We start from the raw sequence: 144179 nt of genomic DNA, 5'->3' as shown, positions 1-144179 counted from the left end.
TATTTTTCTCACTTAAAAAAAGTATATTTTGATTTCGATTTTTTTCTATGGTTTCATTAGATACTGATCTATCGTAAAAATAACAGCGCAATTGATTGAATTTCATAGGAACTACGACATGATAAATATTTATCGCCTATCTGCAACCGGCAACAAATGAACCAGAATGGAAACGATTTTGTAAATGCAACGATTCCAACCAACGCCTCAACTGACACTGAAATAACTGAAAAAAGACTCTTAAATTTGTTTATGCTCGACCATGCCGAAATGTAGTAATTATACACCTGGTAGTAGTCCTTTAATGCATGTCATTAAAGTACACCTACTCATTAAAGTTCAGGTGTTTTCAGCCAATGACAACTCAGCTTACAGGTGTTCAGCCAATAACGAGTCAGTTTTGTACCGTTATAAAACCGCAAGTATCGATTATTCTCGGATATGCAATCGAAAGAGAATTAGCGAAAAAATTTTTTTATTTTTTAATTTATTATTATTTTTATTTTATTGGGTTATTTTACGACGCTGTATCAACATCTAGGTTATTTAGCGTCTGAATGATATAAAGGTGATAATGCCGGTGAAATGAGTCCGAGGTCCAGCACCGAAAGTTACCCAGCATTTGCTCGTATTGGGTTGAGGGAAAACCCCGGAAAAAACCTCAACCAGGTAACTTGCCCCATCCGGGATTCGAACCCGGGCCACCTGGTTTCGCAGCCAGACGCGCTGACCGTTATTCCACAGGTGTGGACAATTAGCGAAAAGTCACGGAGGTTGGAAATCCAATACTGTCGCAGAAGGTTATGTTCTGTTACTATAATAATTAGCGTTAATTGTAAATAATATTCAAATAAATTCAATTTGTCATCTCGTTTTTCAATATCGAATTCAATAATCAAAGTTATACCAAGTTTAACGGGATTACACAAGGTCAATGATATTATTGTTCCTCGGAAAAAAAATCAATACTTTCGCGTCTGCGCACATCTCACAATTCACGACCTAGAACAAGGTCACTTCCGATCTTGTCAGATATAAATAAAATGTATACATCTGAATACTGTAATTTCAAGTTAGAAATATGGTCGAGCATAAAAAGTCGTATGAAACTCGCCTATAATGGTAATTAAGAAGCTCGTATGAAAATTATGAAACGAGCTCAAGCGAGTTTCATAAACATCCATACTCGCTTCTTAATTACTATCATTATAGGCTCGTTGCATAATGTACTATTGTGTATTGTTGCATGGTTGGTTTATTTTATTGTTTAACCCTTCCGCTAATCACCGAGACCCGGCTAACTGGCTAACCGGCTAACGAGCGGCGCGCTCGTCCATAGGCAAAACACTCCTGCGGAAAGCAAACCTGATCGCACTGTAGTTGTGATTGTGATTGTGATTGTGATTGCTATGGTTTTAATTGTGGTTATTCCTGCCAAAATGATGTAATTGCGATTGTGAGCTTGACCCTGATTGCAGTCGTTACTATGAGGTTAGAAGTTAGGGTACAATTGTAATGGCGATTTTTATAATGATTAACTAATATATTTTATTACTAAAACTTGCTATTTAATGACGATAAATTTTAGATATAAAATATTAGTAATGTAGTGTAATTATTCTCACTTACAAAGTGCCCAATGCTTCTCACCTCCTTCACGGCGCCCCTCAGAATAAGCCCTTGCATATCGTTCCTCCTGTCAAAGAGCCCGAAGTTTGTTACGAAGAAGCCATCGGCTGAAGTCCAGTTTCCAAAATGCCTCATTTGCAGGGGCAGATGTGGACCAACACGATACACTTCTGTTATTGTGTAAGAGTGGCCATATTTCTTGTGAGCTACCAGGACTTGGCAGTCAAAAGCAATAGGCACGTCGTGAAAATGTTCTTCCAATGTACAATCGCCGGTCACAAACGTCAACCAGATCGTCTGTGAATTTAAAGCACCGTCTGTCAACTGTAAAAATTGAACACATTTCGTTTAAATCGTGATAAAATTATCAAGTATACACTCTAAAATTACAGTAGGCCTATATTTGTCTATTGGATCAACTCGCTGCATGCTAGTTGGAGCAACATGTGTTTAAGTTACATGACTTATATTATGTAGTCAGAATTGTTACCCAGATGAAAAGTGTTAAAATAAAATGTTCTCTTCTTATCAAGGCTGAGTCATTGCTGTCTCGTTCCGAGGCTAACGAGAATCCTTCCTGATTTACCCAGGTAATTCTTTCCCACAAGGTGATAAATGTTGTATATGCTTTCCTTGGTAATCTGTCTAAGGGAATTCGTTCTACATAATGTTTTGATAATCTTTAATTTCGTCGACAACATTTCTTGTTTTCAATTTATCCCTAAACTCGCTGCTTTTAATTTGATCTAAATCTGTAACTTTTGCAGCTGATATGAGGAATCTCGTTTGTGCTTTTTCTGCACGCTCTCACTACCATAAAGAGCAGTGTAGGTTTTGACAAAACATTGTGAAATGAAATGGAGTAAAAATTAAAGTTCCAATTTTTTAACGCCTAGGCCCGTGTGTTCAAAAGACAAGCTAAATATAGAACGCACTGCGCTTAAAGCTTTAGGGTCATATTCATAGACATTCTTAGCGCGGGCTTCCGGTGGATGATCAGCGAACTAACGTTTTTCGTATTCATAAACCAGTGTTAGCGATATGGCATGATATGATATGATATGATATGATATGATATGATATGATATGATATGATATGATATGATATGATATGATATATGACATGACATGATATATGATGTGATGTGATGTGATATGATATATGATATGATATGATATGATATGATATGATATGATATGATATGATATGATATGATATGATATGATATGATATGATATGATATGATATGATATGATATGATATGATATATGATATGATATGATATGATATGATATGATATGATATGATATGATATGATATGATATGATATGATATGATATGATATGATATGATATGATATGATATATGATATGATATGATATATGATATGATATGATATGATATGATATGATATGATATGATATGATATATGATATGATATATGATATGATATGATATGATATGATATGATATGATATGATATGATATGATATGATATGATATGATATGATATGATATGATATGATATGATATGATATGATATGATGTGATATGATATATGATTTGATATGATATGATACAGTATATGATGTGATGTGATGTGATATGATATGATATGAGATATGATATGATATGATATGATATGATATGATATGATATGATATGATATGATATGATATGATATGATATGATATGATATGATATGATATGATATATGATGTGATGTGATATGATATGATATCATATGATGTGATATATGATATGATATGATATGATATATGATATGATATGATATGATATGATATGATATGATATGATATGATATGATATGATATGATATGATATGATATGATATGATATATGATGTGATGTGATGTGATATGTTATGATATCATATGATGTGATATATGATATGATATGATATGATATGATATGATATGATATGATATGATATGATATGATATGATATGTGATATGGTATGATATGATGTGATGTGATGTGATGTGATGTGATGTGATGTGATGTGATATGATATGATATGATATGATATGATATGATATGATATGATATGATATGATATGATATGATATGATATGATATGATATGATATGATATGATATGATATGATATGATATATGATATGATATGATATATGATATGATATGAATCCTGTACAAGTAATCAGTCAATAGCCGGGACTAGTTTAGTACGCTCGTAGCGCGGGCTAGCGAAATGTCTATGAATAGCACCCCTAGATTCTAAATTATAACATCATATTATATATTAGACGTAATTTCAAAAGCATTCCATTCGGTGTCTCTAGTGGAGAAACAACACGGAAAAGAACATGAGAAAATTTACAGAACTCTTCCATGCCACCAGAACTCTTTAAGTATTAATTTTGACGCTATAAAAGACAGTACTATTGAAAGATAAGTTAGTACCAGATCTGGCAAAAACGGACCAGGTAGTAATGGTCCACTCCGGGTAGCGAATACTTCAACTTTATGTATCCACTGAAAATACAAACGGAAAACGTAATAATTTTAACAGAATTTGTAATGTAAGGGTATGCCTCTTCCTGGGTAAAGGTCAAGACTTTCTCACGAGTTAGTGATGACCTGAAGAGCTTGCTTGATATGACTGAAAAATCGACTTACTCACCTGGACACATGGAAGTGATTATACGTAATGTCATTGAAAGAAAGAAAATGTTCTGAAAATATTTTACTAACCATGCTCCAAGATGAAAGAACTGCCACTATTGAATTTTGATGCAGAAGAATAATTTGATTTAGTTAAATTGATCAGATGAATGTTGGAGCGATCCGCCAATTACCCAAAATGTGAAGGATGAACTTAAAAAGGATGACGAAAATGAGATCTATCACGGAGATTGCCAACTTTCCCTGTAACTTTCAAGCAATTCAGTGGCATGTGAAACTGGTAACTGAAGCCTCAGTGACGTTAAATAACTGAGTAGTTGATACAGCGTCGTTAAACAACCAACTAAAAGTAATAAAAAATATTATAAATGTAAATGAATAAAAAATGTACTTTGCAATAACATACCTCACGAAAGTTCTCTCCCACTACATACAGAGTGCCTATTTCAGGCACGTTTACTTGACGGCAGGTGACTGTAAACTTGTGCCGGTTGGATGCATATCGTTGTACAAACACCATGTGCTGACTCGCGGATAGCCCTGAACAGATCAAATACATTGCCTTCAAGTTTCACTTTAAAATCTTTCTGTCCTCAACCTTTAACATCTTAAGATAATCATCTATAATAGTTTCAATTGTTTAAGGAAGCATTACACTGACATATCTATTCATCCGCGGCGTGTAAGAATCAGTGTCGTGCAATGTTCGAACATGAGAGGGAATAACAAGATATTACAAACTTCGCCCTACCCCATAGGCATCCTACAATACGTAGAAGTGAAACATGTAAACTAAAATAACAGAATTCGTTAAAAATTGGTAAGAGGCCTTATATTTCATTCATATTTTCCAAGTTTCGTAGAACCTTTCCCCCTATGTTTGGTGTCTTTCTCCTTAGTTCCTCCCTTCTTGCCGCTTTATCTGCATAAGAATGTTAGGCACATATGAGCCGTTCAGAGCAGAAGTGGTGTAAGTCAAAAATTGGTAATGAGGGTTAAAGTAAACATTCTGTGAAATACAGGGCAAAGTAGCAATTAATATTCATTTTATTTAAACTATTAGTAATCAGTGGATAGCAAGAAGACCATATTAATTGCTACTTTGCGCTGTATTTTACAGAATTTTTACTTTAAACCTCATTAACCAATTTTGACTTACACCACTTTCGATCTGTACGGCTCATATATTGCAAAGTTACGCATACTAATTAGAACAGTTAATTTGTGTTGTTATTAATACTTATGATTAATCATTCACAAAATATACGTATAATAATCAAACAAAATATATTTTTAAAAATGCATATGTTCATAGTACCGCTACTAGATATAATGCAATGTTCAAACATGAAACATTGCAAACAAGGACATTACAAACTTCGTTTCATCCATATGGAAAACTAAACGCAAGATATGTGCTCAGATCCTTAAGCGGTTTAAAACATGAAGGAATGGGAGAGGAGGACAGCAAATATTTTCATATCATGGTCGAACAAACGTGACAGATTTCCTCCTGTAGAGTGAATATCGGAGAATATCGAACTTCGCCATACCCAACCGAATGAACTAACTGAACATAGCCCCTGTCAGACACGACGCTATTGTGTGATATGAAAATGAAATTATTTATTTTATTTATTAACAGGTTGGATATTACGAGCAAAAAATAATGTGTGGTATGAAAATGAATATCTTATTATGAACAGGTTAGATATTATAAGGTGTAATAATGTATAGATGAAAATGAAACGATTATTTTTATGTAATTAAGCATACAGTTTATTTTATAATTATATTTTCACGTTGTAATACTTTCATCAACCGTATAGTCACACAGATATTGTTGCCAAGTAACTGTGATTTATTCGAATATTTTGTGAAGAGCGTAACTATTCTGTCTGTCGGTAGTTGGTATTGTAAATATTTACACCTATTTCAAAATAGATTGTGATTTACATTTATGTATTTATTTCTGTGGATATTTATTCATAGCGTTGTAGTATTATTTACTCAAGATATAACAATTCACAAGATTTCTTCTATAATTCTTACGCAGCTAAAGCATGAAGGGGAGAAGAGGAGTGATGGGTAAGAGAGGGGAGGAGAAGGGAGGGGAGATCAACGAACTTGAAGGTGCAAGTCCGAACGAACATTACAGTGCTGCAGCTGAGAAGTAAAGTTCAGTCCTCGAGAAACTCGACAAACTTGAACCGAAAATGGTGTCCCTAATGCACGACGCTAGTAACAACCCGTTGAATTCAGCCAAAGTAATCTGTTATTGTTTTAAATTATCCAGTTTGTTTTATCGTTACTGCTTGGCAGTATTGTTTCCTTTTACGTACACAATTAACGGCACGGTTGCCATGACGCTATTAATTATTTTAACACGAAAAAAGGAAACAAAGCATGATTTGGAATCGATTTGGAGAATGCTGTGTCGAAAGAAATTACAAAATTCAAGAAACATCAGGTAATGCAGAAACTATATTTACCGCCAATAAATAAAAGTACTTAGTTCAGAATAAAATCTTACAATCATGAGTGGTTTCGATTTAGAAGGTCGAGCCATTGTCTCATTCTGTCTCATTGGCAGGAACTGTATTGTGTGAGCAACCTAGAGACACATTTAAATCGATCAATTTACTTGCAATTAAATTTATTTTAAATTTACGGTTTCAGTCAAAATCTCTGTTACAAAACTCATAGGCAAATGAGATGTTTCGTCCACATGTGCAAACATAGCCTTCAATATGATTCAGGACGTCATGACGTAAGAGTGACGCTTTCGATATGTCAACAGCATGGCTAAAATTCAACGCTTAACGCAAAAAAAAGCATAGTTAAAGAACAGAATTCCATTTCCCATGGGATGGAAGTAAATCATTTCCATGCCGGGAATTGAAATGGACTCTTATGTTTATAATCCTTTCATTACTATCAATTACCTGTAACCACTCATCCATATTGAAATTAATACATGCTCGTTAGTAAAAGTGACTTTTACCTACTTTAAATAATGGGGAGCATGCATTGATTTTAACTTATTTTATTTGAACGCTGATTGTTTATTTCCCATGGTTTGTAAGTAAAGTTTCATTTCCATGCCAAAAATCGAACTGAGTTTGCATATATATAGTTAATTCTTTATTATTATTTCCTGTAAACACTCATCTACATTTTCATTAGTCCTTGCAAAGGAAAGATAGTAAAGTCCGTTTCATGCACTTTGAATAATGAGAAGTATGCATTCATTTTATTATCCTCTTTAAAAGTTGAGTGTTTAGTGGGAAATTTGATATAATTCCACAATATGTAGGCCATCAAAAATATAAGAAGCGTGATCCTAATTTACGGAAATGAAACTTGAATGCGATATCATCATCATCGTCATCATCATCATCATCATCTGCTTGTCAAGTAATAGGTCTAGTGCCTTGTTACTGTCTCTCGTCATCTTCGGAATGGTCGACCAATAGATATAATTTCGAAAAAAAAACACGACAGAGTTTATTAAATCGTTTATATTGCATGAAACGTCCTTATTTTTCGTAGCCTATGTGACAAAGTTTACAGGTTTTATGGCTTGTTAGTACCACAGCCTGTCACACGATGTAACCAATCCATTGTTAACCAAATAGTTATTAAAATAAGTAAAATATTATTTATAACTAGAGCGCGTATTGTTTGCGAAATGCATGTTCTCTTTTATACATTTAAAAGTATGCGAAAATGATAGACGTTTTAAGTCTCACCTTTACAGACAATTTGATCGCTGTTTTATAATGCATATAAATGCATATTCTAAGAGAAAATGCATATATTAATTTCTAATGCAAAAATCTATATTTTATTCTTGAATACATACATAAGTGTTCTGCTCAATGGCAGGTTTTTCACTGCAAACCCAGCATTCTCCACTCTTTCCTATTTTCTGCCTTCCTCTTCATCTCCGTATTTCATTCATATTATATCTTAATGTCGTCTATCATCTGAAATCTTCTTCTACCTCGAACTCTACTTCCCCTTCCAGTGAATCTTTCAGTAGGCACTTTCTTCTCAGCTAATGACCCAACCAATTCCTTTTCCTCTTCCTCATCAGTTTCAGCATCATTCTTTCTTCATCCACTCTCTCCAACACAGCGTCATTTCTTACTCTGTCTGTCCATTTCACACGTTCCATTCTTCTCCACATCCATAATTTGAAATGCTTCTAGTCGCTTCTCTTCACTTCGTCGTAATGTCCACGTTTAGCATCAGATAATTAGTAATTGTTTATGGCTCAGAAATAGTTCTTTACTTGTAATCTTACTACATTTTGTTTTAGTTCAATGTTGTTGTTGTTATTATTATTATTATTATTATTATTATTATTATTATTATTATATTTAAGGCGCATTTATCCTAATTGCATTGCCCTAATTGGTGTATAGAAGTTACACGCAATCATAGGGATTTCCTCAAATCTACTATCACATTATTATGATAGGTATTATCTTACGTAAATTCAATGTTGTATTGAATTGTCTCTTTCCGAATCCTGCATCAAACATAGCTTTAGAAACGAACATGAGATAAATGAACAATTGCCTAGCAGTTAAAAATGTGCTCAGAAAGCGAATATATTAATAATCTGAACCATAGCAAAAAGAAGCATCTTCTGCGGATCTCTGGAAGCTGTGTTGGAAAGAGTGGATGAAGAAAGAATGATGCTGAAACTGATCAGAAAGAGAAAAAGGAATTGACTGGGTGACTAGTTGAGAAGAAACTGCCTATTGAAGGATGCATTGGAAGGAATGGTGAACGGTAGAAGAGTTCGGGGTAGAGGAAGATACCAGATGATGAACGACATTATGATATATGGATCATATTATGAGGAGACAAAGAGGAAGGCAGAAAATAGGAAAGACTGGAGAATGCTGCGTTTGCAGTGAAAGACCTACACTTGCGCAGAACATTATGAATGAATGAATGGCCAATTGATAACTGTGACTGCCTTACACATTATACAGAGTGTTTCAAAAATACGGGGCATAATTTCAGGTATGTATTTCCCACATGTAGACAATCAAAATAGTTCATTACAACATGTGTCCGGAAATGCTTTATTTCCGAGTTATGGCCTTCACAACATTGAAATTCACCGGAACGTTTTTTCTTTCCGCAAGTCGTTGCCGTCAAAGGAGACATTAAGAGGGCACTCTGACAGTTCATTCCGAGGCGAAGGTTACATTCAGTGTTGTGTAGGTACTTGGATCGAAGGTTTCCTGATCGATGGATAGGTAGAGGTGGCCCAATTGCTTGGCCTCCACGCTCATCTGATCTGAAACCTCTCGATTTCTACTTGTGGGGCCATTTAAAATCATTGGTTTATTCGTCTCCGGTGCCTGATTTGGAATCCCTTCGGAATCGAATTGTGGCATGTTCTGAGGACATACGCAATACTCCTGGAGTTTGGGATCGTGTTCGCAGGTCAATGAGACATCGATGTGAGGTCTGTATTCAAGCAGGAGGTGGACATTTTGAACATCTTCTGTAATGACAACGACCTGCGGAAAGAAAAACGTTCCGGTGAATTTCAATGTTGTGAAGGCCATAACTCGGAAATGAAGCATTTCCGGACACATGTTGTAATGAACTATTTTGATTGTCTACATGTGGGAAATACATACCTGAAATTATGCCCCGTATTTTTAAACACCCTGTATAAATACTAATATATTGTACTGTAACCTTACTTTCCTTTTCAGATCCCTCACAAAAAAGAACAAGTAAAATGTATCACCTTTTGTAAAACAAAGTTTTGTTCTTATCAAACCATGTATTCCACCATGCAGTAACGGTTAGCAAGTCTGACCGTGAAACGAGCGGGCCCGGGTTCAAATTCTGATTGAGATAATTTACTAAGTTGAAGTTTTTCCAAGGTTTTCTCTCAATCCATAAAGAGCAGAGAAACTTTTGGCGCTGATTCTGGACTCATTTCATTGGCATTATCACCTTCTCACTCAGGCACTAAATAACCATAGCAGTTGATAAAGTGTCGTAAAATGACTAATTTAAAATAACCAAACTATGTATCTTCCTACTCAATTAATGATCGTAATAGTTATTTGCTATAGAAAATATTCTAAGTTATCAAAATATTACACTGTAGGATGAGCAAATTGTCAAATGACGCCGAAGGCCTGGCTGATAAGCTATCGACTATAGAAATATGACCTACGATAAGCGTATTGTATCGTAGGAGGAGGTGGACATTTTGAACATCTTCTGTAATGACAACGACCTGCGGAAAGAAAAACGTTCCGGTGAATTTCAATGTTGTGAAGGCCATAACTCGGAAATGAAGCATTTCCGGACACATGTTGTAATGAACTATTTTGATTGTCTACATGTGGGAAATACATACCTGAAATTATGCCCCGTATTTTTAAACACCCTGTATAAATACTAATATATTGTACTGTAACCTTACTTTCCTTTTCAGATCCCTCACAAAAAAGAACAAGTAAAATGTATCACCTTTTGTAAAATAAAGTTTTGTTCTTATCAAACCATGTATTCCACCATGCAGTAACGGTTAGCAAGTCTGACCGTGAAACGAGCGGGCCTGGGTTCAAATCCTGATTGAGATAATTTACTAAGTTGAAGTTTTTCCAAGGTTTCCTCTCAATCCATAAAGAGCAGAGAAACTTTTGGCGCTGATTCTGGACTCATTTCATTGGCATTATCACCTTCTCACTCAGGCGCTAAATAACCATAGCAGCTGATAAAGTGTCGTAAAATGACTAATTTAAAATAACCAAACTATGTATCTTCCTACTCAATTAATGATCGTAATAGTTATTTGCTATAGAAAATATTCTAAGTTATCAAAATATTACACTGTAGGATGAGCAAATTGTCAAATGACGCCGAAGGCCTGGCTGATAAGCTATCGACTATAGAAATATGACCTACGATAAGCGTATTGTATAACGTTTTATCAGCTTTTAACGTTCACTATTAAAGGAATTTCACTATTTCATTACTATTTGAATTTTCAAAATATATTCTAAAATTTTGACGATTTACTTCATTTAACAATCTCTTTGGGGATATAAGTGATAGGGTTTTGTTTATAATGTAGTTATTGAAACAATTTAATTTACGTTAGTTACGGTAACTGAGTCATAATAAACAAATTTAATTTACTTTCGTTTACTTCTGTTTGTATAGTTGACTGAAAGTTTTGTAGTGGGTCATTCACGGTAGAAATTATGTTTTGATGACTATCATTATGAATTTCAGGTTTCCCACTCACTACTACGCAATTGTCGTTACTACAATTACCGTTTTTACCCGTTTTATTTTTCAACATTTCAAATTATGTCGAGGAGAGTATGAAATTAGCCGTTCAGTGCAGAAGTGGTGTAAGTCAAGAATGGATAATTAGGGTTAAAGTAAACATTTTTTAAAATACAGTGCAAAGTATCAATTAATATTCAATTTATTTAAATTATTAGTAGCCAGTGGATAGCAAGAACGACACATTAATTGCTACTTTGCGCTATATTTTACAGAATTTTTACTTTAAACCTCATTACGCAATTTTGACTTACACCACTTTTGCTCTGAACGGCTCAAATGTAGGCCTATAGCTTCGACATCGGGACTCATTTTGACACTTAAAGAAATTGTAATTAATGCGTACATTAAACAAATTACTTTTCAATTATTTCGATATGTGCTTCACTTTACCGCACTAGTGCGGTAAAGTGACACTAGTGTGGTAAAATACAGGGACATTACTTTATTTTTACCAACATTTTTAACATTAACCTGGCTATACTCGGAAACACTGTTGGCCCCTTCCATTACAGGAGTTTGATGTTACTAGTGCAATATGTAAACAAATCATTTTACTAGCTATAGGAGGAGAGAAAAGTAGTGTATCTATTTATGTTGTAGGGAAATACGATATTACGATTTTCAGTTTGATTATCTCTTTTACGGAATTTATGTAGAGTAGTAACATTTTTTTTTTCAAAAACTCAACTTTTCAGGCGGCTATGTTCATTATGTAATGTCTACTTTATTTAGCATATTAATTATTGATGTTAACATACAATATAGAGAGTGCATTTAAATTGAGGGGTCATAAGTAAAGGGCTGTAAGTGCACTTAAGTTACTTTTGAGAAAATGGGGATTAAATATTTAAGCTTTCGTAAAACCGGTGAAGTTTTTATTTAAATTTTAATGTGTGATGCGATTAAAATATCCCTTTGCCACTAAATTTTTAGATACTTTAGCTTACACTGTATGCACTTAACTCATGTTATTACAAATGTCACTAGCATTGCTTTGCTTCTAGCCACCTCAATTCAAAATAAGCTAATATGAATTTTTAAACAAGTTGCTGAAAATGGTTGCCGTTCATTACAATGCAGGCTTCAATTCTTTACGCATATTATTAAAAACATTTTGAATCATATCCTCTGAAATTGAATTTATCGTTTCTTCAATATAAGTTTTAGTACGATATTATTAATATAGATTCTTTCTTCTATAGAAAACGCAACCATATTTCTGAAACACACTATACACTGCAGTGTTTACTTCACTGCTTGAAGACTTCGAACGCAACAGCGGCTGTAAGTTAGTGTGTCTGACGGGAGCAAGGACATTAGTGAAGGGGTGAGAGTGAAGTACATTCAGAAATGCAGGTACAATAAAAATGCAAGTAAAAATAAAATGATGTCCCTGTACTTTTATGCAAACTTTGTTACTACGCAACAAAAACGATACAGAATAAAGATTTAATGAATATCTCCCATACCAGTTACTAAGGGATAGCTATACCTTCTCCAAAGAAACTAATGAAAGTGATACTGCTAACGTAGAAGTGATGTGCTAATGACAAAATCAGCTGGGATTCTTCCACTGTACGCTCTGACACTTCTAAAGAATAACACTCCGACAGCACGACTGCCGTAATTGCTATAACACGATTGGACAGCATGACGCAGACTAAAACTTTCACTAAATCTGCAGGGTTATACGATCGATGTCATTGTCCACGCCACTTGTTCTCGTTTTATAAATGGAAAAAAAGCAAATATGGCACATAAGCATGCAATTAGGTAGTGTTTTCATGTTTGAAGTCGAAAAAAAGATACAAATTGATCTCTTGAAAGCTGTGTTATTTCGGTCTGAAACGTTTCGAACAATGACGGTATTGATTATGTATGAAAGCTTTGGGCAATTATGGGTTTGCTATCAAGATAGGAGTGCTACAAATCTTGGTACAAATGTTGGAAGACGTTAATAAATCCTTCACTTACACATCTCAACTTTTAGTTTATGTCTTCAAGTATATTTTCGGCTTTCACTATTGTTGTTATTAAATTTAATTAATCCATTTCACATGAAAATGTTGGAGTTAAATAAGTGATCGTAAAATTTTCTTCGATCTCGGAACAACTCCTTTCGAATTGTATAGTAGCAGTAGTAACAGTAGAAGCAGCAGTAGTAGTAGAGGTAGTTAGAATCTGTAAGTTATAAACTGAAGTAGCGACCTGCATTTTTTAATGAGTAGCGTTAAGCTATCACCGCTAGACGGAGGTATTAACGATGTGCGTACAAGCGAAACAAAGAAGCAGTAGTTGCAAGACTTCTGCACTTCTGCACGAGTATACCCATCGGCGATTTGCTTCGAGCATTGATGCACGCTTTGTCTCAGACTGGTAATGATACTCCCAACACTCATAATCTGTGAAACGAGTGAATCGTTCGTTGGGGAGGTATTAGAAAATGCATTTGTGCAGCTTTCAATAGTTGCTTTTTTTTTTTTGTATAAAATACAAAATTTCGCAAGCAAATGTGTTCATTCTATTTCATTTATTGCATTTTCGTAGCTTCATTTCTTTATATGAGCCGTATTCCGAAATATTATTTCCTAAATAAATAAAACTGTTCACCTGTTCAGTGATTTTCAATTTTAACGCTCCGAAGATCTTTGCCACACATTCCCATTGATATTGTTTCAAATATTATTTTATATATGTTTAAAGAGTATTTCATAAAAACTTTATGTTGCAGTTTGTAATTTACCTTCAGATTTTACAATAATAATTTAGTCATCTGCATACAGATGTGCCTTTATAATTCTATGTTCAGTTAATTTGATACCATATTTTTCCATTGGCTTCCATTAGTCTATTAATTATATTAATGGGTAGTGAAGTGAAACTCATAGCCTGTATTACCCAAATATCACCCTTGCCTTCTCGTAGTGGGCCCCATCTTTGCTCAGACGAGCAAATTGTAAATTTTTTGAAGACTCCTATTTCAACGCATGTTACTGACAATTTTAATACACTGACTTTGTAAGAATATTGTGACAGTAACGTGAGATTCGAACTCACGACTAGCGTCCCGCAAGAGAGAAGATCGCGCGGAGCACTTTGGGACGGCGCGCGGCGGAGAGAAGAGAGGGGGTGTATTACGTCAACGCGACGAGAGTGCGCGCGCATCTGATGCTGGTAGAGAGGAGAGGGATCTGGATTTCTCTGGAATGCAATCTCTGGAGACGCGTCGAACTTTCGAGGCTACGTCGCTGTGATTATAAAAGAAGAAACGCCAGCGAACTCGAGCAGTTTCAGTTTTCAGTTGATTAGTCAGCCAGTCAGTGAGTAAGCCAGCGCAAGCAAGCCAGTCTTGTGTACTGGAGTTCGACTCGAGTGTGCGTCCGCAACTGTATCAGCATCCGAAGGCCTGAGTTCGAGTGCAGTGGACCGCAGTTGGAGGGATCTGAGTTCGAGTGCAGTGGACCGCAGTTGGAGGGACCTGAGTTCGAGTTTAGTGGACCGCGGTTGGAGGGACCTGAGTTCGAGTACAGTGAACTGTCTCTGAAGATCTGTGATTCGAGATACTGTGAACTCGAGTGACTGAGCTAGAAGAACTGTGAACTGAGAACTAACAGTTCTGATTTGTAAATAGTGCTTTGTAAATATTAGTTAAGATTAACAGTTCATTGTTGTTCGTAATAGTCCAAGTAAATTGTCATTCCCGTCAGTGGAGTGCTATAACGAATACTGTGTTGAGTGAAAATTCCTATTTTTGACGAGAGCGTTTAAGGTGAATTGTAGAAAGGAATTATTGTTGGAAGAATAAAATCCTATTGTTGAGTTGAATTAAATTTACAATATTCTTTACGTACATTTAAAACATTGAAACCTACTTTTGTAAATAATTGCACATCCAAATAATTGGTTTTGTTCACAATTCTGTGTTTGTGCAATCATCCATATGATATTATTTTTAACCAATAATTTTATAATCTTCCTCCTGTATTTTGCAAGGTCACAGGCTACTATATTTGTACACTGTTCATATTTTTATGTTCATAATATTGATATATCTGTTACTCTTTTAGACCTGACGATGCCACACACGGCGAAAACGGTAGTCACATTACAATATTGTAACTATGACCTAATGTTTTTATTTGTATAATTCATTAGGCTAATAAACTAAGAGGGTTATTGAAGGATTTTATTAATTACTAGCCGTACCCGTGCGCTCCGCTGCACCCGTTAGAAATAAATATAAAGTAATTACATAATTAAAATAGGACATTTGATCCAGGGAACATTCGTGTTTGATAGAAGGATAAATCGTTTAATATGTTACTTAATTTAAATTGCATCCAAATAATTAAAATGCGATCATTTTGGTCTAGAGACCACTCATTGGTGTAATAACAATTCCTTTAACATGTTTCTAATTTTTATTACATGCAACCATAGTTTAATGAACATTGACATCATTTAGATTTAATGTGTATACTTTATTTTACTTGTTATAGGTTTCCATTGAATTATGGTAATAACTTAATTTTAACCCTTGTTTTCTACGTATTCAGTAAATGGCGTTTGGCCCACTATGGTTCTGAACCCTTCAAATAACTTAAATTATATTATATAATATTACATTACATATATTATATTATATTATATTATATTATATTATATTATATTATATTATATTATATTATATTATATTATATTATATTATATTATATTATATTATATTATATTATATTATATTATATTATATTATATTATATTATATTATATTATATCAGAAGTTACTGTAATAACATTATAGCATTATGTCCATCTAGAGAAACTACACTTTCCAATGGTGAAATAATAATTAATTATACAAATCGGTTAATTTAGCTTCCGATATTACTTCATACAAACGCAGAAACATTCTCTGTAGGTTATCATTCATAGCTTTCGATTGTTGCTGTCCAAGGCCCCTTATAGACGAAGTCATTTGTTTTTTATTTCATTATACGGCCTTATTTTTATTTTAAAACTCATTTATCTCATTAAATATCAGTCCTATCAAAATTTTGAAGGAATAAAACTTATCGAAAATTATTTTTAAAGAAACTTTTGTTATGTAACATTTTTCACAAAAACCAATAATAAGCGGGATATTTCGATTTATTTAATTCAGGACCCCTTATAACCCCCCTTTTAAATAATGTATTTTGAATGCCATATAGCCTAAAATCTAAGTTACATCGAACTTAATTTATATTCCAATTTTCATCGAATCCTTTCAGCCATTATCGCGTGAAAAAGTAACAAACATCCAGACAGGCAGTCAAACATACAAACAAAAATTTCAAAAAAGCGATTTTCGGTTTCAGGGTGGTTAATTATATATGTTAGGATCAATTATTTTTGGAAAATCGAAAATTACCAGAAAAATTTCGGCTACAGATATATTATTAGTATAGATTTTATATTATACACCCCATTACCTGTTCAGTCGCCACTTTCAGAATGAATGTGGGACGCGGGAAAACTCTGCTCACAGCGAACTGCTATTAGTAACGCTGCAGTCCCGCCACCCAGGCGGGATTGTGTCGCTGCGTTGTGAGTGGATTCATATCCCGCTGTACTCACAATAATTCGCGTCGGTTTCGCTCTCGCTACCGCTCCCGCGTTTCGCGTTGGTGAGATGCTAGTAATCTGTCCAGGGGAACACAACTTGCTCACAAGAAACAAGGAGCCGCCAAATTACTCTTCATGCCGCCAAATTACTCTTCAAGGAACGACCACTCACATAAATTGAGGGAAAGAAGACAGAGGACGGACACTGGAAAGTTTTCTTTTCTCAATCGTACTATCAGGGACTGGAATGCTTTACCTGCAGACTTACTAAAGGCTTTACCAACAACCAAAAATGTATTTAAAAATAGGCTTAAGGACTTTACTAATAGTCGATAATTATACACAGTATTTAAAGGGTGTAACTGATATTTTGTTATTGAAGTGTTCTCTCAGTGAAGAATTATGTTGTGTCAGTGAAGTGTGTTGTGTCAGTGAAGTGTGTTGAGTAAGTGAAACGTGTTCCTGTCAGTGAAGCTTTATAGTTTATAGTGGCAGTGCAAAGTATTTGAACAGTGAAATGTTTTTGAAGTGTTAGTGAAATCAGGATAGAATCAGTGAAATGTGTCGTACTTCCAATGCAGTGAGTGAATTGACAGCGAAATGAGTGTAGTGTTGAAAGGTACTTGTGCAGATATGAACATATCATACTCGTGGGTTTTAGTTCGAACATAGGTTTAAGGTACAAATTAGATTTACTTTAAATGTTATTTTAACCGATCGTGCTTCATTCAATTTAGGATGTTCCCTGTTGTTGTTGTTATTATTATTATTATTATTATTATTTATTGTTAGTATTAATTATTAGTATTATTATTAATTGTATTTTTTATTAATTGTGTTTATTATTGTCTTATTGAGTGTAATTAGTTACTACTGCCACCGGGTATATACCAATTGCAGTGTGAATAAATACATACACATACATACAATTTTGCAATATCTGCGAATAACCGAGATAGTCGTCTTCGGTAGTTTAATGGTTGAGAGTATTGTCACTAGATTCGTTGCTTGTGAGTTCATCCCCGTTCAAGGACTTTTAATAATGGAAAAGAGAAGCGAAGCTAGGAGACGGGGATGCTATCAAATGTTTGCGGTGTAAAACCAAGGGTTATATATTAGAAGGCAATTCTTCGTCTACGTCAAATATGAACTATGGAGATGAATCACACAGTGGGATTCACCACTGTGTAGTGGCGATTGGCATGCCTGCCAGTTAAACGAGCTAGCATGGATAAATATATAATAGGATGCGAAACTACGGTCAGCACCATCTGGCGGCGGGGGGCTGAAATAAGATGATCAGCGCCCAACGTCGTAGGTGGTGAACATTAGAACTACGTGTTGGGTACATTACCCAGAGTTCTCTATTTATCCGTTCGAGATATTGCTCGAGGAGCGAGATGGCAGACAGAAACTTGCTAATAAGTGAACATAAAGTGATACTACGTGTGTATAAGCAGTGTATGTTAAACAGTGATGTTTATGGCCGTTGTAAAAATAGTGTTGTTGAATGTATTGTAAAGTAATAGTAATATTATAAACTGAACTATCTAAGTAGTTCTTGCAGACTTTTCCATTGCGCTCTACAATAAATACCCAAAGAATACAATCCCAATTATCTAACCTTTTGCTCTATTTTTTTCTCTGTCTGGTTATATTTTAATTGGGTAGTGTAAAATAGATCGTCTCTTTTATCTTCCTGTTGGTCCGATAAGAATTTTCAGTAGAAGATGCTGTGGGGAATAAAAATGTAAATGTTTTATTTTAAATTGGGTTAGTTTTGAATATCGATGAGGATGGGAGGGAATACTTTCTGCACAGTTTAACATTTTCGACACCAGATGCGCTGCTAAATGCATGGAGTAATTACTCTTTTCGCTACATGGTGCGCTGCTAGATGTAATAATGCCCCTCCCCCCAACAGGTGGCAGCAAGATCAATTTCTACAACAGCGCCTCTGGTATGTGTTACTGGAAACTCAGTAAGTTTCGCATCCTATTATATATTCATCCATGGAGCTAGCCTGGGTACAATCCTGGTTGGCACAAGTTACCTGTCTGAGGTTTTTCCGGAATTTCCCCTCAACCTATTAAGAGCAAATGATGTGTAACTTTCGGCTTTGCGCCCTACACCCATTTCGCAGGCATTATCACCTTCATCTCACTCAGTCGCTAGATATCTACAGCAGTTGATGAAGCGTCGTTAAAGAAGGAATAAAAAAAACACAGTAGACCCATGGATAATTTATTTTAGTGGGGTTTGTTACACATTCTCGACTTGTAATCTACCCTATCCTGTATTTCTCAATCGATTCAGTAGACAATATTTCATCTCTAGTTTTCAAACACATTAAACGCATTCAACAGAACGTGTTACTGAAAGCGAAAGGAACATTATTCTCGTTTGTCATTGAAATACATAACTTATGGTATGACATGCTTAAATCTAAGTTTTGTTTACTATTATTTCCTATATATTTACAATAAGACTCGGATTTCTTTTACGATAATGTCTATGAAAATTTATCTTGGATTTCATGCTCGATTTTCACTATACCTTGAAAATAGTGCGATCAAATCTATACAGGCAAGTCACTTAGCCTTCGCATTCCTTACTTTTGTACCGGATTTAACCAGCCCATTATAAACAAGGTCGAAAATTATTTACTTAAAAACGGTTATTTATCCCGCGGCACATAATATAACTTATGATGATTCGAAAAGCACAACCGGCTATTTAGGAATGAGTTCTATAGGTCGTATGAGTCATACGAATGTGAGTCCAATTATCATTAGTTTCTTATTGCGTTTTAAAAATCCTACAAGCACAGTACGGCGCGGCGGTCTGATAGAAATTCGGTTCAATGTCGGACGGCGATTTGGACGTGCTCAAAGCTTCGAAAACCGATACTAGAATGCTCGCAATCGTTGTCACAAATAATTATGTTCATTTGCCTTAAACGAAGCAAAATGGACACTTGACTGGTGTATGTCTGCAGCTGGATAATGGCCATACTTAACATATTCATGGGTAAGAGAACACATTCATCTTTTCCTTCAGAAACGTCCGGTCGTTTTTCTTTTTTCACCAGAATGCATTCCGCTGGAAACAAAATGTCTTATAATGTTCTAGGGTCGCGTACAGTTTCTACGTATAGTAGCACATCATATCATAAACAACCCGACGATCTGTTTCTTGAGTTTCAACACCAATAACTACTTACTAGTACATAGAATTTTGTGTGGACTCATCCTCTTATTCCATCCAAAAAAAGTGGTGAAAAGTGGAAGTAAAATACACAATTCGGTGAATATTCGACAGTGTTCATTGATTTTTGAAGTTCATAAATTGGAATATGAGACATGTTTCGGGGATGGCAGAGACTATAATAAAAATATTTAAAATTATTAATTACTTATTATCTTTTGTTTAAATCTAAAATATGTTCGAAATTACAATTGTTTTAATTTTACAAATAGTGGCAATTAATATAAAATAATTTGAAATTTTACATCTTGTAATATATTGTGAATTATCATAAATGTATAAAATTACATAACATCTTTTATAAGAAAGACTACGAATGGGCAATAGTACAACTGGTTGACTCACCAGATCGATTTCAGATGTGTGTCTTCCTGTCTGACATGATGTGGACTGATATTGCGTAAGTTAATGAATTTTTTAAAAAGGGAAGTTAAAGAGAAAGAGCAGGAAAGGAAGAAAGTGAAGGGAAAGATGAGATGGAGGAAAAAATTGAAATGAGAGAAGGATTAAAGGAGGAATGTTAGGAGAAGAAGAAAGAATGGAGAAAGAAAATAAAGTGATGAGGAAAAAGGATAGGAGGAAAGAAGGTAAAGATAAATAAGAAATAGAGAAAAAAGAAGATGAAGAGGAAAATCAGAGGGAGGAAAAGAAGTTAAAGAGAAGGAAAAGTTTGATGGAAAGAAAGGAAGAAGTTAAACAGAAAAAAATAAAAATTTCAATAAAAGGAAGGAAGAATTTGAATAGAAGGACAGTAGAATTTGATGACAAGGAAGGACGGAAGAAATTGGTGAGAAGAAAGGACGGAAGAAGTTGGTGAGAAGAAAGCCCGGAAGAAGGAAGGACGGAAGAAGTTGATGAGAAGGAAGATCCGAAGAAGTTAGTGAGAAGAAAGGCCGGAAGAAGTTGGTGAGAAGGAAGAACGGAAGAAGTTGATGAGAAGGAAGAACGGAAGAAGTTGATGAGAAGGAAGATCCGAAGAAGTTAGTGAGAAGAAAGGGCGGAAGAAGTTGGTGAGAAGGAAGGACGGAAGAAGTTGGTGAGAAGAAAGGATGGAAGAAGTTGGTGAGAAGGAAGGACGAAAGAAGTTGATGAGAAGGAAGAACGGAAGAAGTTGATGAGAAGGAAGGTCCGAAGAAGTTAGTGAGAAGAAAGGACGGAAGAAGTTGGTGAGATGAAAGGCCGGAAGAAGTTGGTGAGGACGGAAGAAGTCAGTGAAAAGGAAGGACGGAAGAAGGTGAAAAAGAGGAAATATGGAAGAAATTGAAGAGGAAAAAGGAAAGAAGGAAAAAAGTAACTTAAAAGAAAGGAAAAAGAAATGAAAGAGTTTAAGAAAAAATAAAAACGCAAGAAGTTGACGGGGATGAAGAAAGAAGTTGAAGAGAAGAAGAAAGAAGTTCAAGAGGTAGAATAAGTTGAAGAAATAGGAGGAAAAAGTTGAAGAGATAGAAGAAAAAAGCCGAAGATAAGGAAGGGAGAAGACGAAGTGAAGGGAGAGAGCAAGAAGTTGAGAAAGAAGGGAATAAGGAGTTTAAAAGAAAGAATGCAAAGGAAGCAGGAAGAGAGGAAATAAATTGAAGAGAAGGAAGAAAGGCAAGTGTTGAAGGGACAAAGAAGGAAGAAGTTAAGAGAATGAAGGAAGAAGGTGCAGAGAAGAAGGAAAAAGGAAGTTAAAGAGATGAGAGCATGCAAGAAGTTTAAGAGAAGAAGGTAAAGAAGCAAAAAGTTTAAGAGAAAAGAGTAAGAAAGGAAGAAGTTTAAGAGAGGTAACTGAGAAAAGAAGAAGTTGAAGCGAATGAAGAAAAGAGTTTATGAGAAGGAAGAACTGATGAGAATAAAAGAAGGAATTTATAAGGTGAAGAGAAGAAGCGATGAATGAATAAGATGAAGAGGAAGGAAGTAAAGAGGAAGAAAGAAAGAATGGAAAATATGAAGCGAAAGAAGGGAGAAGCCAAGAAACTGGAGAGAATGAAGGGGTAGATAAACAAGGAACAAAAGGAATTATTCAAGTGAAACATGAGAAAATAAGAGAGGTGAAAGAAGGAAGAGAAAGATGGATAGAGATGAAAAATCTGAAGTGGAAGAAACAATTAAGATGAACGGAAAGATGGTAAGTTACAAAGAAAGAGAGAGGAAGGAGTTGAAGGTGAAGAAGGGAGTAAGAAATAGGGGAGTTGAACATTTTCAAAGGAAGGTGACAAACACGAAATACAAAGGGTAGAATAAGAAAATACGAAATTGAAGTGAGAGAAATTGACAAGAGAAAGAGAGAATGAAGAATTCCATAGGAAACAAAAAACTAAAATCTAAGGAAAAAGAAGCGGGGAAATGAAACTGAAACAAAGAAATTAATATGAAAGGAACAAGAAGACAAATTGAAAGAAATAACAAAGGCAAAGACTGGTTTAAGTTAAATCAATTTCTACCTATGTTTGTTTTGAAACGAGCGCAAACGAGTTTCATAATTTTCATACGAGCGTCTTAATTACCATTATAGGCAAGTTTCATACGACTTTTTATGCTCGACCATATTTCTAACTTGAAATTATTCATAAGTATTCATGTTATGCTTATGTAAGTGAGGAGCGGAGCTGACCTGAATTGTGAGATGTGCGCACTCGCGAAAGTATTGATTTTTTCCGAGGCACGAATGTCATTGACCTTGATATAATCTAGAGAATAACATGAAGATTAGTCTTGATATAACCTGGAAATTGATTTAGAATTGAAAAACGAGATGACAAATTATTGAATTTATTTTAATATTATTTACAATTAACGCTAATTATTATAGTAACAGAACATAACCTTCTGCGACAGTATTGGATTTCCAGCCTCCGTGACTTTTCGCTAATTGTCTTTCGATTGCATATCCGAGAATAATCGATACTTGCGGTTTTATAATGGTACAATGGTGTTTTCTCATTGGCTGAACAACTGAATTATAATAAATAGGTGTACTTTAATGAGGTGCATTAAAGGGCTACTACCAGGTGTATAATTACTACATTTCGGCATCGTCGAGCATAAGATAATATGTCATTAAAGTACACCTACTCATTAAAGTACAGGTGTTCAACCAATAACAACTCAGGTTACAGGTGTTCAGCCAATGACAAGTCAGCTTTGTACCGTTATAAAACCGCAAGTATCGATTATTCTCGGATATGTAATCGACAGAGAATTAGCGAAATCCAATACAGTCGCAGAAGGTTATGTTCTGTTACTGTAATAATTAGCGTTAATTGTAAATAATATTCAAATAAATTCAATTTGTCATCTCGTTTTTCAATGTCGAATTCAATAATCAAGGTTATCAAGTTTAACGGGATTACATCGAGGTCAGTGACATTGTTATTCCTCGGAAAAAATCAATACTTTCGCGTCTGCGCACATCTCGCAATTCACGACCTAGAACAAGGTCGTTTCCGATCTTGTCAGATACAAATAAAATGTATATATCTGAATAATTTCAAGATAGTCGCTTGCGCTCTTTTCATAAATATCCATACTTGCGTCTTAATTACTATCATTTTAGGCTCGTTGCATAATGTACTATTCTAACACAGCTTTTAATAAAATATGTGTAGACAATTTCAATACGTTTATTAGAAATCACGTTCTACATAATAAAAATTCTTCATCACTTACAAATAGTTTATTTGATAGAGTTTACTATGTGATTGCCGGTTTGTGTATTTAACGGTAGAAAAAAGAACACATGAAACTTAAAGACTTGGATAAATATTAAATAATTTTAGTCAAGAAATTTTTACCACTTTCTCAGATGCATCGGAAATATTACGTCTGCATTTCATCTTACTTCTGTTGATATTTCTCCACATTGTGATAACCCTATATTTCATTAAGTAGTCTGTATGTTCTTTTCGCAGTTTCAATGTTAATGATTATTAATCAGTTCAGTAAGAAGCACAACATTTGCAACTGCGATGCCAAACAACAAAATAGCGAAGATGGGCGCCACGTCTGTCAATTTGATGCTGGTGAATGGGATGCTATATGACGAGTCCTTAATTTCAAGATATTTCTTCTTCAGCGTTTTCAAAAGACCAGCTCTTCGCATTTCTTGTGATCTGTAACAAAAGGGTATTAGGCTAATTTTCGCTCTGAAAGGAAGATAAGCTAGCATTTGAAAACATGCATGTATTTTACTTTCTGTCCAAAGCGTGAAGAAGCCTCATAATCTTGGCTTTGCCCATCACAAATTCAACTCCGCCATTGCATTGCCGAGATTTGACATTTAAGACATACTGTTAATATTTCAATATTTTTTCATGTCCCAATATTTTACACAAGTTAACTTTCAAATAATTTTAATGTACCGTCGCGAGGGGTGACTTTGTGCCATTCGCGAAAAATGTATGGAAGTAATCTTTAAGACCGTGACAAGGCTTTAAAGTCTACTTCCTTACGTTTAGTAGTCTTTAAAACCTTGTGACGGTTTTAAAGAGTACTTCCTCACGTTTTTTATGAAATGCGCCAATGGCACAAAGTCACCCTCATGGCACAAAGTCACCCCGCTCGACGGTAGTAGAAAATGATACTATGATATTCCAAGGTAGACCTATGTGTGATAGTGATGTGGCGTGATTTGAATACCTGTGATTTTGTCTCTGTGTTAAGTTTGTCACTGGTTCCGACTGTAACTAAAGTTCCAAAATCACAGCTCCGAGAAATCGCCATCTCAGAACGATACGTGATTCATAGGTGTGGCGAATGATTTATTTATATTACAGCTCTTGAGTCCAGAAAACTACAGATCGGAAGATTAAATTGTAAGACAATATACGAGGGGGATCCAGGAAATAACGACCGTTCGCGCATACCCGCCGCACAGCTGACTCCCCTTCCTTGTTTGAAGGTCAGCTGGCTTCCTTAACATGTGTTCTCATAATGTTGTGAGTACTGGTTGCAACAAGGCGCCATTGTGCATTTTGTGTTACTTCAAAATGAACGACGTGATTGATAATCCCGCCGACTGTGAGGTGAGGAGTGTGATTCGATTTTTGAATGCCCGACGTTTGAAACCTGCAGAAATTTACCGGCAATTGAAAGAAGTGTATGGTGATACTGTAATGAATGAAAGAAATGTGAGGAAATGGTGCGAAATGTTCAACAATGGGCGCACAAATGTCCACGATGAAACTCGACCCGGACGCCCATCATTCATCACAGAAGACCTGAAGACTAAAGTGAACGACAGAATTTTGCAAGACAGGCGCACATCACTCGACGAATTGCATATTGCCTTTCCTGACATTTCTCGTTCTTTGCTTTGTGAAATTGTGTCGCAACATCTTGGCTACCACAAAATCTGTGCCCGCCCGCACACTGCTGCTTCAACTCGAGAATTGCTGGATCAATTCGGTTGGGAAATCTTTGATCATCCGCCCTATAGTCCAGACCTTGCTCCTAGCGATTTTCACCTTTTCACTAAGCTGAAAGACTTTCTGGGTGGTACGCGTTTTGGAAATGATGAAGAGTTGAAGAAGACAGTAAACACCTGGCTTAATGAACTGGCGCCAGAGGAGTATAACACGGGAATTCTAAAGCTAGTGAACAGATACGACAAATGTTTAAATGTAGGTGGTGATTATGTAGAGAAGTAAAGGAAGCTTCAGTTATGTAACAGACTTTGTTTCTTCAAATAAATATTTTTTTTTTAATTATTACAACAAAACGGTCGTTATTTCCTGGATCCCCCTCGTATCTTGGATCTAATTACTAGTAATTGTCGTCCCACTCTAGAGGTATTTGAAAGTCACCAACGTTCTTTGGAAGGTGGAGAAACCTAGGCCGGCATCGCCATCAATTAGTGGTTGCAACATTGCAAAAGAACCTGATGTTTTTCGGAAAGATGGAAGTTTGAGAGTTTGGGTAGTTTGGTGCAATATTGTAATGAATATCGTACAAACTTGACTGCCAGATGAAAAGATTTTGGACAAAAATTCATTTGGCAGACGGCCCTTATACCATGCTTTCTTGTCGTGCATTAATTAAGAAGTTTAAAGAAATTGATTCCAAAATGAAAGGGGAAAGACCAAGAATTAGTGATAGGTTGCAGAGATTCTTCATGAAAGACAAAATCTAGCTAGGGACGTGCTAATGTGTTAATCAAATGTTTGCAGGAAAGAATTATTTAGTTAGCTAAGAGAAAGGTTGGAGTGAAGCTGAGTGAGAAACTAATAGTATGAATAGTTGTTAAATGTAGCGGGGGAAAGGAGAAGAGTAGTAGGACAATAAGTGTTATAAATTAGAACGAGTGATAAGTGAAAGTGAAGGGACATGAAAGACATAAGTAAGATCAGGTACTAGGTCACGATGGTAAGTGTAAAAAAGTTTGTAAATAGTGTTAATAAGGCACTGCAGGCCCTAATACAGAAATGTGAAGGGTCAGCATTACCCAATATATTGAGAGAAATAGTCGCCCTGAGTGCCACAGTTGGTATAGCGCTGGCCTTCTGTGCCCGAGGTTGCGGGTTCGATTCCGGCTCAGGTCGATGGCATTTAAGTGTGCTTAAATGCGACAGGCTCATGTCACTAGATTTAGTGGCATGTAAAAGAACTCCTGCGGGGCAAAATTCCTGCACACCGGCGACGCTGATATAACCTCGGCAGTTGCGAGCGTCGTTAAATAAACCATAATTTATAATTTTTTTGAGAGAAATATATATCATATCATACCATTTCATGTATCATATCATATCATATATATCGTATCGTAATCCTATCGTATTGTATCGTATCATATATTATTTATCATAATCATATATCATATCATATATCGCATCGTATCGTATCATATCATATATCGTATCGTATTATATAGCGTATCGTATCATATCATATTATATATCTTATCATAATTATATCATAACATATCATATCATATATCGCATCGTATCGTATCATATCATATGAGAGGATCAGAAGCATAGGGATATATGTGCACTTAAGTTATTTGTAAGAAAATGTGATTGAAAGTTTAATATTTCTTAAATTCCGTGAAATTTTTTATTTCAATTTTAGTGTGTGATGTGATTTGTCACTAAAATGTTAAATGTTTTAGCTTGCCCTAGATGCACTTAATTCATATTCTTAGAAATGACACTTGTACATCTTTGCTTCTGACCCCTTCATATCATGTCATATATCATATCATATCATATCATATCATATCGTATCATATCATATCATATCATATCATATCATATCATATAACTTATCATATATCGTATCATATCATATCATATCATACCATATCATTTCATATAACTTATCATATATCATATCATATCATATCATCGAGGTATTGCAATGGTGGGGTCAATAGTCACAATTTGCACAGTTTGTTTGGCAATTATATTAATTTCATCTATGTTAGTTACCACATTGGTTATATCAATTTCAACTATGTTAGTTACTTTGTAGTAGCCTTACTTACTTACAAATGGCTTTTAAGGAACCCGGAGGTTCATTGCCGCCCTCACATAAGCCCGCCAGCGGTCCCTATCCTGTGCAAGATTAATCCAGTCTCTATCATCATACCCCACCTCGCTCAAATCCATTTTAATATTATCTTCCCATCTACGTCTCGGCCTCCCTAAAGGTCTTTTTCCCTCCGGTCTCCCAACTAACACTCTATATGCATTTCTGGATTCGCCCATACGTGCTACATGCCCTGCCCATAGCCTTACTTACTTACAAATGGCTTTTAAGGAACCCGGAGGTTCATTGCCGCCCTCACATAAGCCCGCAGCGGTCCCTATCCTGTGCAAGATTAATCCAGTCTCTATCATCATACCCCACCTCGCTCAAATCCATTTTAATATTATCTTCCCATCTACGTCTCGGCCTCCCTAAAGGTCTTTTTCCCTCCGGTCTCCCAACTAACACTCTATATGCATTTCTGGATTCGCCCATACGTGCTACATGCCCTGCCCATAGCCTTCCTTACTTACTTACAAATGGCTTTTAAGGAACCCGGAGGTTCATTGCCGCCCTCACATAAGCCCGCAGCGGTCCCTATCCTGTGCAAGATTAATCCAGTCTCTATCATCATACCCCACCTCGCTCAAATCCATTTTAATATTATCTTCCCATCTACGTCTCGGCCTCCCTAAAGGTCTTTTTCCCTCCGGTCTCCCAACTAACACTCTATATGCATTTCTGGATTCGCCCATACGTGCTACATGCCCTGCCCATAGCCTTACTTACTTACAAATGGCTTTTAAGGAACCCGGAGGTTCATTGCCGCCCTCACATAAGCCCGCAGCGGTCCCTATCCTGTGCAAGATTAATCCAGTCTCTATCATCATACCCCACCTCGCTCAAATCCATTTTAATATTATCTTCCCATCTACGTCTCGGCCTCCCTAAAGGTCTTTTTCCCTCCGGTCTCCCAACTAACACTCTATATGCATTTCTGGATTCGCCCATACGTGCTACATGCCCTGCCCATAGCCTTCCTTACTTACTTACAAATGGCTTTTAAGGAACCCGGAGGTTCATTGCCGCCCTCACATAAGCCCGCAGCGGTCCCTATCCTGTGCAAGATTAATCCAGTCTCTATCATCATACCCCACCTCGCTCAAATCCATTTTAATATTATCTTCCCATCTACGTCTCGGCCTCCCTAAAGGTCTTTTTCCCTCCGGTCTCCCAACTAACACTCTATATGCATTTCTGCATATCATGATATGCATATCATATCATATCATCGAGGTATTGCAATGGTGGGGTCAATAGTCACAATTTGCACAGTTTGTTTGGCAATTATATTAATTTCATCTATGTTAGTTACCACATTGGTTATATCAATTTCAACTATGTTAGTTACTTTGTAGTAGCCTTACTTACTTACAAATGGCTTTTAAGGAACCCGGAGGTTCATTGCCGCCCTCACATAAGCCCGCCAGCGGTCCCTATCCTGTGCAAGATTAATCCAGTCTCTATCATCATACCCCACCTCGCTCAAATCCATTTTAATATTATCTTCCCATCTACGTCTCGGCCTCCCTAAAGGTCTTTTTCCCTCCGGTCTCCCAACTAACACTCTATATGCATTTCTGGATTCGCCCATACGTGCTACATGCCCTGGGTAGCAGCCTTAAATAAATAAATAAATATGTGTAGAAATGAATCATATAAATTATCGTATATCCATATGTTAGGAATTACCATGGGGTCAGTGTTTATCTCACTCACACATAGTTAAAAATCCTCTTGTAGGGACTGTTCTTGACGACTCCCATACCAACATAACCAGGAAAGAATGCTTCAGGTATAGGAACAAATTCACAGCCGAAATTGCTGTTATTTTGGGTGAAGTACAAAACTGTGAAAATTGCATAATTTTTCGACGAACAAACTTCCTGTAAGCCTTTCTTCTTTGATAGAAGGAAGCTCTCTTTTCGCGATAATTCCATCTGTTTGTGTATTTTGGATATTACAGGTGCAGTCGATTCCTGGAACAAATTACATTTTTGTTACTTATATAACATATATCAGAATATATTTGTGACGATCTTAAGCTTTCAAACCTAAATGTTGACTGTACGAAATTTTTGAAGATAGCTATGTGCAGATTCTACCCAAGGATAATAACGATACAAAACATAAATCACGCTGTAATGCTGGATCCATATTACATACTTCACAATTCAGCATACAAAAAAAAATCGGTGTCCTGAAATGACAAATACTTTCATGTGTCTTGCATTGAGTAAAACAATTTTATTAATTTAGGGGTGATGTTTTTTACAATTTATTTTGTTGAATTCTTTTCATAAACACATAAAATTACAATAAAAATTATTGATAAAGGAAATGTAAAAAAAATTGTTCAAATGTAAATTTGAAAATCATAAAACATTATTAATAAGTATGATATTCTATTCGCGAAATGGTAACACTATACGTAATGTTACGCAACATTTTCATTTCCTAACGCTCTTGAATTTTTCGATAAAACGAAAACATCGTGTGACCTGTGACAAGTTGAACGGCTTAAAGGGTTAGGTACAGCTTACAGCAGTAAAATTTTGGAAATATTCAACATTTTTTCCTTCCATTACTGTATTTTGTACAATAATGAAAATTAGTATGTGCAAAACACTGTCCTTCTGCTATATAAAAAAAATATTTTTACGATTTAAAAAAATTATTTACATTTTTTTTTCTTTCAAAATTCAGTTCACTGTGCAATGATGAAGCGTTTCCCATATAACTCAAAAACTATCCAGCATTCTGTGATGAATTTTTTTGTGTGTATTTATGCATGTCGTATATACAATATGATGCAAGATCACTTCTCTACATTTGATAGATTGTCTGGTAAAAAAAATCATTTAAAAAAATGGTCAAATATTAGTATTGTCTTCTAACACAAAATAAAAAAAATATTATTTATTAAGGAATGTAGTTGAAAGAGCATAATATTGTAAACGTGAGTTTCAGCAATAAAATAAAAGAGAGAGAAATTGAAAAAGTTAACAAGTTCATGAGTTATGAGAGAAACGCTTCATCACTGCACAGTAAAGAGACATTATATTGAATTTTGAAAAAAAAAAATAGTTTTTTAAATCATAAAAACATATATTTTTTTTTTCATATAGCAGAAGGAGAGTGTTTTACAGATACCAATTTTCATTATTGTACAAGATACAGTAACGGAGGAAAAAATGTTGAATATTTCCAAAAATTTTACTGCTGTAAACTATGCCTAACCTCTTAAGTAGATCTATATGTACGAATGAAACGTGAGAGAATCGTGAATGCACGTAAGCAACCACAGAGAATCAATTCTTCTCCAGGAAGAGCGTGGTACCATTGCTATGCAGAATCCAGTTAGCAGTAGTAACATAAAACATTGTAGGAAAGTGTCATAGTTAGCCTGAATTTAGTAATCATTCTGGAGACAGAAGAACAGCGTCCTGTTGCTTTTTGGGGTTCAAAGTTTATATGTTGACGGCTGTGATAAACCGAAATTTTTTTAACATTTGTAATATCTCTCCAAAAAAGATACTGATTATGCTTAAAGAAACTAGATGTATTGCTTACGATACAAAACTCAAGAAAGAAAGAGAGCTGAAAATTGGAAATTCAGTCCGGAAGAATTATATTAAACGTCCAAAATATCTGTTTGCCTAGCCAGTCCAGATTAAAAATATATCAGACCATTACTGAAGAAGCCGTAGTCTAGATGCTGCTGTACAAGTTTGCAAGAGAAAAAAAATGAAACCTGGATTGCTGAACTTTATAATAAAATTTTACTTCTGATATGAATTGTGTCGCGTATGCATTAGTGCTACGTTTAGGTCTAATATGGGCAAAACTCCCATCTTTCTACAATGTATTTACAGATTACTTACTTATGGCTTTTAGAGGACCCTTCATTGCCGCCCTCACATAAGCCCGCCATCGGTCCCTATCCTAAGCAAGATTAATCCAGTGTCATATACCACCTCCCTAAAATCCTATTTAATATTATCCTCCCATCTATGTCTCGGCCTCTCCTAAGGTCTTTTTCTTCCGGCCTTCCAACTGACACTGTATATACGTTTATGAATTCCCTCATACGTGCTACATGCCCTGCCCATCTCAAACGTCTGGATTTACTGTTCTGAATTATGTCAGTGAAAGATACAGGGACATCATTTTATTTTTACTAACATTTTTAATATTAACCTGTCTATACCTTTATAGAACCGGAAACAGCGCTTGCTCCCCCCTCCAAGACTGGAGTTCGATGATACTGGCGTAAAACACAAATCACTCTACTAGGTATAGGAAGGAAGAAAAGTAGTTCATCCATTTACGTAAACTAGGAAATATCGCGATTTTGAGTTTGATAATTTTCATTAGGTTTTTCTTTAATCAAAGTACAGTACTGTATTAAGAATAAGTGTTTTTACTCACGAAGTGAGTTATCCATGCTAACGTATTCATTATGCGGTGTATATTATACTGTCTACAGCAAATTAGCGTACAATGTAGAGAAAGAAGTTAAATTGAAAAATAATCATAATATGAATATTTAAACACAATTTTGAAAATGGTGGCCGTTCATTTCGATACAGGCTTCAGTTCTTTTGTGCATATTATCGCACTATAGACTATTGCATCTAATTCCAATTGCCAGTTTCGTCCTTCGTACTAGTAACTCATGTTGAAATAATTCTGTACCTACTCTACGTACTGTAAATTCAATCTTCACTTCTGCCCGACCCGAAAATATAAAATTACTCAGACATGCTATTTACTGTCCGTCCAAGTGGTTATGCCGCAGGATTGTAGAAAGGGAGGAAATCACGTGACAGTTAATTACTTAACGAGGCACTTTTATTTAAGTTAAATTAAACAGCTGTATAATATTACGTAAACGTCCAATTCCTAAGAGAAATTAATGTTTTCAGAAAAGAGCTAAGACAGCCCAGCTTTTACAGAGGGGCGAGCAGAAGCAGGTGGGGAAAATCGGGATGCGACGTAGGCAAACGGACGACAGTACCTGTGCGAAAATATGATTCAATATTGAAAGCTCTTTCGTCACTGGAAAACGCGAACATATTTCTGGAACGTACTATGCTCAGTAACTCAGTACTGCTTACTATCTGCGGTCTTGGTTCTGTATGGAGTTGGAACTTCATTAGTAGAAGGGGTGGGAGTGAAGTACATTAAAAAACTCAAGTACAATAAAAATTGAAGTAAAAATAAAATGATGTCCCTGTACAATGCTTGCAGTTCTGCGTTGTGTAACTTCCTCCATTCTCCTGTAACTTCACCCCCTTTTAGTTCCAAATGTTTCCCTAAGCACATATTCTCAAACACTCTTAACTTCTGTTCTTTCCAAAGTGAGAGTCCAAGTTTTACAGTTATAAAGAAAAACCGATAATATAACTGTTTTTATAAATTCTAACTTTCAGATTTTTTTTTAGATTTTTTTTGGATGAAAAAATCTTCTCAAAAATAATAACAGGCATTGTCCATATTTACTTTGTATTTAATTTCCTCTCGAGTGCCATTTATATTTATTAATGTTGCTCAAAGATATTTGAATGTTTCCTTCCCCATAATACAAGTAATCTCCTATTTGTAATAGAGCCTGTCCCATTCCCGTCTAACCTAACCACCTGTAGTCCGACAAAGTCTATTCTATATCTAGCTAGTTCTTCTGTTACTAATGTTATCCCTCCTGTTCTATATATACTTGTGACATTCTAAGTACCAACTCTCATAGCCTTATTCCTTTGTTGTGGTTGTGCCAGAGAATCAATTCAATTCCGAGGCTTATTGTAAGGTTCCGTAACAAGCTGTTTTTTTTTTACGGTGATGGGTTATTAGCCCTTCGCCCAACCCTCAAGAGGAGGACCAGCCTTTATCGGCTGTCCGTGTCTGCTTATGTAATATATTTGCAGCTACCCTCCATATCTGGAGGCTCGCCTCCTATATCCGAAATCTGAGGATGCACCATACCGTGGTGGTAGGAACCCACAATTGCAGAAAAATAAATAGCAACAGTTCTGATATTACTTACTTACTGGTTTTCAAGGAACCCGGAGGTTCATTCCGCCTTCAAATAAGCCCGCCATTGGTCCCTATCCTGAGCAAGATTAATCCATTCTCTATCATCATACCCCACCTCCCTCATATCCATTTTAATATTATCCTCCCATCTACGTCTCGGCCTCCCTAAAGGTCTTTTTCCCTCCGGCCTCCCAACTAACACTCTATAAGCATTTCTGGATTCGCCCATACGTGCTACATGCCCTGCCCATCTCAAACGTTTGGATTTAATGTTCCTAATTATGTCGGGTGAAGTATACAATGCGTGCAGTTCTGTGTTGTATAACTTTCTCCATTCTCCTGTAACTCCGTCCCTCCTATTCCCAAATGTTTTCCTAAGCAGCTTATTCTCAAACACCCTTAACCTATGTTCCTCTCTCGAAGTGAGAGTCCAAGTTTCACAACCATACAGAACAACCGGTAATATAACTGTTTCATAAATTCTAACTTTCAGATTTTTCGACAGCAGACTGGATGATAAAAGCTTCTCAACCGAATAATAACAGGCATTTCCCATATTTATTCTGTGTTTAATTTCCTCTCGAGTATCATTTATATTTGCTACTGTTGCTCCAAGATATTTGAACTTTTCCACCACTTCAAAAGATAAATTTCCAATTTTTATACTTCCATTTCGTACAATATTCTCGTCACAGATATAATCATATACTTTGTAACAGTTTTGATATTACCGCGTTTTAATTTTATATCTTCCAGAATGGATCACCCGGCATTTCAATTATGGAAGTGAAGAAAGAATTAGAGATTTGTCGGAGAAGGATGATGATAATGATGGTATTTTCATTGAGTGACGTTGCACAATATCGTAAAGAACTTACTCTAAGAAAAGCGTGATCTGCTGTGTCGCTCATCACGCCCAGAGTAAACGTGCCGTCGAGCAGGAATCCCTCGAAAGTGGTGAAGGGCAGGCGGTAGGTCCTGCTGGTGATGTGGGAGATGAGGGAGGCTGAGTAGCTGGCGAGAAGAGTGACGGACGTGAGGTAGGACACTAAGTACACGATCCTGCAGGACGGCGAGTAGGGAGAGCGGCCACCTGCGAGACATATGGTAGACTTGTATTTCACTACAAATACTTTCATTTCACAACTGACAAGGAGAGGACACGCTCTGTATATCACCGAATTAAATCAGATTTTGTGACATGAAAGTACAAGACACACTGTTTAAAGTCATACCTGGTATGGGTGGCCAATGACCCCTCGTTTTGGAAATATTGGCTATTGTTTGAGAACTACAAATACTTTCATATCATCATTATCACAGTTATTCATATTTTAAGAATAGTATGGTCCCATTGCACAAACATCTCTAACTAGAGTTCACTTTTGAATGAAAATAAGGAAATAACTGAGTTTTATTTTTAGGCCTTACTCATGTTGCAAAACATTGATCTTAGATTATGTCAACTTGGCTAAGGCCCAATTGTATAAAACTCCCTGACTAAAGATCAATTTTGATCGAAGATCGGAAAGTGAACCGAGTTCAGACACTTCTTCTATTGTATAAAACTTTTCTGCGATCAAATTACCTTGGTTCAAATGCAGTCTAAGTTCACGTGAAAAGAACTTGGCAACATCGCATAAACAGGTGAAGTATGTGATGCGCGGGCCATGTTGTACAGGTTTGTTCAGTGTTGCCAATTTAGCGACATTAACTCTTTTTCGACCACAATTTCTTTTAACTTTTATATTGCTTATATAGGGATTTAGCGACCTTTTTAGCACCTCATAGTGACAAAATTTAATCTTTCTTTGTTGATAATAAGAAATCTAGCGACTTTCAAACTACTTTTTGGCGACTTTCCGTACACTCTGTTGGAGACACTGGTTTGTGTATTGTAAATAATGGCGGACAATAAGAAGACGGTTGACTGTTCTCCAAATTGTTATGTTATGGTGTTTGATACTGCTAAACATAATAAAGCTTTATAAAACGACAATTTTCCTTTAATAATACAGTTAATTGAAAATTTATGAATGTACCTATTATATCCATGAATAATTAATGGTTGTTATAAACATAATATTATTATAGGTTATGTTATTTGATACTGCTAACAAGATAAAGCTTTATAAAACATATAATTTTTCATGGATATAATATATAATATATTATATAATATATATTCTTAATATATATATATATATATATATATATATATATATATATATTAATAATAATGGCACAATCTGCCACTCGTATACTTCAAAAAGAAAAGAAATAACTGAACTTTGATCATCTAACTTAATCGGAGAAATTTCTTCAGTCAAAGTTGACTTTAGTTTAAGACAAATTAATCTCAGATTAGACTTTATACAACACAAAATTCCAAGTTTAGCTAGAGCGAGGATCAATTTAACTTCTGATCTAAGATTAAATGGTTTATACATTCGGCCCTTAGTGCTTTTATGAGATCACAGAAATGCAAGATAAAACAGTGCGAAATATTTAAAAAAAGAATCGCTCTTACAGTTAGTAGTCTGTAATACATTTGTACGATGTTCATTTTGTCCCCGTGATACTAGGTCTGATACTTTAATTGGTTGTTTTACGACGCTTTATCAACTTCTGTGGTAATATAGCGTCTGAATGAGATGAAGGTGATAATGTCAGCGAAATGAGTCCAGGGTCCAGAGCCGAAAGTTACCCAGCATTTGCTCTTAATGGGTTGAGGAAAAAAACCGGAAAAACCTCAATCAGGTAACTTGTCCCATCCAGAATTTGAACCCGGCCCTCTCGTTTCACGGCCACGCATGCTAACCGATACTCCACAGTGATAGACCTATTATTATTATTATTATTATTATTATTATTATTATTATTATTATTATTATCACATCTTCATGAATATTACAGTGTTTGCAAAAACAGATTTAACTCACCTTGTAGGCAAAAACTGAGAAATACTGCGAAAATACTGACGGACAGTTTTGAGTAAGACGTTCCGGCCTCTTCGCCTGCAATCTTCTGCCAGAGGCGTTGTGACAGCCACAGACAGAGAGACAAGAAACTCATTATCATTACCATAGCCAGCCATATCCCAATGCTGAATGGGTTCAGAATATGAGTCCATGAAAGCTTATATTGAATTTCACGTTTGATATAGATTTGTGTCCTACGAAAAAAAAAAAGACAGCAATTAGATATAATCATGGAGGAGTTTAAAATTTCATTCTCTTCATGAATTATTATTCAAATTGCCATAACATAATTCGACACATCACAAATTATATAATAATAATAATAATAATAATAATAATAATAATAATAATAATAATAATAATAATTTATTTTAGCTGGCAGAGTTAAGGCCGTAAGGCCTTCTCTTCCACACAACCAGCAAAAAGTGTATATACATATGCATGAACTTACAAAGAATTCAACAATTTGATTTAGATGAAAGTTACATGTATACAAGAGTTATTTACGAATTAAACAACAAAATAATATGAACTATTAATTAAACACTGAAATAAACTGGGTAGCAGAATTAAACTAAAATACATAGAATGTTAATATATTTCAAATTATATTAGATAATAGAAAGAGATTATTATGAGACAATTTTGAAAATGCAGCACAGTCAGGATGATGTCTAAAGAAAAAAAGCAACAGTGTAGTCAGTAATATTTTAAATCAGTATGATTGGAGTGAAATGCTAATAAGGTTATCTTTTAAGCTGTTCTTAAAGGTGTTTGTTGTCTTGCAGCCCCTAATACTTTGTGACAAGGAATTCCATTGACGCGAGGTGGATATTGTAAAAGATGAGGAATAACAAGATGTTCTATGAAGAGGTATATTTAGCGTGCCACAGATAAGTGATCTGGTATTTACGTCGTGGTTAGAGTATAGATAAGAGAAACGAGACGAAAGGTAATTTGGTGTTGAGGTGTGCAGAATTGGAAAGAGTAAAGACAAAGAGTGTAAAGTTCTGCGTTCTTTAAGTCGGAGCCACGAGAGACTTGCGAAGGACGGTGATATGTGATCATATCGTCGGATGTTGCACACGTATCTGATGCACATATTCTGAGCTCGCTGTAACTTGACTGACAGTTCAGAACTTAGATCACTTAACAAAACGTCACAATAATCAAAGTGCGGCATTACTAGGGTTTGTACTAGGGTAAGTTTTAGTTGCTGGGGCAAGAAGTTTCTCAAGCGACTCAAAGAGTGAAAGGAGGAACTGATTTTCTTTATCGTTTCTTTAACTTGAAGATTCCAACTTAGATTATTATCAAAAAAGAAGCCAAGATATTTTACGACAGATGAATAAGGGATTAGCGTGTTGTTAAGGGTAACAACTGAAAGATTACTGTTATTAAGGGAGTTAACTACACGCTTATGTCCAATAATTATGGCTTGAGTCTTACTTGGGTTATTATCGGGGCGGGCAGGAAATGCAAGTACAGTACTGTATTCGTTGATGGATAACCAATAAGAATTTGTATTCATTTCACTTGCCACACCCACTACCCTTATTGGTCAGAACTTTCAATTCTATTCTTTCGAACTTAGGAGAGTCAACTATATGTACACAGCATTCCTTTTTTGTGTTGGTATTTAAATTTTTAAGAGGATTTATAGTTGGATTTAGGACTTAAACTTTGGAAGGTTATTAAATAGGTCTAAAATTATGTAATAATGCCAGAATTTAAAAATCCAACTTTTAAATAATTTTACCCACATCCATACCTTAAAACTCTCATAGTTTCATTCTCGTTTAAAGGAAACCTCGTCACAAATGGTGCAGTATAGTGGCTACTAAGTTACATTATTTGAAAAAAAAAAAAAAAAAAAACATTTTATGCGAGATCGTGCGTATTTGCTTGTTTTCCGCACAAAACCAATACGCGGTAAGTGCGAAATACCACATTCAGTATTCCCAACGTAACACACACAACAATTTCCCTCTTCTTACCGCTTAAGCTCGACATTCATTTTATTGCTTTAGGCTTTTAACATATTATTTTTAGAGACATTTAATATAGTAATAATTATAAATTGGAAACTTACCACTGCAATTTCACCTAAATTGCACTGTTAATTATTGTTTTTAAATATTTGCAAAAATTAAGTAAACACTACTACTCCACTAAAGTTATTGCATTCGTAATGCATATAACATTAAGGAAGCCATGAAAAAATCAACAAGATTCCAGATGCCGACGTTATTACTGCAATATGTTATATAAATAATAGCCTATTGTTAAAATATTAAAATGAAAAATAAATCATTACATAACCTTACCGTTTGTTTTAAGTTCGCATTTATAGACTGGGGGAAAAAAAGACAGACGTATATCACGGCCTGCTGGAGTATAGTAAACACAGAAAACATTTTATAGCAACAATGTTGAAGAGAGATATTTTTGTTTTCCAAAATTGCAGTCATTGAACAGAAACCAAGATGGAGATTTCATTGCAACTAATTAGGAATTCCTCTTTCAGTTATGTAATAAACGATCTTCGCACACAATAATGTACGATACACGAGCGGTATGTTTGTTTCCATGTTCTCGGAAATTAAAAAAGCTCAACTACGTTTCGCTTTTTCAATCTTTTCCTCGAACATGAAAACATCAACATACCGCTCTTGTACGCATATTACTATGCGTGATCCATTTTGTACAAATTACTGAATACACATACTTCACGCTGAGAGCTGGCATTATAAAATCGATCACACCACAGCGTTGTGGAGTCATGAGGAAGTCTGGACTTAGGTCTATTTCTCGCCGTTGTAACATTCCAGCCAAGCCATTCCATCTTTCTTGCTCCAAAATACCATGGACTCCATCAGGAGATCGTTGAAAGTCAGCACTATTAACAAAAATTAATTGCAGTTAAGTAGAACAAATAAAATACAAACTCGTCATTCCGAGATATTCAACTAATCTGGAGGTGGGGAGTAAACAATTGGCAACATGTCTTTGTTTATAATATACATATATGAAGTGTATGAGCCCGGATGTTTGGCAACAGCCTCTTATTACAAAGTTGACATATACCAAATTTTTGTACTGAATGCGTTTCAAATTACGCATTTATGACTGATAGGACAATTTTTATTTTGTCTATTTTGCCTGTTTAAACTCTTGCGGCTATAATTTACTTTGTTCCTTTCAAAAATAAATTAACAGTTTGTTTACTTATTTGTTTATTTATCTATTTACGTAATCATTCATCCATCCATCCATTTATTTATTTATTTATGTATTTATTTATTTATTTACTTATTTATTTACTTACTTATTTACTTACTTATTTACTTACTTATTTACTTACTTATTTACTTACTTATTTATTTATTTATTTAATTATTAATTTTATATATTTATATATTATATATTTATTTATTTATGTATTTATTTATTTACTTATTTCTTTATTTACTTACTTATTTACTTATTTATTTATTTACTTATTTATTTATTTATTATGTATTTATTTATTTGTTTTTGTATATTTATTTATTATGTATTTATTTATTTATTTATATATTTATTTATTATGTATTTATTTATTTGTTTTTATATATTTATTTACTTATTTATTATGTATTTATTTATGTATTTATTTATTTATTTATGTATTTATTAATGTATTTATTTATTTATGTATTTATTTATGTATGTATTTATTTATTTATTGACTTATTTATTTATGTATTTATTTATTTATTTATGTATTGACTTATTTATTTATTTATTTGTTTATTTATTTATGTATTTATTTATTTATGTATATATTTATGTATTTATTTATTTATTGACTTATTTATTTATTTTTGTATTTATTTATTTGTTTATTTATTTATTTATTTATGTATTTATTTATGTATTTATTTATTTATTTATTTATTTATGTATTGACTTATTTATTTATGTATTTATTTATTTATTTATCTATTTATTTATTCAATCATAAATCCATTCAATTAATCTTCATCGATCCCTTTGTCTCCCGGCTCTGCGTGTGCCACAGAATATTCACCGAATAAAGAGACTAACACACATCTACCACAACAGCTGTCGGATGATAAATCACTCCGTTACTCTTTGAGGATAATTATAATTCTTATTTGCAGCAATATAGTAAGGTCCAATGTCGGGGAATAAGCCTACCTAGTACGTTTACAGGGAACGTTAGAAGTTGTAAATGTTACACTTACGTGAAGTTAGTCTTCTCTCTCAGGACGTTGAAGACTTCTCCTGTAAAACCACTGATCGCTTTTGGTTTTCCAGCTACTTCTTCTGTCACGTAGTGCGTGTCAACCTGTTGTAACGGAATTACACGTATAAACACAGTTAATCGTGCGGTGAATGGTGAATGTAGCTCCCTCGACAGTTAACCCGCCCATTCAAGATGATTTATCTTATTTAAAACTTATTGACAAAAGAAATACTGAATCCCAGAAATTCCACAGGCCTCTACTCTCCAAATATGGCTTCCTACGAGCTATGGTTACTTCCCCAATTAAGGACATATCTCTAAAATTTTTCAGATTTAGAAACATTAAAGCAGTCAGGCAAGATCAGTATTATGAAAACATTGTAATTTTCATCATTTTACTAGCTATCTCAAATATTAAATTAATTATAATTGATTGAATTAAATTAGCTCATAAATTAAGTTACTACTTTACCTTATAGGTTTATCTAAATTTAAATAAATGTGTAGTCTACTAGTCGTTAAAACTGAAGAATATTGCTGGAGAACCTTTTAAGTGTAGTGTAAATATTTGTAATTTAAATATGTATTGTATTGATTAAGGCTGGTTGAGTGGAAGAGAAGGCCTTATGGCCTTAAATCTGCCAGCGAAAATAAAACTATTATTACTATTATTATTATTATTATTATTATTATTATTATTATTATTATTATTATTATTATTATTGTAACTCTTCTGAAAAAAAAAACAAAATGAGCCAAGATCGACTGAAAAGATTGCTATTAACTTCAAATTCAAAGAGACATCAACGTGAAACCTCGAGTCACCGATACTTTCGCTCATGTTCATCGACGCTACTTGCATTTCTCTTATATTACATAATGTACGTGTTAAAATGGCTCACTCACAATATAAATCTTTTTTTCCGATAATATTTTAAAATGGAAGGACTTTGTGCAAGAGGCAAGTAACTCCAAAATTGAAGAAAAAATCGTTTTTTTTTTTTTTTTTGACATGTTTGGTGCAAGAACGAGGTAGATTCCGCTGGAAATTGAGCGTGTTACAAGAGATTGAAACTTACCTCACTTGCGTATCTGTTGCAAGAGGGAGACACTTAATTCTCTCTCCTGATGAATGTGGTAAAATGCAGTTACCCCTCTTTTGCAACAGACTTTTCAATTGTTTCTTCTTCTTTATTGAAATGACTTGTCAGAACTTAATAACTTAAAAATTGTTTTCCCAGAATTACTAAAATTATTTAATATTTTTGTCACACTGTACTACTGTAAAATATGTAATATTTCTTTCCACTTACGAGGTGTAAGACATTTCTATGCAATACTGTGTGCCTAGAGACATTGAGTTCTAAAAAATGTTATCAATCTCTATGCAATTTATCACGCCATAATTGAACTAAATAAAAAGGTAATTTATGTTTTCAGGATAAAGAGAGTCGAATAGAGTTAAATCACATTTGAAACCTCAAGGTATGCTAGTTTTATTTACTGCTATATAACTAACTTTCAACTGTCATTTCTTGAGTTCCATTCGCCAGCTACTACTGCAATTTCTGTAACTAAATGTAGATAACTAAAGCTATATCTCTAAGTCTAAATGTTAAAAGAATCTCAGTCTACAATACAGCTCTAAGTTTTAAGCTCTCAATCTCTATATCCAAATTCAATTTAAATATAGAAATTTTTAACTCCACATCTCAAAGAAGTAGGCCTAAATTCTAAATCTAAACCTCTAAGTATCTTTATACGTTTAAATCTCCAAGTCTTTAATGTCTAAGTCTAAGTCTGTAAATCTAAATATCTCATTACCAATCTCCATTCCTCTAAATTCATGAAAATTGTATCTTAATCTAAATGCAAACCTACATGTATGACTCCAACTTTTAAAGGAAGCCCTTGTAGATCCATTCTCCTCTTAAAGAAGTTCAATCTAGGCCAAGTGAGGCCTCCAACCGACGTCCAGATCCCGAAATTAACCTTCTGTAGCGGTAATCCCGAGCTCACGCGGTACACTTCGGTCAGGGTCACGTGATCGACTCCTTGTTGCGCTACCAAGAACTCGCAGTCGAAAGGAATATCTATATGTCGGAAAAAGTCTTCGAACCTGGTTTCTGCAGTTAAGAACTGGAGCCAAAAGAAGTCCGACATTGCAATTTGTTTGGAGAGCTGAAGCAGATAAGATGTCCTTGCTCATTAGGGAATACTCTTGCAAAGAAATTGACTAAGTATACTTGCATCAGCATTATTAAAAAACAAGTGCACTGTACTACTATTATGTGCTAGACAGTAGGTCTGCATTAAATTAATTTATGCTCGACCATGCCGAAATGTAGTAATTATACACCTGGTACCAGTCCTTTAATGCATGTCATTAAAGTACACCTATTCATTAAAGTTCAGGTTTTCGATTATTCTCGGATATGCAACCGAAAGGCAACTAGCAAAACGTCACGCAAGCTGGAAATCCAATATTGTCGCAGAAGGTTATGTTCTGTTACTATAATAATTAGCGTTAATTGTAAATAATATTCAAATAAATTCAATTTGTCATCTCGTTTTTCAATGTCAAATTCAATTTCAAGGTTATATTAAGTTGAACGTTTATCTTACTCTCTAGATTATATATCAAGGTCGTCGACATTCGTTGCCCGGAAAAAATCAATACTTTCGCGTTTGCGCCCATCTCACAATTTACGAGATTGCACAAGGTCAGTTCGCTCCCCAGTCACATAAGAATAACATGAATACTTATGAATAATTTCAAGTTAGAAATATGGTCGAGCATAAAAAGTCGTATGAAACTTGACTATAATGGTAATTAAGACGCTCGTATGAAAATTATGAAACTCGCTTGTGCTCGTTTCATAAACTTACTCGCGTCTTAGTTACTACCATTATAGGCTCGTTGCATAATGTACTATTATCGCTTCGGTAAATATGTGAACTGTGTAACTTACGTCAAGTAAACACCTTCTTTCTTCTTCCTGATTATTTCCAGGGAGAACGATTAAACCTCGATTTCTCCTGCATTTGGTACCGTTCAAATCAGAGTGGGCAGACAGTGTCACTGCTGTGACGTAGTGTACGGAGAGCATCTTGTGCAGCAGTATATCTGCAGGAAAATTAAAGGAACGGATAGTAAAGCTGTACCTTAAAATTATAAAAGTAATGTAGAAAACCACACAGTTTTGATTGTGTTTTTAAAATAAACATTAAGTCAAATACTCTAATGAAAAATATTTCAAGTGGGAGAGAATTCTGCAATAAAAAGTACATGATGGATATTTTACAGAATACTGTGCCTAGAACGATGTTCTGCCCAGGTAGATAAATTGGAAGAATCCGACACTCCTAGGATTTTGAAGTTCTAGAACTTACTTTGTACACTTTTTCCTGGTGTGCTCACTAGAAACACGCAACCGCTGCCAAAATGCTTTTTCAAAGCTAGGATGACTCCCACAGTATCTGACAGGAATAGTTCTAATTTTCCGCCGAAGCAAAGAGGCAAAGTAATGAGAAGGCCTATAGTAGTGAATAGAGCGGAAGCCATGGCCTAATAAGTCCACAGGAGTGATCTGAAACAATAGATTTTTTACTAAATTCTATTGAACTATAAAATATTGTGCATATTTGTATAGCATAGTTAAAAATCGATGGTATTCAAGTAATGGGGGTTAAGTTATTTTGCAAATGGAATTTTGTTCCCCAGGTGAACACAAAAGTTAAATTCTAGAAGTGGGTGTGCAAAAAACAAAATAAAAATTATTTGTAAATTTGTCCGAAGTTTAATTTTCATTTATCTCAAAACACATTTTAAGGCCCATCTCCCTTTACTTAAGGGAACCAGGTAGTGATTAGGGGTCAAAAATTTGATTTTTTTTTTTTTTTTTTTTTTGTATTTTAAGTGAAGTACAAAACTTGCTCTTTAAAACAATATAAATATTGTGGGGGAGGTTTTTCTGCAGGTAAGCCCCTTAAATGGCATCTTTAAATTTGGCGGTGCATGTAATTCATACATCCTTGTTTTTTTTTTTTAATGCAGTTTTCCATAAGTTTATATTTTTCAAACTTAAGTACATTTTTCTCTGAAACTACTGAATCAATTTACATGAAAATTTTACAGTGTTTTCTGCAGTCTTTGTTCTACATAGTAGACCTACGGGTTTAAGAATATCACACACATAACACGAGGAAATGAATATATGCATTGAAAAAAATTACAAAAAAATGTTAAAATTCAATATTTTTTTCTGTTTTACAAGGAGTAAATATTATTTTACTAAACTTTGCTTTAGAATTTACAATTTATATTACTAGATAACTTTAAAAAAATACAAGGTATATGAGCGAAGATTGTAGCAAGTAATGTGCAACTGAAGAATGAGGTATACTTAGCAAAGTGGGAAAAGAGGTTATCAGTTAGGGCCTTTCTTTTTCACTTGGATACGAAACTAATTAGTTGAATTTTATACCACTGAATTCAGAACGATTGATTGTGTAAGCATGGAAATTTTTATTCCACTTTGAGCGCTAAAAGTCTAGAAATATTGAACTAAACATTGGTACTGAAATTTTTTAATCGCACAAGCATCACTACTCTCTGCCCTTAAACACCATCGAAAAAAATTTTCAATCCTCAAAAGTATGAAGTGGATAATGACAAAATCAGCTGAGATAAATCTTCTGAAATGTGTAGTTGTAGAACAAATTATAAATACTGTAATGTAATCTCAGAAACATTGATAACTGACATTTCAAATTACTGATCCAGGTTGAAGGATTGGACGAACATGAAATTTCATTTAATAAAAGTTGTTACAATAAATTATCAGAGAAATCTCCCAAACATTTAACATATAAACACAACAAAGCAGTTCTCTCTTTATAGACTCTCATAATAATGTAGACAAAAATAGGGTTCTTCCCTAGAAAAACATTGAACGTTGTGTATTAATCGAAAGTGCACGTAATAATCATGCGAATTACATTGCTGACGGTGTCGTTATGTGATCAACTACACCATGCAGTGGGTGGGTAATTGAGGCGTTTTCTAGAATAGCAATTTTATCCGTTTCCAGGATATATTCAGTCCTGAATAACACATCTCCCTCCTGACAAAATATTATTTCCAAGAGTCTGTGTGATGTATCTTGTCTCACTGTGAAAAGAGAGAGAAAGGAGATATGTCTTACTTCGTCTGTATTGTTATGGCGATGGGGGAATGGAGCGATGCCATCCATCCATCCAGTGGCGGAAGGGACCAGTTGATACATTCTGTAGCGCAAAATAAAATTACAAAATATCTCTCTTCGTACTGTGTAGTTCCGTCACTGAGCTTGTCTTTCAAGAAATTGAGTTCCGGTATCCTGCACAACAACAAGGTTTTGAAAGGAATACTGAAAATTTACAACCCTCCTATAATCTCCACCCTCATTTGAAGGGACTTGGTTTTATTGCTACTGAGACAAGATAAACCTTACCAGGCATACTAACAAACACAGCGCCAATAGAAACATTTGAACGTCGTTCTGCGCAATACTGTTATACCAGATCTAAAATGTTTGATTCTCTGTAGCTCAAATTCAAGACTTTTAGTTAAGTTCCTCTTCCAGAGAACGACTCAATTTCTTATTCTTTATTGTATGGGTCTTATGGGCCATTCCCAGTGAAATTAAACGCAAACGCAAGGCCAAAGCTTGTTCTCAGGTTATTCTATTCACAGTGATTTTCGTAAACGTTAACATTAGAAGTGAACGAAAACGTGAACGCAGAAGCTTGCACACGACAAGCTTTTCGTTTGAGATAACGTCAGTGATTGTTAATTACCGTCATCTGGTTACGTCTGTGCTGTATTTCATGGCCTTTCGGCAACGTCATGTTTCCATTGTAAAGAGCTCTTAACAATGGAAAGTAAACGCCAGCCTTTATTTGAACGCCCCACACATTTCTATGATTTTATTTATTTATTTATTTATTTATTTATTTATTTATTTATTTATTTATTTATTTATTTATTTATTTATTTATTTATTTATTTATTTATTTATTTATTTACTGGATAGTTATTTAGTATTTATTTATTTTGGTAGTTACTTGGTTAGTTATTTATTTATTTATTTAGTAATGTATTTATTTATTTATCCATGACCATAACGAAAAACATGCCTTTACTAAATACTTTTGCGTTTGTAAAGTAGGCTTTTATTCAACATTACTTTATTTCACTAGTGAGATAAAGACTTTACCTCACAGTTTGAACTTTATCTCACAGTTCATTAGTATTTTCCTAGTACCCGGGTACACACGTATACTTTTCCATTGAACTATTACTCAAGAAGTTAATATATTAGTTACTAGATGTCACTCACTACCTCTACTTCTTTATTACCATTTCTTAAATATACATACACTCAATCTCCTTCTCTTTTCTCTATCTGCTACGTCGTAATTTGTACATTACATCCATATCTAATATGCATCATTTTAAAATTTTGTAATAATTTACCTTTTGGGATGCGAGGAGACTTGAACCTGCGAAGTTGGGTTTATAGGATTTTGAAACAACACGCGTTAGCCAACTGAGCTAAAGACACGATGATTAATTAAGTTTTAATATTCCTCTTAAGTTTAAAGAAGTAAAATGTGAAATTATTTTAATCACATTAGTTCCCTGAACACTTCTAAATAATCCCTGAAACTTCAAAAAGACGAAAATACACGTTTAAAGTGAAAAAAATATATATTAAAATTATATAATTAATTATAATTTGTTATTTATCTAACGCCTTAGATATCATACTTTACTAATCATGGCCTCCTACATCATGACCTACCTAGTAACGTATTGGTTCTAAAATCCATGCCATGGTATGTGATTACATGAGGACTTATTTTCAACATATTTTCTTTTATAAAACATAATTTTTCGTTATGGTCATGGATAAAATTACGTATGGTACTTGTGAGCGTGATCTTTATTGCACTCGTGCAATAAAGATGCACTTACCTCACAAGTACCATAAATAACTATTATTTACTAGTACTAGTAATGGCGGACAGTGAATAACCACGCGAGTGAGGCTCTTGACTAAACGGTGATTTTTAGCAGGTGAGTCTGTACACAGGCCAAATATTTTAGCACAGATTTATTTGTTTGTACTAAGCTTTACATTTGTCTTTACATTTCATCAACATGTCTCCCCGTGGCCCAAAAATCGAGGAAATTGAATCTACCGTGCAACGAGTGGTGAAGGACGCGCTACGGGACATGCTACAAGACGCGGGCATGGTTCCAGTTCTCGCCGACACGATCAAGGACGCGGTGACGAGTGCAGTGGTGGTGGAACTCCAGAAAAATCTCGACTTCAAAAAAGACTTAATTAGTGACTTCAAAAGTGCTCTGGAGCAAAAAGACCGTCGGATCGAGGAGCTAGAATACAAACTAGACGATTTAGAACAATATCAGCGACGCCAGTGTCTGCGTATTTTTGGTGTAGGTGAGAGCAATGATGAGGACACCGTCGTGTTAGCGATTAGTGTGGCGGAGAAGGTAGGGGTGGACTTGAGTCTGGTCGACATTGATAGGAGCCATAGAGTTGGTAGGAGGGACGAGAATCGACCGAGACCAATAATTGTGAAATTCGTTAGTTACAGGAAGAGAAGCGAGGTCTTCCGAAACAAAAGAAAATTAAAAAATTCTGGTTGGACAATTCGCGAAGACTTGACGAAAACTCGCCACAACATCTTACGCGAAGCGATTACTAAATTTGGACAAACCAACGTGTGGACTCAAGACGGCGTCATCATTGTAAAAAGCGGCGACACGAAAAGAAGGATCACCCGTATGGCCGAGTTACATAATTAGTAAGTCAAGGCAACTCCTCATAAGTTGTTTGTTATATTAAGAAAGTAACAGTTTAATAATTTAACACTAGTTATTTAATTATTGTAGTAATACTATCTTTAGTTGTATTACATTACCTCAGTAAACTTAGTCTATTTTTAGTTAGGTTGGCACTATTGCCTATATCGTCCCGCTTTCTGTGGCATGGCCTCAGGCTGATGGCGCGTCTACCCTCCCTGACCCTCCTCACTGTCGACAACCTGTTCCCACAACTCTATCCACTTGTCTATCACCCTCCCCAACCCCTCTATTATCTACCTCTTAGCTGTTAAAGCAGTCTTTCTCACCTGACCTCAAATCTTTGAAAATAGCATACTTGAATTGTCAAAGCATTATTCCTCACTTCCAGGAATTCTCTTCTATTTTCACTAATATAGATGTCCAATGTATTCTTGTTAGCGAGACGTGGCTAAAACCCTCATTGTCTTCCTCACTCGTTCACTTAAACGGCTATACGTTATGTAGAAATGTCAGACTATACAAACGAGGGGGTGGAGTTTGTGCATATATTAGGAATGATCTGCACCCTAAAATTATTCTAAATTCACAAGGCGATGCATTACGACCCGAATATTTGTTCGTAGAAATACAAGCAAGTCTTCATAAATGTCTCTTAGCAGTTATTTATAAGCCTCCCAATGCTGGACATTTATCCGAGTTAGAAAGCCCGTTAGCCGATCTTTTACCGCAATATGAACATGTCTTGTTATGGGAGATTTCAATATTAATCTGGCTGTCAGATCAAATGGGACTAATCAACTCCGTAATTTGTTCGAAACTTTCAATCTAACAATTCTTCCACTCAATCCTACCCACCACACACCTACATCCGATACTTTAATTGACCTAATCATTACGAATAATTCTGATAGAATTCTAACTTCAGGACAGTTACCAGTTCCGGGAATATCTGGTCATGATCTTATTTTTGCCGAGTACTCTCTTCAGTGCCCAAAAAATGCAGCTAAGGTAATTACTTACAGAGATCTAAAAGGCATTGACAACGACCAACTAACTTCTGACGCCTTACAAATGCCATGTCATACTATTTTTAATTTAATCACAGTTGACGAAAAAGTTGCCACCTTTAATGACATGCTAATACAATTATTCGACAAACATGCACCTTTAAAGAAGAGACGTGTCACCCACCGACCCGCCCCATGGCTAAATGACAGTATTCGTAATCTTATGACGTCACGTGACGCTGCTTTCCGGAAGTACAGACATAACAAATCTGCCGAAAACCTTAACAACTACAAAAAAATTAGAAACAAAACCACACAAAGCATTAGGAATGCCAAACGCCGTCACGCCCTGAGTCTCGTCGACCCGTCCATTCCCCCGCGGTGTCTTTGGAATAACTTACGTGATATGGGAGTAGGAAAGAAAGCATCAGAAGCTGAAGTTATAAACATACCACTTGATAAACTCAATGAATACTTTACCTCACCTCCCATTATACGACCTGAAAAACAGTCAAAACTAAATACAATTAATACTCTCCTAGCTAATCCTCCTTCTCGCGAAAAATTTTTCTTCTCGCACATTACTGATTCTGAAATAAGAAGGGCTCTTAAAAGCATTAAATCTAAAGCACAAGGCTCTGATAACATAAACATAGTCTTTATCAATAAGTCAGTTGATGTCGTGCTTCCTGTAATAACTCATATTTTCAATTCTTCAGTTATCACGTCTGTTTATCCGCAACCCTGGAATACAGCTTTGGTACGCCCACTTCCTAAAGTAAATTCACCTACTTCTGCAAAAGACTATAGGCCAATCTCCATTCTTCCCGTTTTATCCAAAGCCCTGGAACGCATCATTCATAAGCAGTTGTCAGACTACCTAATAGAATTTAATCTTTTAGACCCTTTACAATCAGGTTTCAGAAATGGCCATAGCACTTCTACTGCTTTGTTGAATGTTACTGAGGACATACGCGCAGTCATGGATAAACGACAGGCTACTGTACTAGTTTTATTGGACTATAGCAAAGCCTTTGATTCTGTTGACTTCGATCTACTATTGACTAAACTACAAACGCTACACCTTTCTGATAGTGCTATCACCTGGATGTACTCCTACCTTACTGGCCGCCAGCAGCGTGTCATATCTAATAATCGTTTCTCATCCTGGCGTACTGTAGATACAGGAGTTCCTCAGGGATCAGTATTAGGCCCCTTGCTCTTTTCTATGTATATAAATGGAATTTCTAAATCATTTAAGCACTGCAGATATCAAATATATGCAGACGACGTTCAATTGTATATTTCAGCCCGTCCTGATGCACTAAATGGTAGCATTAATAGTCTTAATGAAGATCTTGATTCCATCTCTTCCTGGTCTCAACAATTTGGGCTTAACCTAAACGCATGTAAATCACAGGCTATTCTGTTCGCGAACCGCAGATTAATTCTTGAATTCAACGACCTGAATATTCTACCTGTGAAACTGAATAAAACGATCATCCCGTTTAGCTCTACCGTAAAAAATCTCGGAGTGCATTTCGAATCTAATCTCAGTTGGGATACGCATATTAAATATACATGTAAGAAGGCATTCTTTATTCTCCATTCACTAATAAGATTGTATCATTATCCATCTAAGTTAAAACAGACGCTGGTACAGACACTCATTCTACCTCACTTCGATTATTGCGACGTTTTGTTCAGTGATCTCAGGATTGATTCCGCCCAGAAACTACAGCGTGTTCATAACGCGTGCGTCCGCTTCATTTGTAATGATCGATACTATGATCATATCTCACCTTCTTTCGAGAAGTTATCATGGCTTAGGTTACATGAGAGGAGAAATCTGCACTCACTTTCTCTCCTATATCGAATTATGCACACTTCATCCCCCTATTATTTATTCGCTCGTTTTCATACTCTTTCTCGCTATCATAATATTAATACTTGATCACAACGCGATAACACGCTAGAAATTCCACTTCACACATCATCTCTGTATTCCTCATCTTTCAGTGTTGCTACCTCTCGTCACTGGAACTCTCTGCCGCCTGAAGTCAAGGGCTGCCGAACATTGAAATCTTTCAAATCCAAGTTAGAAAATTATCTTATGACGAGTTGCCAAACTAACTTACTATTATGACAAGTGTTGTATTGCATGTTTCAACGTATTTACATTTTTTTTAATGTTCTACTGATATTTAACTTATTTTATATTTTTGTCTTCATATTTTCCGATAACGGTATATCTCTAATGTGATAAGTTGAGCTGTATATAATCATAATTTTCCTTACTGTATGTACTTAAAAATATTGTATTCATTGTGTGCTTTGTACTGCACTATTTTATTACTACTATTAGTATTATTATTACTATTAGGCCTGTTATTATTATTATTGTTATTATCATTATTATTACTATTCTTATTTATCATTATTATTATTATTATTATTATTATTATTATTATTATTATTATTATTATTATTATTATCAATAATTGTCTTATTTTTTTATACTTTGTATGCCTCATGTATTTTTGACCTGCTGTTCACATTTTATTATGCTTTTTTCTTTCTTTCTCTATGTTATATATTATGTCTGATTTCTTCTTACTTGTTTTTTACATTTTATTATTATTATTATCTTGTTCAGTTTTGTGTGTAAAATTGTAGTGTACTTTGTAAATTTGTAGTGTTTTTACTCCTGGTTGAGTGTAAGAGAAGGGCGTATGGCCTTAACTCTGCCAGGTTAAATAAATCATTATTATTATTATTATTATTATTATTATTATTATTATTATTATTATTATTATTATTTACTTATGTATTTATTTATTTATTTAACTATTTATTTAACTATTTATTTATTTGTTTGTTTATTTATTTATTTATTTATATCTGTCGCCTTCAATATTGTTATCATTTCATTCTATTTCGTTTCTTCTCTCTTCTCTACAGAACTCAAGAATCCAATCTCTGATGTCTGTAGTCTACTAGTTTCGCTGCCATATATACATCCGGATATAGCCAGACCGTAAGTTGTCACAAATATTTCGTTAATACGCTTGAATTTAATAAAATCTTACCGGAATACTTTGGAAGGAATTGTGAGAATAAAACCACGATCAGTTTCATCGAACAGAATGAGATTGTTAGCAACGCATCTCATTACAGTTTACTTCGACAGAAAGATAGAAAAGTGTCTACCTGCCTGCATACCTCTGTCTGTCTATCTGTCTGTCTCTCTTTCTGCTTGGCTGTCTGCCTGATGTTTGTCTCTGAGTTTGTCTGTCTATTATCTATAAGTCTATTATCTACCTATAGATTTCCATCTACAGATGTACGTCTTACCTACGTCTACCCATCCATCCAAGCCATATATTTTTTTTAATTATAAGGAACGAGATTCGAAACTTATCCTTTTCTTGTTGCTTTTAAAATATTTCATTTCTGTGTTTTTATGTCGGTTCAAGAAAATGAAGTACTACAACCATCAATATAATTTGCTATATAATGAAGGAGCTGAATTGTAATTAGACGCGTTAAACATAATATTATAATGAGTAGGCTTGTAATGTTGGGGACCGATTACAAATGTTGACTGCATCACGGTACATAGGCCGGGGACGTGAGCTAGTACGAGGACATTGACTTGGTTCTGCGATAGATTACGGGAATAACAAAGTGAACATAAAAAAATCTGGACAGCTCTAAAAGTAAGTATAAGGCTACATAGCATTACAAAGGTATATTTTACGTACCTTTCGTTATGTGCAGAATAATTATCATAGAATTCCCTCACATTCACTTCAAAACACTCACCAAATTCCGCTGCAAAAATACACTGGTCAAAAAAAGTTAAGCATAATTAGGCATATAACGGTTTTTATTGATTAAAATAAAATAGATAAATTTTAATTGGGTTTCTTGGTTCCACAGAATAAACTTAAAAGTAGAAATACACAATTTGTTAACAATGGCCTCAATATGAAATGAAAAAGTTGCATTGTTTGGAAACAACGGAAAAGATAAGGGAAGTTGAAATTCGTACATCATCAAAGAAATGGAAATGGTGCTTTCAGTACCCTGTTTAATAACGTGTTGGTCCTCCACGAACCCTGAGGCATTCTTGTATGCGACGGGGCATACTCAGTACCAACGCATCTAAGCTCTCCTGAGGCAAATTGTCCTGTTTTTCCAAGGCAGCATTCCTGAGTTCTTGAATCGTTAATGGGTGATGTGGACGATTGGAAATGGCTCTCCTAAGAAAGCTCCATGCATGCTCTATGCAGTTCATACCCGGTGAGCATGCTGGCCAATCCATTCTTCGGATCCCATGTTCTACCAGATACCGCTGCACACTATGAGCACGATGAGGCCGAGCATTATCGTCCTGTAGAGTGAACCCTTCTCCTACAGTCTCTGCAAACCACTTACTATGGGTTGGTGGATGTTGTTCTCATACACGGCAGCAGTCATGTTTCCCTCTATTGAAACCAGTGGTGTGCGGCGGCCAAACATGACACCTGCCCAAAACAAGATTGAACCACCAAACTGTTGGTGACGTTCCACGGTCATTGAGGGATGATTTCGTTCCCCTGTTCGTCTCCATACGCGAATAGAGTTGTTGTCAGGGTGTAGGCCCATTCTCACTTCGTCTGAGAATAAAGTTCTAGTCCATTGGTCTCGTGTCCAATTCTCATGTGCTCTAGCCCATCTTGCACGAGCACCCCTGTGATGTGGACGGAGTGCTGGAGTCTTGAGTGGTCTTCGAGCATACAACCCTATGTCATGAAGTCTATTGCGCACAGTTTGGCTACTTACAACACCAGTGGCTTCGCGCAGGTCATGGCGCAGAGTTGTAGCTGAGGCTATAGGGTTTCTACGTGCAGATAACCTTACATACCGATCGTGACCTGGTGTTGTTTAGCGTGAACGGCCCTCGCGAGGTCGATCTGCTATTGACTGGGTTTTCTGGAACTTTCTCCACGGTCTGAAGACAATACTCTGATTCACATGAAGGATGTTAGCAACATCAACTTGTCTCATATTTTGTTCCATCAAAGTGATGATTTTTATGCGGTCTGCCATTATAAGGGTGTTCCGAGCTATTGTACTGCACTATGAAGCAAAACGATACTGATTGAACTTTGCTCGAATTACAGACTTTGTTTGCTGCAGTATGAAGCACTATGAAGCAAAACGACACTAACTGAACTTTGCTCGAATTTCAGGCTTTGTTTACTAGCCGTGATTTGGACGTTACCTACTGATGCAGAATAAAACAAATGAAAGAGTTTGAATTGGTAAACATAATACGTGCCACATAAAACCAAAAGAAACATAAATATCAGGTATTATTGGGTAAACTGGAAATATACTTAACTTTTTTTGACCAGTGTATACTCCTTCCAACCTTTAATCTTGGATATTATTATTCAGCAGATACACTGTTTACGCATGGTACAGTAGTGACTGTCGAACGGAGTATTCAGTAGCTACCTGTTTACGCATGCTACGGTAGTGACTGGTGAACGAATAATAAACTTGAAACCATCGTAACGTACCCTATCAGTCCCCAACATTACAAGCCTAATAAAGAGGATGTGTATGTCTCCTTCGAGACAGTGTTTTTTGTTTTTTTTTTCACACAGTAACATGTTATGTAGGAGAATAGTAGCTCCGCTTCCACTCTATGTTGTTATGGTCTGAAAATGAGATGAGGTAGCTTGGAGGGAACAGATGAAGATATTGACCTCCGTCGAGAACACGGATACAATCTGACTCCATTTGTTCGTGTGTGACGAATAATTGATCTCGTGTTACTATATGATTTTGCTAGCAATGAGATACCTGTAGTAACTTCAGACTATTCTGTTATTGCTGTCGAAAGATGAAGTGGGTTGGCAGAAATTATAGTGTTGGCAGAGGGCGGAATCTGTCACTGTCACTACAACATTTTCCCAAAACGCTACTTCACATTACCTGCACTCTACTACAGATCTGTATATTTATCTCTGTCCGTTTGTTTGCTCTATCTTCCTGTGTGTTTGTGTTCATGGTGACCAAGTCATACGTTCTTACTGTATACTTGCTGTTTTTAAGCTTCTATCAGGGCTTATCTTATAAGGGACTTTGTACGCCTTGACTGTTGGAAATTTAGTCTATATGCCTTATAAAGTTCATTCTTGCATATCCTTAAATCCTATTTCGATAAAACATTACATGTTTAATATCTGAAAACTGCTCTTCGAACTAAAAGAAAAAAAAAATCTGCTTTCACATGACGTTCTTGCAATTCTGAATCTTCAACCTAAATCACTCCCAAAATGTTTAATATTTTTAGTATTTATTTTTTGTCTCAAATATAACATTCATGTTAACAAGTCCCACCTCAATGGTTAGAATATCAATATTGAAATAGAAAGTTTTTTTTTTCCCCTTACACATTTAAATTTTTAAGAAATTTTTTCTCTTTTGTTTATTTTTTTGGAACATTTTAAAGATTGAGCTAAATTTTGTTGAATTTGCTGAAAAAAGAGCCATGCAAAATTTCATGCAACTATCTAAGAAATTGTTGAGGATGCGACAGAAACATTTTTGAGAAAATGGAAAATAAAATTACTATTACAGGATTGCTGACTGTTATTGCGTTTGCACGCCAGAACATTGAAATGCATAACTTTGTAGATTTTATTTTATAGATCTCTCAAAATTTTTCACAAATATATTATTATTAAATATCCTCGGAAAAGAACCCTAGTTCACCAAGCGGTATGCTAGGGTTTTAGTTTTGTATACGTTATACTACTTATCTATACTACTTATTTTTACACAGATAATGGTGAAGTATATGTCTACAGTCTTTTAAAGATAAAGTTTAGCAAACCTATAAATTGTCTGTAGCAACAAGGTTTTTTAATCACTTCACATAGTGGAGTCCTGTATTCGGTGTCGCAGTCCAGAAGATGTGTCTTTATTTGAAATCTCTTTGCTTCAATAATAGGACAGTCAAATAGAAGGTGTTTCACACTGTGAAGGTCTTCGCAGCAGGAGCATGTAGAGTCGATGTCTACTGGAATGTTGAATCTGTCGAAGTAAGTGCCAAATTTCCCATGTCCAGAGAGAAACTGCGTTGTTACGAAAGTAGGTTTGAAGTGATGGCTTTTGAGTCGGTCGTGGATTGTTGGGAAGTATAGCTGACGCCAGGGTTTTTGGCGCGTGTCCTTGAGTACAATGCACAGTCTGCGAGCATCTATTGATGTGTAGCTGAAAATGGTACCACCTCCTATACACGTCACTTCAGCAATCTGCCAACAACAGCTGTCAGTCTTGCCCAGACTGCAGCAACTTAACTTTCCTGCGGTGTGTCCTTGAGTACAGCGTCCAGTCAGTGAGTTTCTGTTGTCACTGCAGCTGAGAACGGTACCTCCTCCTAAATACGAGTCACATCAACAATCTGCCAATCACAAGTGCCAGCTTTATCGCCTATAAATTGCTACAAAAGTTAGACACTCGCACTTAGGTTTCCCATTACTTATTTCACATGCCAAAATCGGTGGCGCGCCCTATAGGTGTCTCTTGTTAGTGACCCGGTTGTGCATGGCGTCCATCTAGTATTCCAGTTTTGATGAGTCTGTTGTCGTATTTATTTCTTGATATATGATATCGGTTGTAAACTCTATGTCGGAGTTTCGCTGCTGGAGGCTGCAGCTTTCGCTAGCTCATCAGCTCTTTCATTTCCTCTTACACCATTGTGTCCACGGACCCAAGTGAGGCATATGTGCTGTGTGTACTTTTTCAAGTAATTCCCTTGCCTCTATCGCTAATGGGTGACGGTTGTAGTTGTCGGCGATGCAGTGAAGGGCAGCTTGGGAGTCACTAAATATGCGCGCTGTGTTTTCGTTCTTAATGCACCATTTCATAGCTTCATTAATTGCTAGGAGTTCTGCCTGAGAAACTGTGCAATAAGGAGACAGTTTTTATCTTGATGCAAAATATTTCATTATCACTGTGGCAAGCAACAAATGCGCAGCCTACTTTTTCTTCCAGTTGATTACTTCACAAATATAAACCTGAAATTCATGTTAAATTAATAGAAGACAAATGAAAAATCAGTATTTTGGATTTTTCCTAATAAACTAGATGAACAAAAATGAAACAATCTTAACATGTTGTCAGCAAAACAGATAGTCTCCAAAATAGAACGTCACATGGGCAAAGAACAAGTTCCAGCCTCACGAGATTTCAATTCATGATCATGTTTTTCGTGCCATGTTAAAGCTATAAGCCTCGATTGTTTAAAATATTCTATTATATATCATTTATTTTATATCGTTTAAAGTGCATTGAACATTTTTCGACCTACAGTGTTGCGAACAAATGTAACGTTTGGCCTTCGTCTACGGAAACAAAAGTTATCAGTTATCACTAGAGTCCTGCGTTTGGTTACTTTGAATACAAGTTAGGTGTACCTCGAACATACAGGGACATCATTTTATTTTTACTTCAATTTTTATTGTACCTGAGTTATTAAATGTACTTCACTTCCACCCCCTCTACTAGTAAACTTCCAACAGTCCTCCACACGGACCGAGGCTGCGTATGCAGCAAAGTCGGATAGTAAAGAGCACAGAGTGAGTATAGTACGTTCCAGAGATATGTTCGCGTTTTCCAGTGACGAAAGAGCTTTCAATATTGAATCATATTTTCGCACAGGCACCGCACCGCACCGCCGTCCGTTTGCCTACGTCGCATCCCAGTTTCCCCCACCTGCTTCTGCTCGCGCCTCTGTAAAGGTCAGAGGCTGGGCAGTCTTAGCTCTTTTCTGAAAACTTTAATTTCTGTTAGGAATTGGACTTCTACTTAATATTATACAACTGTTTAAAATAACTTAAATAAAAGGCCCTCGTTAAGTAATTAACTATCACATGATTCCCCCCCCCTTTCTACGATCCTGCGGCATAACCACTTGGACGGGCAGTAGATAGCATGTCTGAGTAATTTTATCTGTGCGGGTCGGTCAGAAGTGAAGATTGAATTTACAGTACGTAAGGTACTCTTTTATAGAGTAGGTACAGAATTATTTCAACATGAGTTACTAGTACGAAGGACGAAATTGGTAATTGGAATTGGATATAATAATCTATAGTGCGATAATATGCACAAAAGTACTGAAGCCTGTATCGAAATGAACGGCGACTATTTTCCAAAATGTGTTTATATATCCTTATTGTGATTATTTTTCAATGTAACTTCATTCTCTATATTGTACGCTAATGTCCTGTAGACAGTATAATATACACTGCATAATGAATACGTCCGCATGGACAGCTCAGTTCGTGAGTAAAAACACTCAATGTTAATACTGTACTGTACTTCAATTAAACAAAAACCTAATGAAAATTATCGAACTCAAAATCGCAATATTTCCTATTTTACATAAATGGATGAATTACTTTTTTTCCCTCCTATACCTAGTAAAGTGATTTGTTTGTATTTTACGCTAGTATCATCGACCTCCAGTCGTGGAAGAGGATAGCAAACTGTGTTTTTCGGTTCTAAAACGTTAATCCAAAGGTATAGGCAGGTTAATATTAGAAATGTTAGTAAAAATAAAATGATGTCCCTGTACTAGCTTCACGCTGCGATACTGTGTGTTTACATCTGTTCCTGTACCCGTGCTTATAAATCGGTGAACAACAGAAATAGCACTCATGTATAATATGTCACTCGAATTTAATAACAATAATAACGAAGTATTCACTTCAACATAACTTATATGCAATAAAAGATCATTTTTACCACGGTTAGACATAACTAAATATTTTTAGGAGCCATCCTCTTTATTTTCGGAAACCATCACATTTTGCCCATACAGGCAATGGGATAGAGTTAAAATGATCCATTTACTGAAATACAACGTGAGTATAAATGACTTCCCTGATTACGAAAATTATTTGTGGACAAACGATTGAACGTAGAAAAATTTTAAATATAAGAGTGTATGGATAAATTCTCCAAGTTTTTAAAACATATATTATAGGCGCTCAATATGAGCTCCCCTTGTGCCCTGCAGACATGAAGCCGGTAGTTCAATTCATCCCACACACGACTAAGTGTATCCATATCGATTGCAGTGATGGCGTTGATGATGCGGGAGCATAGCTCTGGCAGATTTTCCGGTAATGGAGGTACAAAGACAGAGTCTTTAACGTACCCCCACAGGTAGAAGTCACACGGTGTTAAGTCAGGGGAACGTGGAGGCCAGGACAAGAGCTGCATGTCGTCTCTTCACTTCACTTCTACAACGAAGTCCGGGCATTCCTGAACGACCGAATGCCATCTCTGGGGGTATGTTAAATACTCTGTTTTTGTACCTCCGTTACCGGAAAATCTGTCAGAGCTGCGCGCCCGCATTATCAACGCCATCGCTGCAATCGATATGGATACACTTAGCCGTGTGTGGGACGAATTGGACTACCGGCTTGATGTCTGCAGGGTTACAAGGGAAGCCCATATCGACCACCTATAAGGTATGTTTAAAAACTTGGAGAGTTTCAGCAATCACTTTCTCTCATAACGTTCTGTGTTCTACGCTGAAGCTATGTAGTGATAATATCTTGTAATGCGCAACAAATGTAACAATCTATATATATATATATATATATATATATATATATATATATATATATATATATATATATATATTTGAACTGGTAATGGAAATTACGGGAAAACGGCTGAACGGGTTTTAATAAATGGCCCCTCATTTTGAAGCTTAGAACCCAAAGTTCTTCGGAAAAATAGTAGTTTTCAGTGAAATGTCAATTTTCCTACATTATTTTCCTATTTTCCAAAATCAATCTGTCGTCAGTTTTGAGAACTAGCTAATTGCATTCAGGAGAAGCGAAGCGAGCATCAAGTCGGCCGTGTTGCATTTCAGAATAAAACAAAACACATACTACAGTAAACAATATTACACGATGGCCATGATCTTCAAGAATGCTGACATATTTAGAGCTCAAATTAAATTGGTTATTAAAAACTTAACTTACTAAAAATAATTTACAGGTTCGATTCTGTGGTGTGTAATTTTCTGGGTACAGCTGTGTATTGGATATTAAAAACTACAAAACTTGAGGTGGTTTGATGACATTGTTAGTATTAGAAATGAAATATTATTGTAGTTAATGCCGTGATGTGAATATTTTTCATTAATTATACATATTAATGCTATATTGATGATATGAAAGTGAAACGTTTTGGGGTAGATCTAGAGAATAACTTAAATTAAATTTTTATTTGAATATTTTACTGAGTGGCGGCTATATAGTATATATAGTATATGTTACTGAAAGCTATAAAACTTACTTTAAGATAATAATATTATTAAAAATAAAATATTTTTATAGTTATTACGCAATCAAGTGGGGTTGAGTCTTTTTCATATATTTAATGGCGGTGTGGTGTAGATATTTATATGCGTGGTTTTCTTCAGTATTGTCTCGAGAGAGAGTATCTTTCATTATTATGGAAGCAAATAACTTTCAGAATGTCTGGTATTCTTCATTGAAAATAAATCTGAAAAATGTTTATTTGAACGTCTAATGAACTTAGTTTGCAGCATTTGCTGCACAAGCCACTAGTATTAATCTAATAAGCACATTCTACTTTCTTTCTGCATCCTCTTTTATTAATATTATGTATTAGTCATAGTAACATATAAAAAAAATCGAAATCTTAAAAAAATTGAACTCAATAAAGAATTCAGGTAGTACCATATATTTTTTTTCTTGGGTTATTTTACGACGCTGTATCAACATCTAGGTTATTTAGCGTCTGAATGATATGAAGGTGATAATGCCGGGGTCCAGCACCGAAAGTTACCCAGTATTTGCTCGTATTGGGTTGAGGGAAAACCCCGGAAAAAACCTCAACCTGGTAACTTGCCCCGAACGGGATTCGAACCCGGGCCACCTGGTTTCGCGGCCAGACGCGCTGACCGTTACTCCACAGGTGTGGACTAGAGTCCACGGCAATTCGGAAGGCGGGTTGTCTGCTAGCGTTTGCGTCGAGAGAGACAGATAGAGAGAGCAAGGCAGCGTACAACATTGCCACATCGTACTTCACGCACGTGCAATACAAATAGCGGAGGAGAGAATTTAAATTATCAAAAGACAATAATGACCTTAGCCGTTGATTACTGTAAGCATGACACCAAACAAACCCTCTTTCCTTCACTAACAATATTCTTTGCACGTTTCTCAATCCCACACCACATGCTTCTGCAGTCGTTTCTTGCACGTTGGCAACGTTGCTGCCAGCATCAAGATGGCCGGCAGCGTTCTGCTCGTTAACGTTTTTATAATAATTATACACCTTAAACACTATATTCCGCGCCAGCTTGGGTAATACTTGTGTTTTTACAGTCTCTTCTTCCATTTATTTACCTTACATACACATAGTAAATGTTAGTTTTACTTATTCAATGTATTGAAACACTCGCACGTGAACAAACGAACTCAGGAAGTGCTTGTTATAGACTGATTCTGATTGGTTCTCCTGTTCAAGCTTGTGACGTCACATGCCATACAGGCTACGGAGCATCTAGTGGCCACCCGCCTTCCGAATTGCCGTCTAGTCTAGTAATTACCATATAACAATTGTTGATCGCCATGGCTACATGCTGCTTGCAATTTGTCTACCCCTGAATTTTACAATAAGTAAAACTCATTAAGATACTTTAGATTTATTTAAAGGTTGGAAATAACGAATGAAAAAACATAAATGTCAGAACAAATTTAAAATGGAACAAATTAAGAGTGCGGGCTTTACGTGTTTCTACACATTACAGTAAATGACTGTAAACATTTTAAGTATTTCAAATGAAAAACTAATTCTTCTATTTGATTAAATACATGTTCTTCTTTTTATTTTAGTTGGTTATTTAACGACGCTGTATCAACTACTAGGTTATTTAGCGTCGATGAGAATGGTGATAGCGAGATGATATTTGGCGAGATGAGGCCGAGGATTCGCCAGAGATTACCTTGCATTCACATTACGGTTGGGGAAAACCTCGGAAAAAACCCAACCAGGTAATCGGCCCAAGCGGGGAGCGAACCCGCGCCCGAACGCAACTTCAGACCGGCAGGCAAGCGCCTTAACCGACTGAGCCACGCCGGTGGCTCCAAGTTCTTCTTTCCTAATAACGTGCTCGCTACCAAATTCTACTATTAGGGCACTGAGCTTCAAGCGCCCAGCTTTGTTTTCTTTTCGTATGTTCACTGAACAACAGATCTGACGAAAGTAGCGTTTGATGCAGTCAAACTATACCTACTCCATATTTACCATCACCTACACTGTTGAAGGCCGCTTGAAGGTAGAAAAATAAGATATAAATCATATCTATATATATAATTTGAACTGGTAATAGAAATTACGGGAAAACGGCGGGACGGATTTTAATAAATGACCCCTCATTTTGAAGCTTGGAACTCAAAGTTTTTCGGAAAAGTAGTAGTTTTCAGTGAAATGCCAATTTTTAAACATAATTTTCCTATTTTGCAAAATCCATCTGTCGTCAGTTTTGAGAACTAGCTAATAGCATTCACGGCCGACTTGATATACCCTTTGCTTTTTTGTAAAGGAGAAGCGAAGCGAGATGAAGCCGGCCGTGTTGCATTTCAGAATAAAACAAAACACATACTACAGTAAACAATATGACACGAAGGCCATGATCTGCAAGAATGCTGACATATTTAGAGCACAAATTAAATTGGTTATTAAAAACTTAACTTACTAAAAATAATTTACAGGTTCGATTCTGTGGTGTGTAATTTTCTGGGTACAGCTGTATATTGGATATTAAAAACTACAAAACTTGAGGTGGTTTGATGACATTATTACCATTAGAATTAAAATATTATTGTAGTTAATGCCATGATGTGATTATTTTTCATTAAATATACATATTAATGCTATATTGATCATATGAAATTGAAACTTTTGGGATTATATAAGTAGATGTAGAGAATAACTTAAATTAGATTTTGATTTCTATATTATACGTTACTGAAAGCTATAATCAAATATTTTTATAGTTATTAATCAAGTGGGGTTGGGTCTTTTTCATATATTTAATGGCGGTGTGGTGTAGATATTTAAATGCGTGGTTCTCTTCAGTATTGGCTCGAGAGAGAGTATCTTTCATTGTTATGGAAGCAAATAACTTTCCGAATGTCTGGTATTCTTCATTGAAAATAAATCTGAAAAATATTTGAACATCTAATGAACTTAGTTTGCAGCATTTGCTGCACAAGCCACTAGTCTATATATATAATTTGAACTGGTAATGGAAATTACGTGAAAACGGCTGAACGGATTTTAATGAGTGACCCCTCATTTTCATGCCTGGCATCCAAAGTTTTTCGGAAAAGTAGTAGTTTTCAGTGAAATGTCAATTTTCCTACATAATTTTCCTATTTTCCAAAATCCATCTGTTGTCAGTTTTGAGAACAATTTTATTCAATCACTGCCGACTTGATTGAATTTCAGAACAAAACACACACTACAATAAACAATAGGCTATTACACGAAGGTCATGAACTGCAGGATTGCCGACATATTTAGAGCTCAATTCAATTTGTTATTAAAAACTGATTCTGCAATGTATAATTTTCTGAGTACAGCTGTGTATTGGATATTCAAATCTACGAAACTTGAGGTGGTTTGATGACATTATTACCATTAGAAATTAAATATTATTATAGTTAATATCATGATGTGACAATTTTTCATTAATTATACATATTAATGCTATATTGATGATATGAAAGTAAAATGTTTTGAGGTTATGTGAGTAAATGTAGAGAATATCTTAATTTAGATCTTCATTTCTATAATTTACTGAGTGACTGCTATGTATAACTACAAAACTTAAGTAAGATAATAATATTGTTATTATAAATCAAATATTTTTATACTTATTAAACCAGTGGGGTTGGGTCTTTTTCATATACTTAATGGCGGTGTAGTGTAGATATTGATATGTGTCATTGTCTTCAGTATTGGCTCGAGAGAGCGCAAAAATTACAGTTCCTAAGGAAAGATAAAAAGGTATTACTTACTGATAAAATAAGAGGCCTAGAAAATTTTGTAGTCTCCAGATCATTTCAGCAAGATCTCTTAGTAGGATAAAATGATTTTACGCTCTACATTTCAAGTTCTACATGCAGCAGCTATACGAAAATGCTATTGTTCGAAAGGCTTGGCAAACCTGACATTTTTTTTAACTTTTGCCTACAATCCACAATGACCTGAAATAGCTACTGCTATCGTCCTGACATTGGTACTTGCGTTTTCGCGTTGAAACTCAAAACCTGAAGTCGGATAGGTTCAAGAAAAAGTATTTGGCCTAAAGAAATCCATTCAGAGGGAGTATGTTTCATTATTATGGAAGCAAATAACTATCAAGAAGACAAGTGTTCTTCATTGAAAATAAATCTGAAAAATTTTTATTTGAACGTCTAACGAACTTAGTTTGCAGCAGCATTTGCTGCACAAGCCACTAGTAGAACCTATAAAACTCGAATATAAATAAAACTTAATAAATATTAATTTATTACCAATATTAACCAAAATTCTAATTATATTAGGTCTAATTTAATTTAAAATAGTACAGACACTACAAACAGGTATTATTTGCGGAATAGAAAAATATTCTAGTGAATAATTTTATCTTGACAAGATAATGTTATTATTTAACTAAATTTTCTTTAGGTAACAAAACGCACATAAACCATGGAAAACTATCCATTCACAAATCGATGGCTGTAACCCACAGTTACTTTGTTCGCTTTAATCGTTTCCTTCACTACTACTTGTTGTAATACATTCATGACTTACCTTTAACAGAGAAGATACAGGCCTCTGGTGTTGTAATGATAACCTGTTTCACCAATTACGCAAAAGGTAACACATCTGGGGAACTATCCATCACGTAAATGCAACCAAATGCGTTGTGCTACGGAAAATTGTCCGCCTTATTATTGCGTTTTCGCACGAGTGTTGATACACGAAACACTAATTCCATCAGACTCGCCACAGCATGCAATACTGTTTACTCGAACAGACCACGACACTCGTCGATCTCCCTGTTTTCGTTTCGTGTCCTGAGCCCTTGAATAACAGTCAGTGTGTTTTTATTACATCTATTATATGTAGCCTACAGCCCAGTGAGTGATTATGATTACAGGGCATTATGAAGGATCTGTACAAATAGCAGTAGGTGGTGCAACTGTAGACCTGATTGTTATAGATGAATGAGAGACTATCCTCAAAACATGTAAAAACCGAAAGACTCCTAGATCTAAATCATTAAACTGAAAATAGTTTAATACTATATGCCTTTATAGAAAATCTATTAATTTTCCATAATATATCTTGAAGCAACAGTAACAAATATAAATGACACTCAGGAGGAAATTAAACGAAGAATAAATATGGGAAATGCTTGTTATTACTCGATTGAGAAGCTTTTATCATCCAGTCTGCTCTCAAAAAACCTGAAAGTTAGAATTTATGAAACAGTTATATTACTGGTTCTTCTGTATGCTTATGAAATTTGGACTATCACTTTGAGAGAGGAGCAGAGATTAAGAGTGTTCCAGAATAAGGTGCTTAGGAAAATATTTGGAGCTAAGAGGGATGAAATCTAGAAGAATGGAGAAAGTTACACAACACAGAACTGCACTGCATTGTATTCTTCACCTGACATAATTAGGAACATTAAATCCAGACGTTAGTGATAGGCAGGGCATTTAGCACGTATGGGCGAATCCAGAAATGCATATGGAGTGTTAGTTGGGAGGCCGGAGAGAAAATATCTTTTGGGAAGGTCGAGACGTAGTTGGGAGGATAATTTTAAAATAACAACAACGTAAATAAATAGATTTCGCAATGAATTGAACTACAACACCACGAAAAATAATTATAACAAAACAGAACCAACTTTGTAACTGTGGTCCATTCCAGGAATCTTTAGAGTAGAAAGACGAAACAAGACCATTGCGCATGTGGTATGTGGGAGGACTAGGGCCAATGACCGCTCTGGGGGGAGGCATTGCTTGAACGAAGCGAGCTTGCAGGGAGGGGATCTGTAGACATTAAGAAATCTGGCTAAACTTTCTGTTAACATCGTCTGCTACCACGAGCATCTTGCCCCTTAACGGCCTCTAGCTGATGCTGTCCGCTATACACTCCAGCACAGATAGACTCCACCCATTCACTCCGCCCACATGCGCAAACTTAGATTCCCGGGACGGACCATAATTCAACAGTTCATAGCATAAATAAGCGTCAAAACAATGACTTTCATACTCCATCTGCAAGTGTATAGTGCTATTAAAAAGGATTGCGTTATATGGCAGTAAAAAATTTTAATAGTCCCCCTATGGATGCAAAAAATGAAACTCAAAATATTAGATTGTTTAGGGGAAAATTAAATAAGTACCTAATTTCTCACGCCTTCTATTCTGTAGGTGAATTTATGACATTCAACAATGCTTCATGAATATTTCTGTTTTGCATTAAGTATCGATTCTAACCCCTTGTGTTGTACTAGTATATTATAAAACTTTGTTGTATATGTTTCAACTTATCTGTGACTAAAATTAAGATTTTATAGTACCATTATAGTACATTATGCAACGAGCCTATATTGGTAGTAATTAAGACGCGTGTATGTTTGTTTACCATTATAGGCAAGTTTCATACGACTTTTTATGCTCGACCATGGTTATCTAAGTGAAGAGCGGAATTAGCCTTCTAAATTGTGAGATGTGCGCAGACGCGAAAGTATTGATTTTTTCCGAGGAACGAATGTCATTGACCTTGATATAATCTAGAGAATAACATGAACATTAATCTTGATATAACCTGGAAATTGATTTAGAATTGAAAAACGAGATGACAAATTGAATTTATTTGAATATTATTTACAATTAACGCTAATTATTATAGTAACAGAACATAACATTCTGCGACAGTATTGGATTTCCAGCCTCCGTGACGTTTCGCTAGTTGTCTTTCGATTGCATATCCGAGAATAATCGATACTTGCGGTTTTATAATGCTACAATGGTGATTTCTCATTGGCTGAACAACTGAACTATAATGAATTGGTGTACTTTAATGAGGCGCATTAAAGGGCTACTACCAGGTGTATAATTACTACATTTCGGCATGGTCGAGCATAAAGATTTTTTTCACATGTTCTATATTTTAGCTATGAAGAGATGTACGAACACAAATAAAAAAATACAATACAAAAACCGTTGTCTTTATCGCTCTTACAAACAACGGCGACTATGCAAACGTTGAATGCAGGAGCCATGTTTATATAAATTTTCTTACTTCAGTGATCTGAGGGATCACCTCCTCGTGCTACGTTATTCGTAAATCACCCTATATAACGGCGCAATAAAAATCTGGTAATGAACTGTTGTACATGAACACTCGTTTTAGGGGAAGAGATTATTCAATGACTTAATTCATAGTCCCATTTCGGATATTGTTGGGTATTAACTATGTATGTTTAATACATTAAAATATATCTCTAAAAATAATTTTTTGTGGCACATATTGCTACTTGCAAGGTTGATAAGTATAACGTGAAAATGCTTTTAATAATATTACTCTGTTAATGGAAATACTGAGCAAAACGTTAAGTATTATGAGTTGAAAAGATAAAAGTGCCGTAAGCAGACATTTTCATTTGTGCTCCAATAATTAAAGTGTACTGGTAACTTATTCGAAGCATTTCAACTTCGGTTTCTCTTTAGGTTACAACAAAAAGCAAGTACGGTGTAATTTTCATTCATGACAAAAGGTAAAACAGGTTATAGGCCTGCATAGTGTGACAACTATAAAACTGGACTAATGCTGAAAGAAAACTGAATGATATGTAAGCAAATTGAACACAGTTCATTCAAAGTAGTTTTCTCCTGCACATGTACAGGATGATTCACGAGGAAAGGTAAAAAATTTGGGATGTGAATTCTGAAGCATTCCGAATCAAATAGTTCATATGAATATAGGTCGGTTACGGAGATATGGCTCTTTGATTTCACAAAAACTTCTGAGATTCCATTGTACTAATTCGCATTTAGAGATAGATAACGGACAAATTTAAAGTTTATATTCACGTATGCATACATACCTAATATTCTAGATGTCGGGGTCGATGTGTTCGCACATTTTCAAAGGTACCTCCTTCTGCTTCAATGCACTGTTGCGCTCGGGCGTGAATCGCGCTCATCGCTCGGGAGAGTTGCACGTTGTTCTTTATGCCGCATCCAAAATACGGTCGATTAGCGCCTCCCTCGTTTCCCTGTTCCTTTGCTATACCAAGTCTTTCATTCAACCCCATAGACAGTAAATATTCTTCGATATGGTACCCTTCTGTTAGGAAAGCGTCGTTCATATTCAGCGGCGGCACGCAAGGTACATCGATCGCACAAACCATAAACATACATAATATCGGCGTATTCTGTAGTCGAAAATGTATAAGGCATCTTGAAAAACACAACTTAACACTTCCGATAACTGTACCTGTATAACTAGTGTATTGTTGGTAGCTGACTAAACTGCTGTGATCTGATAAGTGATAGCGTTTTGTTGGGACAAACCACCCGGTTTGTTTCTCTTATCTACATCGCTCACAATTCAGATTCCAATGTTACGTCATTCATTGCGACCTTGACCTTTTTTTTTACAGTATATATTTCAACATGCCCCATTACATAGGTAATATTACATGTTTTGACATTTCTATATAATTACATTTTTAAGATTGCAAATTTGCCAGTTGCGTAATCAATAAATATCTGTGTGATAAGATATACGATGAGAATAAATTATAGTTAAGTACCATTCCAAATTCTGAATTCTTGCACCTTCCTACTTACAAACTTTCAAATTACATTAGCATTATTAATTGAAGATTATAAGACCCTGTGTTTCCCTAGTTACAATTTGAAATTACATCAGCAAGAATTTAAGTATATATCACTCCTACATTTTCCTAGTTACAGATTTCAATTCAATAAGCAATAAACACACAAAAGAATAAAGATAATATGCCAGTAAGTTGCATAGATACATCTTGTCTCGCGTCAGCAGCATATGGTAACGTCTGATTCACATTGGGGCGAGACATTTTACAAAAAAAATGCATCTAGCTCCGCCATCCTTCGAAAACGGACCTTTGTTCATATGAACTTTTTCACTCAAAATGGCCTAAGATATACTAAATTTTTTACCTTTCCTCGTGAATCACTCTGTATATGGCACACAATGTTCATAGAGCAATAATATTTGAAGTAGTAGCACAATGAAGTCCGTGTCTGGAATTCTGTTCAGTGGTTTCATTACAGCCCCTCACTGGTAGTTTAAGTTTTAAGAAGAAAAAGAGTTCATACGGTGTTAAGTCCGGTAAATGTGGTACATGTGATAGTATATAAACTCTTTTGCTGACCAAACACTTTCCAACAGTCTGATCCTTTTAATTGATGTTTTGTCAAGCAACAGAAACCAAATGCCCTGTGATCAGTACTCATCTTTTACATGACGAATTCTCTGGAGCAAACCTTCGAAATGTATAGCATTGTCTCGATACTAGGAATTTTGTCTTTCGCAAACTGTCGTGGCTTGGACAGAATTTACTGAGTTCCTCAATATTTTATGTCTCGGAGTCGTGCAGGAAACACCATGCCACTCAACAAAACAGAAATGAGGAAGTTTGGTCTGTTTTTATTAACTCGAATTAATATATCATGGTAGTTGAGATTTGCATTACTCGTACTTTCTATTGAAAAAAGAATAAAATATACAATATGAATGACACATATTTTCATATATATAGGCCTATTTCGTTTATAAAAGAATCTTAATTCTGCATTTGTGTCTGATCATCTTCCTGAAGCGATCGTAAAAGAGATCTATTTAACTTCGTATGATCACATGCCTGTATTACATTGATATGACCGTCATGGTTCACAATGTAGGAATGGAGGTTATGAGGAAAAATTAGTTTTATTGCAGTGGACTCAGTAAAGGCTGGTTCACAATAAACCGGGAACGGAAACGATAACGATAACGAGAACGGAAATAATGTTAAAATAAATGTATTTAAATGTGAGCATTCACAACTAACTATTGTGCATGCTCAGATTTGAATACGTTTTAACATTATTTCCGTTCTCGTTATAGTTTCCGTTCCCGGTTTATTGTGAACCAGCCTTAATCCTTTCTGCCTTTCATTGTGATTTTGACGACGACGACAACGACGAAGATGATAACGATGAAGACGACGAAAATGATGATGGCGAATACAACCACAGGATGATGAAAACGGCGATGCTTATGATGGTGATGACAGTATTTATTTATTTATTCAAATTTATTTATTTATTTATTTATTTATTTATTTATTTATTTATTTATTCATTTATTTATTTTATTTATTTATTTATTTATTTATTTATTTATTTATTTATTTATTTATTTATTTATTTATTTATTTATTCTGGTGTAGTTAAGGTCATCAGGCCTCTTCCACAACACCAGTAGTGACAGTAGTGATGATGAAGACAACAATGATAATAATGATGAAGACGATGACGACGACGATGATGATGATGATGATGATGATGATGAAGAAGACGATAAGGAAGATGATGATGAAGAAGACGATAAGGAAGATGATGATGAAGAAGACGATAAGGAAGATGATGATGAAGACGACGACGATGATGGTGATGATGATAAAGGTGACGATGATACTGAACACGACGAAGACGACGACGATGATGATGGTGATTACGAAGAGTAACGTTAAAAAATTCATTCACTCTCCTGACCGTTTCAATATACCACCAAACGGAATTGAAAATCTCAGGCTACAAGATTAGTAACCTACATTGTCATCAGGCATACCTTTTTAAACATGGTGCTGATTTTCAATACTTTTCGTAGATTTTAAGTGTAAAATAAGTTGAATATGCATATTTCATCATAATCATCATCATTATGGTAGTCTTCATCATCATTATCATCAATTTGGTCCACAGCTTAGGATTAACGGTTAGCGCGTCTCACTGCGAAACTAAATGGCCTGGTTCGAATCCCGGTCTGGGCAAGTTAGCTGGTAGGAATTTATTCCGAGGCTTTCCCTCAACCCAATATGAGCAAATGCTGGGTAACTATCGGTGCTGGCCCCGGACTCATTTCACCGGCATTATCACCTTCATTTCATTCAGACGCTAAATAACCTGAGATGTTGTGATACAGCGTCGTAAAAAGTAACCCACTCATCAGTTTGATTATTGTGACGTAAGAAAAACTACTTAAGACAACATAATATGATAATGTGAAACAAATGGTGTTCACTCAACCCTCTAATGGAGGTTGATGATTATGCTCTTTATTTTCGAGAATCTAACACGATATGTTGGGCTGAAAGCTAATACGCTGCTAACATAGAATCAACAAAAATTATTGATAAGTAGTTACAGTATTGAAATATGTTACGTTATAAATTAACTCTAAGTGCTGTCAACGTAAAACAACTTGTAGCAAAGTTTAGAATTGATTTCTCTAACTTACAATTGGTTGAGCTGCCAGAAGAAATCTCTCATCTGCGGACCGCAGAAATTGGAACACAGAACGACAAACTGCAGTTTATATAGGCTATCTTCAGTTACGTAGACAATATAGTAGGCTTTTCCTCATTTAATCACTGCTTACGTTAATTTCCCTGTTGCGTGTAGTCCATATCGTAAGTAATCTCTTGTACTGTAGATTCTAAAACAGCTCTAGCCATGTAATCGACACATGGATCATGCAGTTGCTACTTTTAACTGTTACGGTTAGTATATTTTCCAGTGTGATATTTCTTTTTATTTTTTGGTTTGTTTTCTTCGTTAAAATCCATCGAGATATCATCATGAGCAATATAAATATTCCCTTTGACCTGTTTCCTGGAAAATCGTCGCGTCAGAGTTCTTTTGTTCGACATATGTTTCTTTTTCATTGACTTCCGAGGATATAACTCCAGAGCAGATCGACTTTTATCTGATGTCAGAGTAACGCGATTCTCTTAGTTTTTACATAATTATTAGACATCGCAATTATGTGCACTAAAAATGTCTAAAATACGCATGTTTTATGCTGTCAAAATCTTTAAAAAAGATGTAGGTCACCCCATATTATTTGCAGATGACACAAGTATAGCAATTACAGCCAATAACTCCAACACATTCCAATCTTCAACAGAGGAAATTCTCTTCAAAATATGTGACTGGTTCTCAGTCAATAAATTAGTATTAAATTGTAACAAAACTAATATAATTCAATTTAAATCCTGTCCAAATTCAACGTCGCAAATTTCTAGCGCAATAATTAATAATAGATTCCTATTAGAAACAACAACAACCAAATTTCTTGGCTTAAAAATCGATAATGTGTTAAATTGGAAAAAATCATATTAAAGAAATTACCCCCAAACTAAATTCAGCTTGATGAAAGAGTGATGGAACGGAGAAAAATTCTCTCCGGCGCCGGGATTTGAACCCGGGTTTTCAGCTCTACGTGCTGATGTTTTATCCACTAAGCCACGCCGGATACAACCCCGACGCCGGTTAGAATCGTCTCAGATTAAGCTCCATCTCTTGGGTTCCCTCTAGTGGCCGCCCTCTCCACTACGTCATAGATGTCTATGAACGCAGGACCGAAGTCCATACATGTGTTGAGGTGCACTCGAATGAGTGACTGGTTGGCCGGGATCCGACGGTATAGGCGCCGTCTTAAATCACAAAGTGATTTATTACGCATATCATATATATTTTGATGTACCGAAGTACATATGATATTTCCATGCAGATATTCTGCGTCATCATATGATGAAAGAGTGATGGAACGGAGAAAAATTCTCTCCGGCGCCGGGATTTGAACCCGGGTTTTCAGCTCTACGTGCTGATGCTTTATCCACTAAGCCACGCCGGATACTGAGACGATAATCTGAGACGATTCTAACCGGCGTCGGGGTTGTATCCGGCGTGGCTTAATGGATAAAGCATCAGCACGTAGAGCTGAAAACCCGGGTTCAAATCCCGGCGCCGGAGAGAATTTTTCTCCGTTCCATCACTCTTTCATCATATGATGACGCAGAATATCTGCATGGAAATATCATATGTACTTCGGTACATCAAAATATATATAAATTCAGCTTGTTTTGCTATTAGATCTATGCAAAAGATAGTAAATATCAATACCTTAAAAACAATATACTTAGCATACTTCCACTCGGTAATGAGTTTTGGAATAATATTCTGGGGAAATTCCACAGATAGTAACAATATATTTCTATTACAAAAAAGAGTAATTAAAATAATTCCCAAATCTAGGGAATCGTGTGGGACTATTTTCAAAAAAGTACAAATAATGCCCATGGCTTCTCAGTGTATCTTTTCATTAATAATCTTCCTCGTATGTAATCGTGAAAACTTTGTAACTAATTCAACAGTTCATAGCATAAATCCACGTCAAAAAAATGACTTTCATACTCCATCGCCAAGTCTATCGTGCTATCAAAAAGGAGTGCGTTATATGGCAGTAAAAATTTTTAATAGCCTCCCTATCGATATAAAAAATGAAACTCAAAACATAAAATTATTTAGGGCCAAATTAAAGAAGTACCTAATTTCTCACGCCTTCTATTCTGTAGGTGAATTCATGACATTCAATAACACTTCATGAAATTGATACTAAAACTATGCGTTGTACTAGTAGACTATATTGTAAATCTCGTCTGTATATATTTCATCTAGACTGTGACTATAAATTAAGATTTTATAATAGTATTAAGTTTTTTGACTTGTTCCATATTCTAGCTGTAAGCATGTATGAATACCATGGAATGTTAATAAATATAATACAATACAATACAATACAATACAAAATATGCTCTATAATTCCGAAAATATTCACTAAACATGCACTGAAAATTTCAATTTTAGACTTATGCATTTTTGTACTAATGTACATACATTCTTCCTCAGCATTAATACTGGTCGTTGTAATTTGATTTGTAGTAAAGAACGATTATGTTTTTCCAAATTCTCAGGGGTAAGGTTATACATTTATCACTTAACACAAGTTTGTATGCTGAGAAGGACCTTTTCACGTCTATAGATTGAGGTGTATAGCTCCAAAACCCGACATTTGCTTTCTAAGTAGTTTAGAGAAAAAGCCAAAAAAAACTATTTGTAGTATTTTCAGTGTTGAGATATACAGGATATTTTTATAGTAAAATTTAAGGATAAAAATATTACATGTTTGAACTAAAAGTATGTATTATTGTAAAAGTTAGTAGATTATTAAATTTGGACATGTCGTGGTTTGGAACTAACTATTGCAAATGTCGGATTTTGGAACTAACAAATATATGTCGGGTTTTGAAAGTAACAAAAAATTTGTCGGATTTTGAAAATTCTAATAGCATTATTTTTCATAAATAACCAATATTTAATACCAAATGGCTATTAATTTTATTTACTCCATGGAATATAATAAACAATATACTCATTTATTTAATTATATCATTAGAATGTTATATTGAATCTTCTTTAAGTGTAAATTTTAAATGCTCAAATCGTTTTCTCACTGTAGTCTAAACCTTATTCTTTTAATATTTTTAACAATGACTTATGATCAACCGAATTGTAGGCTTTATTTAAATTAACGAATGTACAGACTAAATTATTGCTACAAATTCTTTGATATTATTATTATTATTATTATTATTATTATTATTATTATTATTATTATTATTATTATTATTATTATTATTACATATTATATAGAAAACAAAGAACGGACGTGGCAAAATTTTCCTTTGTTAACCGCACATTAGTAGACTGGAGCAGCTTACCTGCGGCAATCTTTCAGGGTGGTCCTATCAAAATCTTTACATTTAAGGAAAGGTTGAGAAGATAAGACTGAAAATGTAATTGTAGGTACAGTGTAATTATCTAAGTTGTGTCATGTAATTAATTAAGTTGATATGTAATTAATTAAGATGATATGTAATTTAGTTGATATGTAAATAAATTAAGTTAATATGTAATTAATTAAGATGATATGTAATTTAGTTGATATGTAAATAAATTAAGCTGACATGTAATTAATTAAGATATGTAATTAAGTTGATTTGTAATTAATTAATGTGATATGTAATTGCTTAAATTGGTAACAGTTGAGTTAAATAGAAGTACTTATAAGTTAGGTTTACTTTTGCTCATTGTTAGGCGTTATTATAGAATAGTTTTTATTTATAGTCCTAGGTTTATTTAATAAGATGATATGTAGGGGAGAGTCGGGTAGTATCGGACATCGGGTAATATCGGACAGTGCGTTTTTTTCATCTACCACCATATGGTAGTACCTGAATGACATGGTTACGTTTCTCTATGCGACATTACTGATACGTAACCATGTCAATCAGGTACTATCATCGTGTGGTAGATGAAAGAAACTCACTGTCCGATATTACCCGATGTCCGATACTACCCGACTCTCCCCTAATTTAGTTGATATGTAAATAAATTAAGGTGATATGATAATTAATTAAGATGATATTCAATTAAAATTAATCAAGGTGATATGTAATTACTTAAATTGGTAATAGTTGGGTGAAATAGAAGTACTTATAAGTTAGGTTTACTTTTGCTTATTGTTAGGCATTATTATAGTTAGAAATAAATTTAGGTTTATTTTGTTTTATTTTTTTTATTTCTGTAATTATTGTATAATTGTAATGGTATTATTGTATATTATATATCACTGCCACCGAGTGTATACCCAATTGTAATGTTAATAAATACATTATTATTATTATTATTATTATTATTATTATTATTATTATTATTATTATTATTATTATTAGTATTAGTATTATTATTACTATTATTATTAGTAGTAGTATTAGTATTATTGTTATTATATATTATATAGAAAACAAAAACGGACGTGGCAAAATTTTCCTTCGTTAACCGCACAATAATAGACTGGAACAGCTTACCTGCGGCAACCTTTCAGGGTGGTCCTCTGAAAATCAATACATTTAAGGAAAGGTTGAGAAGATTGGACTGAAAATGTAATTGTAGGTGCAGAGTAATTATCTAAGTTGTGTCATGTAATTAATTTGATATGTAATTACTTAAATTCATAATATTTGGGTAAAATAGAAGTACTTATAAGTGAGGTTTACTTTTGCTTATTGTTAGGCATTTGTTATAAATTTAGGTTTATTGTTTTTTCTTTTCTTTTATTGCTGTAATTATTGTATAATTGTAATGGTATTATTGTATATTATATATCACCTCCACCGGGTATATACCTATTGTAGTGTTAATAAATACATACATTATTATTATTATTATTATTATTATTATTATTATTATTATTATTATTATTATTATTGACTAACTTATTGCCGACCGCTTCTAACATATACTCGATACGTACCGAAGTTTTAATTTTGGCGAGTAAATCGTAATGTTCAGGATTAAAGGCGCATCTATAAATGTAGACTACATGGGTATACTATAGTGATTTGAATCTCATACGGGTGTCTCCTCGTGTGTCCGATGAGTGTGTGAGGTCGATCGAAAGTTCAGATATGCACGGAAGCCTTCAATTATGAATAACTGTGATACCGGGAACGAAAAAAAAAAAAAAAAAAAAAAAACACCACCGTAAGCACGAAAAGGTTTAGACATATTATGTTGCGGTCTGTGTAGCAAGATTGTTGTCTCGAACTCAACTTTTGTTCGTTGTTATGTATGGACATATTAAGTGCCGTTATATACATTGACGGCCAATAAGGTACATTTAAAATGCAGCGAAGCATGAGATATGATCTTAATGGTTTTGTAAGTGCTGCTGAGAGCTGTTGATGCCGAAAGCGAAGCAACATCAAAGCAGAATGTAACATTATTTAGTTTAATTTAGAGTGTAATACAGGAAAAAAAATTGAATTATAAAACATAAAATTAATAAGTGTTGGGAAGCAAATACGAGTAATCATTTTTAGTTGGTTATTTAACGACGCTGTATCAACTATTAGGTCACTTAACGTCGGGGATTGGCGATGACGAAATGGTATTTGGCGGGATGCGGCCGAGGATTCGATAATAGTAATATGCGTTACAAGAGCGGTATGTTGAAGTTTTCATGTTCGAGGAAAAGTTTGAAAAAGCGAAACGTAGTTGAGCTTTTTTAATTTTCGAAAATTGAAAGATAACATACCGCCCGTGTATCGTACATTATTTTGTGCGAAGATCGTTTATTACATACCTGAAAGAGGAATTTCTAGTTAGCTGCAATGAAATCTCCATCTTGGTTTCTGTTCAATGACGGAAAATTTACAAAACAAAAATATCTATCTTCAACATTGTTGCTTTAAAATGTTTTCTGTGTTTACTATACTCCAGCAGGCCGTGATATACGTCTGTCTTTTTTTTCCCCCCAGTCTATAAATGCGAACTTAAAACAAACGGTAAGGTTATGTAATTATTTATTTTTCATTTTAATATTTTAACAATATTATTTATATAACATCTTGCAGTAATAACATCGGCGTCTGGAATCTTGTTGATTTTTTCACGGCTTCCTTAATATTACTTGCATCACGAATGCAGTAACTTTAGTGGAGTTGTAGAGTTTACTTAATTTTTGCAAATATTTAAAAACAATAATTAACAGTGCAATTTAGGTGAAATTGCAGTGGTAAGTTTCCAATTTATAATTAGGCCTATTACTATATTGAACGTCTCTAAACATAATATGTTAAAAGTCTAAAGCAGGAAAATCAATATGTCACTTAAGCGGTAAGAAGAGGGAAATTGTTATGTGTGTTAGGTTGTGAATACTGAATGTGGAATTTTACACTTTCCGCGGATTGGTTTTGTGCGGAAACCAAGCAAATACGCACGATCTCGCACAAAGGTTACCTGATCTTATTCGTCTTACGGTTGGCGGAAACTTCTAAAAAAAAAAACCCAACCAGATAATCAGCCAAAACGGGAATCGAACCCGCATCCGACCGCACTCTAAATCGGCAGCAAGCTTCTTAGCCGACTGAGCCACGCTGGTAGTGAGTAATAGTTGCGCTATAATACAGGGACATCATTTTATTTTTACTAACATTTTTAATATTAACTTGGCTATACCTCTGGATCAACGCCGTTTGCCACCCCCTTCCACGACTGGAGTTCGATGATACTGGCGTAATATACAAACAAATCACTTTACTAGGTAAAGGAGGGAAGAAAAGTAGTTCATCCATTTACGTAAACTAGGAAATATAGCGATTTTGAGTTTTATCATTTTCATTAGGTTTTTGTTTAATAAAAATACAGTACAGTATTAACAATAAGTGTTTTTACTCACGAACTGAGCTGTCCATGCGGACGTATTCGTTATGCAGGGTATATTATACTGTCTACAGCACATTAGCGTACAATATAGAGAATGGAGTTAAATTGAAAAATAATCATGATATGGATATTTAAACAAATTTTTTAAAATGGTGGCCGTTCATTTCGATACAGGTTTCAGTTCTAATGTGTATATTATCGCACTTTAGACTATTGTACCTAATCCCAATTATATATTATTTTAGTGTACCGAAGTACATATGATATTACCATGCAGATATTCTGCGTCATCATACGATGAAAGAGTAATGGAACGGAGAAAAATTCTCTCCGGCGCCGGGATTTGAACCCGGGTTTTCAGCTCTACGTGCTGATGCTTTATCCACTAAGCCACACCGATACTCTTTCATCGTATGATGAAGCAGAATATCTGCATGGAAATATCATATGTACTTCGGTACACTAAAATAATATATATGATATGCGTAAATTACTTCGTGATTTAAGACGACGCTTATTCCGTCGGATCCCGGCCAACTAGTCACTCATATCGAGTGCACCTCAGCACATGTGTGGACTTCGGTCCTGCGTTCATAGACATCTATGACGTAGTGCAGAGGGCGGCCACTAGAGGGAACCCAAGAGTTGGAGCTTAATCTGAGACGATTCTAACCGGCGTCGGAGTTGTATCCGGTGTGGCTTAGTGGATAAAGCATCAGCACGTAGAGCTGAAAACCCGGGTTCAAATCCCGGCGCCGGAGAGAATTTTTCTCCGTTCCATTACTCTTTCATCGTATGATGACGCAGAATATCTGCATGGAAATATCATATGTACTTCGGTACACTAAAATAATATATATGATATGCGTAAATCACTTCGTGATTTAAGACGACGCTTATTCCGTCGGATCCCGGCCAACTAGTCACTCATATCGAGTGCACCTCAGCACATGTGTGGACTTCGGTCCTACGTTCATAGACATTTATGACGTAGTGCAGAGGGCGGCCACTAGAGGGAACCCAAGAGTTGGAGCTTAATCTGAGACGATTCTAACCGGCGTCGGAGTTGTATCCGGTGTGGCTTAGTGGATAAAGCATCAGCACGTAGAGCTGAAAACCCGGGTTCAAATCCCGGCGCCGGAGAGAATTTTTCTCCGTTCCATTACTCTTTCATCGTATGATGACGCAGAATATCTGCATGAAAATATCATATGTACTTCGGTACACTAAAATAATATATATGATATGCGTAAATCACTTCGTGATTTAAGACGACGCTTATTCCGTCGGATCCCGGCCAACTAGTCACTCATATCGAGTGCACCTCAGCACATGTGTGGACTTCGGTCCTGCGTTCGTAGATATCTATGACGTAGTGCAGAGGGCGGCCACTAAAGGGAACCCAAGAGTTGGAGCTTAATCTGAGACGATTCTAACCGGCGTCGGAGTTGTATCCGGTGTGGCTTAGTGGATAAAGCATCAGCACGTAGAGCTGAAAACCCGGGTTCAAATCCCGGCGCCGGAGAGAATTTTTCTCCGTTCCATTACTCTTTCATCGTATGATGACGCAGAATATCTGCATGAAAATATCATATGTACTTCGGTACACTAAAATAATATATATGATATGCGTAAATCACTTCGTGATTTAAGACGACGCTTATTCCGTCGGATCCCGGCCAACTAGTCACTCATATCGAGTGCACCTCAGCACATGTGAGGACTTCGGTCCTGCGTTCATAGACATCTATGACGTAGTGCAGAGGGCGGCCACTAGAGGGAACCCAAGAGTTGGAGCTTAATCTGAGACGATTCTAACCGGCGTCGGAGTTGTATCCGGTGTGGCTTAGTGGATAAAACATCAGCACGTAGAGCTGAAAACCCGGGTTCAAATCCCGGCGCCGGAGAGAATTTTTCTCCGTTCCATTACTCTTTCATCGTATGATGACGCAGAATATCTGCATGGAAATATCATATGTACTTCGGTACACTAAAATAATATATGTGATATGCGTAAATCACTTCGTGATTTAAGACGACGCTTATTCCGTCGGATCCCGGCCAACTAGTCACTCATATCGAGTGCACCTCAGCACATGTGTGGACTTCGGTCCTGCGTTCGTAGACATCTATGACGTAGTGCAGAGGGCGGCCACTAAAGGGAACCCAAGAGTTGGAGCTTAATCTGAGACGATTCTAACCGGCGTCGGAGTTGTATCCGGTGTGGCTTAGTGGATAAAGCATCAGCACGTAGAGCTGAAAACCCGGGTTCAAATCCCGGCGCCGGAGAGAATTTTTCTCCGTTCCATTACTCTTTCATCCTAATCCCAATTGCCAGTTTCGTCCTTCGTACTAGTAACTCTTGTTGAAATAATTCTGTATCTACTCTATAAAAGAGTACCTTACGTACTGTAAATTCAATCTTCACTTCTGCCCGATCCGAAAAGATAAATTTACTCAGACATGCTATCTTCTGTCCGTCCAAGTGGTTATGTCGCAGGATCATAGATAGGGGGTAAATCACGTGAAATTAATTACTTAACGAGGCCCTTTTATTTTGGTTATTTTAAACAGTTGTATGGGTATAATATTACGTAGACGTCCAATTCCTAACAGAAATTAATGTTCTCAGAAAAGAGCTAACACAGCCCAGCCACTAGCTGGCGAATAAAAGCTGGTGGAGGAAGCAGGGATAAGACGTAGGAAAATGGACGACAGTGCCTGTGGGAAAATGATTCAATATTGAAAGCTCTTTCGTCACTGGAAAACGCGAACATTTTTTGGAACGTACTGTTTACTATGACTGTATATGCGGTCTTGGATCTGTGTGGAGGACGGTTGAACTTCATTAGTAGAAGGGGTGGGAATGAAGTACATTCAAAAACTCAGGTACAATAAAAATTGAAGTAAAAATAAAATGATGTCCCTGTATAATTATAGCATAACATTTCACACAAAAAGATTAGTGTGGCCAAAACAAGAAAACATATTTATATACAGTCGATTAATTTAATTGTGATCTAATTCGAAGAACAGTGTATGAAAGTTATGCAAATCAAATCGCCCCGACTACATACAAAATTCTTAGCGCCCTCCACATAAAAACAATGAGTACTGAATACGAACCACACAACTCACGTTGTACACAGTTCTCCTGTTGCAGCTATGGTTACTGCATGGCTTTACAGAGTGAACCGTAATAATACCATTAATTTCAGGGGGTTATTCTTTGAGATAATTCATACTAAAAAGTTTAATTCAATTTTGCTCGTTTTTTTGCTTCCTTTTCGAGGCAGAAATTATTTTATATGAAATATTTCTTAGCGTGTTTAGGAAAGCCATTGATTGAATTCCCAATATGCTCAGTAAGTTTAAGAGAGCAGTATATTATGAGAGTAAATGATTGAAAGAATTTTAGTTTTGTCCTTTAAATGTGCAGAAATTTGATCCGAACAAATGTAACTTTTCATTCTATAAAAGAATTTTAAAATGCTACATTTGTTCGGATCAAATTTTTGCCCATTTCAAGGACAAAATTAAAACTCTTTCAATCATTCATTACCATAAGCAATGCTCTCTAAAACTGACTGATTGGGAATTAAATCAATGCCTTTCCCAAAACACGCTATGAAATGCTTCATATAAAACAATTTTTATTTCGGAAAGAAAGCGACACGAGAAAATTTGTGGGCAAGTTTTTTGTTTGAAATATCTCAAAGAATAACCCCATGAAATTAATGGCATTACTTAAGGTTCATCATGTATATTTTGAATTGTTTTAGCTGACTGTGTATTTATGGGTTTACCGGATCCAATTTATTGCTGACACACATTAATTTTCATCATCACTTTAAATAATCCAACATAGAAATTACACTCTATACCAGATGTCTTTGGAACAGATATATACAACGGAACGAAATGCAAGAGAGCGCGGTTCACATGATAAGTTACCAAATGTATGTGTATTAATTAAGTGACCGACTATGTTCATATAACGAAAAGTGAAAATTAAAGTTATGTGTCTGTGAACATACCTTCTTACACCGGTCACTAGTTGTACTGCTGTCGTCTGCTTATACACCGCTCAGATGCTAGACGCAATAGAACTGTACTGTGCTCCAACCACGAGAAAGTCTCTGCCGGATGAGACGAAGGGGAGTAATGCTGTGAATGAATGTTGATGTCATAAGATCACACACGTGGGTACTCGTATCTCTATTGGATCGCTGTCACAGCACAAACAATAACATTGATACACACATGTTTATACTACCCTAGTTACAAAATTAGATCACTGTTAATCTCCTGGTCTTTTAATCTCGCCAGACAGGAAATAACAAATGCAGGAGAGCGAATGGTTTTTAAACTGACATTATAACGATAATATTATATATCTACTTCGCTCCAATAGATGACGCAATAGTAAGCACAGTCCTTTCTCCTGGTTGGAGAACTGTAGTAGTGGACGCGTCTCTGAATACCGTCTCGTAACCAGGATATGCACGCTCTAGTGTCTACAACGCTCTCAGCTAAGTAATGACTCACCAACCAATGGGAGCGCAGCGACAACATGAGATGCATCGAGACCCTTGTTATGATCTGCTCCAAAGACATCTGGTATAGAGTGTAGTTTCAGCACACAAGTGAAGAATTCTTCAAGTAAAGTGTTATAACCATTCTTACGTTCTTCTGCCGATACGCTTCGGTGGTTCAAACCTGGAAATAAGCTACCCCTTCTTACTGTGTGAAACATCAGTGCACGAAGAGTACAAGGTGATTCGAAAGTTTTATTTTAAGAAGTGCCAGAGGAGGACATAATGAATATTTTTGCTGCGCTTGGAGGAGATTCCAAGACAACCATGCAACGCATGTGGTTTCACATGATTACCTAACATTTTTTCTCGCGCTCCTTTCATGAGTTTCTGCATGTCTTTCCACACAGGTGGATTTCCCGTGGCGAGTCCGTTGTTTGGCCATCAAGATCACCAGACCTTAACCAGTCTGGACTTTTCCTTGTGGAGTCACACGGCTACCGGCGAAGGACAAGCGAATATTGAGGCCTTAAGGGACAAGATTCGTTTACTCAAGGATAGCCAGTCCAACAAAGCAGAAAGTCCAACTTGTAAACAAAATAATGGAGTGGGTAATTATAGTCTGTAAGAAGTGAGATACTGTGTCCGGGTTGGTTGAAGTTAAGTTTCTACTAGTTCACTTTTGTTATTGTTAACCAAAGTTCAGTATTGATCTGATATACATTAAAGGTTCTTTATTCGTAGTTCTAGTTGTCGCCTTTGGATCTGTCCAGCTACTCTTTGAAATATGAGTACAAACAGAATTTCCATGCATTATAAAATCTTAAAATATGTATGCATTCTTGTACCGGTACTATCAAATAACCAAATATCCACAATGAAGGGAAAAGAAAATAAAAATATCCAACATCAAAATTGAAACTTACATTTTTTTTTATGGCACAATATACTACTAAAAGTCTCAAAATTTCATCAGTTATGTTCATGCCTTTATCTGCCAAAATGTTTCTGTACGTAGAAAATTACCTTTCTGCGTCACAAGATGTTACAGGTGAAAATTTGAATTGTGAAATTCGATGCAAAGGAAGGCCAAATTCTGTGTTTGCTTTTTACTGAACACGTAGGGCCGTATTCATAGACATTTTTAGCGCAGGGTTTCCGGTGGATGATCAGCGTTTTTCGAATTCATAAACCAGTGTTAGCGATAGGATATGATTTGAATTCTGTACTAGTAACCAGTGGATAGCCGGGGCTAGCTTAGTACGCTCGTAGCGCGTGCTGCGAAATGTTTATGAATAGCACCCGTAAGTTCGTAATCGGAATTTCCGTTAATGACTTTGTCCAATTTGTCTTTAGCTTACGTGCCCATATCAACATAAGCATAATCTGAAGACTTTTTGAGCATCTTCAGTAACTTATATCCAAGGGAATTGACGAGTGGTAGGCCCAGTCTCTCTAACTCAGTTATTGCAGTAGGCAATTTTGCAAAATTTGTATATAAGATAATGACGATAAAACTTAATATAATGATTGTACAGTTAGCTACATATGAAAATCAAGGGAACTATAATTATTAAAGACAGAAAATATCTATTTAGATTTACATTCGCACCTCAATCTCTCGATTTACTAGCTACCTGTGAGCAACGACCATATCAAGGAGGAGCGAAGAGAGTTGTGATCATTGGCAAGGAGTATATTCAGTCGATGCTGCTGCCATCTGAACCAAATTAATTGAAAAGGGCGTCAAATCAGTTAATTTTAAAATAGCAGGCATACCGGTACATGAAGTTACGAAAAGGAGGATATCCCTTGATTTTTAAAAAATCTGCCCGGACCCCGGACATAGGCCAAAAAAGGACACGTCCGGACAAAAGAGGACATCGGGTCACCCTATGCAAGATGAACCTCTAAATATGCTTTATTAAACCTAAAACGTCAAAAACATGCATTATGCATGAATTTATCCCAAAAAAGACCAAAGAATCCAAGAAATAATATACTTATTTCGACTCACTAAGCCATGAAACGGATATTTACAAACTTTGGTAAGTGTAACAAGCTTATTTAAAATATGCATTTGTATGGAAATCCTGTCTTTAATTATGAATAATATCTTGTTTTATATTGGAGGGTCATCAGGAGAGCACCTGCAATTTAAGGCTTTATTCAGTAAACTCTGCTATACCAAGTACTACTACTACTACTACTACTACTACTACTACTATATTATATTGCGTTTCACATTTGTATTGACAACTACGTTTTTGTAGGTTGCTTGTTATTACAAATTCGGAACACGTGTTCTTATCTGAAGTTTTAGAAAAAGCCAGTATAGATCAAGAATGACCTTGAATAGAAAAATATGAAACTTCGAAACAAAACACATGAGATGAAAAACATAAGAAGGGCGTGTCTAGCGCTACGTGGGAAAATAATTTCGTAACATCCTAGTTTTGCAATATACACATGTTAACATGATGTACGATGATAAAACAATGTACCTTGTAAAATATATTTTCATGGAAGGCAGTATCGATTGTAAGTTTCAACATTAATAACTGTTTTAGCCATTTCGGAATAAAGTGTTTAAGTGCTTAGTTGCAGGAAGTTCATTGTATTGTTCTACAAAACCACACTGAAATATTGGTACAAACTGTGTAGAAGTTTCTCAGGCTTTTGGTGACAGAGTTTAGCAAGAGGTAAGCTGAAATCACTCGGTAATATACGCAGTCTGGTTACTCTAGAGAGACCAAGAGATCGAGTAACATAGTTCTTAACAGAAGCAAGTAAAATTTCTCTCTTATTCATTCATTCATTCATTCATTCATTCATTTATTTTATTCCATAGATCTTACATGAGCAATGAAGCTTTAAGATGTGGAACAAGTCAACATTTTACAATATTACAATTACAATTTTTACAAATTTTTATAGTTTTACAATTTAGTAATTTTCTACAATTTTTACAATTTTGTACAATTTTTTTTTACATTTTTTTTTTTTACATTTTTTTTACATTTTGGCGAGATGTAGTGAGACGAGATGAGGTCCGAGGATTCGCCAAAATATTACCCGGCATTTGCCTTTTCGGTGGGGGAAACCTCGGAAAAACCCAACCAGGTAATCAAATCAAAGGGGTTGATGCTAAGGACTCGCCATAGACCATCCGGCTTCAGTCCCACGGCTGGGGAAAACCTCCGAAGAAACCAAAGTCCAAAGGGGGATCCAACCCAAGCCCGAACGCAGCTCCGGATCAGCAGCCCAGCGAGTCTGTCGACTGAGCAACATCGATGGCTCTACTAAAAGTATACAATACATAGCCAATCAGATTATTAAATTTACAAACGCAAACGATCATTCATAAGTTGAGCTATATTATAATACAAAACAGTTTAATTAAATTTAAGGCATAAACAATTCAACCAGTTGTGATATACAGAAATTGATAATACATATCATGCAAACTACTTCAAATTACAAACACAAACAATTTATCAGTAGAGCTATATAGATTACTATTCAATTTAAAGCATATACAATTCATCGGCCAAATCTATACAAATATATACAATACAAAGTAGCATACTTTCATTAAGCTATACAAATTTGTGCAATTAATATCAAGTAGATTAATTCAATTTATAATCATAAACAATTCATCAGTTGAGCTATACATATTACCATTCAATTTACAGTAGGTCTATATACAATTAAATCAGCGTAGTTCCGTAGCTCATTATTAAGACGTGTGCACCAACTGCAGGCGTTTCCACGGTTACTTTTCTTGATTTTTCACTCAATAAATCTAATGCTGTAGTTATCCAACGAAGATAATTTGGAGTGAAAGATCTGCTTATTTCTGAGGGTAGAGAAATGTAGAGAAATTGTAGAGTATCCAGAAACACTTTTTCTACCAGAAGTCCCTCAACTCAGAGAAATGTTAACTCGGATCTCTGGCGTGTAATGCAGATATTCTACAACATGATGTCAAGCTCAAGTGTCAGCGGACAACACGTGATGCATTGCCAAAAAAGTAATAGGAGAATATTTCATAATACAAACGGTAGGTTCAATATGATTAGTAGCCTACAGGTAAAGATGAATCGAAATTATTCGAATTCTGTACAGTGTTACAAAGGGAATAACAATCATATGACTTATAGGACCGCTTATATAGAGTGTAACAAAAAGGTATGTCGAAACTTTAGGAAAATATTTCTCACGTGTAGGGGATGAAAATATGTTATACAGGGACATCGTTTTATTTTTACTTCAATTTTTATTGTACCTGAGTTTTTTAATGTACTTCACTCCCACCCCTTCTACTAATGAAGTGCCAACTGCCCTCCACACAGAATGAAGGCCGCATATAGTAAACATCACTGAGTTAGTGAGTATAGTACGTTCCAGAAATATGTTCGTGTTTTCCAGTGACGAAAGAGCTTTCAATATTGAATCATATTTTAGCACAGGTACTGTCCGTTTGCCTACGTCGCATCCCTATTTCTCCCACCTACTTCTGCTCGCCCCTCTGTAAAAGCTGGGCTGTCTTAGCTCTTTTCTTAAAACATTAATTTCTGTTAGGAATTAGACGTTTACGTAATATTATACAACTGTTTAAAATAACTTAAATAAAAGGGCCTCGTTAAGTAATTAACTGTCACGTGATTTCCCCCCTTTCTACGATCCTGCGGTATAACCACTTAGACGAGCAGTAGATAGCATGTCTGAGTAATTTTATCTGTGCGGGTCGGTCAGAAGTGAAGATTGAATTTACAGTACGTTAGGTACTCTTTTATAGAGTAGGTACAGAATTATTTCAACATGAATTACTAGTACGAAGGACGAAACTGTCAATTGGAGTTAGATGCAATAGTATATAGTCCGATAATATGCCCATTAGAACTGAAGCCTGTATCGAAATGAACGGCTACCATTTTCAAAAATGTATTTAAATGTTCATATTATGATTATTTTTCAATTTAACTTCATTCTCTATATTGTACGCTAATGTCCTGTAGACAGTATAATATACACTGCATAATGAATACGTCCGCATGGATAACTCAGTTCGTGAGTAAAAATACTTATTCTTAATACAGTACTGTATTTTGATTAAACAAAAATCTAATAAAAATTATCGAACTCAAAACTGCGATATTTCCTAGTTTACGTAAATGGATGAACTACTTTTCTTCCCTCCTATACCTAGTAGAGTGATTTGTTTGTGTTTTACGTCAGTATCATTGAACTACAGTAGTGGAAGGGGGTAGCAAACAGTGTTTCCGGTTCTCTAAAGGTATAGCCAGGTTAATATTTAAAATGTTAGTAAAAATAAAATGATGTCCCTGTATAAACATGATTCTAGGAACGTTTTATTTCCGTCTTAGAGCTCATTTTCTACAACTAGTTCTCCCTCAGTTTACAAATAAGAGCTTGTAAATAAAAGCTTGTTTACACATTGCTTGCAATCTGATTGTATTAGTCCTTACGTCTGATTAGTGGTAGTGAAGGCGTCTTTTGTTCACCACCTGAGTTGATTTGCAACTGTACGTACAAAGATCGTGCGACTCACTTCATTGCTTCACTACGTTGGTTGCTGGCCTAAATAAAAGGTTCCGTGACAGATGGATTGGGAGAGGTGGACTAATTCCTTGGCCTCCACGCTCTCCGGACCTAAACCTACTATACTTTTACTTGTGGAGGCATTTTAAAGCTCTTATTTATGAAACCCAGGTGCAAGATGTAATGAATCTTCGCGCCCGTATTGTGGAAGGCTGCGAAACAATACGAGATTCTCCAGGAATACATCAGCGTCTCTGGTATGCAATGCGACGGCGGGTTGATGCATGTATCCGTGATAATAGAGAACATTTTGAACACCCAGAACTTCTAACATGTAACCCACTAACATATAACAAGAAAATTAGAAACGTGTTAATATTTTCAATTTGATTAAATAAATTCATAGCCTATGTATGAATTAATCAACCTATATTATATTTGTATTCTATAATTTTGAAATATATATTAGTCGTACTTTTCACGTGCGATATTATTCTTCTCTAGTGTTAATATTATATTATATAATTCCATTGCCGCTGTAATTATATTTTAGTTCCTATTTTATTTTACTTATTTTTATTATTATTATTATTTTTTTTTATTATATCTGAACTGCGACCGAGCACGAGCGCTGCTCATTCGGTCTCAAATTTTGTTAATACTACTGTATCTTCTTTTTATATTGCTTGTATTATTTTATTTCTATTTCTCTTGTTTGTTTTGTAATTATATTCTTTATTCTGTATATTTAAATTTAAATAAATAAATAAATAAATAAATAAAATAAACTTCTTGTAACGTAGAGCTTCATGTGGCATGTTCCTTTGTATTTCTCATCATATGTACGCAAAATGAAATAAGATAAACACGTGATGAGGTAGTTTTGAGCAGCTGATTTAAAATGAAACGCGGAGATTGTTATTCTATCCCTACTTTGAGCTTGTTGAATCATCTTAGAGCTTAAAAATAAATCCATGTAGTAAACTTACGTCAGTGTGAACCTGTGAAGTGCTATTAGTTAATGTAATTCAGTACAATAGCATATTTAATTGCTGTGCTCCTCTTGTAGGTATATTTATAATATTAGGTAAAGTAGCTTCACATTCTTTAAAAAAACAAACTTCGCCTTGTGTTGTAATAGGCCTATGTAACAAAATGTGGATGATGCTTCCGAACGCTGCAAGAAATTATTGACTCAGTTGAGCTTTTATAAATGAATCGGTTATTGTTGAAAGGAACTAAGTCCACTTTTTAAAGTTCTGAGGTAATCGGAAAAACTGTTTTGTGGATAATCTATCGAAGATTAAACCAACATATATTGTACACATATTGTAAAACAGTATTTTTCGATTATCTCAAAACTTTAAAAAGTGGACTTAGTTCCTTTCAACAATAACCGATTCAAATATATTTTTTGTTTCCAGTTTAACTGCTCTCACTCTTTTATTATAACTTGACAATATAGAGAAACTTGTGAAATCAAATCGAAGGGTTAGATAAAAAGGAGAACAACTCAAAATTTAAAGTTTTTATGAAATTGAATTTTAAAGTTTCATGTTGTCCGTGAAAAATCCAATGATCATTTAAATAAAATTACTCCAAATTCTTTTAAGGATGTTTCGTATAAACTGTGAGTTTCAATTAGAGTGATGTTAACTGGATTTTTCACAGCAAGATGAAACTTAAAACTGCAGTTATCTTAAAAATTTAAATTATGAATTGTTTCTCCTTTTAACTGCCCCGTCAAAACATAACCAGATTTTTTTTTAAATCGACTTTTTTTTGTCATTATGAGTACTCAGGTAGGGCATAATAAAAACGGTCAACTTCACAGCAAGTACTGCCTTCATTCCAAATAAAATGTCTTTATTCTTATAGATATGCATGTCGTATTGCTCCTCTTCTGCCTTGGTCTTTCGTATCTACTTTGTGGTGGCGAAAACGAGCTGGTACTCTCACCAGAAGATCGCGTCGCAATCGTTACGTCTGTAAAGACATACTTTCGCACAGATTGTGTTTTCTATCTTCAATCATCGCAACATAACACAGGTGAGATTTCGCACAAACTGTGAAAATATATTTCCGATGCGATTATAATAGGCTACATGTCTATTTCATTTGCCTTATTTTATATCTACAACTGTCATAGAAACTGATTATACCTTATTGCATGCTTTCTTATGATTGAAAAAAAAAACATTGTGAGTTTGTAGCTTACTTTCTGTGCTGATTTCAGTAACATTCTTAGTTTCTTTTCTCTTCTTCTTTTATTACAATATTTCCATAAAAAAATCAAGAGGTAATTTTCATTGCGTGCCTTTAAGTTTTCAGGTTCGCACAACTGCTTATGCAGTATATGACAGTAACAACATATTTCTGCTACAAAAAAAAGAGTAATTAGAATAATAGTAGGTGCCAAATCTAGGGAATCATATAACTACAAATAACTACAAATAATGTCTATGGCTCTATGTTTTCATAACAATACAATAACGTATACATTTATGTGAATATTATCCATGATTTCACAGATTTATCTCACTGGAAAAGAATTGTAACAAAACAGAAAATGTCCTCTTTGAAAGAGTTGGTAACTGCGACCTTGTTTCTAAAGCATAACCAAATGGAAATTTTATGCAGGAAGAACAAACCCTTGCTTGTCATCATTACAAGCGACAGCGCAGAAACAAGAATGATGTTACAGGTATGTTGTTATTATTATTATTATTATTATTATTATTATTATTATTATTATTATTATTCATTCATTCATTCATTCATTCATTCATAGTGTTCTACCCAAGGGCAGATCTTTCACTGCAAACCCAGGATTCTTCAAACTTTCTTATTTTCTGCCTTCCTCTTAGTCTCTGCATATAGTGTATAAAATGTTCGCAGTTTTTCTTGGGAAAGGTAAATGCGGTAGCTTCCCGTTGCTTTCCGCACACCACTCTCTCTTTCGAATCTTAAAAGATCCCAGGGGGCCCCCACCGTGGAGGTGAGGAGAGTGGATTTAATTAATTAGGCCCTCCGGACTTAACTGAAATTCATTGCAAGAGTTAAATATCAGTTCTGTCAGAGTCAACCCGATCAGGGACAGAAAAATTCCAATTAGCCTTTGCCCTCTATTATTATAATTATTATTTTCATCGTCATCCTCCTCACAATATTATTATTTCGGCTAATTCATAGATTTCAAAAAGACATGTGACTCGGTTAAAAAAAAAGTTCTATGTAAAATTCTTATTGAATTTGGTTTTCCCAAGAAACTAGTTCGATGAATCAAAATGTGTCTCAGTGAAACGTACAGCAGAGTCCGCATAGCCAAAGTTTCTTTCGGATGCTTTTCCAATTCACTGTTGGCTAAAGCAAGGAGATGCACTATCACCTTTAATTTTTAATTTTGCTCTATGCTCTATGTCATTAGGAAAGTCCAGACTAACAGACAGGGTTTAGAATTCAATGGGTTAGCTTCTATGCGGATGACGTCGATATGTTAGGAGAAAATCCACGAATTATTAAGGAAAACACAGGAATTTTACTTGAAGCAAGTAAAGAGATAGGTTTGGAAATAAATCCCGAAGAGACAAAATATATGATTATATCTTGTGACCATAACATAGTACGAAATGGAAATATAAAAGTTGGAAATTTATCCTTTGAAGAGGCGAAAAAATGCAAATATCTTACAGCAACATTAACCAGATTTAACTATTTTACGCTTCCTTAAATTTGACACAAATTGTATAAATTTAAAGTATATAGCTTACCTGTAGGTAAGATATCCATTTCAAAGTAATACAATATAGCGCTTGAAGAGCTTTCACAACGTATCCATTCTTTACACGATAAATCACTTCTGGTGAGCAGTGTATTCCGTAATCCCAATTCGAGGTCCCTCCACGACGCTGTATCCTATGACAACCTTAATTTCCTTGAAGGATGGTGGCAAATTATAAACATAGAAATGGTCGATTTTGTAAGGGTCTGTAAATTGAGTTTTTTTCGTGCTAGATTGAGCTGTACAGAGCTGTACTAAGCAGTGCATGATTTTCCTCCTGCTTACAGAAGTTAGACTTAGAGAAAATGTCGCAGTATAAATGGCTGCTTCTGTCCGACGCCGAAGACTTCCTAGACGATCTGTTCGCCGGCGTTGACATTCCCTTCGACTGCGAGTTACTGGTGGCACGACGTCATGGTAAGGTCGTACTGCTTACCGAAGTGTACCGCATTAGTCCCACGCATCCACTTCATAAAGCCCACTTCGGCAACTGGACTCCACTTCAAGGTCTCATGTCACAAGCTGCAAGCTTGTACAGGAGGAGAAACAGCTTAAGAGGTCTTCAACTCAAAACTTCAACTATAAACGTAAGTAAACTAATAAACCACATATAACATACAGGTTCACTATTTAGAATTTTAGACTAATGCATTAGGCTGATTTCCGAAGGTTTAATATGATTGAATGCGATCAGTTTTCTGGCCGAAAACGTCCCAAGTGCTGCGTTTATCGTTTGAAGAATTAAAGCCGTTGGTTTTAGACTTACTGTTCGTGAAATACAGGTGAATAAAATTACAACTATACCTCAATGTATTCCTAAGCCTTCCGCTGTTTCTCTGCGAAAGGACGGACGAGGGAAATCCTACTGCATTATTGCGAATAAATTTATTCATAGGAGAAAGGGATAAAATGATTCATGTCGGTAAGTGGACTTTCAAACCAGAGATTAGACTAAGGTAGGTGCATAACGGTCACCAGATTAACTATATCACCGCGATAATTGTAGTAGTCTAACGATCTTACTAATAAAAACTCTACATACAGACGTTTAACTGTCTTATACTTATACAATGAGTAACTCGTTTATACGTCGTGTGTAAATTCCTTACTAATAATCACTACATACGTCATGTATAACAGTATAGCTGTTACACAACTACGTCATAGTTTCGTCATTACTTCGTTACGAAAGGTAATAGAATATCTGAGGTTCTCTATTGCATCCGATAGAGCGCTCTAGTGTGGCGTGTTTAGTATCGATAGTACAACTGGCTCTAATCGATTACCACGCTATATTTTTGTCAAAGAGTACAAGCTACAGCAATATTATTTTAATTATTCTTTGCTCTTTGGTTTGTTCTTCTGTGGTTACAAGGCAACCATCATTATAAAATGACAGTCGATACGAACAGCTGTTAGAGGGGCGGCCATTTTTTCTCTATATACAACGCTTAAACAAGAGGTTTCGTGTATATAACTACTGCAAAGCAATTCCCATTGTATAGTTATAGACTGTTTATACATCCATCGTTTATGCGTGGTTTATTAGTAACTTTTTCTGTCTCAAATCTGCATAAGTCTCGTATAAAAACTATAAACGGTTTATTAGTAAGACTGTAGGAGTATTACTAGAACGGAGCTCATGTTTCAAAGTTGCGCTCGGACGTCGGTTCAAATCCGACTTAAGCTAGATATTTGGTTGAGTTTTACTCGAGGTTCTTTCTGTTAGGTAACCTTTTGACGTTTCTTCGGACCTCACCTCATCTCACTACATCTCGCCAAAATATTGTAAAAAATTGTAGAAAATTGCGAAATTGTAAAAATTGTAAAATATTATAAAAATTGCAAAAAAATTGTAAAAATTGTAATTGTAATCTTGTAAAATTTTGACTTGTTCCACATCTTAAAACTCCATTGCTAATGTAAGATCTGTGGAATATAATAAATGAAATGAAATGTCAGCCAAATGTCGGCTAATCCAGTTGCAAATTCTCCAGATTCATTTCCCCAAAAAATTTGCTGCTTTCACCAATTGTACCGAATGTAGATAAAGGCACAATTGAATAAACCATTTAATTGTATGCATCAACGGATCTCTCCATGCTTTCGGACATCTATACAAGGTCGTGTTAGACAAGAATTTTACATCTGGCTGTTCATCTGCATTTATTAGCACCGAGGATTTTACTGTGTCCATCTTCTTTTTATGTACCGGTACAGCAAACAATAGTGTGTAAGTCCAAGCCTGTGGAGTAACGGTTAGCACGTCTAGCCGCGAAACCAGGTGGCCCGGGTTCGATTCCCGGTCGGGACAAGTTACCTGGTTGAGGTTTTTTCCTGGGTTTTACCTCGCTCCAATATGAGCAAATGCTGGGTAACTTTCGGTGTTGGACCCCGGACTCATTTCACCAGGATTATCACCTTCATCTCATTCAGACGCTAAATAACCAAAGCTGTTGATAAAGCGTCGTAAAATAACCTACTAAAATAAAAAATAAATAGTGTGTAGAATCGAGGTGAATTGCTGTGAAAAATATGCACGGCTGTTTTCTTTCTTTTTCTTTTGGCAACACTGAATGTAATTAAAATTTAAAGTATACGTACTGTTCTCCAATCAGGAGATAAACCGTGAAAGGAATGTGCCTACTATTGCGTCATCTATTGGAGCGAAGTAGATAGATAATATTAGAGTTATAATGTCAGTTTAAAAATCATGCTCTCTCCTGCATATGTTATTTCCTGTACAGAGGGATTAAAAGACCAGGAGGTTAACAGTGATCTAATTTTGTAACTAGGGTAGTATAAAAATATGTATATCAATGTTATGGTTTGTGCTTTGAGAGATAGCCAATAGAGATATGAGTACCCACATGTGTGACCTTATAACACCTTATGACATCAACATTCATTCACAGCATCACCCCGTTCCGTTTCATTCCCTGGAGACTTTCTCGTGGTTGGAGTACAGTATAATACATTGCTGTTTATTATAATATAATAAACAGCAATTGTATATTATACAATATATTTGTCTTAAATTGGCCGATATAATCGTCACTACAAGAATTAACGTATGTAGGTAAATCTGTCAGTCTATTTACGTTACGCATTCTTTCGAGAGGTGACAGATATGGACGTTAAAGTGACAATATGATCAAGCAGATCAATAATAATAGTGTGTCCCAACAAAAGTGAAATTTCACAGCTGTCATGAGTATTCTTTCATAAAAAACACTTAGTAGAATTTGTCTCTAAACTTTGGCAATCACATAATATATATTTTCATTAATACAGGGAACACTCATAAAAATTACGAAATCAATAAACAACAAGCCAGTCAAAGTTGGAGGACACTTTGGAGACGTTTGGCATCTGCTGGAGAACACGCTACAATTCCTGTAAGTGTAAATTCATTATATATTTTATATTTAAGTTCTGTTGTAAACTAAAAGGTCATATTTATTTCCATAGCATTGTTATCTACTTATTGTATTATGCTTGACATGTGTTTTTTTTAGATGAAAGCCTATAATGTGTGTGAATTTGTGAGGAGAGTGTGGAGGGAAGTTCTTCTAAATGTAGGTCATTTAAATAGGACTTCTATACATAATGGTGAAATAATGGTGATATCAATTGAAGACCTCCCCGGAAAATTAATGCAATATGTGACTTAGTTGGAAAGAGTAATTTTGAAGCATTAATTTATAAATAATTGAATCCAATAGCTCAATAAACCTTTATGTTTGATTAATCAAATGGTTCTGATAGTAAATATAGGCCTAAGAAAATATCGCCCTGAAATCATTTTCTTTTCTCCTAAAACGTGTATTATAGATTTGTTTCTGTATTATAGATTTGTTTCTTACACCCTTACTTTATTTTAGTAGGTAATTTTACGACGTTTTATCACCATCTTAGGTTATTTAGCGTATGAATGAAATGAAGGTGATAATACCGGTGAAATGAGTCCGGGGTCCAGCACCGAAAGTTACCCAACATTTGTTCATATTGGATTGAGGGAAAACCCCGGAAAAAACCTGAACCAGGTAACTTACCCCGACCAGGAATCGAACTCGGGCCACCTGGTTTCGCGGCCCACTAACCGTTACTCCACAGGGGTGGATTACACCCTTATTCTGGGAAGGTATTCGATAAATTGTAAATCATAATTGAGGCTTTTCAAACCCGATGAAGCCACATAGATGTTACTGAACATCCCAGACGTCGCTTAGATGGTTTCGATTGCTATCGAGTCTCGCCGCAAGGCAACCTCCGTGTAACAGCGAGAATACCCCAAGAAGTCAACAGGTTAAGATAAATGATAGTTTCCTTCTGGCGACGATTTTCGGCATCACAAAAAAACTCGTGCTTCTTCACCTGAAAACGTAAGTTTCTGATGGCACAAAATTATGCCAGGGACAGCTTTCTTTTACATGCACTAGGCTCACAGTTTTATCGCCTTTCTCTGAAAGCACATTGCCCTTTAAAATCCAAAGTCCTCGTCCAAGTTTGGAGTAGAGCATCTCAGACACAATTGTCAACGTGTCATACTGATGCAAATGACACATTGTGGTATTTTGCTTTCTTTACTGTAAACTAATTCAATAAAGTTTATAAATCTTACGGGAAGAGTTGGGTAGTATCGGACATCGGGTAATATCGGACAGTAAGTTTCTTTCATCTACCACCAGATGGTAGTACGTGAATGACATGGTTACGTTTCTGTGATGTCGCAAACAGAAACGTAACCATACCATTCAGGTACTACCATCTGGTGGTAGATGAAAGAAACGCACTGTCCGATATTACCCGATGTCCGATACTACCCAACTCTCCCCTATATTAGCTTCGGAAACCTGTACTACCTAATAAAGAACACACGCCCTCTATTTTACCATTCATTCATTCATTCATTCATTCATTCATTCATTCATTCATTCATTCAATGTTCTGCCTAAGGGCAGGTCTTTCACTGCAACCCCTGCTTTCTCCAATCTTTCATTTTTTCTGCCTTCCTTTTTGTCTCATAAGATCCATTATCTTATTGTCGTCTATCATCTGATATCTTCTCCTGCCCCGAACTTTTCTCCCGTTCACCATTCCTTCCAGTGCATCTTTCAGTAGGCAGTTTCTTCTCAGCCAGTGACCTAACCAATTCCTTTTCCTCTTCCTGATCAGTTTCAGCATCATTCATTCTTCACCCACTCTTTCCAACACGGCTTCATTTCTTATTCTGTCTGTCCATTTCACGCGTTCCATTCTTATCCATATCCACATTTCAAATGCTTCTATTCGCTTCTCTTCACTTCATTGTAATATCCATATTTCGGCCCCATACATGCCACACTCCACACAAAAAACTTCACTGGTGTCTTCCTTAGTTATTTTTTCAGAGGTCCGCAGAAGATGCCATTGAGAATTACATATGGAGAGCTGAAGAGTCTAAAAATGAAAAAAAGAAAAAATAGTACCATGGTGCCATTAAAAAAACTGAATCCAAGGCAAGGCTATTATAATTGGAAAATATAGTTTTTGAAAACATGTTCAAAATATTCCTTCCTCACCCCTGTAAATTTGTAGTGTAGAATTTCTTCATATTAAAAATATAATTTTTCTTACTTTTTACTCACACCGTTTATGTATGTAATGTATGTATGTATGTATGTATGTATATATGTATGTATGTATGTATGTATGTAATACACTTTGAGGTGTCACAGTTTTATTCGTTTTTGTTGACCCGACACATTGTTTTCTCGAAATCTTTGAACATAAGGACTCTATCCATCAAGAATAGACTTTACGTTGGTGGATCTTTACTCGTATATAAGACTGATGTAAAAGCATAAGCATGAGTTCACAACAAACACATGCATCGCTGTTTACATGGCAGCTCTTCGGTTTCTAGTTCGGATTTCTACACACCTCAGAATCTGTGGTACGGGGCTGACCAAGGCAACGGAAGCTGGACTGGAGTGGTCGGCCAGGTCTTGAACAGGGAGGTCGAGGTTACAAATGCCGACCTCATTGTCAACAAGCCTCGGTCTGAAGTCGTTGCGTTTATAAGTCCGATCGAACTTGACAGGTACCCAATTATATCACTAAAACTAAGTTATTTACACTAGTTTCTTCTCAGATATAGTATATACACAATTATTTATTTATTTATTTATTTATTTATTTATTTATTTATTTATTTATTTATTTATTTATTTATTTATTTATTTATTTATTTATTTATTTATTTAATTATTTATTCGTTTATTCCTTTATTCTTTAATTTATTTACTTACTTATTTTTTATTTATTTACTTGTTTATTTGTTTATTTATTTATTTGCTCATTTAGTATATATTTGTTTACAGTATTTATTTATTTGTTTAATCTTTATTCGTTCATTTATTTGCTTGTTTATTTTTTATTTATTTACTTTTTCATTTGTTTATTTATTTATTTGCGTATGTAGTATGTATTTATTTATAGTATTTATTTATTTGTTTATTCTTTATTCGTTCATTTATCTGTTTGTTTATTTTTATTTATTTACTTGCTTATTTATTTACTTGATTATTTAGTTATACATTTGGTTATTTAATATGTAGGCCTATTTATTTATTTGTTTATTCCTTATTCGTTCATTTATTTGCTTGTTTATTTTTTATTTATTTACTTTTTAATTTGTTTATTTATTTGCTTATTTAGTATGTATTTATGTATAGTATTTATTTATTTGTTTATTCTTTATTCGTTCATTTATTTGCTTGTTTATTTTTTATTTATTTACTTTTTATTTGTTTATTTATTTATTTGCTTATTTAGTATGTATTTATTTATAGTATTTATTTATTTGTTTATTTTTTATACGTTCATTTATTTGCTTGTTTATTTTTTATTTATTTACTTTTTATTCGTTTATTTATTTATTTGTTTATTTTAATTTATTTACTTGTTTATTTATTTACATGTTTATTTATTTATTTGCTTATTTAGTATGTAGGCCTATTTATTTATAGTTTTTATTTATTTGTTTATTCTTTATTCGTTCATTTATTTGCTTGTTTATTTTTTATTTATTTACTTTTTTATTTGCTTATTCATTTATTTCCTTATTTAGTATGTATTTACTTATAGTATTTATTTATTTGTTTATTCTTTATTCGTCCATTTATTTGCTTGTTTATTTTTTATTTATTTACTTTTTTATTTCCTTATTTATTTGCTTACTTAGTATGTAGGCCTATTTATTTATAGTATGTATTTATTTGTTTATTCTTTATTCGTTCATTTATTTGCTTGTTTATTTTTTATTTATTTACTTTTTTATTTCCTTATTTATTTGCTTACTTAGTATGTAGGCCTATTTATTTATAGTATTTATTTATTTGTTTATTCTTTATTCGTTCATTTATTTGCTTTTTATTTTTTATTTATATACTTTTTATTTGTTTATTTATTTATTTGCTTATTTAGTATGTATTTATTTATAGTATTTATTTGTTTATTCTTTATTCGTTCATTTATTTGCTTGCTTATTTTTTATTTATTTACTTTTTTGTTTCTTTATTTATTTATTTGGTAACACTACATTGCATTTCCATGTTTACGTATAGTATTCGAATGTGATATAAGACAATTTCTTTTTCTTGCAGGCAGATTTTGGTAATTAAGCTTCCCGATACCAAAGACTTGGTGTGGGACAGCTTCCTGAAGCCGCTGAACCCTGAACTCTACGCTGTAGTTCTCCTGTGTATCGTAATATTCTCCATCAGCTTATCCTACTCGAAAAAGTTGCTGCAGAAAGTGAAGCCTCGCTACATTGTCGCCTCGATGGTTGATGTCAATGCATTCAGTTTTCCGCATGCCTTGCTCTCCACTTTCGGCGTATTTTGTTCCCAAGGTGATGTTTTCGGTCTCAAGAACATTTTGCTCTTATTTCAACAAGAATGAAACATAAATACAGGATGGAAGTAATATAGCTGTACAGATTTTAACAGTTCATTCCTTGGATAGAGTGCAATAAAAAAATTTTAATACCATATTAGTCACAAATGAATAACTTTGCCAGAAAAAATAATTTTCCCCTAAATGATAACACTGTTTTACTCAAGTACTATCGATACGATTCTGATCTTCACTCTTTTCATTAGAGAAACTGATAACTAGACAGTGGATGCGGGATGACTTAAGGAAAAGTGAAGTTGTTTCGTATCAGAGTATATGGCACGTGCCGCGCCGTCCTTCTTTTGTGTACCTGGCGAGTATAGCAGAGTACAAAACGAAGAACCCCGATGCGTTCATAGTAACATTGCAACGCAATGTGTGCAGTTGTGTTATCCTGCTCAAGTATTTAGTACGCGTTGAATATTTTGTGCTGATCCATTCATAATTAAGAAGTATGAGAGTGACATTTTATGTATTAACGAAGACAATATCGTGTGTAATATATGCAAAATTGAAATAAAAACCAAAACAACTCAGGCTATAGAGAAACAATGCAACAGTACATCGCACAGGAAATGCGTTGAAATGAAATCTGAGGAACCATCTACATCATCATCATCATCATCATCATCATCATCATCATTTAGTTGTGCGGGTCTAACGACATTTGCAACATGATACTCAGTACAAATATTCCTCTAAAGAAATTGAGTGATCCCCATTTTAGAGGGTTTCTTCAGAAATTCTCTCGATACAAAAACTGTTTAAGCATTAGGCGAAAACAATTCAGCTTCGACAACTTACCAGAATATATCGTCGTTTACTGCAACTCTAGTAATTGCATCATTGATGACGAGGACTGAACCTTGCAAGGTATGTACTACAGTACGTTATTTTTCTTTTCCTTCTGACTGTACGGAGATACAGTAGCATGTTGATGTCGTCTGTTTACGTTTAATACCTGTTCAGCCAATGGTCTGAATGAAAAAATATAACATAATAAAGTAAATGTGCACTTACATTCAACGATAAGTCATCCCGCATCCACTGTCTACTGATAACGAATGATTTAGGCCTATCCCTTTGCAGTTTTTCAATAAAATGAACGGTTTTCTTGTCAGTGAAATAAAAATATTACAACGAATCATTATTTTCTGCCATTAAGAAAGTCTGGAAACCCTGCTGGAGTGATAAGGGACGGAACTTCGCTGCTCAGACGGAGTGCGTGGGTGCTTTTATACGTGTTCCGGCGATGCGCTGTTGCCAAACTAAGCATAATAGGTTTTTATTTATTTTAATTTATACCATTGTCCCCTTCAACCTGCACAGTTATATCGTTTCCATGCTAATAGCATTTTTGTTACAAAGAAAACGCGTGAATAATGTGATAATATTTTAAGATATTATGAAGACGTTGGTTTACATATTTGTTAATAACCTAAACGTTATGTATCCGCAGGCTATATCAGAAATGTTGTGTATGTTGGTAGAATTAGATTGTGTTCATTGTTTTATGTGCGTTGTTATGAGTAGGTATATATTTATATATTCCATATACAGGGTGGAAGCAAAATAACCTTGCAGATTGAAAGGGACGATAGGATACACTTAAATGAATAGAAAACCTATATTACGTTTTGTGATTAAATGCACGATTAATTAGAAAATTAAGGTTGAAGTGTCAGCAGCTCGACAACGTCGCCGCCGCTAACACACATTTCTCGTGATACAGATGTAAGAGGTCAACGAACTCGGTAACTCGGTGTGTCTCGCTAGATGAGCTGTTCTCTGGCGCTGTATAGCGGCCAAACTGGCAACGCGCAGCGGCTTGGATTTGGAGTTTTTTAAAATTAGATTTACACGAAAACTCTCCACAATATTGAAAACGACAGAGGGATAAATTATTCTTTATTACTTTTTCTATCGATATGGACAAAAATCACGATCCTACTCGCAATAGTTACCGAAAAAGAGGTTGTTGAACTTTTGAGAAAAAACTTTTTTTCTGAAAAATCTATTAACTTTCCACGAATATGATATTATAAGTTTTATTACTAACAACATGACTATTCGCTCTGAAAATCTGCAAAGCTATTTCACTTCCACCCTGTATAATATATACATACATATATTATATATACGTAGGGAAGATGACGTTCAACACGACACACCGTGTAGACACAAAATCTGCTTGCATCTATTTGAACGTGTGTTTTCAACCTGATTTTTTCAATAGTCTCCCCAGATTGTATGCGTACGCATAAGGAAAATTGAACCGTATAGACACAGCTTTAGAGTAGAATAGAATGGAATAGAAATCTCTCACTTGTAATATAAATATAATATAAAATAAAGCACCCTGTAGATTAAATTGAATGATATTAGTTCGTAAATTATTACATTTTCGCAAAGACTTTATCTCTTAAATAGATCTAAATAGATAAAAATATCCTAGTCGTTACAATTTAACTCGAGGCTACTGCTGCAGAAACTTTAGTATATTTTAAATATTTATAATTTGGGCCTAAATATGTATTACATCACTACTGCATTGATTAAGGCTGGTTGAGTGGAAGAGAAGGCCTTGAGGCCTCATCTCTGCCAGCGACAGAATAAAATATTCTACATTCTGTATTATTTTTTATGTTATTGTTTATATTTTCACACAAATGCAAAACTTACGAAATATTCGGTTATGTACGCAACCAAAAAAAAAAAAATTCTTCGGTACGTGACTCTGGTTATCTAACGACTGTATTCAGGTAGATGTTCTTCTCACAGTGACAGTTTAATTACTTTCAGAATTGTGGGTAGGAAGCCATCAACTCAAACTCCAGGGTAATATTATTTTTTATGCTCGACCATGCCGAAATGTAGTAATTATACACCTGGTAGCAGTCCTTTAATGCATGTCATTAAAGTATACATATTCATTAAAGTTCAGGTTTTCGATTATTCTCGGATATGCAATCGAAATACAACGAGGGAAACGTCACGGAGCTCCGATATTTAATTCTTAATTATGTTACTTTTACGATATGTTTCGACTTTCTTACGTTCAAATTAATTCAAACATCTCTAGAGGTTTTGGCCAAGAAATTGGGAAAATGAACCACTGTGCGGAGGCTGGAAATCCAATACTGTCGCAGAAGGTTATGTTCTGTTACTATAATAATTAGCGTTAATTGTAAATAATATTCAAATAAATTCAATTTGTCATCTCGTTTTTCAATTCTAAATAAATTTCCAGGTTACATCAAAATTAGTTCATGTTATTCTCTAGATTACATCAAGGCCAATAACATTATTGTTCTTCGGAAAAAATCAATACTTTCGCGTCTGCGCACATCTCACAATTTACGAGCTATGCACAAGGTCACTTCCGATCTTCAGTCAGATACAAATAAAATGAATACTTCTGAATAATTTCAAGTTAGAAATATGGTCGAGCATGAAGCGGTCGGCTTCGTTGGGGCGCCGAAATATGCAGCGGTCGTCTGTCGTCGTCGCCCTCGGCTGCCAGCTCAGTCGTATATGGAAAGTATCTCAAGGATGGCACGTCGATGTCAATAATTAACTACGTACACTGATTAATTTGGGCGCCAGCCTCCTCGAGATTACTCCGGTAGAGGATGAGGTCCCAGGTCAGCTGCAAAAACGGTCGGGACATGGGGTTTGGGAGACGTGCTCGTAGGTTGAAATGATGTAGGCGCACACCAGAAGTTGTTGGTAAGAACTATGAAAACGTTTATTATTATTAAGTGTTCGTTTCAGATTAGCAGAAATGCGCGTCCAAGTGTATAATATCTCGCTCTCACTTCCCGCAAGTTGGTATACTAATTTCTGAGTTCACGTAATTATATATTTTGTACTATAAAACACCAGTAATATAACGGACAGTTGATAACGTGATGAGAGGAAAGAATTCAGACTTATAATAATAATACAACACACGACTTCTTACTACACCCACTAAAAAATTCTAAGTCCGTAAATTGTTATACTTCCGAGTTAGGTTTGCCGAGAATATGTGGAGTGCAACTTCTCCGTACGCGTTCTATATGCCTTCTCTCCATCTGCCAAAACTATCCTCTACTTTCAACCACCAAACATAGAATTTCGCCCTCCTATCTATACATCACGTGTCTCTATTAAGAATCCTGATTGGCCATGATTACACTTACGTCACTTAAGACGCGTTCTTCAAAAATTGTTCGTTAACTAGAACATCTCCTGTTTCCGGCGTCCTGACAATTCTCTGACATATACCAGATCATCTCTTTTGGAACCTGGCTTGGCGTCATCTTACTGACCACCCGCAGGCAAAGTCCATACATTCCCTCATCAGTCAACTCCACGCCTGGACACATGTTTCCTGTCCGCCTAACTTCCTTTCGGCCTTCCTGTCCACCTGTTACTTCCGTCTCAGATTTTGAAACTAACTTACACGTCCGCGCATCCTATCCATATAAGAATATTAACACGAAATACTAATCTAATGAAAATCTCCTCATCCTATACGAGGAACCGTCTCAAGCATAAAAAGTCGTATGAAACTTGCCCATAATGGTAATTAAGACGCTCGTATGGAAATTATGAAACTCGCTTGCGCTCGTTTCATAAACAAACATACTCGCGTCTTAATTTCTATCATTATAGGCTCGTTGCATAATGTACTATTAATTCCATTTAATGGAGCGGAAGTATTGGAATATAAAAACATAAACTAACGTCGTTAGATAGAGAATTAATACAATGATTGATGTGATAGTAAATAATAAGTTCTGTTTCTTAAAGTTGACATAAATTCCTGCAGGTCACGACGAGGCACCCAACTTCCTGTCCACTCGCCTCATACTGTTGGCCGCTTATGTGACGGCGGTCGTCATAGTGACCAGCTACTCGGCATGTCTCTTGTCTTTTATCATGACAAAAGTTTACGGTCTTCCATTCAACAATTTTGAAGAGTTCCTGAAGGATGGCACATATCAACTTGAAATATTAGCCCAGAGTAGCACCCTGATGTACTTCAAGGTAAGCGTATAGTCTCAAAGACGATGCAAATTTCCGTTCAAATATTTAGACTGGGTTCCTAAATTGGAAGAAGAAAACCATGAAAGACAAAACATCACCACCACCACCACCATCATCATCATCATCATCACCATCATCATCATCATCATCATCACATTTACAAATTCAGGTAAGCCTACCGTATTGTATGGGCTACTGTTTGAGAAGTAAGATTAAAGATGGAAATATTATTGTTATATGATAAAAAAATAACAGTTGTAAAAGTCGTAAAGCGTATTAGAAAACTTGTCTCAGATTTCTGACACCGAATTTTTCTTTTTATAATTTGCAGACGTCTCAAAACATGCTGATGAAGACGATATATCGGAAAATGATCGCACCTCACGAGTCCACACTACCGAAGAGTATAACGGAGGGCTTACACAGAGTGTGCGCGAGACGCAAGGTAGCAACGGTAAACTTCGAGTCTTTCCTGTCGTCGAACATCAGAAAGCTTAACTGTACCCTACAGAGAGTCCCTCATGCCTTCATGGCGGCGAGCAAGTCCATGGCGACGAGAAAGAACAGCCCTTACCGGGGAATTCTCAAAGTGACGTAAGTTCAAATTATGTATGTATTTAATCTTAGCATGCAGGCTTTCACGGCCGGTGTCTAGTTGAAACAGAGCTTCCGGGCTAAGATGCCGTGGTCTACTGGTGCTGACGTTACCAGAAAACCCACCCACACCGATAGATACCTACACAAGAGCTCAAACCATCATCCTGGTCAAAAACGAGCCATGATGAAGACTCTGATTGAGCGAGCGCAGAAAATCTCAGAACCACAACATCTCCGACAAGAAATGGCCCACTTAAGAGCTGCGCTAAGCAGTAACGGGTACTCAGCTCCGGAGATTAGGAGGGCCATGCATCCCAGGAGAGATCTGAACGGGCCATCGCAAAGCCACACTCTAGTCCAGCAGAAGAAGAAGGGCACGGTCTTCCTCCCGTATCATCAGAATGTCACGGACCGGATCGGCAAGATATTAAAACGGCACGATGTAGACACGGTTTTCCTGCCGACCCAACAAGTCCGTAACATGCTGAGATCGGTAAGGGACAAGAGAGACAAGTTGGTTGCCGCAGGTGTATACAGGATTCCGTGCTCCTGCGGTGCCGTATTCATAGGCACTACACAACGTAGCGTCAAAACTAGACTAGTGGAACACGAACGGAACTGCAGATTGGGACAGCTGGATAAATCTGCAGTGGCGGAACATGCGTTTCAGGATGGGAGGCACGACATACAGTTCCGAGAAACAGACATCCTCAGCAACACGTCCAATTACTTCCCCCGCCTATTCAGGGAAGCGATTGAAATCCATAAACATCCAAACAATTTCAACCGTAAAGAAGAGGGTCTGAAACTTAACAACTGCTGGCATCCTGTCCTGAAACGGACTCGTACAAAACCTGTGCACAGCGACGGTACGACGGATGGAAACCGAAATCCTGCGAGTGCTGTCCGCCACGATATTGGAACACAACAACCAGCCCAAGGCCACCGCATTCTAGCGAGCGCGGACCGCCGCAACAACTGTGCGCCACGACCAGCCCAAGGTCACCGGGACCGAGCAGGTGCGAGCCGCCGCGACCAATCAACGCCACGGCCAGTCCAAGGTCACGATCTGACGGGCGCGGACCGCCGCGACAACGGAACACCAAGTCTCGGCGCTATAAATAAGGACGAGCAACCAGTCAGGTCATCATTTCGGCTTCCCCTTCAAAATTTTCTAGAGCTCCTTCAGGGGAGCAGCGTAACCCGGAGTGAGACTAGTGGCCAACAGGCTTGGAGCTCACATATTTAGTTTTGTACAGCCCCCAACCCCTTGCAAGGACGCGTTTTGCGTACCTTTTAAATTTTCCTCCCAATTCTCCTTCGATTTTTCGAGTCAGGTCATCAGTTGCTACAGGTATCCCGAGCAGAAGACTTCGACCGAGGATACCTAACCACTGAAGATGTCTGCCGTAGAAGTAGACGAAACGTCTGGTAACGTCAGCACCAGTAGACCACGGCATCTTAGCCCGGAAGCTCTGTTTCAACTATGTATGTATTTATTTATTTATTTATTTATTTATCTATTCTTTTATTTATTTACTACTTTTATTTATTTATCATTTATTTACTTATTTATTTATTTACTTATGTATTTATTTATTAACTTATTTACTTATGTATTTATTTATTTAAACCTTTATTCGTTAATTTATTTATTTGCTTATTTATTTTTTTATTTATTACTTGTTTATATGCTTATTTATTTATTTATTTATTTATTTAGTTATGTATTTTATTTATTTATTTGTTTATTTATTTATTTCTTTATTTACTTATTTAGTATTTATTTATTTAGTTAGTTACTTGATTAGTAATTTACTTATTTGGTAATTTATTTAGTTAGTTAGTTAGTTAGTTAGTTAGTTAGTTAGTTAGTTAGTTAGTTAGTTAGTTAGTTAGTTAGTTTCTTATTTTCTTATTTATTTATTTATTTATGTACTCACTCGCTTACCTACTTATTTAGGCCTGTTTATTCATCTGTTACTATGTATTTGTTATGTAATTATTTATTATTTATTTATTTATTATTTGTTTATTTATTTATTTATTTATTTATTTATTTATTTATTTATTTATTTATTTATTTATTTATTTTGTATTTACTCGCTTACCTACTTATTTAGGCCTGTTTATTCATCTGTTAGTATATATTTATTTACTTATTTATATATTTATTTATTTATTTATTTGTTTCTTTATTTATTTATTTATTTATTTATTTATTTATTTATTTATTTATTTATTTATTTATTTTGTATTTACTCGCTTACCTACTTATTTAGGCCTGTTTATTCATCTGTTAGTATATATTTATTTACTTATTTATTTATTTATTTATTTATTTGTTTATTTATTTGTTTATTTATTTATTTACTTATTTATTTTGTATTTACTCGCTTACCTACTTATTTAGGCCTGTTTATTCACCTGTTAGTATATATTTATTTACTTATTTATTTATTTATTTATTTATTTATTTATTTATTTATTTATTTATTTATTTATTTATTTATTTATTTATGTATTTATTTATTTATTTTGTATTTACTCGCTTACCTACTTATTTAGGCCTGTTTATTCATCTGTTAGTATATATTTATTTACTTATTTATTTATTTATTTACTTTTTATTTATTTATTTATTTATTTACAATGCTTCTTTATTAATTCATTAATATTTATTTAATTGATGAACTAGTGGACTTACTCGTGTTAAATATGTAATATTTGTCCGGCTTACAGCTGTTTCAGTGCTTGACGCACCATCTTCAGAGCCTACTAGATCGCGGCGTCATCTCGAACTACTCTGCCTGTTAGGAGGGTGTGTTTTATTGTTGGAAGGTGTTGAAGTATGGAGTCGAATAATGTGTGTGTACTGAAAAGAAATCATCGAAATCACAGACATCATAACAAAGCAAAACTATTTCACACACAACAACAAATACTACACCCAAACAGAAGGACTGCCAATGAGATCACCCATATCCAGGATACTAGCAGAGATATTTTACACAACATAGAACAAACATGCATACTCAACAATGAACACAACAAATATGCAGACAACATAATATACTGGCACAGATATGTAGACGACATACTCATACTATACAAAGGAAACAAAAGACAAATACACAAACTACACCAATACATAAACAAATTACACCCAAAACTTCAATACACACTAGAACTTGAAAACAACAACTCCATAAATTTCCTAGACATCACCATAACAAAAATCGACAACAAACACACCTTCAAAATATACAGGAAACCAACCACCAACACCACACACATACACAACACATCTAACCACCCCATACAACACAAACAAGCTGCATTCAGGACAATGGTACACAGATTACTCAACATACCCATGAACCAACAACACTACAATGAAGAAGTGAACACAATCAAATACATAGCACAAGAAAACGGATACAATCCAAACATAATAGACAACATCATAAGGAAGACAAAACAAAAACTTAACAAACACAAAATGCACAAAACACAACACAAACACAAGAACACAAGAAGTACATCACACTAACATATGAAAACAAAAGCACACATAAGATCGCATCTTCATTCAGGAAGCAGAAATACAACATAACACACAGAACGGAAAACACACTACAAAGACATCTCAACACACAAAAAACACAAACAAATAAATACGACCACACAGGTGTATACAAACTCAAATGTAATAGTTGCGACAAGTTCTACATAGGACAGACAGGCAGATCATTCCAAACACGCTACAAAGAACACATTAAAGCTATAACCAGAGGACACAATACATCTACATACGCCGATCACATAACCAATACTAACCATACATACAATAACATAAATACGGACATGGAAATCCTACACACACAACCCAAGAACCAAAAACTCAACACACTAGAACAATACGAAATATACAAACACACTAAAACACACCCCGATCAAATCCTCAACACTTAGATCAATTTCAGTACACACACACACACACACTATTTGACTCCATACTTCAACACCTTCCAACAATAAAACACACCCTCCTAACAGGCAGAGAAGTTCGAGATGACGCCGCGATCTAGTATGCTCTGAAGATGGTGCGTCAAGCACTGAAACAGCTGTAAGCCGGACAAATATTACATATTTAACACGAGTAAGTCCACTAGTTCATCAATTAATTATATTCAAGTGTTAAAAGTGGTGTACGCAAGATTCAAAATGGAATATTTATTTGTTTATTTATTCAATAATTTATTCATTAATTCTACTTGTAACTTGTACTAACCGATGACGCTCTTTTACAGATTAAACAACATGGTTCGTAGTGGTATAATACAAGTCATCCATGAACGGAATTTCCCTGACAAATTTACAGTCTCTGAAGAAGAATTTGTCAGTGTGTCACTCATAGACGTGATTCCTATCATCTCTGTCCTGGCGGTGGGAATTGTGGCTGCCATCATGTTGTTGTTAGTTGAGCGACTCATCGCCAAGAACTGTGTCGTGAAGAACAAAGAGGTAAAAGGAAGCTAAGATAATTATGTGACCTTAACACTGCTATTTTAATAGTGTGATGTATGTAAAAAAAATTAGGATGGGACCGACACGTAGTTCATAAATATAGCGTAATTTACACTTTTTATACGGAGTATAATGGGAAATTTTTGTGAAACTACAAAAATGATTTAGAGATTTTAACGGATAACCATAGTTTCAATTTTCTTTTCTATAGCTATATTGGACACTGTAACGATTCAAACTGATACCATGCATTTGAAGTAGCAAATAAAAGAATATTGAGTTTTCTCACATCAAAGAAAGAATAAAAATGCAGAAAATACATGAAGAGAATAGTATGGCTGGTCATGAGAACTTCAATTGATAGATTTCCAGTCTTCCTTAGCGCTAAAATGTTTATTTCGAAAGGAGAAATTCAGTCTTTGGGAAGCAGAAGATACAAAAATGTTTCAAATACTAGGGAATATTTCTCTCACATGTGTAGCTATATTCGGGACGACCTACCTCTGCGGAAAAAAAAAAAAAAACTTTCTCACTATTAATTTATTAAATCATATCTAAGGGACATCTCTTTAGACATCGATGAAATTTTGAATAACATTCAAGTTCAAGGATCTCATTACTCTTGTGAGTGTTTAAAAATGTGTACTTCATTTGTTATTTAATTTATTTAATATATATTCATTTTATCCAATAGTGTTCCTGAGAAATTTTATCTTGAAACACAAATTTTTATAACATTAAACAGAAAAATTATTTAAATAATTTCATACAGTATATAAAACTAAATATAAATATTTACATACGGAATACTAAATAAATTAATTAAATAAATTTTACAAGAGAAAGAGTTTGTCCAAAGTACAGGACTCGGGAAGAGTACCCAAAACGCTCATTGCATTTCCGCGTTGAATTGCAATACTTAAACGTTGACGCAGATAAGTAGTGCAACGACGATCACCAGTAATGGAGATCAAAATTTGGCGATCTGAGATACCAAAACTTTAGCGTCATGACTCCAAGGACCGAAGATCTCCACAGCAAAGGAGACAAAGATATAATTGTCTAAAAGATGAGCATATTTATTGACTTTTTTTTTTTCACGGCTAATTCAGCAGCAGATACTGCGCGTCTGGAGGTATTCGGCAAGTGAGATGGAGCTATTCGACTTCATGGTACTCACTCACTTAAATTACATGTGGACGGGGCTCACAATCTTAAAAAGTTTGAGAACTCCTGATCTAAGGTATTTCATGGGCAGTGTAGCCAACCTATAGTTTGTGCAACTCTCGGAACCTAGGTAGTACAAGTCTTGGACCCACTCGGTATGTTTACATTAGCCCCAGTAAAATTAAACCGTTACTCGGATCTCAGTTGGCATGCAGCCTTTTTTAATCAGAGAGTGTTAAATGTATTCTTATTTCTAGAAGATACAGATTTAAGATGGAATTAATCACCCCTATGATGCTGTATAATGAAGGACGAGGATGAGTATAATATAATTTATGCTCGACCATGCCGAAATGTACTAATTATACACCTGGTAGCAGTCCTTTAATGCATGTCATTAAAGTACACCTACTCATTAAAGTACAGGTCTTCAGCCAATGATAACTCAGCTTACATGTGTTCAGCCAATGACAAGTCAGCTTTGTACCGTTATAAAACCGCAAGTATCGATTATTCTCGGATATGCAATCGAAAGAGAATTAGCAAAAATTCACGGAGGCTGGAAATCCAATACTGTCGCAGAAGGTTATGTTCTGTTACTATAATAATTAGCGTTAATTGTAAATAATATTCAAATAAATTCAATTTGTCATCTCGTTTTTCAATGTCGAATTCAATAATCAAGGTTATAATATTATAATATTATCAAGTTTAACGGGACTACGTCAAGGTCAATGACATTATTGTTCCTCGGAAAAAAGCAATACTTTCGCGTCTGCGCACATCTCACAATTCACGACCTAGAACAAGGTCACTTCCGATCATGTCAGATACAAATAAAATGTATACATCTGAATACCGGTAATTTCAAGTTAGAAATATGGTCGAGCATAAAAAGTCGTATGAAACTCGCCTATAATGGTAATTAAGAAGCTCGTATGAAAATTATGAAACTCGCTTGCGCTCGTTTCATAAATATCCATACTCCATTCTTAATTACTATCATTATAGACTCGTTGCATAATGTACTATTATCGGTCCTACTTTCAGATTCAGAGGACATCATCAGGCGAGAAGGCAACAGCCATTTGCACCTGACGGCAATAACTATACGTGGACGATAAAAATGCCCATTATAACTTTGGCCATGATATTAATCAGTCGAATGTCATAAATTATCCTATGACTAGCAAACTGTGTGTGATTTATTTAGCTACCCGAAGGAAACATGCTTTATATCTTTTGTTTGGAAAGCCCATCATCGGGTTTGAACTCATATTGGGAATTTAAATTTTTTTCTCATCACTAATAACTCTATAAAGACTGATAAAGATAAGATTTTAGTTGTGTCCGCTTGGAGATGCATCTGTAAGTGTGCGTAAGAATTGCAATTTAATTATAATTATGTGAACTTTATTGAAACAGCAGCCCAATGTATGCTTGGAACATTGTTCAAAGACATCGCATTACAGAATTTTGCAATAAAATATAATTAATGAACTAATCATTCGTTCCCAATTTCTGCATTAACTTAAACTTGTATTAGGCCTATATGCAGGTAAACTTCTCTGTAAATGAATTTGTATTTATGCTGTAGCTGAAACTATAAGCGAGTTGGTAACTTGGTAATACTGAAGTAGCGAATCAGAGGGCTATGTTACCAGCAGGTAAGTTTGTTTTTATGTATTATTTTCGGTGAACGAAACGATTGTTACAGCGGTCTTAACGGTTGCTATTTACACAATCGCATGCGAGTTCTAATAATGCACCAGCAAATAATTTACAGAATGACATATATTGTATTCCTGTAAATTTGTCTTAGAGTAATAAAATATATTTTAGTGTGTATTTGTTATCATCGCTGATATCACATACAATTCGTAATACAGTGATAATCTTTTAAAACTATCGATTTACAAGTCGATTGCTTACCGGCGCGAACCTCGCAACCGCCGACATCTTCTTCCGTGAATTCACGGCGCCTTAAGAATTCACCAGCATTCCCCTACATTCTCCTCCGTAAAGTTACGGCATAATTTCGAGCTGTCTCGAACCGTTGGCAACTCAGTCGTGTCATGCTCCATTCGGGGCAGTGTAATAGTGTGTTGTGTTGAGTTGTGTTATGATTAGATTGTCACTGCTACGAAATTACACAAACGAGGGCCAAAATTAATGCTGTACTTTAGACCAGCAGAGGTCAAACTTTAAGGGCCATATTCATAGACATTCTTAGCGCTGGCTTCCGGTGGATGATCAGCGAACTAACGTTTTTCATATCCGTAAACCAGTGTTAGCGATATGATATGATATGATATGATATGATATGATATGATATGATATGATATGATATGATATGATATGATATGATATGATATGATATGATATGATATATGATACAGTATGATATGGTATATGATATGATATGATATGATATGATATGATATGATATGATATGATATGATATGATATGATATGATATGATATGATATGATATGATATGATATATGATACGATATGATACATGATACGATACGATATATGATACGATACGATACGATATATGATATGATATGATATGATATGATATGATATGATATGATATGATATGATATGATATGATATGATATGATATGATATGATATGATATGATATATGATATTATGTATGATATGAATCCTGTACAAGTAACCAGTCGATAGCCGGGGCTAGTTTAGCACGCTCGCAGCGCGGGCTAGCGAAATGTCTATGCATAGCACCCTTCGATTCTGCTGATGTTCAACTATTATATTTAGTCTTGTACCATGTTTATGTGCCTGTAATATAAGCCAATTACGATTTTATGATAAAATTTCAACACCGAATATTTATAAATTTCTTCAATTTTAAATATATTAAATTCAGAATAAATTAATTCGGTTGGATAATAATCAAATCGTTTCTTGAAACAAAATTTAATTATTCGATTTTGTAGTAAATTTAATGAATTAAAGTTAATTTTTCTGCTTTCTTCCCAAACAATAATGCCAAATTGAATAATAGATAATAAAAGGGCTCTATAAACATTGCGTGGAACTGTAATGGATAAGTAGAATCGAAGATTAACAAATTTATAAATTGTTTTACGAAGCCTCTTAAGAAGATAAGTAATATGAGAAATTTTGAATTACGATCAATAATGATGCTCAGATATTTCACATATTTGTGGCTTCTTTCAATGGTGGACATTTACAACTCTTAAGATCTGAAACAGTATTCATCGTGTCTTAGGCCTATTATTTATCTATTTTCATCACGATTTTTTTTTTAATTTTAATGTCGGCAGTTGTTAATGGTTAAGGAACTAAGGTTGGTTTTGATTTATTCAATAAAAGAAAGTTGAAATAAAATCGTTTTAACAATATTAACAGTTATTGAGATACTCAGTTTTTTACTGTATTCGAAATTTTCTTTCCTAGAATATTTTCAGTAATAAAGAATAAAATGTTTCTTCATTTCGTATAATATTTCTTCCTGCAAGTCCTTCCACTCGGGAATTTCAGCACATTTGTTTTTAAATTTCAATTGTGATATCCTTTACTGCTAATGTCATAAAAGTACCATTTCATTCGCACTAATCTTATAAATACAATAGGCCTGTATAAAACTTTCCCAGTTAATTGCAGAAGTGCATCAAAGCACAACGTTCCCGTGGATACATCTAAACAAAAAAAAAATAGCTACAATATTCACTGTAACAGATAAAGTAGTAATATTTATAAAGGTACTTTATTATGAATTTTATTAAAAGTTTCCGAAAACTAGGGAAGCAATATTGTCTTCATTCTAGTGAAGTCAATACATTCGTTATCCATATAATATTAACATAATATTTTATGTAACTGATACAAATCACATTTCCTCTAAATACCTCAAATATATGTATATATACATGTATATAACTTTTAAACACAAACCCCCGAAGGTTATATAGAGCTCGGAATTTTAGGTGCTAAAAGTTAAGAATGACACGGAATATAGATGAATAGTAGTGGTGCCCGTGAGTAGAGTTTTAAGCTTAATTCACAAGAGTTCGATACGTAATAATAGGCAACAGAGTCAGAAGGACTGAGCAATGGATCTTGTAAACCGTGCACTAATTTGTAAGTGGGGTTAAGAGGATTAAAGACCTTTAGCGGTATCGAAGGAAAAATACTGAATGACATCTCAAAGAAGTGGAGGCATGGCTTTTATATTTATAAACTATAGTGAGGAACAATATTAAGTTTTAGCATCTAAAATTCCGGGCTCTAGTTATAACCTCGGAGAAATACCCGATTTAAGAAACGGGATACCATCATATTGGTACATCATCTGTGCACAAAATCTGAGAATCACACTTCCTCTTATTCTGTATACTGAAAGCTCCTATAACTTTTTGTGCTGATCCGGACTTGCCCTCAGGCGCGGGTTCGATTTCCGTTTGAGCTGATTACTTGGTTTGGTTTTTTCCGAGGTTTTTCCCAACTGTATGGCGAATGTCGGGTAATCTATGGCGAATTCTCGGTCTTATCTCGCCAAATATCAGTTCACTAGCACCAATTCCATTGACGCTAAATAACCCAGTAGCTGATACAGCGTCGCTAAATAACCAAGTAAAAGGAAAACATTTTTTCAGGAGACCACATGTGTGTCAAAACTTCCAGAGGTTTAATCTAAGAGTTTATTTACCAAATAACTTTCCTATTTAATACAACTGTGGTTTGACGTTTAGAAAAAGCACAGTCTCAGAGCTTTTGGAGCCACAGACTCCATGGATTACACTATCAAATTAATTATAATGGTTCCAGCTTGAAATGTAGCCGATGCAATATTAATAATTCACTTAGAATTTGGACCAACAGATCTTAAAACTTTTACTAACATACTCAACTGCCAACAATGATTCATATCTATTCTAAAATAAGTTTTATGTAACATGTAAATGGAATTGTAATTTCTTTGACAAGAGATAAGAGTGAAGTACTGGAATCGATAAAAATTAAAGAAAACTTTTTAAGTGCCATCACTGAATAAAAATATTTGTAAACTCTGTAAGCAACAACATAGAAAGAAACTGTGATAAGATCATGCTTCATAGTATATAATAAGGCAGTACCGACTACTTTGAGTGAAGGATTCAGTGAATGCTTTAAATGTAATAATAAAAAGACTTAGATATGTCAGCAGCAAGAGATTTAATGTGCATTAGCCTTATTTTTTCTTCAGCTTTCCTCACAGAATGTCGTACATCAGTTTCTTTCAACCTAAATATTTTAACCGGCCTTTACGAATATTTCAACTGTGGATTCGTAAACTTCTTGCCCGCAAACAACATAAATGAAAGAGGTAAGTTTACATTTCATGCAAGTATATCTTCTTGTAATGCATCATTCATTTTATGTCTTGTCTAATCATTCTTCATATCTCAGACTATCTCATCTTTTCTATATTTTTTCTTTCTTTGAATATACAAAATAGCTTTCTATGTGTTGTGCATGTTCTTAACTTGTAATATAATTTTATTTAAGGCATTTTCTTCAGTTTTCATTAGATTATTCCATTGTTTTCTCTGAAATACAGACTACTTGTATTTGAAAAGGACATTATTTATTTGAATATCTTTCCTCTTGCTGTAAACGGTTCGAGAATAGCATCAAAATTATAGATTTTAAAGCGACGTCTTTCACAGCTGAAACCGCTTGCGAACTGCTTTCATCTAGAGACGAAATGTCTGTGATTTCGTGAGATATTTTTATGCTGCCGTGTGTCCCTTTTGGTATTACTGCATTTATGGGGACACTTCACTAAAACAGACAACTTTTACCTAATCTTTTTTTCTTCACCAAATTTGAGAGCATTTTCACTATGTAAAGGACTAAAAAAAGGTAAAGGTATCCCCGTAACATGCCATGAAGGCACTTGGGGGGCATGGAAGTAGAGCCCCATGCTTTCCATGACCTCGGCACTAGACTGACTAAATCCAAATTTTGAACCCCCAAAAGTTTTTGGTTTTTTGATTTTTTATTTTTGTTCTTTTTTTAGAAATATTTTCAAACTCAAGTTTTTAGTATAAAACCTATATTTTAAGCATTCTTTTTAGTTACATTCGCAAGACATAGGGAAATATTTCTATGCATTCATTTCATTAAATATCTCTTTTATTCAGTTTCAAATATTTTTTGAAAATTTAAAAATGTTTTTCTATCATTCATAAAAATATATATTACAAAAAATAAACTAGCAGCATTTCTTACAAAACAGTTACATAGAAACATGCAGCTACTCTTAAATACTTGCAATAAAAATGTCATCCAGATAGATTAATATTTGTCATAAATAAAGTTGGTATTGAATCAAGAAAAATAAACTTACGGAAAAATGGATTTGAAAATCAAATGAATATTTATGTAACACTTACTTACTTACTTATTTACTTACTGACTTTTAAGTTACCCGGAGGTTCATTGCCGCCCTCACATAAGCCCACCATTGGTCCCTATCCTGAGCAAGATTAATCCACTCTCTACCATCATATCCCACCTCCCTCAAATCCATTTTAATATTATCCTCCCATCTACGTCACCGCCTCCCCAGAGGTCTTTTTCCCTCCGGCCTCCCAACTAACACTCTATATGCATTTCTGGATTCGCCCATTCGTGCTACATGCCCTGCCCATCTCAAACGTCTGGATTTAATGTTCCTAATTATGTCAGGTGAAGAATACACTGCGTGCAGTTCTGTGTTGCGTAACTTTCTGCATTCTCCTGCAACTTCATCCCTCTTAGCCCCAAATATTTTCCTAAGCCCCTTATTCTTAAACACCCTTAATATCTGTTCTTCTCTCAAAGTGACAGTCCAAGTTTCACAGCCCTATAGAACAACCGGTCATATAACTGTATTATAAATTCTATATTTCAGATTTTTTGACAGCAGACTAGATGACAAAAGCTTCTCAACCGAATAATAACAGGAATTCCCCAAATTTATTCTACGTTTAATGTCCTCCCAAGTGTTATTTATATTTGTTACTTTTTCTCCAAGATATCTGAATTTTTCCACCTCTTCGAAGGATAAATCTCCAATTTTTATAGTTCCATTTCGTACAATATTCTCGTCACGAGACATAATCATATACTTTATCTTTTCGGGATTTACTTCCAACCCTATCGCTTTACTTGCTTCAACTAGAATTTCCGCGTTTTCCCTAATCGTTTGTGGATTTTCTCCTGACATATTCACGTCATCCGAGTAGACAAGAAGCTGATGTAACCCGTTCAATTCCAAACTCCCTCTGTTACCCTGAACTTTCCTAATGGCATATTCTAGAGCGAATTTAAAAAGTAAAGGTGATAGTGCATCTTCCTGCTTTAGCCCGCAGTGAATTGGAAAAGCATCAGATACAAACTGGCCTATACGGACTCTGCTGTAAGTTTCACTAAGACACATTTTAATTAATCGAACAAGTTTCTTGGGAATACCAAATTCAATAAGAATATTATATGAAACTTCTCTCTTAACCGAGTCATACGCCTTTCTGAAATCTATGAATAATTTATGTAATACATGCCTATTAAAATTCTCCTCCTCTACATTCATCTAGTAATTTCAGGGAGGCAACTTTAGAACAAAAAGTTACTAGAGTTGTAAACATAAATTTGTAAAAAGGAACAAATAATTCTTAGATGAAAATATAATTTTGACAGACTTTAAAGGCCACGCGCCCTTAAAGCCTTAATTTAAAAAATAAACATAGGTATATGTAATCAGAATTGAACTAAATCAATTTGGGGATTAAAATATAATCCATAAGCAATGAAATAGCTAATAAAAATGTTTTGGAAATTTTCATGATTTTCAGTGCAGTCTCCCCTTAATAGCATAAAATAAATATTGATGTTGATACTTGTAAAGACAGGAGAATGTTAAAAAATTATTAAATTATTGTTCATTTAACGACGCTCGCAACTGCAGAGGTTATGTCAGCGCCGCCGGTGTGCCGGAATTTTGTCCCGCAGGAGTTCTTTTACATGCCAGTAAATCTACTCACATGAGCCTGTCGCATTTAAACACACTTAAATGCCATCTTTCAGAAAAATGGACAATAGCGGGCACGATGCGTGAACTGGCTGGGTATAGCATCAGCTCTTCAGTGGCACTGAACGACTCGTCTGTTGTCAGCAAGAGACCCCTCCAAGTCTTACTTTCACCATGCAACTCGCTTCTCAGAAAAGTAAGCATCAATATTAAAGGATTTCTACAAATTGTAGCTGATTTCAGAGTCACAGATTCAAATTTTGCTAGTCACAAAACACATCCATCTTGTATAATTAATTATAACAATGAAATTTATTACATTTGTTCGATTCTTACTGTCTTTTGTTTCCTTCAGCGCCTCAAACTTACAGACGAAAAAACTTTGAGGCCGGGTTTCTTCAACCTTTGTTAAAATCCACCTAACACAGCGTTAATTAACTGTAAGTTAAAAGAACGAATTGCTGTTAAAAATATTGCGTTTCTTCAACTTTACATTTCACATTTTAACATTCTGTTTGTTAACTCTCTGTTAGGACCAGAGATTCTAGAGTTTAACCATAACCTATAACCAAGTATAGGCTCACTTCTGTTTTCTGAACTCTGACAATTGCGATTCTCGCTTGTTTCCGTTGTTTGATTCAGAGAGGATAGAAGTCTTTCTATTCTCTCAGGTTTGATTTCTGCTTCTTTTCTCGTCTGTATCACAATAGCGTGGAGCGGCGTATTTGTGTTGCTGTTGTGAAATGGAAAACACTGGAACAAATAGAAATCATGGGACTAATTTCTCTTCGTTCGAAGGAAACCTTCTGCTGGAAATTATTTCGCAGTGTAAACCAATTAATGAGAATAAACAAACAAACGAATCTAAGTTGAAAGAGAAAAGTGAGGCTTGGCAGAAAATAGCCTATACCTTTGTATGAACTTCTAGTCTGTCAAATCACAGAAATCATCTCCTCTGTTTATGTATTCATGGATATCATTTTCTAAATAATCCAGATATATAAGTTCAGCATCTAACGCACCAGCCATATTTGATACTTCTATGCTAACAGAGAGTTAAATGATTTAACTGCATGAAATTGGGCAGTTAAATTAACATAGGTTTTAACAGCCTGTTACTACTAACAGTAGTTGAAGAAATGCTTCAACTGTTAAGTTTACAGTTAAAATGGAATAACACTCTGTTATAATTTAACAAAGGTTGAAGAAACCGGGCCTGAGATTTTTATTTTCATCTGGCATCAATATTACATTTCTACCTCTATTCGGCAAAGATAACTGCGTATTTTTACATTAAATAGCAGTACATACCTCTGGCTTCACTATCCATATTGAAATTACCACAGTTTGACACAATACACAGCACAGGATTCTTTTGTATCAGCAACAAGGGTCGGTCCGGTTTTTTTTTTTTTTTTTTGCCTCTACTGTACAAGTGCAGGAGAAGTTACGTTCTCGCCGGAAACCACGCTAGTAGTGGGCCATGAGCATGGATGGGCAACTCGTGCTCCCAAAGTGCTAAAAACCTTGGAAGAGTGAAAGGCAGACGGAGCCAGCCGCAGCAGTTACAAGTTGTTTGTAGTTTCGCTGCAAAAGCCACGGTGCGCTCTGGCGGCTCGTGCAGGTGATCGTGATATCTATTCCATGATTTGAATTTCAGAATGACGCATGATACAATAAGTATAGTAATTTTAGACAGACTATACCTGAATACATAACAGAATTATATTATTTTCTAGCTTTTTAAATTAGTTTAGTACTGGAAACACAAACTGAATACAACCTTTTCAAGATACAACAAATATAGCTGCAACACTTATTTATTATTACACTATTTGTTAATATTTCTTATTATATGTCTTATTTGAAACATAGAACGCTAGAATTTACAAGTATTTATATATTAAAGAGTATTCCTTTGTTCTCAGAAAGGTAATAGTCTGTATTCGCAAACAATAACAAATTCAAGGAAATATTTTTTTATATGTCACAGCAGACGAAATAAACTTACTTCTGAGCTCTTTCTTTACTTTGAGAGCTTTTACACTTCTTTCTTGTATTAAACTCTGCCTCAAGCACATACAGTATAGATGGGAGCAAAGAGTATATTTGGAAATTCTACTTAGGCAACATTACGAACAGTTCGATTCCTGATTGCTGGAATCTGAGTGGCGTGCTGTTCTGTAGATTTATTAATTCAAACTATAGATTTTCAGGATTTTCTATCGGCGTAAGCCAAAAATATTTCAGAAAAATTTCGATTCCTTGCCAATTGTCACTGTTTCTCCAAACTTAGCAGTGAATTCTGCTGTAGATCTTGAAGTAGGGTCTTATATTTGATAAGAAGATTTTCTTATCGCTTTTCAAGATAGTTTATAGTCAAAGAAAGTGAAGTTATCTATGTTCTACATGATACTGCCGCACTTCAAATTTATCCATAAATGATCTTAGCTAGTCGATTATATGTCTTGCAATTCTGTAACACGCACGCAAAACGTGCTAATGATATTTGACATCAGTCTCACCTTGTTGATATGTCATTTTTACCTTAGCTGTTCTAAAGCAGATGCAGACAGTATTTCTTTACTAAAACCTTCATTGTTTATTTGTAACATAAAATGTCATACGTAAGAAAGTGTAATAGAATAAAAGCTTTACCTCTCTTCTTAATTTAAAAATTCTCTTTTTATTCGCAACTAAAGGGAAATGATCTGGGAATTATATTGTTTTTCACTTAAAACGAGCCGCCACTTACTGCAGACGCGATCGAACTCGTGTCTTGAAAGAACCGCACACAGACAGTACAGCTGGTACAGAGTCCGTTCTACCTGCACTGAGATTGTGTTGACACTTTGAGAGCACGAGTTGCCCACCCATGGCCAGGAGTCACCCGTTTTCTCGCATCACGCCATAATAATGTGTCTGTACATCATAAATTATAAAAAAAAAACGTGTTCTACATCTTTCGTGCTGTTGCAGATGACTTTGACGACGAGAATGCAGGATGCAATCTGGTTGTTGCACTTGGAAGAACAATCTTCATTGGAAGAAGCGCTGCGTGGAGTGTATATTCCTCTAGACTGCCTATTTTTCGTGGCCCAGAACCGTGGGGAAGAAGTTGTGCTGACTGATGTGTACAGCCTAACTTCTAAGCTAGCAGTATCCCACTTCGGCACCTGGAGCCTCGGCGGTGGCCTGCGAATTGCGTCTTTCAGCTTCTACAGCCGCATATCTGACCTGCGAGGATCTGTAGTCACTGCGACAACAGTTCATGTACGAGCATTCTCTGGAAGTACAGATATGTTGCAAATAATATGAACTATTTACGATACTAGCACGCTATTTTTAATAATAATACCGATGTTTGGGATATAATATTTTATATGATACGACTTTCAACATTTAATACTGGCAGAAAAGAATAAATTACTGTAGTTAAAATTAGGCCTATCTGCTCGGCGGAAAATCAGATGTGACTGCCTGGGCAAACTGTGCACTGAATTGGCATCAACAGTAAACACCCTGTATGCTGTATACAGAACAAAGATATTACGAATTCTAATCAGGACTTACAATATTTGAAATCGCAGAAACTTTTATAAAAAAGAGATTTACACAAAAATGAAAGCATAATTTAATTAATAATTCAGTATGGTTTGTTATTGAGAAGTCAATTAATACACGTTCCGCCAGAGAAACGGACGATTCTAATAGCGTAATATTTCGTAAAACTGGAATATTTCCAAACTTTAATCAATATAATATTTAATTATAGTGTTGTGTACAATATTTATTGTTCCCTACATAGGAAATACCATTATTTTTATCATACGAGCCCCTTCTTCGACCTATTCGTATTTTCCAGTAATGTTAATAATGTTGCACTATTTTTTTTAATGCAGTACTTTAATCTGCGAAGAAATCTTCTACAGCCATCGTGATAAAATCAATTACTTCAAACGTTTTCCTTCCAAATTATTGTTTTCAGTTTTGAAAATAAAAAAGTAGTCATTAGGGACAAGATCAGGGGATTATAGAAATGTGCAATAAGTTAAAATCTAGAGAGAACAGGGGATTAGAGAAATGTGCATTAAGTTAAAACCTAGACAGATCAGGAGATTAGAGAAATGTGCAGTAAGTTAAAACCTAGAGAGATCAGGGGATTAGAGAAATGAAGACCTCCCTCAAAGAAGGTTGTATATCATATGAAAAAGTATATGATATACAACCTTCTTTGAGGGAGGTCTTCAAATATGCAATAAGTTAAAACCTAGACAGATCAGGAGATTAGAGAAATGTGCAATAAGTTAAAACCTAGATACATTAGGAGATTAGAGAAATGTGCAATAAGTTAAAACCTAGACAGATCAGGAGATTAGAGAAATGTGCAATAAGTTAAAACCTAGAGAGATCAGGAGATTAGAGAAATGTGCAATAAGTTAAAACCTAGAGAGATCAGGAGATTAGAGAAATGTGCAGTAAGTTAAAACCTAGACAGATCAGGAGATTAGAGAAATGTATAATAAGTTAAAACCTAGACAGATCAGGAGATTAGAGAAATGTGCAATAAGTTAAAACCTAGACAGATCAGGAGATTAGAGAAATGTGCAATAAGTTAAAACCTAGAGAGATCAGGGGATTAGAGAAATGTGCAATAAGTTAAAACCTAGAGAGATTAGGGGATTAGAGAAATTGCAATAAGTTAAAACCTAGACAGATCAGGAGATTAGAGAAATGTGCAATAAGTTAAAACCTAGAGAGATCAGAGGATTAGAGAAATGTGCAATAAGTTAAAACCTAGACAGATCAGGGGATTAGAGAAATGTGCAATAAGTTAAAACCTAGACAGATCAGGGGATTAGAGAAATGTGCAATAAGTTAAAACCTAGACAGATCAGGGGATTAGAGAAATGTGCAATAAGTTAAAACCTAGACAGATCAGGGGATTAGAGAAATGTGCACTAAGTTAAAACCTAGACAGATCAGGGGATTAGAGAAATGTGCAATAGGTTAAAACCTAGACAGATCAGGAGATTAGAGAAATGTGCAATAAGTTAAAATCTAGACAGATCAGGAGATTAGAGAAATGTGCAATAAGTTGAAACCTAGAGAGATCAGGGGACTAGAGAAATGTGCAATAAATTAAAACCTAGATAGTTCAGGAGGTTAGAGAAATGTGCAATAAGTTAAAACCCAATATTGTAAATTACTTTCATAGCAATCGTACTTTTGTGGGCAATAGCGTTGTCCTGATGGCACAAAATTATATGAGATGGACCTCCTCTTCATTTTTATGCAATTGCTTAGGTGAGTTTTGCAGTGCTTGGGAAAAGTGACGTAAGTCAGTTTTCACAAACCTTTTTTGATAATTTATTCACAAATTACACTGGTTTACGTCGATTTGATTTTTTTCTGTATGAATTATTGTAATGGGAGGAATACCTATGTATTTTTTCCAAGCGAACAGATGTTCCGTAAGTTGTCAATAAATTATAAGGTTTGTGGAAAGTGACTTGTGTCACTTTTCTCGAACACTACAGGGTTATGCTGCGTGGTGTTGTCCAATAGCCGTTTGACCTCTATTCATATAGTAAACCATTAATATTATTTTAGAATCTCAGAAGTTTGTGGTCATAATATTTCCTGCTGAGGCATGTACCCTAAACTTGCGAGGCGGAAGAGAACATCGATATCGACACTCGATGCCTTGAATTTTGGACTTGGCATCAAAGTTATGCAACCATGTTTCATCCATTGTCACTAGTCGACCAAGAAAACTTTCTGTATCGCACATGTCAGACGCTTTATGGAGTCCCAGATAATCGTTCAGAATGCCGTTTGATCTGCTAGCAAGTAAATATGATCTAAATCTCAATGTAATGTTCCAGGGACCTCCGATGACGGCCATAAACAAGGACACCCAACAGATTTCTGGATTCTTAGGTGAAGTGTGGAAGGAATTGGAATATCGAATGAATTTTACGTAAGTACAATAATTTTGAGAGATCGTACTAACCACAAGGAAGTGGCTGCTCATATTTTTGTTGTACATAGGCCCTAATATCCAGGAATAAAAATAACAACTGAATCAGGGATTGCAGAAACAGAACATGTCACTATTTGTGGCGAAATGAGTTTATTCGACTTTCATGGACTGTTGATATAATTGCAGAAACCACATATTATGTCAGTATAGCCGTCTCACATTTGGAGACCTGTGAAATCCTGGAAGCGCACAGAAACAACTCATATCAAAGACATGTGCCGACACATTGGTTCCGATTCCAGACGGCAGGCATCTACGACATATGGATACAAAAAGTGATCCCACTGAATGACAGAGGTCTCAATTCTGGTAGTGAATACGTTGAAAAATAACTCAACAATTGCTATATCTGTTCCAATAAAACTTTTCATGAAATTTTGTTATCTTTCTGTAAACGGCTCCAGGTAAACTTACTTTTTACGGCACTAGTGGCCAAAATTTGTATACACACTTCCTTTTGCCATTATTAAAATGATAGAAGAAAAAAAGATTAATTTTTTTATCTGCCCATATGAAAATGTTTGTAAGTACAAAGGAGAATACCATATTTACCTTCTTCATTGACATATCCAGACAAAATCGTCTCAATTCAAAGAGAGAAGCTTGACGATATACGCAAACTAATGCGTTACATACCACATGAATGTCAAGAATTTTACAATAATATTCTTCAGTGGCCTATTGTGGAAAAATAAGTTAATTTATATGCTGAACTTATGTATTAAGTACACAGTAGGCCTATGCATATATTATATCCTTAATTTGACAAATTACTTAGCATTGAAATATTTATTTCACATTTCCATATTTTGCCAAAATAAATTTCATAATTTGTCAAAAATTTCTTCATATCATGGCGGTGTCTATTTATGACAATAACAATGAAACAAGAGAAATATGAGTAGAAATAGCAATACTATGTTACAACTCTATGTTAGTTAAATATTTAGGCATTATTATTGATCAACATTTAAAATGGGACAAGCATATTTCCTTTCTGTGTAACAGACTGCGTAAAACAATCCACATATTTTCCATTCTACGCTCTTATTTACCTGTTTATGTTCTGCGTACTGTGTACTTAGCTCTGTTTCAATCAATAATTCAGTATGGTATATTTAGGTTGGGGAGGAATGGCAAAATCGACTCTCCATCCTTTAAATTTGCTCCAAAAAAGAATTATCAAAATTTGTCTATATAAATCTTTTGATTACCCAACAAAATTAATTTTTCAGGAATTTGGTGTATCAAATCTAGAACAAATTTATAAACAAACATTGCTGATTTACTTCCATAAAAACCACAATAAATTTAAATTTGATCCTCATGAATACCATACAAGATAAAACTACAGTTTCTTTCTAAATACACCCAAATGCCACACAACTGCTGGATTAAAACACAACAGAAAGTTTGGACACAAAATATATAATACAGTAATTAGAGCTTACCCTGAGCTAAGTACACTTAACACACATAGATTGAAGAAACAAATCAGATTAATTAATTAATTATTAAAGCTGATTGACTTAAAAATTGATACTCTAATATTCATGTACTTTTGTATTTTCTATTTGTATATAGACCCTATTATTACATGCTGTATATATTTTACCACTTATTAATGTTATTGTGCCCAATGAACTCTCTTAATTTTGTGATATATTTTGTATAACTGATCTGAACTGCGCCCGAGCACGAGCTCCTGCTCTTTCGTGCTGCAATGCCTAATGTATGTATGTATGTATTTATTCACACTGCAATGGGTATATACCCGGTGGCAGTGGTAACTAATTACACTCAATAATGACAATAATAAACTTATTAATTAAAAATACAGTTAATAATAATACCAGTAATTAATACAAATAATTAATACTAACAATAATTTATGATAATAATAATAATAATAATAATAATAATAATAATAATAATAATAATAATAATAATAATAATAGGGAATATCCTAAATTAAATGAAGCACGATCACTTAAAATAACATTTAAAATAAATCTAATTTGTATCTTAAATCTTAGTTCGAACTAAAACCCTCGAGTATGATATGTTCATATCTGCACAAGTACCTTTCCACATTACACTCATTTCGCTGTCAACTCACTCACTGCACTGGAACTACGACACATTTCACTGATTCTATCCTGATTTCACTAACACTTCAAAAACATTTCACTGTTCAAATACTTTGCACTGCCACTATAAACTATAAAGCTTCCCTGACAGGAACACGTTTCACTGACACAACACACTTCACTGACACAACATAATTCTTCACTGATACAACACTTCAATAACAAAATATCATTTACATCCTTTACATACTGTGTATAATTACCGTCTATTAATAAAGTCCTTAAGCCTATTTTTAAATACGTTTTTGGTTGTTGATAAAGCCTTTAGTAAGTCTGCAGGTAAAGCATTCCAGTCCCTGATAGTACGATTGAGAAAAGAAAACTTTCCAGTGTCCGTCCTCTGTCTTCTTTCCCTCAATTTATATGAGTGGTCGTTCCTTGAAGAGTAATTTGGCGGTTGCAACCTATTTTTTATTTCTCTCCAGGCAGGCTCACCTCTGTATGTTTTGAACAGTGCGCATAATCGAATTCGCGTTCTCCGGTCCGTGAGTGTGTCCCATTTTAATGGTGAATTTTTCCGACAACACTTGAGAGCCCGTTTTTGAATCTTTTCCAGTGTCTTAGTATGTGTCATTTTGCTTAAGTGTATAGTATTAAATAAAAATGAAATGAAAAACATACCACATGAATATCAAGAATTGTACAATAATATTCTTCAGTGGCCTATTGTGGAAAAATAAGTTCATTTACATGCTGAACTTATGTATTAAGTACACAGTAGGCCTATGCATATATTATATCCCTAATTTGACAAATTACTTAGCATTGAAATATTTATTTCACATTTCCATATTTTGCCAAAATAAATTTCATAATTTGTCAAAAATTTCTTCATATCATGCCGGTGTCTATTTATGACAATAACACTGAAACAAGGGAAAAAGGAGTAGAAATAACATTACTATGTTACAACCTTATGTTAAACATCTATTTCGTTTGAAGGACGCGATTGGTACTTCCTGCTGACAATTCTTACGGCTCTCTCAGTGCGAACGGCTCATGGTCTGGCATGGTGCCGCTACTTATGGAAGGACAAGCGCAGATCGCAATAGGGGACTTCACCATCAACGAGCCGCGACGTCGAGTCCTGGACTTCACTTTACCCGTCTACGAGTCAAGGTAAGATCAGGACCACCGAGAAATCCCTGTCGTACTTCTGTGCGCATCCATAACGCGTATCACATTTGCCTACCAGAGCTATTCTGTATATTGTGCATTACATAAAATGATTATAATTATGTCGTATACTTTCTGATTTTACGTTCTACGCGTTATGAAAAAAAGTTAAGTCGTGTTCATTATGTTACCAATTATATTCTTGGATGTGTACTTTATTGTCTGCATTAGGTATCATTAAAAATACAAACATCTATCGCTGTTGAGTAACAGTTCGCATGTCTGACTGTGAAACGAGCGAGTCCAGGTTCAAATCCTGATTGGGACATTTACCTGGTGAGGTTTCTTCTGGAGTTTTCCCACAACCCATTAAAAGCAAATGCTGCGTAGCTTTCGTCGCTGGACCTTGGACTCATTTCGCCGACATTATCACCTTCATCTCATTCTCACGCTAGATAACCATTGCATTTAATAAAGCGTCGTAAAATAAACAATTAAAAAAAGATAAGCATAACTGAAGTAAATTATTATAATATACAAACTTGTTTTTTTTCCTAAATTGTACAGGAGGAGATTCTTCATAATCGCAAATATTTATTTATTTATTTATTTATTTACTTATTTATTTATTTATTTATCTATTTATTTATTTATGTATTTATTTATTTATTTACTATTTATTTATTCATTTATTTATTTACTTATTTATTTATTTACTTATTTATTTATTTATTTACTTATTTATTTATTTACTTATTTGTTGTAGTTATTTACTCATTTATTTACTTATTTATTTATTTCATTATCTATTTATTTGTTTACTCATTTCTTTACTTATTTGATTATTTACTTATTTATTTATTTACTGATTTATTTGTTTATTTATTTTTTATATTTTTTTATTTACTTACTTATTTATTTATTTATTTACTTATTTATTTATTTACTTATTTGTTGTAGTTATTTACTCATGTATTTACTTATTTGTTTATTTACTTATTTATTTATTTACTTACTTATTTATTTATTTATTTATTTATTTACTTATTTGTTGTAGTTATTTACTCATTTATTTACTTATTTCTTTATCTATTTATTTATTTATTTACTTATTTATTTATTTACTTATTTATTTTAGTTATTTGCTTATTTATTTAGTTATTTGTTTATTTACTTATTTATTTATTTACTTATTTATTTATTTAATTATTTATTTATTTACTTATTTATTTATTTACTTATTTGTTGTAGTTATTTACTTATTTATTTACTTATTTATTTATTTACTTATTTGTTTACTTATTTGTTTATTTACTTATTTATTTATTTACTGTTTTATTTATTTCTTTATTTATTTACTTGTTTATTTATTTATTTATTTACTTATTTATTTTAGTTATTTACTTATTTATTTAGTTATTTATTTATTTATTTATTTAATCTGATAGAATTAAGGTCATAAGGCCTTCTCTTCCATCCTACCAGATAGCACATATAAATACAAAAAAGAAATACAAACACTGATGAAAATAATACAAATTAAATTAAAACCCTATAGAGGGTCAACAGGGTCAAAAGAACACTATAGATCTCTCATCGAGCTACTACAAGAAAAAAAAGTAAAACAGAGATAGCAATGATGATAGTGATAATTAATAATAATAATAATAATAATAATAATAATAATAATAATAATAATAAATTGCCTGGTGTCACTTATAAATGTACGGTTTAAGTAAATGTAATAATTTCTGTTATTAGTCTACTTTAATATTATTACGGAAATCAGTTTTAAAAGTGATATGCTTATTGAAATAAATTAATGGTTCCTTTTTTACTTGGTTATTTAACGACGTTGTATCAACTACTGGGTTACTTAGCGTCGATGGAACTGGTGATAGCGAGATGGTAATTGGCGAGATGAGGCCAAGGATTCACCATACATTACCTGACATTCGGCTTACGTTTGGGGAAAAGAGAGCGAGGTAGGTCAAGCGTTAAGCACGGAACTCGCATTCGGGAGTTCCGCGGTTCGAATCCCCGGACCGACCAACCTGATTTGGGTTATCCGTGGTTTTCCAGTTATTTAGGCAAATACCGGATTGGAAATTTCATTGCCACGGTCCATTTCTCTTTCTCTTCCCTGTAGAAAAAGAATTCACATCTCATTTCATATCATTCATTTTCATCATCTCATTCCCTAGGCATATTCAGGTCATGACGCATGTCTTCGTCCGCTTGCAGGAGGGGCGTCCTCTCCGAAACCGTCTCTGGATTCCCAGCCTTTCACAATATCTCTGCCAGGATTCATTCTTTAAGAGCACTTCCGAGGATGCTGTAACACTTCAGAAGGGCTGTTGGAATGAATGGTGTGCTACTTGTAAACTTAAGACGGGAGAGTTTAGGAGGCCCATTAGGTGAGCGGCTAAGGGGCTCATGCGGCCAGTGGACTGGTACACCTCATTCTCATTCATCCCATAATTCGGAGTCGAGCCGAAGTGCTGAAGGGTCGTCCCTAATCCGCCTCTAACCACTCAATGCTACTGCTACTGCTACTGGGGAAAACCTCGGAAGGCACTGATCAGATAATTCGCTAAAGCGGGAATCGAACTCGCGCCCGATCAAACCCAGGATCAGCTGGCAAACACACTGCCTTCTGAGCTACGCCAATGTCTTTGATGGTTCTTAATGAGATTTTATATTATTTAAAATTTGAATAACCAGGACTAGTCTACTGTTGCGTCAAAGACGAATTTTGAAAGAGAGGAACATGAAGGAAAGAGAAATAAAATTCTGTAAAATAATGGCTATTCCCATTTTCTTATGTCAATCAGAATAATAGGCAACAAGGAAATAAGGTGCTAAATGGGATCATTAGAATTTAAATTCCTCAGATTGTAAGTGTTGTACAATTATGACCACATACGAAAAGACGATGTAAGTCTAGAACTAGGAGTACAATCAATACCATAAGCTATAATATAATACTATAAAGGACGATAAAAAAAGAAATATTAATGCGCATGTCTCCAAAAAGAATGCCAACGGAAGCTGTAATGTATAGACCGTCAAGAAGAGAAAATGTTGGATGACCGAGGATAAAATGGAGAGGCCTAAAGGGGCAAAAGTGCTTCGAATTCGGACTTCCTGGATGAAAGGCTTGCGTTGTAGCAAAAAGAGATTTTACGGCATTGTGTAGCTTGTAGTACAGTCGTCACTAAAATATGTTGTTTGTCCACAGCATTTGCGTGTTCATTCGCGGAACTCAGATCAGAGACATCGAATGGAATAATTTTGTGTTCCCGTTCAGCGCAGAACTATGGATCTCTGAGATGATTGCTATGGTCGGATTGGCTGTTTGTCTCACGGTTGTAAGAATCGTGAAGCTGCAAGAAGGCAAGGGCAGAATAGCGGCTGCAATGATATCTGTAAACCACGTTTGTGCCATCTTCTGTCAACAAGGTACAGTGTTCAGTCAACTTCTGTAATACATTATAACGAAAAGTTTTCGTTACATTTTAAGTCATCAAGAGCTCACTACAAAGTTGCTGTATATCACCATTTGTATATAGGACTATTCGTTGTAATCTCATACAATTCAAGGTCAAAATGTTCAGGAACTAATTGAATATACGAAAATATGCAATCTTTTCTCTTTCCAGGTGGTCGAAATGTTTAAAAATGGATTTATCTTCAGTAGACAGTAATTTTATTTCTGTTATCAAAGACTAATTTACTTCTTAAACGAATCCTATGGCAGGATTTTGTTTAGTGCTTGTTTAATAAAGTTTTATTTCGCTTCTTTGATAGGTATATGGGGACTTCCTACTGCGCTCTCGTACAGGATCCTGTGCTTGACGATGAATATTCTTTCGATCACTCTTTTCGCTGCGTACTCGGCTACTCTCTTCTCCTCGTTAGCCGTGCAGTCGTACGTCTTGCCTTTTAATAACTTCCAAGAACTGCTCAAAAGGAGAGACTACAAGCTGACAGTCGTTCACAATTCAGCCATTCTGAATGAATTCGAAGTAAGTGGATCTTATTACTTTATTCATGTTATCATTTCCAGTCTAGTGGTAATAACAAGAGCTAGGCCTATTAATTACTGTACGAAACATTTAAAACATGACATCAAATTATAAGAAAAAATATGACATATCTGTTACAGACAACAAATTTATGTTGGCAAACGAGTACATAAATAAATCTACAATAATTATGCAGGGCGCATCGATCAAGCAAACGTCACCCTCTAATGGGAAGTAGGTGGTTTTCTATAGCGATACATATTGGTGAAAGTTGGAATGACGCCTAAGAAGAAATATCAAAAAGAGAAATTATTTTTCTCTTAATCTCTCCCTATATCTCTCTCTGTCTCTTTCTAATTTTTTGCTATATCTGCACGTAACTTACTCCAAATTTTTATTTACTCACTTTTACCGGAGCTGAGATTTTATCGTACTTCAGATGAGGGTTTGTGTCAACTTACTAGTCCATGGTCTTATTACACCACAAAATCTAGCTGAATAAAGTGATTTCAGATTTGACTAATAAAATATACGTAATTTGTGTCTGTACGTTTAGTCAGCATCCGACTAAAACAGGAAAACATAAAAATACGATACTCTTATTTTACGTTAAACAAACAAAATAAAAATATTATTTTTAAACCCTTTAGATTCAATTCTAAATAAATATTTGGTGATAACAAGAAATAAAAAAGCTTGTTTTAAGTTATATACGTCGAACTGGGTAGCCTAATCGGTATAGCGCTGGCTTTCTTTGCTCGAGGTTGCGGGTTCGTTCCCGGACGAGGTCGATGGCATTTAAGTGTGCTCAAATGCGACAGGATCATGTCAGTAGATTTACTGGCATGTAAAAGTACTCCTGCGGGACAAAATTTCGGCACACCAGCGACGCTTATATAACCTTGGCAGTTGCGAGCGTCGTTAAATAAATCATAATTTTGTTACGTTATACAAACCTGGGCTACTTCATGATTTAAAAAACCATTTTTGTCGTACTGCAAGCATTTTCTTCAGGCCATTAGAAGTAGTTCCCTCTCACTTTCATTTTTAAAGTGGTAACCGATAAACTTACATACAAGAAATCTAATTTCTCGAGCCGTCATTTAAAGCAATCTTGTGTGTTATGTTTATATTCCTCATTGTCACATCCATCCCTTGCAAGTTGTTCACGGTACCTGGCCCAACGTATCTACATCTGCTCCTTCCCAGACCATAACTTCTACAGCGTTGTCAGAGCGCATTACGTTTCAAAATACCTTTGCAGGACGAAAAATTTTATTTTTTCGGATCAATTTTCAGCACATTTAAAATACGAAACTAAAATTCTTTCTATTATTTATTATCATAATACACAGATCTCTTAAATTTACTGAGATGTTGAAAATGAATTCAATAGCTTTCCAAAAATGCACTATGAAATGTTTCATATGTTTCTCGAAGGGAAAGCAAAATCGATCGATATTGTATGTAACTATTTTGTTTGAAATATCTCGGAGTATTAATCCTTGAAATTAATGACATTAGTTACGTTTCACTCTGTATAAATCAAAAGTAAATCTGTAGAGACCCAGAAATAAAATTTGGACCACCTAAATTTTGTTTCTAGATCTTTACAAAAATAGCACAATTTATAAAATGTGAAAACAAATACCTCACTTTTGAGACAATATATATTATGGCCTTTTGTGTATAATGCATGAATCGAAAATTCATCTCATTTGGGTCTTTATTACATTATTTCATTTATGCACAAATTTAGAATAATCGTTTAAGAAAATAAACTGTAAACTCTAATATCATTCGTAGCATTGATATGTTGTAACAAAATCTTGAAATAATAACAAGACATCCATTTTTATTTGTGAAGTAGTCTGAAGGGACAAAGATTGCAGTGCGAATCATAATAAGACAATAATGGAAATTACTCATCGCAAAATTGTCAGAAGCACTTCAGAAGAGCTGTGTGTAAATGAAAATGTATTAACGCGATATAACACATTTATACTAGGGCATTCGATAAGTAATAGCAGCAATGTTGTAAATCAGTGCTCCTAGCGGTTACCATTGAAATCTTATGCTACGTAATAGAGAAGCAATTGTTTCATAAATTTGCAAATTTGGAAGTCTCGAAGTAGTCATATTTTCTAAATACAGTGATTGTTTTTGATTTGTACTAAACATACAGCCCTAAAGCTACGAACAAAAGTGCTTCATAAAAATCCAAGTTGAAGCAGAAAAACATGCAACTCAGTGCTTTAATAATAATAATAATAATAATAATAATAATAATAATGATGATTTATTTTAGCTGGCAGAGTTAAGGCCGTAAGGCCTTCTCTTCCACTCAACCAGCAAAAAGTGTATATACATATGCATGAACTTACAAAGAATTCAACAATTTCATTTAGATGAGAGTTACATGTATACAAGAGTTATTTACGAATTAAACAACAAAATACTATGAACTATTAATTAAACACTGAAATAAACTGTGTAGCAGAATTAAACTAAAATACATAGAATGTTAATATATTTCAAATTATATTAGATAATAGAAAGAGATTATTATGAGACAATTTTGAAAATGCAGCACAATCAGGATGATGTCTAAAGAAAAAAAAAGCAACAGTGTAGTCAGTAATATTTTAAATCAGTATGATTGGAGTGAAATGCTAATAAGGTTATCTTTTAAGCTGTTCTTAAAGGTGTTTGTTGTCTTGCAGCCCCTAATACTTTGTGACAAGGAATTCCATTGACGCGAGGTGGATATTGTAAAAGATGAGGAATAACAAGATGTTCTATGAAGAGGTATATTTAGCGTGCCACAGATAAGTGATCTGGTATTTACGTCGTGGTTAGAGTATAGATAAGAGAAACGAGACGAAAGGTAATTTGGTGTTGAGGTGTGCAGAATTCGAAAGAGTAAATACAAAGAGTGTAAAGTTCTGCGTTCTTTAAGTCGGAGCCACGAGAGACTTGCGAAGGACGGTGATATGTGATCATATCGTCGGATGTTGCACACGTATCTGACGCACATATTCTGAGCTCGCTGTAACTTGACTGACAGTTCAGAACTTAGATCACAAAACGTCACAATAATCGAAGTGCGGCATTACTAGGGTTTGTACTAGGGTAAGTTTTAGTTGCTGGGGCAAGAAGTTTCTCAAGCGACTCAAAGAGTGAAAGGAGGAACAGATTTTTTTATCGTTTCTTTAACTTGAAAATTCCAACTTAGATTATTATCAAAAAAGAAGCCAAGATTTTTTACGACAGATGAATAAGGGATTAGCGTGTTGTTAAGGGTAACAACTGAAAGATTACTGTTATTAAGGGATTACTGTTATTAAGGGATTACTGTTATTAAGGGTTTACTGTTAGGACATTACAAGAAGCCTGTGGGGAGAAGTCCTACCGTACTGAACTATTGCAAGTTGTGTGGAAGTGAGGCATTCGCTTTCAATCAAGAGTTGACATCCGAAGAGCTTTACATTGATCAATGAGAGAGATATCCAGAAATGCTGCTGCAGATGGAGTTCGCCGTCTTCCAAGAATTTGGCAACGTATTGTTGACATGGCAGGAGATTATATTTGATGTAATGTCATAAGTAACCTAAATAAATTTAGTGTGAAATAGTACCTTTCGAATGGCCTAGTATATATTAAGTATATTTTGTAATAATTAGGTAAATAGCCTACGTATATCGTCTAACGTTCCTTCCCCTACACATGCGATGTCCTGGTTCCCGTGAAATATCGTATTGCTTAGGCCAGGGGTCGTCAGCACAGAGCACCCTGGGGTTAGCGTCTCTTACCCGCGGAAAACGCAGTGCACCATGGTGCTGCTAGCGGGTTTGCTCTCTATCTCTTCCTGCTGCACGACGTTGCACACGGGACGGCACCGATTACCCTTTGCACATTTCAGCGAGTGCTGACGACCACTGGCTTAGGCGGTTCTGTTGTAAATTGTTGACTCTTTAGAGTAAAGAGTACAAACCCTATTATATGCTGTCAGAGAGATATAAAATGCTATAGTTAAATATTCCTATTTTCCAGGTGTCTGAGGATCCGGTTTTGCATCAAGTTTATGAGAAATTTCTAGTTCCCATGAGACAGAATCTTCCTCGATTCTCAATTCAGGGCTTGCAGAAAATTTGTGAAATTGACAATTACGCGTTTGTGACGTCCTATTTCTTCGTCGCCTTCATAAAGAACAGGCTAAGCTGTGAAGTTTCTCCAGTGCCGAAAGCTTCGTTTAAAGAATATCTCTCCCTGGCCACTGCTAAGAAAAGCCAGTATCTACACGTCATCAATTACAAGTAAGAACTTCAGTCACATTCGTTAATGAAACAAATAGATTCCATTAAATACAGTTCAATATTTATGAATGACAAGATGAAGCTTTTAAGTATTATCCGTGTTAAAGATTTATATTGTTAGTGGTTGTTGTTTAGTCAACTGTTTGTGGACAGGTTTGAACCTCATAAGCGACAATCACCGATGAGGCAACTAAGCCAGGAAATAATGAGCTATAGTGGCCAGTTCCTTTCCCCCTCCATTGCATACATCACTATTTCAAATTTGACCCGAACAAATGTAACTTTTATACAGGGACATCATTTTACTTTTACTTCAATTTTTATTGTACTTGAGTTTTTTAATGTACTTCATTCCCATCCCTTCTACAAGTGAACTCCCACCCGTTCTCCACACAGAACCAAGGCCGCAAATGCAAAGTCATCTTACGGTCATAGTAAACAGTACTAAGTGAGTATAGTACGTTCCAGAAATATATTCACGTTTTCTAGTGAAGAAAGAGCATTCAATATTGAATCATATTTTCGCACAGGGACTGTGTGTCCTTTTGGTTACGTCGCATCCCGGTTTCCCCTACCCGCTTCTGCTGGCCCCTCTGTAAAGGCTAGTGGCTGGGCCGTCTTAGCTCTTTTCTGAAAACATTTTCTGTTAGGAATTGGACGTCTACGTAATATTATACAACTGTTTAAAATAACTTAATTAAAAGGGCCTCGTTAAGTAATTAACCGTCATGTGATTTCCCCTTTCTACGACCTTGCTATATAACCACTTGAACGGATAGTAGATAGCATGTGTGAATAAATTTATCGTGCGGAACGGGCAGAAGTGAAGATTGAATTTACAGTACGTAAGGTACGCTGTTATAGAGTAGGTACAGAATTATTCAACAGGAGTTGTTTTTGGCGTACGTGCGAAGGATGAAATTGGAAATAGGTAAGCTACAGTATAGTGCGATGATAGGCAAAAAATAACTGAAGCCTGTATCAAAATGAACAGCCATCATTTTCAACAATTGGTTTAAATATCTACAGTAGATTTTGACTATTTTTCAATTAAAATGCACTCTCTGTGTAAGCGAATATGCAAAACACAAGTTGTAAATCCCTTTTCTTATGAACTAAATGGCCATTTTGGCTGCAATAAATATATTATTATATTATATGGTAATGTACTATACACTGCATAATGAACACTTACTTACTTACTTACTTACTTACTTACTTACTTACTTACTTACTTACTTACTTACTTACTTACTTACTTACTTACTTACTTACTTACTTACTTACTTACTGGCTTTTAAGGAACCCGGAGGTTTATTGCCGCCCTCACATAAGCCCGCCATTGGTCCCTATCCTGAGCAAAATTAATCCATTCTCTACCATCATATCCCACCTCCCTGAAATCCATTTTAATATTATCTTCCCATCCACGTCTCGGCCTCCCTAAAGGTCTTTTTCCCTCCGGCCTCCCAACTAACACTCTATATGCATTTCTGGATTCGCTCATGAATAATTATACTATGAATATTCGCATAATGAATACTAGTTTACGTAAATGGATAAACTACCTTTCTTCCCTCCTATACCTAGTAAAGTGATTTGTTTGTATTTTATGCTAGTACCATCAAACTCCGGTCGTGGAAGGGGTAACAAACAATGTTTCCGGTTCTCAACCGTTAATTCAAAGTTATAATCAGGTTAATATTAGAAATGTTAGTAAAAATAAAATGATGTCCCGGTACAAATGTAATGTTTCGTTATGCAAAGCAATTTTACAAAGTTACATTTTCGGATCAAATTTCTGCATATTTAACATTTATTAACATAATACACTGCTCTCTTAAATTGACTGAGTATAACTTATTGATAATCAAATCAATGGCTTTCCCAAAACACGTTATGAAATTTTTCATATAAAACAATTTTAACTCGAAAAACGAAAAATAAGTAGTAAAATTTTATTAAAACTTTTTCTTTGAACTATAAAAAAAACTCGCTCAAATTAATGACATTCTTCTCTTGGCTATATACAGTGCAATGTCCACATCTGTGGAGTAACGGTCAGCGCGTCTGGCCGCGCGAATCCAGGTGGCCCGGGTTCGAATCCCAGTCGGGGCAAGTTACCTGGTTGAGGTTTTTTCCGGGGTTTTCCCTCAATCCAATACGAGCAAATGCTGGGTAACTTTCGGTGCTGGACCCCGGATTCATTTCACCGGCATTATCACTTTTATTTCATTCAGACGCTAAATAACCTAGATGTTGATACAGCGTCGTAAAATAACCCAATAAAATAAAAATACAGTTCAATTTTGGATCCCCGACCACGAGCCTTGCTCATACGGGGGTGAACTCATTCAATTGTTTTTTTTTTTTATATTTATTATGTTCAATATTGTTTCATGTATATAATAGTTTTTAGTGTATTTTTAATGTATATCATATGCACTTTTGTAATAATGATATTGATTCAACATAAAAAACGACAGCGGATTTTCGTTCCTTACTCGGCGATAAGACGTCGCGTCGCTTAGCAACGAAGGGAGTGTAGCAATGAGTTCAATGACTTCCCCGCAACTGATGGACACCTAACGTTCAGTATCGGGACGGAAAATCCGCTGTCTGGTGATCTGTATTAAAATATAATTATTGCTTTACATTCCAGTTTATTGAAACTTCGGGAAGATGGCTCCATGAAGAGGTTGCACGACCAGACGTGGAGTATCAGCTCAGACGATTCGCCGACATATTGGCACAGCGTCGACATCTTGGACGCCACTTTTGTCTTTGTCACCGTTGTGACTGGGATGCTAATAGCAATTATACTACTCGTTTTAGAGATAAAGTGGCATAAAACAAGAATGTGTAAAAACTAGAAAGGTGATTACTGCGAAGCAGAGAAGGTGAAAATTAATTTTAAACTTTTGAATAGTATCTCGAGCTTTGAAATTGAGAAAAACTATACCATGATGCGGTGGAAAAACAATAAGATGCGAATCCATTTATATATCGCAAGAGGTTCCCCCAAATTTATCATTTCTTTTAAGAATATATTTTTGACTCTTCCCTTGCTACGCATTTTGTGCTCATTGACTGGAGAACGAATTTAAGCAAATAATAAGCAAAACTCATCAATTCATCAGGACTATAGACTGCTGACTGGTGCCATTTAAAGAGAGACCCCATGTGAGCATTATATTGTAACTTATACTGGGTGTTCAGTTCAAAGTGTGTCATGGCTCGCTGTATGAAGTCATGTGGCTAGCCGATGAGCCTAGAGAATTCAATCTTCCTACACTTCCGCAGAGGTGTATAACCTATGAGGCAGAGAAGTTGCCTAGCAAGTACGGCGTTCATTCTGAAGAGTACGTACCGATACGTACGGTAACGCCGGTAGTGGCAGGAAAGTGAACTGTTTGGAAAAACGTACTGTATTGTATTGATTAAGGCTGGTTGAGTGGAAGAGAAGGCCTTATGGCCTTAACTCTGCCAGCGAAAATAAAACATTATTATTATTATTATTATTATTATTATTATTATTGTTATTATTATTATTATTATTATTATTATTATTATTATTATTATTATTATTATTATTATTGTCGGGATATGGGGAGAGGGTTAAGACGATTACTTACGTATTTGTTGACATTAACTTCGACGGTCAACATGGACACGGAGCATTTGATTTGTGTTGTGGAATGTTACCGTAAGCAACCGATGATAACAAATACCCTGCGTACGACTTTCCGGCCCAAAACACAGTTCGAAAGAGGTTATGGTAGCACACAGACCGTACAGACCGCCATCTATTGCTACGACGTTCAAGTTATACCGTACACGTTCTCAAGTTCAGATTGAAGAACGCCTTAAATAATAGGCAACTTCTCTGACATATAAGCTGAAATTCGCTTCAAATCGGGACCCAGCAACGGTGACATCATGACACACTTTGAAATGAACACCCAGTAGTGAGGCAAATATACAGTAATTGTGTGACGATTTGAACTAAAATTACGTAGAAAACATCGAAATCCAGAATATAAAGTAGTCTGTGCTTTACAATTAGTGACAAGAACTTCATCGTATGATGTGAAACCGGAACTTGTTGTGCGATATGTGTGAGTGATCTAATTGGGCTGGTGATTCTCAAGAAGATAGTAAATTACTGAATATGTTTACAGACACATCAACTCCATTACTCAGTGAATTTGTGAAAGATGAGAAAAACGTGCGTCTACTTTATGCGGCATAACGTAAAAACAGAAACAAAACTCAAAAGTGATTCGAGGATCGAGGGGGCCACACGTTCCTATCCATAATAATTTCCTATAACCTAGTAATCTGTGAAGTTCGTCCATAGACCAGGATGTATGCATCATTCCCAGATTTTTTAACTCTGGTGAACTTCAAAATATAAAGTGCGCAAAATAATCCACATACCTCGGAAGAAATGAAAAATAGCATCCGGGAAAACATCGTCTTCATTTCTGAAGGAGAATTGCAGCAGGTGCTTGGCGCAAGAAGGCAGAAAGTTTAGCATCTCTCTTCTTAAATTGGGTGAGTAAATAATGTTTTAACTGCTTATATTTTGTAATGTTTACATTAAGAATTTTTGGTATGTGGAATTACCGATATTGCGCGGCTTGTCACCGATAGCAAACTCTCTGCGTAACCGGAGTCTGCGAGCGGCACGAACGAAAGCCGGATCGTCTCGTTGCGGTTTCTATACATTTTTTTCATCCAGTAGTCACAACTGCACTAACTTTGGCACGTTATGCCATGTTAATGCGGCAGGAAAAATCGGATCGTTGGGCCGAAGTCCATCTGCTGGTCGTCCAAAGCTCGTGAACTCAAATCCCGTCGAGAGTGATAATTTTGAAGGACGATAAAATACTCAGGGAGGAAAGTAAAGCTGTGTATCATGTGTCGTAGATTTGAGAGTTCGTTCTGAAAAGGGATTTTAAAATGTTACATTTGTTCAGATCAAATTTATCCACATTTAAAGGACAAAACTAAAATTCTTTGTCATTTATTATCATAATACACTGCTCTCTTAAACTCACTGAACATATTAGGAATTAAATCCATGGTTTTCCCAAAACACGCTATGAAATGTTTCATATAAAACAATTTCTTCTCGCAAAAACGAGAAAAATTGTATTAAACTTTTTCGTTTGAAATATCTCAAAGATAACCCCCTGAAAATAGTGACTTACTTACGGTTCACATTCTACGTGTATATATATCAATATCCGGTAATTTCATCACTAAATTTTATTACCCTAGGTTTAATTTGTACTAATATTTATATTTATGGCTTTTAAGGAACCCGGAGGTTCATTGCCGTCCTCACATAAGCCCGCCATCAGTCCCTATCCTGAACAAAATTAATCCAATCTCTACCATCATATCCCACCTTCCTCAAATCTATTTTAAAATTATCCTCCCATCTACGTCTCGGCCTCCCCAAAGGTTAATTTGTACTTCAGTAAAAAAAATCTTTCTTTATTCTTAACTTCTGTAATAAATTGTCTAGCTTTTATTAATCAGGTAATCTTTCAGTACTTTGATTTTATTGCAATTATAAATTTAATATTAATTGTAATTATTAGGGCTAGGATTTTGATGAAATTGCATC

At 35.1% G+C, this 144179-nt stretch overlaps 3 protein-coding genes across 3 annotated transcripts; 2 read left to right on the top strand and 1 right to left on the bottom strand.

Annotated features, from left to right (window-relative positions):
- Positions 1 to 24148: 24148 nt before the first annotated feature.
- On the bottom strand, positions 24149 to 37226 carry LOC138700470 (probable glutamate receptor). The gene is made up of 4 exons (XM_069827079.1): positions 37000 to 37226; positions 34936 to 35150; positions 29741 to 30000; positions 24149 to 24606 (listed from the first exon to the last, which is right to left on the bottom strand). The coding sequence occupies exons 1-4, from the start codon at positions 37142 to 37144 to the stop codon at positions 24414 to 24416; spliced, it is 813 nt and encodes a 270-aa protein (XP_069683180.1). The 5' UTR covers positions 37145 to 37226; the 3' UTR covers positions 24149 to 24413.
- Positions 37227 to 48497: 11271 nt separating this feature from the next.
- Positions 48498 to 114249, top strand: LOC138700575 (probable glutamate receptor). Its single transcript, XM_069827157.1, has 9 exons — positions 48498 to 48899; positions 93852 to 94151; positions 96859 to 96962; positions 99473 to 99649; positions 101214 to 101461; positions 106322 to 106539; positions 106871 to 107133; positions 111450 to 111663; positions 113884 to 114249. Exons 1-9 carry the CDS (start codon positions 48498 to 48500, stop codon positions 113929 to 113931), a joined length of 1974 nt encoding a protein of 657 aa, XP_069683258.1. The 3' UTR covers positions 113932 to 114249.
- A 6715-nt stretch (positions 114250 to 120964) lies between these two features.
- LOC138700574 (glutamate receptor-like) lies at positions 120965 to 133685 on the top strand. Its single transcript, XM_069827156.1, has 5 exons — positions 120965 to 121081; positions 123865 to 124158; positions 126774 to 126868; positions 130024 to 130200; positions 133439 to 133685. The coding sequence occupies exons 1-5, from the start codon at positions 120965 to 120967 to the stop codon at positions 133683 to 133685; spliced, it is 930 nt and encodes a 309-aa protein (XP_069683257.1).
- Positions 133686 to 144179: the final 10494 nt, after the last annotated feature.

This window comes from Periplaneta americana, chromosome 5 (assembly GCF_040183065.1).
Source record: "Periplaneta americana isolate PAMFEO1 chromosome 5, P.americana_PAMFEO1_priV1, whole genome shotgun sequence".
In the NCBI taxonomy this organism is placed as follows: domain Eukaryota; kingdom Metazoa; phylum Arthropoda; class Insecta; order Blattodea; family Blattidae; genus Periplaneta; species Periplaneta americana.
This window is presented reverse-complemented; position numbering and strand designations above follow the sequence as displayed.

Coding starts and splice junctions, on each gene's coding strand:
- LOC138700470 (XM_069827079.1), bottom strand. CDS start 37,144: ATGGTAATGATAATGAGTTTCTTGTCTCTCTGTCTGTGGCTGTCACAA. Junction 30,001..34,935: donor CAGATCACGCTTTTCTTAGA/GTAAGTTCTTTA, acceptor AATTTGTTCCAG/GAATCGACTGCACCTGTAAT. Junction 24,607..29,740: donor AAGAGGATTTTTAACTATGT/GTGAGTGAGATA, acceptor CTTTTGTTACAG/ATCACAAGAAATGCGAAGAG.
- LOC138700575 (XM_069827157.1), top strand. CDS start 48,498: ATGTCTCCCCGTGGCCCAAAAATCGAGGAAATTGAATCTACCGTGCAA. Junction 99,650..101,213: donor AGTCCGATCGAACTTGACAG/GTACCCAATTAT, acceptor TTTTTCTTGCAG/GCAGATTTTGGTAATTAAGC. Junction 107,134..111,449: donor CGGGGAATTCTCAAAGTGAC/GTAAGTTCAAAT, acceptor GCTCTTTTACAG/ATTAAACAACATGGTTCGTA.
- LOC138700574 (XM_069827156.1), top strand. CDS start 120,965: ATGCGTGAACTGGCTGGGTATAGCATCAGCTCTTCAGTGGCACTGAAC. Junction 121,082..123,864: donor GCAACTCGCTTCTCAGAAAA/GTAAGCATCAAT, acceptor GTGCTGTTGCAG/ATGACTTTGACGACGAGAAT. Junction 124,159..126,773: donor TCACTGCGACAACAGTTCAT/GTACGAGCATTC, acceptor GTAATGTTCCAG/GGACCTCCGATGACGGCCAT.